Source organism: Panicum virgatum, chromosome 9N (assembly GCF_016808335.1).
Source record: "Panicum virgatum strain AP13 chromosome 9N, P.virgatum_v5, whole genome shotgun sequence".
In the NCBI taxonomy this organism is placed as follows: Eukaryota; Viridiplantae; Streptophyta; class Magnoliopsida; order Poales; family Poaceae; genus Panicum; species Panicum virgatum.
Genome location: NC_053153.1, coordinates 24,929,852 through 25,070,633, shown reverse-complemented (window position 1 = coordinate 25,070,633; position 140,782 = coordinate 24,929,852). Strand labels below are relative to the sequence as shown.

Genomic DNA, 140,782 nt, shown 5'->3' with positions numbered 1-140,782 from the left:
TTGAGCATGAGGATCCGCCGGGTCATCATCTTCTGCCGATCCGCAGCCTCATCGCGTCGTCCCCTGACGAATCCTACCCCGAGACGGCGAGCTCGATCGCCGACGACGTCGACTTCTTCATGAACAACTTCACGGCCGAGGAGGCCGAGGACTACTCCGGGGTCTACGACCCCGACGCTCTCCGCTCGTTCCAGCTGGCGACAGCGTACTGCCACACCTGCTCCGAAGACTCCAGCGAGGGGGATTTCGATCCTTCCCGGGAGTGCTTCATGGTGGACCTTGCGGACGAGCAAAATGACAACGCCCCAGGCAACGACGGGGAAGCCGGGGCGGACGCGCGGGCAAAGCAACCGGCGAACCCGCCTGCAGCACCTTCCTCGTCAAGCTCGGCGGCGCGACAAGCCCAGCTGGCGCAGCTCAAAGAGCTTCAAGCCAAGCTCGACGAGCAGCGTCGACAAACCCAGGAGCTACGCGCCGCACTCGAGCAGCAGCGTGCCGTGCCTGGTGCTCACGCCCAAGCGGCGGGACGTGTTGCGCGGGAGCGCATCCTGGCCGACGACAACCTCGACAAATCGCCGGAACTGAAGACGGCGGGCGAGAAGCTCGTCGCTGTGGCTTACCTACTCCAAGCTATGCCCGAGCCATCGACACCTTTGGGCCGCAACCCGCGCCGCGAGGCACAGGAGCTAATCGAGCAAGCTGCCGTGCAGCAGGCCGAGAGTTCTGCGTCTCGCATGTGCTAGAAGGCCCCGAAGCAGTGTGATGGGACTGCGCACCAGGACCGTGAGGTTTCCGTGCACACACCCCCAGCGGCGAAGGGCAAAGCAGCCGTAGCGCCCGGAGCGAGGGCACCCTCGGTGCACGAGCGCATCGGGAGAGTTCCCGTAAGGGAGCGAATCCGTGACACTCGCGGGCACGCTGGTGACGGCGACGCCCGCAACGTCATCGACGGCAGGAGATACACCCCTCGACGGGGTGGACGCTTCGACCCCGAGCACGACAGGGGTGAGTCACCAGAGCCTCCGGGCACCCGAGTGTTCAGCCGGGAGATTCGGACCGCGCCCTTTCCCCCGCGCTTTCGACAACCCAACACCCTCGTCAAATACTCGGGCGAGACTGATCCTGCAGTCTGGCTCAACGACTACCGCCTAGCGTGCTAGCTAGGCGGCGCGATGGAGGACGCGGTCATCATCCGCAACCTTCCTCTTCATCTTGCAGACGCCACACGAACGTGGCTCGAGCACTTGCCTGCGGATCAGATCCACAACTGGGCCGATTTGGTCCATATCTTCGTGGGCAATTTCCAGGGCACGTATGTGCGCCCTGGGAACTCTTGGGACCTCAAAGGGTGTCGTCAAAAGCCCCGCGAGTCCCTGCATGACTACGTGCGACGCTTCTCCAAGCAGTGCACCGAGCTCCCCAGCGTCACCCACGTCGAGGTCATTAACGCTTTCCTCGAGGGTACGACGTGCAGGAACTTGGTGCATGAGCTTGCAAGAAGCCGACCCGTTAACACCAATGAGTTGTTCGACGCTGCCACCAACTACGCCGCCGGCGAGGAAGCGGTTGGTGCTATCTTCGACGACAAATCGAGCAAGCGCAAAGACGATGCGCCCGCGGAGGGCGGCAACGTCAAGCCCAATGCCCCCGCCAAGAAACTGAAGCGGGGAAAGAAGGGAAAGAAGCCGGTCCCACCGAGCCAGCGCGGGTCGAGACAGGCAGAGGACTCCGAGGAGGCCTTTGCAGCTGCCCCAGACCGCAAGGGACCTCGAGGCCCCCCTCGAGGCCGTGGTGGCCAGTTCGACGACATGCTTAAGAAGCCGTGTCCTTACCACAAGGGCCCGGTCAACCATACCCTCGAGCAGTGCGAGATGCTCAAGAAATACTACAACCGCGTCGCGCATCGCGACGAGGACAAGAAGAAGGATGCTGGCGACAAAGGTGGAGATGACGAGTTCCCCCCAGTGGAGAACGCCTTCTTCATCTTTGGAGGAACAACGACGAATATGACTTCTCGGCAGCGCAAGCGTGAGCGCCGCGAAGTCTTTTCCGTTACCAAAGCCACGCCATCCTACCTCGACTGGTCGAAGGATACCATCGCCTTTGGCCGCGAGGACCACCCCGACTACGTCCTGCATCCGGGACGGTATCCGCTCGTTGTCGACCCCATCATCGGCAACACTCGCTTCTCCAAGGTGCTCATGGACGGAGGCAGCAGCCTCAACATCATGTACGCCCCTACCTTGGAGCTCATGGGGATCGGACTGGACAAGCTTCGCCCCAGCAAGTCGCCATTCCATGGCGTTGCGCTGGGGAAGCGAGTCCAACCCCTCGGCCAGATCGATCTGCCTGTATGCTTCGGCACAGCAGCCAACTTCCGCAAGGAGGTTCTCACTTTCGAGGTGGTGGGATTTCGAGGGTCCTATCATGCCATCCTTGGTCGTCCTTGCTACGCCAAGTTTATGTCTGTCCCCAACTACACCTACCTCAAGCTCAAAATGCCGGGTCCGAAGGGCGTCATCACCATCGGCTCTTCGTTCGAGCACGCCTACGAGTGCGACGCCGAGTGCATTGAGCGCGCGGAAGCTCAAGCGGAGGACGAGGCCCTCGCAGCCACCCTCGACAAAATGGCAAGCGAGGCCTTGGATTCCACGCACCGACATGCCGGGAGCTTCGAACCCGCCGAGTGTATCAAGAAGGTGCCTCTCGACCCGGGCCACCCCGACGGCAAGGCGTTGCAGATCAGCTCCACCCACGACGACAAATAGGAAGTGGTGCTCGTCGATTTCCTCCGCGCCAACGCAGATATCTTTGCGTGGAGCCCCTCGGACATGCCTGGCATACCGAGGGAGGTCGCCGAGCACTCTCTTGATGTCCGACCCAACTCCAAGCCGGTGAAGCAGCGCCTAAGACGCTTCGACGAGCTCAAGTACCGGGCGATCGGCGAGGAGTTGCAGAAACTTCTGGCGGCCGGATTCATCAAAGAGGTATTCCATCCCGAGTGGCTAGCTAATCTAGTATTAGTGAAGAAAAAGAGTGGAAACTGGAGGATGTGTGTGGACTACACTAGTCTAAATAAGACATGTCCGAAGGTTCCCTTTCCTTTGCCACGAATTGATCAGATTGTAGATACTACAGCGGGATGTGAGCTCTTATCCTTTCTTGATGCTTACTCCGGTTACCACCAAATCAAGATGAAAGAGTCCGACCAGCTCGCGACTTCTTTTATCACACCTTTCGGCATGTACTGCTACGTTACGATGCCCTATGGCCTCAGAAACGCCGGAGCTACCTATCAACGGTGTATGCTCCACGTTTTCGGAGACCATCTCGGGCGGAGCGTAGAGGCATATGTCGATGATATCGTTGTAAAATCCAGGAAGGCGGACGACCTGGTTGCCGATCTCAGGATCGCATTCGATTGCCTACGGGCCAAAGGGGTAAAACTTAACCCCGAGAAGTGCGTATTCGGGGTGCCTCGAGGCATGCTCTTGGGTTTCATTGTCTCCCAGCGGGGCATCGAACCCAACCCTGACAAAGTCTCGGCCATCACTCGGATAGGACCGATCCGAGATTTAAAGGGGGTACAGAGGGTCATGGGATGCCTAGCGTCCCTTAGCCGTTTCATCTCGCGTCTCGGCGAGAAAGGCTTACTCCTGTATCGACTCTTGAGGAAAACCGAGCACTTCACGTGGACCCCCGAAGCTCAAGAAGCCCTCGAAAGGCTGAAGGCATCGCTCACTCATGCTCCCATTCTTACGCCACCTACGGACGGCGGGCCCCTCTATCTGTACGTAGCTGCGACGACCCAAGTGGTCAGCGCGGTGATCGTGGTTGAAAGACAAGAGCAGGGTTAGGCTCTGCCCGTCCAGCGGCCGGTGTACTATATCAGCGAGGTGTTGTCCGAAACCAAGACACGCTATCCGCAAATTCAGAAGCTGCTCTACGCAGTAGTGCTAGCTCGACGCAAGCTGCGCCACTACTTCGAGGCTCACCCCGTCACCGTGGTCTCGTCTTTCCCCTTGGGAGAGATAGCCCGCAACCGGGAAGCCGAGGGTAGAATTGCCAAATGGTCTGTGGAGCTGATGGGAGAGACTCTCGCCTACGCCCCCCGCAGAGCGATCAAGTCCCAAATCATGGCTGACTTCGTGGCTGAGTGGACGGACACTCAGCTACCCCCATCACAAATCCAGGGCGAATGCTGGATTATGTACTTCGACGGGTCGGTGATGAAAACTGGCGCCGGTGCCGGCCTCCTCTTCATCTCACCCCTCGGAGAACACATACGGTACGTGATCCGCTTGCATTTCACTGCTTCGAACAATATGGCGGAGTATGAGGCCCTCCTCGGTGGCCTCCGCATCGCCATCGAGCTCGGCGTCAAACGCCTCGACGCGCGCGGTGACTCTCAGCTTGTCGTCGACCAAGTAATGAAAGAGTCCAGCTGTCACAACCCGAAGATGGAGGCATACTGCAACGCGGTGCGCCGCCTCGAAGACAAATTCGACGGTCTCGAGCTCAATCATGTCCCGCGCAAGTACAACGAGGACGCCGATGAACTGGCCAAGATAGCCTCGGGGCGGACCACTGTCCCCCCGAATATCTTCGCCCGCGACATCGCCAAGCCCTCCGCCGAATTCAAGGACCGGCCAGAGCTGGGCCCCTCGTCCACCGGGTCCCCCGGCGGGAACCCCCCGGCGGACGGGGTCGAGCCCATGGACATTGACTTCGAGACCACCTCCGCGGACGAGGCCGAAGCAATGGAAGTCAACGAGGCCCCCACCTCGCGAGACTGGAGCGTCCAGTACCTTGACTGGATGATTCGAGGGATCTTACCCTCGAACCGTGCTCAGGCACGGTGCCTCGCCAGGAGGGCCAAGTCCTTCGCTCTAATCGACAATGAGCTACACAAGCGCAGTCCCTCGGGTGTCTTGCAGCGATGCATCCCCCTCCCCGAGGGCAAGGAGCTGATCTGCGACATCCACGCTGGCATCTGCGGCCATCATGCCGCGCCACGTACCCTCGTGGGTAACGCGTTTCGGCAAGGATTTTACTGGCCCACCGCGGTCACCGACGCCACCGACGTCGTGCGGACCTGCGAGGGTTGCCAGTTCTATGCTCGAAAAACACATCTTCCGGCCCATGCTCTGCAGACCATCCCCATCACGTGGCCGTTCGCCGTGTGGGGGCTGGACCTCGTCGGTCCGCTGAAGAAGGCGCCCGGGGGCTTCACCCACTTGCTGGTGGCGGTCGACAAGTTCTCCAAATGGATCGAGGCTCGACCCATCGGCAAGATCAAATCCGAGCAAGCAGTCCAATTCTTCACCGACATCGTCTTCAGGTTCGGGGTCCCGAACTCGATCATCACCGACAACGGCACCCAGTTCACAGGCAAGAAGTTCTTGGCGTTCTGTGATAGTTTCCACATACGTGTGGACTGGTCGGCTATGGCACACCCACAGACGAACGGGCAAGTGGAGCGTGCCAACGGCATGATCCTCCAAGGACTAAAGCCAAGAATCTTCAACAAGCTGAACAAGTTCGGCCGGAGGTGGCTCACGGAGCTACCCTCGGTCATCTGGAGCCTGAGGACGACCCCAAGCAGAGCTACAGGTTTCTCTCCGTTCTTCCTCATCTATGGCGCCGAGGCCATCCTCCCCACCGACTTGGAATACGGATCGTCAAGGCTCAAGGCATATCAAGAGCAACGAAACCAGCGAGCTCGCGAAGACTCGCTGGACCAAGTGGACGAGGCTCGAGACATGGCGCTCCTCCACTCTGCGCGCTACCAGCAGTCCTTGCGAAGGTATCAAGCGCAGAGGGTCCGGCGCCGAGACCTCAACGAAGGGGACTTGGTGCTAAGGCTTCGACAGGACAACAGGGGCCGCCACAAGCTCTCACCTCCATGGGAAGGACCATACATAATCGCCGAGGTGCTCAAGCCCGGCACGTACAAGCTGGCCAACGAAAAAGGCGAAGTCCTCACCAACGCTTGGAATATACAACAGCTACGTCGTTTCTACCCTTAGCATTTCAAGCTATTTCTATATTGTTCATAATCGCATTTTCAATTTCCCGAAATAATAAGGAAGCACCCTTCACTTATCGCTTTTTGGGAACCTTCCCGACCCTCGAGGGCTTGGGCGCGCACGAACATTGAGGTAAGCTCGGCTTTACCCTCAGCAAAGCCGAGCCTCCCTCGGGGGCTACTACGGGGGGAACCCCCGAACGTCCCCAAAAAGTTGCCAATGTTTTTTCGAAATATTTCCGTCTCGACCCTAAGCTTCTCGTATCCTTGGAAAAAACGGACGCGAGGCGTAAGCAACTACGGTACGGGGCTGGCCGAGTCGTGGGGCCGCCTACGCCTCCGGGATACGGCACCCCCCTCACCACCCTACGCCTACGTTGCTTATGAACACGAACTTCCTCGCAGATGTTTATCTAAGTCGCATACGAAGAACACGGAAGTAAAGTAAAGAAACACAGGCTCGAACACACGAGGCCTCGACAGGCCACACATTCAAATTATGAAATAAAATTTCATATATTCATAGGATGCGATTACAAAGTGCGACTATGACATAAACACTAATCTATTTACATGGGCTTCGAGGCCCAACTGTCCTACAGGCTACCATCCCCCCTTGCGGGTCTTCAGGGGCGTCGAATTCAGCGATGGGAGGAATGTCTGCCTCGAGCTTCTCGGCGAGGACGGTGGCGAACTCCTCCGCGGCTGCGTCAGCTTCATCCATGATGACCGACGCGGCGTCCGCATCCGCATCATCGGGAACGACGTACCCCGACGACACCCTCTGGAGATCCGTGAGGTAATGCGTCGAGGCCACGACGAGAGCCCGCAGGACACCGACGCGGAAGGTACTCTTGGCGTGTTCGGCAATTCGGCCGCCTAGCGCGCGCAGGCGGCTGATCACCGAACTGCCCGAGACGGCGCCCTCCCCCTCGAGCTCTTGACACATGCTCACGGCGGTCTGCTCTAGCTAGCAAACTCCATCTGTGCCGCCGTGAGCGCGGTGTGGACCGCTTCCTTCGCCGCGGTCTCATCCGCCACCTTTTGCCTCAGCTCTGAGCAAAGGAAATCGACATTAGCCACGAAGGAAAGCAAATCGACGAAAAATCGAAGGTACTCACCCGCCATGTTTTTCTGCGCTTCCTCCCTCTGGGTACGGGCGGCCTCTTCGAGTGAGGACAAGGAGGCTTCCTTTTCTCTAAGGGCGGCCCCCATATTCTAGAGGGCCACCTCCTTCCCCTCGAGGGCCTCGCCCTTTTCCCGGAGGGTCCCGGTGAGCGCGACCACGGCCACCTCTTTATGGAGGAGCTCGGCCTTCTGCTGCTCGAGCGTCGCGCTAAGGCACTGCAGCTCAGCGCTCTGCACCTCCGCCTCGCGAGCCCTCTCCTCGAGCGCCGTCCGAAGGCGCTGCAGCTCGGCAGCTCATGCCTCGGCCTCCTGGGCCTTCTCCTCCGCTGCCGCCCTCTGGACGTCCCGCTCACCAGCAACCCACGCCAGCTCCTCCTCCAGCGCCTGCTGACGCGCTCCCAGATCGGCCATTTTTGTATTGGCGTCGATGTTTTTGAGCACCAGCTCGGCGTTGTGTTGCCTGAGCTGGCTCATCTGGGAGTACAGCCGGTTCACCTCGACGCTCTTTTGGCGCGAGATTTCTCTCAGCTGCTGCAGAAGGGGAGGGCATGGGTGAAGACGCGCAAAATCTAAAACTGAATCCGAGCAATTTCTGGGGGGAAATATTTACCTGGCTGACCTGGTAATCCGCGTTCTAATGGAGCTGATAAGCGCGGTCGAGGGCCTGCAAGATCTCGCGCCCGACGCCCATCTGCTTATTCCAGGCCTCCTCTTCCTCTTGCTCCTTGCGGAGGAACTCCGAGGGGACCCCGGACGGAACGATCGCCCCGAGATGGCCCCACATGGATGTCCCCGCCTCGAGCGTGCCCGCGCCGGCCGACGCGAACTCGGCAATGTGCGCGGCGGCACTTGCTGCAGCAGCGGGGTCGATGTCCATCGAGTCCCCGTACTCCTCGCTGCTGTCTGGCAGCTCCACCACCGCCGTCGCGCCCTCCTGCGCCGTCGGCACGGGTACTACCGCAACGATACCCTCGTCCCGGGCCTCAGCGGTCTCCAAGATGGGAGCTCCTCCCACCCCTGGCGCCTCTTGCGCCGTCTCTTCCTCCGTGACGCCCTCGCCCTCGGCCCTCGGGGGCTCGTGGACGAGGGTATCCTTCCCTGCTTGGCCGGCAGGACACTCCTGCTCGCCCCCGCCAGCTTCTCCATCCGTATTCGGTCGGGCGGCGCTGGCCGCGTCGCCCCGACCGGCCTCAGCTTCAATGGCCGTCTGGGCGGCGCCACCGGCACCGCCCCGTCCAGTCTCCTCGTCATCGTCAGCCTGAGCAGCCGCTTCGGCGCCACTCTGGCCGGCGTCGCCCTCCTCTTGTGCCCGAGCCTGCTGCGCCGCCCGGGCCCCTCGGGCCAGGGCCTCCCGTAGCCTCGCGACCGCCGCCTCGAGATCCACAGCAGGCTGGGGCTGCGGCACCGTGTGCGGAGTGCTATGAGCCCCGGTCTTGAGAGCCTTGGCCGGGGCAAGCCGCACTGCATCCTTGGAAACGGCCCCGGGGCTGAAAGTCAAGAGACGCGAGTTGAGCAGGATCGAGAAATCCACCAAACACATGACAAAAGCGAAATTCTGAATACTTACCTAGATCGAGCACTCATGCTCCGCTTCCTCGTGGCGCTCCTTCGAGCCCGAGCCATCGAGCCGTCCCTCGAAGACTGCCCCGACGGCGCCCCCCCCCCCCCCCCCCCGTGTCGGCCCGGCAGCTCGAGGCTGCCAGCACGGACGACTCCTCTCCCGCCGCAGCCTCGGCGCCACGGATCAGCACCAAGGGCGCAGGCGTCTCCTGCGCCGCAGCCTCGAGAGAGAGATTCGCCGATGGTCCCCCTGCGGCCCTCGGCTCCTCTGGCGCCACGGTCGCTCCCTCTTCTTCGTCCCACAGGTAGAACGGTGGGGGGCTCGCGCGCGCACCTTCCCCGTTGCTCCTCACAGCATGGTCCTCGGCATCCGAGGCCTCCTCCTCATCCTCCTCCAAGGACTCGGGTGTGGTGGGCCGCGGCTTCCCCTCCGAGCGAGCGAGCTTGCACGCCTTGTCGTGCCTCGCCTTCCTCTTCCTTTTCCTCTCGGCCTTTGTCTCCGCCGCGTCCTTTCATCTCTTCATCTTCTCCGCGTGGATGCGATTAATCAGGCGCTGTTCTAGGACCGGGGGCCTCGAGGTGCCGCACCTCAACCCCTGTAAAACACACCGGAGATCGGGTCAGAAAAGGGGAATTACACGACGCACGACGAGTTCAAAGCCAAAACTTACCAGGGAAATATACCCCGCCTCGGGGCGCATCTTGATCCTCCAAAGATCCGCGGGATCTTGGGGAAACTCTGCCACCGCGTGCCTCGCTCTCCGGGTGGCGTTGGTGTGGGAGAGAAGCTTGCTCGACGTCCTCGAGCCTTCGACCTTGCTCCCGGGGGGCGAGCTCGAATATCGGCAAGGCCCTTTCCACGAGAGGGATAACCCTCTGCTGATGGAAGTTCGCGATGACGGCCGCTGCCGTCAGCCCCTTCTTCGCCAGACGCACCAGCGCGTTGGTGAGGCCCTCGAGCTTGGCCTGTTGCGCTGGGGCCGACACCCCCCAGTCCCACTTCGACGGTCGCTACCGGAGAACTTTGTTGGTGAACTCCGGAAGCGCGCCCTTGTGGTTCCGGAGGTAGAACCACCCTCGGCTCCACCCAGCGTTGTTCGTCGTCATCTTGCTCGTGATGTAGAAGTTCCTCCGGGTCGGGCGGACGTGGAGCGTCAAGCCACCGGCGCGCGCGTACCGCCTCGGCTGGTTCCGCGCGTTCTCGACGAAGAGTTCGCCGCGGAACAGATGAACCCAGAGGTCCCAGTGGGCCTCGATGCCGAGGTAACCCTCGCAGACGGCAACGACGACCGCCGCCTGCAAGATGGAGTTGGGGCTGAAGTTGTGCAGCTCCACCTCGTAGTAGTCGCATAAGGCCCGCATGAACCTGCTGGCGGGAACGCCGAAGCCCCGTTCGTGGAGGCGCACGAAGCTCACGACATAGCCTTGCGGGGGCCTCGGCTCGGTCTCGTCCGGGTGTGGGGAAATCCACGCCGGTGCCCCCAAGTCTGGGTTCCGTGGCAGCAGCCGGTCGGCGACCAGCTGCTCCAGGACCGCCACGGTGGCGGAGGACTTCCCCCACGGCAAGGGCTCCTGAATGTCCGACATGTCTTCGACTCGAAGGGGAATGTGGGAACGAAAGCTCTGGATGGCTAAGGTGCTTCTTTCTCTCTCTCTCTCTCTTTCTCTTTCTCCCTACTCCCTTCCGCTCTTGGCTACGGGCTCAGGATGCAGGGGTGCGGAGAAGGCGAAGCAGAGTAAAAGCAAATGGCCAGGTGAACCCGGAACCTCCCCTTTCTTTTCGTTTTATTTCACCACGACGGGCGCATCCGTATCCATGGCCCAAATCTACCGCATTGAAGGCGGTAGATTTTGCTATCGCTGATGGGTGGGTCCCATGACCACGGAGTCTCCCACGCGCTCTTCGGCCACACGAGCTGAATTATCCCACGCATGATCTTGAGCTAGCCGCAGTTATTCATGCTCTCAAGCTTTGGAGACATTATCTTATGGGCACTCATTGCAATATTTATACCGACCATAAGAGTCTCAAATACATTTTCACTCAAAGTGAGCTGAATATGAGGCAACGAAGATGGTTGAAATTAATCAAAGATTATGACCTGGAAGTTCATTATCATCCAGGCAAGGCTAATGTTGTAGCCGATGCGCTCAGTCGCAAGGTTCACTGCAATTGCCTTTCAGTGGAGTTGTATAATGACACATTGTGTGCTGAAATGCAAAAGCTGAAATTAGAAATCATCCCTCAAGGTTCTTTGAATCATATTTCGGTGGAACCGACACTTCACGACAAGGTCATCATGGCACAATTACAGGACAAAAGTGTTGGTATCATCAAGCAGAAGGTAGTAGAAGGTGAAAATAAATATAAGTGTTTCCGAGTGGACCATAAAGGAATTTTGTGGTTCGAGGATCGCCTAGTCGTTCCCAAGAATCCTGAGCTGCGGAAACAAATCCTGGACGAAGCCCATCTCTCTAAATTCTCTATTCATCCGGGTAGCACCAAGATGTACCAAGATCTCAGGCAAAATTTTTGGTGGACTCGCATGAAGAGAGAGATTGCCAAATACGTAGCAGAATGTGACACCTGTCAGAGAGTGAAAGCTAGTCACTTGAAAGTCGCCGGAACTCTCCAACCTCTACCAATTCCGTCTTGGAAATGGGAAGATATCAGCATGGATTTCATCGTGGGCTTACCAAATACTTCTCAGCATCATGATTCCATTTGGGTCATTGTTGATAGGCTCACGAAGACCGCTCATTTTATTCCAGTACATACTGAATATCGAGCCAAGAGATATGCTGAAATCTATATGGATCGGATTGTCTGCCTACACGGTATACCCAAAACAATTATATCGGATCGTGGTCCTCAGTTTGTGGCAAGGTTTTGGGAGCAACTCCAAGAAGCTCTCGGAACCAAGTTAATTCGAAGCTCAGCTTACCATCTGCAGATTGACGGCCAGACTAAAAGGGTGAATCAAATTCTTGAGGATATGCTTCGAGCATGTGTCATCCATTATGACAAGAACTAGGGGAAATGTTTATCCTTGGCTGAGTTTTCTTATAACAACAGCTATCAGACCAGTCTGAAGATGGCACCATTCGAGGCCTTGTATGGTCGACGGTGTCGAACCCCTTTGAGTTGGTCCCAGACTGGAGAACGTCAAATCTTTGGACCTGAATTAGTGGTCGAGGCTGAAGAGAAAGTTAAAATAGTACAAGCAAATCTCCGAGCAGCCCAGTCTCGGCAAAAGAGTTATTTCGATAAAAGAAGGGATCCTTTGAAGTTCATGGTTGGTAACCACGTCTATTTACGAGTGTCCCCAACTCGAGGAGTTCAACGTTTCGGAGTCAGGGGTAAGCTCGCACCTCGCTATGTCGGGCCATATGAAATCATTGAGAATGTGGACCCGTGGCTTATCGTTTGCGACTTCCTTCACGACTTGCCGCCATCCATAATGTTTTCCACGTATCCCAACTCAAGAAATGTGTTCGAGTTCCTACGGAAATCATTGATCAACAGGAAATTTTAATGGAGCCCGATCTCTCATATACCGAATATCCACTCAGAATTCTGGATCAAAAAGAGAGAGGTACTCGTCGAAGGTGGTAAAAATGTATAAAATTCAGTGGTCTCATCACACTGAAGAAGAAGCCACCTAGGAGACGGAGGATTATCTTAATCGGCATTATCCGGGTTTCCTTAGCTCTACCTCAGGTATATCATTTTCCCCACCTCAATTCAATCATCCAATCTCGGGACGAGATTCTTTTTAAGGGGGGTAGGTTGTAACACCTCAGGTGTTAGCACATTTAAATACAATCAATGTACCTTAGTTAAAGTTAAAAGAAAAATTTGAGAAATTAATTCAAAGAGAAAGGATCAAGTAAAAGACAAATCATACAAAAGAAATTAAAGGAAAAAGAAAAAGGAGTGAAAAGCTACTCAAAATTTAATTCAAAAATGTGCACAAATTTTTTGTTGGCTCATGAGAGGTGTTTCAATTGACATGTGCTCAATTGAACTTCAGCCAAAATCAAGTCAAAAACTGAATAAAACTAAAGCTCTTTTGTGCAAATATGCAAATGTACCAATAGTTCAAAATGTGAGTTTCAAATGAAAATTTGCATAACACGAAAGTTGTAGATCTTGAAAAGTTATGCAAAAGTGGTATTCAACACTTTTCCATTTGAGCCCTCCAAATAGGAGATAATTTCAATTTACCGAGAGGTCCCTGGAATTTTCAGAAATCGCAAAAGAGCCCCCATCTCCATCTCTCTCTCCCGGCTGGCTCTGTTTCACCCGCCGCCCGCCGTACGCCGCCGGTGGACTTCGTCCACCGCGCGCCCGCGGCCAAATGGACCCAGGAAGTCCCCCAGCGCCACCTGGCCCGCCCCTTGGCACCTCCTCACGCGCACACGCGTCCCAGGCTGCTCCCCGAGCCGCCACGACACCCCCCACCCTCCGCCGCGCCGTTGCAGCTCCGCCCGCTCGCCGTCGTGCGCCCCCGACCCAAATCGACCTCCCCCAGTCGCTACATCCCTCGCCCAGGAGCTCCTTGGCCTATAAAGACCCCCAGAGCTCCACCGTCGCGCCCCTTCTCCTCCTTCTTCTTCCTCCCGCCGCTCCACCATGGCCGCCGAGATCCAGCTCGCGCGGACCGGCTAGCCCAGCCCCACATTGCCCCCTCCGACCACCGCAATAGCTTCGCCACCTCCTAGATACGCTCCACGCGCGCGGAATCGAACCCAAACCTCCTCCCGACGTCGTTCCCCTTTTGCGCCGCCGCCGGCGAGCTCAGGCTCACCGCGGACCGGCCAGCTCCAAAGGAGACCGAGCACGACAGCTACCCCAGAAGCATCCACGAGCTCACGCGGTGCTCGTGCGCGCCTTGTTCCCCTACCCCGAGCCCTCCTTCACCTCCAACGCCGGCGAACCGAACAACCGACCCGCCATCAACGCCGACGAGCTCAAAACCGTGCACCAAACACTCGAACGTCGACCAGGGTAGGTGTTCCTCGATCCCTTCTCTCCCACGCGCCTCCCCGTGGCAGCCCCGGTAAGCCCTACACCGCAGAACACCACCGGCAAGATGCCACGGCGGAGAAGGCCGGCGAAGGACCCGGTTGTAAATTGTTTTTTTCGTTTAAGGGTGTTTCTGCAAGTTTTTCAATGTATACCAGTGAACTCCTAAAATGCGAAACAAATCACAGAAAAATCAGAAAAATGCAAACTCAACTGATCTGGATTCCATGTAACAAGATCTACAAATTTTGTAACATTCACATTTGCAGTTCTAGGGAAAATGACTTTGCATGTTCATGAAGTTCTGCCCATCAAATGACTTTGATTTTTGGATATGTTGTCACTAAGGGAATTTTAAGATCACAGTAAAAAGATGGCACCCAACCAAAGCAGTATCAAATTGGAACAATCAATATTCTCTAATCTGTTGTTAGCTTTTTTGATTTAATTCAGGAAAATATGCACATGAACTTGCTCTGAAAATTTTACTGCATTCTTGTACCACTGAATCCCTTATAATATCTAAATTTCAGATTTATTAGAGTTCATGTGCTATATACCATGATTTCTGCTGGTTTAATCAACTTAATTCCTCATATATAGTTCTTATGCTCAGAAAAATCTATATTTATTTCTGTAGTCTCTTTTTAGCTCTGTGTTCCTGTCTAAAAATTTTGAGCTACAGTTACTATGTTTTGCTTTGTTGAATAATCATGCTTAGCATCTTAGGGCTAGATTTACTATTTTTGTTCTGAGTAATCTACAATATTTCTGACCTTTATTTTTGGTCACGATCTTTTCTAGAGTATGCTCTACCTGTAATAAAAAGTTCATAAGCAATACTGGTTAAATGCACCTTGAACAATTTATGCAAACTCATGCTAAGTTCACTGAATAACTAATTTATCATAGTGAGTTAAATCTTGAAATATTTTCTGGAGTATTTTTAACTCATGGCTAGTCTCTGGTAAAAATTTGAGAGCCATATCCCTAGTAAAACTCTCTGTAGAATTAATCTTAGTTAAAAGCTTGCTGTTTTTGTTCTTTTTATTACCTCAGTTACACAAGTGAATAAAATCTGGAAAAATTTCAGTGCTAAGTATATGCTATGAAGTTGCTCTCGTAAAATTTGTAGCACCAGAACCCATATTAAACGTTCTGTACAAAAAGATGAAGTAACTAGAGTGATCTACTTGCATGAATAGTTATAGTTTTTGCTTTATGGTTAAATGCTGAAATCTATACCATAAGTACTTAATTTGAATCTGGATTACTTTGGTGTTTCCTCACTAGCTCATTAGTGAATTTGGGTTGTTACGAAATAATGAAAGCATGCTATGTATTGAAATTAAGAATGGAAACCAAAACCCCACTCATTCATGGAGAAACGTAGTTATGTTTACTACTCTATAAATGACTGCCCATGAAATAAACTGTTGAGATCATCACTAAAGTAACTTTTGTTGGACTACAACTTTATCGTGAAGGAAAGAAATTGTTATCCATGAATAACTCATAATCTCGCATTGCATATAGAAACGGTTAATCTCGCGGACGGTGACTACGAATTGGTGCCCGCGGACTCTCGTGCGGAGCAGGAGGTTAATCTGAACTGTACTAACTTGTCTCAAGACCTGGGCCAAGCCCCAGAGGCTTTTCTGCCTGACAGTGCCCAAGAAGGCAAGCCCCGGAGCATAATCCCACTATTTTTCTGAATTATCATTCTGCTATCTATTTATTAATGTATGGTAATAGTTGGTTTTCTGCATTTAAGTTCTCTAGGCGTTGATCGAAAACCCTAGATGCATGATCCATAGGAACCTATGTTTGATACCGGATCTTTTTATCGACTAGTTGCCATGCTAAATAGGTACGGTAGAAGTCGAGTGGTTTCCTGCCTCTCGCGAGCAAATAGGAATTGTACTGACTTTAATTCCTGTTGAAATGTAAGGACAATGGGCGGGGTTGTGTAGTTGTGATACCCCGCTGGTGTAGTCAAAAATGGCTAAGGTCGCGGTGTGTGGCTCATTTCGTTAAGCGTTTGAAAGTACTAGCCACATACCGAGAAATATGGTAATCGGTAAGCTTAAGTACCTGATTGGACCGGCGAGTGGAACGATCTCGCACCCTCCTGGTAGAAGTAGGGTTTATTTTTATGTCGCGACGTACGGGTGCAGAGTGGTCGGACTCTGTAGTCGGGGAGGGTGTTCCGGATCCACGGACTGGAAAGAAAGGGGAAAAGTAGCGTGGGCGGGAGCGAAGACGATCCCCATGCGTGTGGTCTAGGTTCCCCTGGCCAGGTTGAAACTCGATTCGGAATCGTCCGCCTCTCACGGCATGAGATTGCTTAATGTTTTCGGTCACATAGAGTAACAAGTGGAACATGATGATGATAATACTGCTGGTTGATTAAATGTTTGCTCTACCATGTTTGTGTAGAGTTAGTTGCAAATTTAGAATGGTTAATCCCACTAGAATCCGGCTAAGTAAAACCCGAAAGTAAGGATCAATACTTAGCGGCATTTTTGGCAAGCAAACCCCACCAACCAAAAAGCCTTGCATGTCTAGTTATCGGACTATGTTATATCCGGAGACGGGTCAGTCTTGCTGAGTATTAGTATACTCAGCCTTGCTTGTGGCACTGTTTTTCAGGTACTAACTTTGAAGATCTGTTTGCAAGTCTTACTTGGCCTTGTACTCTGCCCCCGGGTTGGTCTGTTGAGTGGGATGGCCCTTCAGCTGGTGCTAATCACCCTCCCGCTGAGTGACGCATTCGTACGGGCTTTATCGATGCGTCACATTATCTCGCTAGTTATCTTTACTACTTTCGCTGAACATGAGACTTAAATAATTGAGTAGTTGGAACTCCGTAGTACTTGCTTCCCTGAATATGGTTTGTAATAAATTTTCTTTCCGCTGCAGTCACTCTGAGATGTATGAAATGGTTTGTGTTGTAATCTCTAGGCTCACCTTCGTGTGAGTGTTGTCTGCTGATCCTGGAATAGCGTGGCTTTTATCGAGGCTTCACTCAAGGAACTACCGGTGAGTGCCAAATTGGGTCAGAGTTGCTTAGCAACAAAGATCAGTGCACCCGGGCCCAGTAGTTTTGGGTGGTTCCGCCACAGCTGGCATCAGAGCTCGCAGACTGCCTACCAGAGATGGCAACCTCGGTTTTCAAAACAACAATTTAAAACTCGACTTCAGAACTACTAAAGTTTTTGAAAGAGTTTAGGACCTCCAAGGACAAGTCTAGGACGTAAAGCCCTAGGGAATCTTATGGGTATAATCAGGTGGCTTATTTTGTATGGCTAACTCCCAGCACATTACCTTTCAGTATTAAAATTCTGTAATTTAAATTCTGCAACTACATCATCGCCACGAAGGTATGCTTACTCAGTCAGCTGAGGGAGTCTGACCTTCCCGTCGGTGATGCGAGCCGAACGCTGGAGCTCAAGCAGTGGCCTACTTGAGCTGCTGCCCATATACCAACTTCGGTTGAATATATGGGGAGTAATGGTTCGAAATTGGAATTCAATTCCCCGTCAAAGACGGTACTCAGTCAATACGATGTTTCGATAACGTATGCCTAACGTTGTCCATACGGCGGTAATGGTATGGATGCCGATTCTATAGTGATCGGTAATGTATGGGAACGCTTTCGTGAGTGCTGGCACGAAAGGTTCATTTTATATACTGTCAATCTTCTGCAGGTACGCTAACTCGAAATCGAATTATAGGCTATCTAGCTATATCGAGTAGCTATATAGTGAGAGACGTAATAGGTATGCCACCAAAGTCATTGCGTAAGACCAAGGTTACTTGGCAATTCTTTTCCTTGGAGAGGACATATAGGTTCTGCATTCATTCTCAAAAAGGTTAGCAAATAAATCTCTGGAGAAATCGCAAGCAAATCAGCTAAAACACTATCCTAAGGAGTATCCAGAAAGTCTGCAACCTGGTTTCCACGAATTTTAACCTCCTGTTAAGTTAATTAAATCGACTTGAGATAGTAAGACTAAATGATGTTTCCTAAGTTATCAAGCTGCTGTAAAAATTTGAAAATTTTTGAAGCCTTCTAGCATGGTATTTGTATTTTTAGATCAACCCTGGGTAAAACTGTTAACTCTGAACAGTCTGTACAACTGAAATTTTTCGACCCTTATAAGTTGTTCAAACGAAAAATCGTTCAACATGAAAGTTGTAGAAAACTAAGTGATTATCTTACCCTAAAAATTTGAAAAAAATTTGACGTCTGGGTTGAGAGTTATAGTCAAAATGCACCCTCTCTGGACACTCAGTTTTCCTGGTTGACATCACTCTGAATACCTGAGCATATCACCCCCATGGAATCCTATTTGAGCTTAGTGATGACTAGATAAATCGTTCCTTATTATCAGACTGATCTTGTGTGAATTTTTTAGAATTTTTGAAGCAAGTTATCTACAGTTTTGGCCATTTCTTTCACTGTCCAGAATTAGCAGTTCTTGTTACCATCAGCTGATCCATCGGTCTTTTGTTGGGACAGATGGAAGAGCTGCTGGTCGTTGACGCGCAGGGGCACGTGCACTCCGCTTGCCTGCACTGGGACGGGTTTCCCCGTCGTCTTTGGGAGCTTTTGAGTGCAGCCGATTACCCCCAGCCACCGGTTTACGATGGCCACGAGTTTGTGGAGGACGGAGTTCGTCGCTGCAGTGTGACGATGGTGATTCCGCAGCACCCGCTCAATGGGTGGGAGCCGATCGTGACTCAGATGGTCGGTCACTACCTGCTGGACACTTGGGAGCTTACCGCCATGAGGGCGATGACCACTTTTTGCTCTTTTCACCCTCTGGAGGTGGTTCTGACTGCGTTCGGGTTGTTCCCTGCACCTGACCCGGCAGACCCGCTTTGGCTCGACCGGATGGTACACGTGGACGTGGTCGCTACCCTTGACCCGGTCGGGGCACTTCGGACGACAGCGATGTGCTTGGATGGCCTTTACAGGCTTCACACTTACCAGAGTTACGCCGTCGCTCAGTTGGTGGACCACGCTCAGGCCTTGCACCTGGCGGTCCAGCTGAGAGATGGGCAGCTTCAGGAGGCTAGTACCGAGCTCGAGAGCAGGGCTACTCTTATCGCCCAGCTCCACGGCCAGGTTCACGAGCTTCAGGACACTGTGTTGGATCGTGACACTACGATCAACTTCCTGGAGGACCAGTTTCACGACCTGCAGCTTGAGTTGGACGAGGCCCAGGGGCAGCTCCACGCGATACAGCACGCGCAGGATGCCCTTCGCGCACCTCCCGACGAGATGCAGGTGGACGAGGAGGAAGAGCCCCAGGAGATCGAGGGCGTTTCAGAGATGGACTCCGAGGACCAGGCGCCGCAGCCCGCACCGGTTGAGGTTCACACTCCCGCGGCGAGCGAGGCATCGGTCAACATGTAGACCGAGGCGCTGTTTCTTAGCTTTTGTAGACTCCTCTTAGTGTAGCCTACTTTTGGATCATGGCTACTAGGCTAACTTAGAGTTGAGTAACCCCCTTAGTACTGATGTTAGGAGTGACCAAGTAGAAATGAGAGAATGATGGATGTAATGAACCCCTAATGCTACTAGTGTGAATTATCAGTGATCTGTGAAAAGCTGAAAGCAGCAGCAAGTTCGAATTTTTACCCTCTTTTCCTTTCGGATTTAGCTCCTGAGTTGAATACCAAAGTTGTTCCAAATTTCATCGGGTACATGCTCGCAAAATTTCAGCCCAAACGGATTAGTATTGCAGGAGATAATCGCAAATTACAGAAGCTCTGTTTTCTGTGAAACAGAAAAACCAGAGGAGGAGTAAATGAATTTTTCGACTAACCTACTCTGGAAATCTGACTTTGTGATGACTACCAAAGTTGTAGCTCATGAAATTGTCTATCTCTTGTAAAAATTTCGAGTTTATATCCTGTACAGAACTCCAGTTATGATCGTTTTCGTATCACTGGTTCTGCTGCACCACATGATTTAAGCAATCCCCATTACTTCCATGTCATTTGGAGTTGTACCTTCCGTTTGAAATGATGATAATGTTGAAACTAATGTAAAAATACTCACATTTCAGATGGTTGGATCAACTTGAGGCACCCCTAGTGGTTTTGGAGCCGGGGGGAATGGCGATCCACCTCCACCTCCTCCACCAGTGGGTATCGCTGAGGTTCTTGCCGCCCAGACGGAAATTTTGCGGCAGCTGGTTCAAGCTCAGCAACAACCGCGGGGTGGGCATCATGCTCATCACGCACAAGAGGCGAGCTACCAAGATTTCCTCAGCACTCAGCCTCCGCTGTTCAATAAAGCGGATGAGCCTCTGGACGCGGACGCTTGGATTCGCACGATCGAGTCCAAGTTTTCTCTATTGACTACTCCTTGTTCCGAAGCGAACAAGACTCGCTATGCCGCGCAGCAGCTTCGCGGATCAGCTCGTATGTCGTGGGATCATTACCACGGGATGCTACCAGCTGATCATGTGGTGAACTGGAATGAGTTCAAATTGGCTTTTCGAGATCATCATATTCCAGCTGGACTTCTTGACCGTAAGCTCAACGAGTTCTTGGCCTTGACTCAGGGCACTCGTACTGTGGTGCAGTATGCCCAAGTATTCCATCAATTGTGTCAATATGCTGGACATCACGCGGACACCGACGCTAAGAAGCGTGAACGCTTCCGTCGAGGCCTTAGTACCAAGTTACAGGAGAGGCTAAATCTTGTCCGAGCAGACTCATTCAATGAATTGGTGAATATGGCTATATCTCAGGAGGATCTGATTTCTGCACACCGCGCTGAAAAGAAGCGCAAGGCACCTGCTGGACCCTCGAGTGCCTCTGCACCGAGGTATCGTATTGTGCAAAATAACCCACCCGCATCCTCTCAGAAGGCCCCTCAGCCAGGGCGTTGGATTATTCGGCCTCCTCAACAGCAGCAGCAGACTCGATTCGGGCTTCCTCAGCAAGCTCGATTTGCACCTCAGCAGCAGCAGAACGGCCCTAGGCCGAATGCTCAGCCAGCCGCTCGCCCGGATAACAATAACCGCTGTTTCAGATGCGGGAGTCCGGATCACTTTGCCAAGATGTGCCCCCAGGCAGGACAATCTCAAGGGCAGGCTTCTCGCAGAAATGATCAGAACAAGGGCAAGAGGCAAACCATTCAAGTCAGGCAGGGCCGACTTAACTTCACCAACCTTGCTGACCTTCCTGAGGGAGCACCAATCATGTCGGGTACATTCTCTATAAACCAACACCCCACTGTTATCTTATTCGATTCTGGTGCATCTCATAGCTTCATTAGTTCTAAATTTGGAGCAAGGGTTGGGTTAGATTTCTGTCACACAAAAGGGTCATTCATGATATCTACCCCGGGTGGTAAAGTCGCATCAAACCAAATCGTTCATAATGCGCCACTTAGTTTGGGTAGTAAAACTGTTCCTACCACTTTAATCTTGTTGCCACTAGAAGGTATGGACATTATTCTGGGAATGGATTGGATGAAAAGACATGGGGTAATGTTAGACATCCCTTCCCGAGCCGTTGAAATAAATTCTCCAACTCATGGTCATTCGGTTCTATATTTACCACATCATCAATGTCACAACTCTTGTGCCTATGCCATGAAAGATATTCGTCTCGAAGATATTCCGGTAGTCCATGAGTATGCAGATGTTTTTCCGGACGATTTACCTGGTATGCCGCCAGACCGGGATATCGAATTTGTCATTGAACTTCAGCCTGGTACAGCACCTATTTCAAAAAGGCCGTACCGAATGCCGCCTAAAGAATTAGCTGAACTAAAAATCCAGCTGCAAGAACTTCTGGACAAGGGTTTTATTCGCCCAAGTGCTTCACCTTGGGGTTGTCCAGCATTGTTCGTAAAGAAGAAGGATGACAGTCTGAGATTGTGAGTTGACTACCGGCCTCTCAATGTGGTGACCATCAAAAATAAATATCCACTTCCCCGCATTGATGTACTGTTTGATCAATTGGCTGGGGCAAAGATCTTCTCCAAGATTGATCTCCGTTCGGGGTATCATCAAATTAAAATCCGGCCTTGTGATATCCCCAAGACCGCCTTCTCAACCCGATATGGTCTCTATGAATATTTGGTTATGTCTTTCGGTCTCACCAATGCTCCGGCTTATTTTATGTATCTCATGAACTCGGTATTCATGCCGGAACTTGAAAAGTTTGTCGTGGTTTTTATTGACGACATTCTGATCTATTCCAAGAATGAGGCGGAACATGAGCAACATCTGCGCATTGTTCTTCAACGTCTCAGAGATCATAAGCTATACGCAAAATTCTCCAAGTGTGAATTCTGGCTGGACACAGTCAAAATTTTGGGTCACACTATATCTAGTGAAGGCATTTCAGTTGATCCCAGCAAAGTACAAGAAGTGATGGACTGGAAACCTCCTACTTCAGTTCATCAGATCCGCAGTTTTCTCGGCTTAGCGGGGTATTACCGCAGATTTATTCCAGACTTCTCCAGAATTGCTAAGCCCATGACAGAACTACTAAGGAAGGATGTCAAGTTTAAATGGAATGCAAAGTGTGATGAAGCATTCCATACATTGAGAGCACATCTAACCACTGCACCAGTCTTGGCTCAACCTGACAACAATAAACCCTACGACGTTTATTGTGATGCTTTAGGTACTGGTCTTGGTTGTGTTCTAATGCAAGACAATCCGGTTATAGCATATGCTTCCCGCGCTCTTCGGCCACATGAGCTGAATTATCCCACGCATGATCTTGAGCTAGCTGCAGTTATTCATGCTCTCAAGCTTTGGAGACATTATCTTATGGGCACTCATTGCAATATTTATACCGACAATAAGAGTCTCAAATACATTTTCACTCAAAGTGAGCTGAATATGAGGCAACGAAGATGGTTAGAATTAATCAAAGATTATGACCTGGAAGTTCATTATCATCCAGGCAAGGCTAATGTTATAGCCGATGCGCTCAGTCGCAAGGTTCACTGCAATTGCCTTTCAGTGGAGTCGTATAATGACACATTGTGTGCTGAAATGCAAAAGCTGAAATTAGAAATCATCCCTCAAGGTTCTTTGAATCATATTTCGGTGGAACCGACACTTCACGACAAGGTCATCATGGCACAATTACAGGACAAAAGTGTTGGTATCATCAAGCAGAAGGTAGTAGAAGGTGAAAATAAATATAAGTGTTTCCGAGTGGACCATAAAGGAATTTTGTGGTTCGAGGATCGCCTAGTCGTTCCCAAGAATCCTGAGCTGCGGAAACAAATCCTGGACGAAGCCCATCTCTCTAAATTCTCTATTCATCTGGGTAGCACCAAGATGTACCAAGAGCTCCACCGTCGCGCCCCTTCTCCTCCTTCTTCTTCCTCCCGCCGCTCCGCCATGGCCGCCGAGATCCAGCTCGCGCGGACCGGCTAGCCCAGCCCCACATTGCCCCCTCCGACCACCGCAATAGCTTCGCCACCTCCTAGATACGCTCCACGCGCGCGGAATCGAAACCAAACCTCCTCCCGACGCCGTTCCCCTTTTGCGCCGCCGCCGGCGAGCTCAGGCTCACCGCGGACCGGCCAGCTCCGAAGGAGACCGAGCACGACAGCTACCCCAGAAGCATCCACAAGCTCACGCGGTGCTCGTGCGCGCCTTGTTCCCCTACCCCGAGCCCTCCTTCACCTCCAGCGCCGGCGAACCGAACAACCAACCCGCCATCAACGCCGACGAGCTCAAAACCGTGCACCAAACACTCGAACGTCGACCAGGGTAGGTGTTCCTCGATCCCTTCTCTCCCACGCGCCTCCCCGTGGCAGCCCCGGTAAGCCCTGCACCGCAGAACACCACCGGCAAGATGCCACGGCGGAGAAGGCCGGCGAAGGACCCGGTTGTAAATTGTTTTTTTCGTTTAAGGGTGTTTCTACAAGTTTTTCAGTGTATACCAGTGAACTCCTAAAATGCGAAACAAATCACAGAAAAATTGGAAAAATGCAAACTCAACTGATCTGGATTCCATGTAACAAGATCTACAAATTTTGTAACATTCAAATTTGCAAAAACTCAACCGAATTTAATCTAGGGAAAAGAATAAGAAAACCACCTTATGCATGTTCATGAAGTTCTGCCCATCAAATGACTTTGATTTTTGGATATGTTGTCACTAAGGGAATTTTAAGATCACAGTAAAAAGATGGCACCCAACCAATGCAGTATCATATTGGAACAATCAAGATTCTCTAATCTGTTGTTAGCTTTTTCGATTTAATTCAGGAAAATATGCACATGAACTTGCTCTGAAAATTTTACTGCATTCTTGTGCCACTGAATACCTTCTAATCTCTAAATTTCAGATTTATTAGAGTTCATGTGCTATATACCATGATTTCTGCTGGTTTAATCAACTTAATTCCTCATATATAGTTCTTATGCTCAGAAAAATCTATATTTATTTCTGGAGTCTCTTTTTAGCTCTGTGTTCCAGTCTCAAAATTTTGAGCTGCAGTTACTGAGTTTTGCTTTGTTGAATAATCATGCTTAGCATCTTAGGGCTAGATTTACTATTTTTTCTGAGTAATCTACAATGTTTGTGATCTTTATTTTTGGGCACGATCTTGTCTAGAGTATGCTCTACTTGTAATAAAATGTTCATAAGCAATACTGGTTAAATACACCTTGAGAAATTTATGCAAACTCATGCTAAGTTCACTGAATAACTAATTTATCATAGTGAGTTAAATCTTGAACAATTTTCTGGAGTATGTTTAACTCATGGCTAGTCTTTGGTAAAAATTTGAGAGCCATATCCCTAGTAAAACTCTCTGTAGAATTAATCTTAGTTAAAAGCTTGCTGTTTTTGTTCTTTTTATTACCTCAGTTACACAAGTGAATAAAATCTGGAAAAATTTCAGTGCTGATTAGATGCTATGAAGTTGCTCTCGTAAAATTGGTAGCACCAGAACCCATATTAAACGTTCTGTACAAAAGATGAAGTAACTAGAGTGATCTACTTGCATGAATAGTTATAGTTTTTGCTTTATGGTTAAATGCTGAAATCTATACCATAAGTACTTAATTTGAATCTGGGTTACTTTGGTGTTTCCTCACTAGCTCATTAGTGAATTTGGGTTGTTACGAAATAATGAAAACATGCTATGTATTGAAATTAAGAATGGAAACCAAAACCCCACTCATTCATGGAGAAACGTAGTTATGTTTACTACTCTATAAATGACTGCCCATGAAATAAACTGTTGAGATCATCACTAAAGTAACTTTTGTTGGACTACAACTTTATCGTGAAGGAAAGAAATTGTTATAAATGAATAACTCATAATCTCGTATTGCATATAGAAACGGTTAATCTCGCGGACGGTGACTACGAATTGGTGCCCGCGGACTCTCGTGCGGAGCAGGAGGTTAATCTGAACTGTACTAACTTGTCTCAAGACCTGGTCCAAGCCCCAGAGGCTTTTCTGCCTGACAGTGCCCAAGAAGGCAAGCCCCGGAGCATAATCCCACTATTTTTCCGAATTATCATTCTGCTATCTATTTATTAATGTATGGTAATAGTTGGTTTTCTGCATTTAAGTTCTCTAGGCGTTGATCGAAAACCCTAGATGCATGATCCATAGGAACCTATGTTTGATACCGGATCTTTTTATCGACTAGTTGCCATGCTAAATAGGTACGGTAGAAGTCGAGTGGTTTCCTGCCTCTCGCGAGCAAATAGGAATTGTACTGACTTTAATTCCTGTTGAAATGTAAGGACAACGGGCGGGGTTGTGTAGTTGTGATACCCCGCTGGTGTAGTCAAAAATGGCTAAGGTCGCGGTGTGTGGCTCATTTCGTTAAGCGTTTGAAAGTACTAGCCACATACCGAGAAATATGGTAATCGGTAAGCTTAAGTACCTGATTGGACCGGCGAGTGGAACGATCTCGCACCCTCCTGGTAGAAGTAGGGTTTATTTTTATGTCGCGACGTACGGGTGCAGAGTGGTCGGACTCTGTAGTCGGGGAGGGTGTTCCGGATCCACGGACTGGAAAGAAAGGGGAAAAGTAGCGTGGGCGGGAGCGAAGTCGATCCCCATGCGTGTGGTCTAGGTTCCCCTGGCCAGGTTGAAACTCGATTCGGAATCGTCCGCCTCTCACGGCATGAGATTGCTTAATGTTTTCGGTCACATAGAGTAACAAGTGGAACATGGTGATGATAATACTGCTGGTTGATTAAATGTTTGCTCTACCATGTTTGTGTAGAGTTAGTTGCAAATTTAGAATGGTTAATCCCACTAGAATCCGGCTAAGTAAAACCCGAAAGTAAGGATCAACACTTAGCGGCATTTTTGGCAAGCAAACCCCACCAACCAAAAAGCCTTGCATGTCTAGTTATCGGACTATGTTATATCCGGAGACGGGTCAGTCTTGCTATGTATTAGTATACTCAGCCTTGCTTGTGGCACTGTTTTTCAGGTACTAACTTTGAAGATCTGTTTGCAAGTCTTACTTGGCCTTGTACTCTGCCCCCGGGTTGGTCTGTTGAGTGGGATGGCCCTTCAGCTGGTGCTAATCACCCTCCCGCTGAGTGACGCATTCATACGGGCTTTATCAATGCGTCACGTTATCTTGCTAGTTATCTTTACTACTTTCGCTGAACATGAGACTTAAATAATTGAGTAGTTGGAACTCCGTAGTACTTGCTTCCCTGAACATGGTTTGTAATAAATTTTCTTTCCGCTGCAGTCACTCTGAGATGTATGAAATGGTTTGTGTTGTAATCTCTGGGCTCACCTTCGTGTGAGTGTTGTCTGCTGATCCTGGAATAGCGTGGCTTTTATCGAGGCTTCACTCGAGGAACTACTGGTGAGTGCCAAATTGGGTCAGAGTTGCTTAGCAACAAAGATCAGTGCACCTGGGCCCAGTAGTTTTGGGTGGTTCTGCCACAAGTCTAAGTTGTTGTGAGTTCAGATATGGTAAATAAGGTTATGCTAGTTTGTTCTAGTGATGTTTGAAGTCTGGAGTTGATTTCTAAAAAAATTAATTTAAAAGGCAAGTTTTCCCAGTGAATGCAATGTCCTACCAAAGCCATATGTCATATTCCATGAAAAAAGCCTTCTACATATGCTGCTTGATGTTCTGTTGAGTTTTGTCAAATTGGGTGACCCTAAGGAGATACTCTTCATGCTTTCTCGATCATGAGCACGCACACGTCCCATCCATTTGCTATATTCTTACACTGGGAATTAGCACCACCATCCCTTCCACATCAATAAATGCTCCATGTCTCGGTGATTTCTCTCATAGAATATCCCTGGAATAAAATAAAGTTAGATTATGGTTGCCCCAAAAAAGAAGAGAAAAGATGGCATGCCAAGGAAGCATGACCCAAAAAAAAGAAAGAGAGAGAAAAAGGGGTAACCATGTCTCAAAAGAGAGAGAGAGAGGATGATTCGAGAGAGAAAAGCCATTACCTCAAGGAGTAAGCCATGTTCATCCATCCATCCATCCACTCATACACTTGCACCTTTTGATCGAGATTGCATGACTTGTTTCTCCATGGATCCTCTCTTTGACTTTACAATAAATAGAATACAAGTGTGCCCTGTTTTTATCCTACCTTGAGCTCCACAAAAGCTTGTAGTAGTAGGGAAGATCAAAGGCAAACACTGCCCTGGTAAGGAAATACAAGATGAGTGCCTCTCGAGAGTTATCCTGGGAGCTTTGCCATGTTTTCAAAAAAAATCTTTCAAAAAATGTCTCCAGATGGATTACGGATCCATGAACAAGTAAGTACTGCTTTATGCACCGTTCTAACTCTCAACAGCCCAAGACAAGGAGACAGCTAAAAAGCCCCATGAGGGAGTAAGATAATTGAGCAAAGGTATGCTAACCAACTTATTTAAGCTTATAGATGAATCTCTTTGCTTCAGACTATGACATGACAGGTAAGGTACGAGTCAAAGTGATTTTCTAATCAACAACCTGATTTGTCCTACTTCGCTCGGGACGAGCAAAGGATAGCTTGGGGGATCTTGTTGACGCTCACTAACGACCATTTCCAGGCGTCAACTTGATCAGAAAATCATGAGAGTTTGCATTTCTTACACGCATCCTTATCCAATAAATTTCCTAAACCACACTTCATCTTTTAGAATATGCAAGTTGTGTTTTCAAGCTAATATGCAGGTTACAAGCACACTTTGGCCCGACATAAAATCGCAGAAAATATCAGAGTACCAATTCAGGCTCAAATGGACCAAGTGTAGCCCAAGAACCGAAGCAAACCCAGCTAGGACAGGCCATGCCTCAACTTTAGGACAAGAGGAGACTAAGACAAGTCCACTCGAGGAAGTTGGGGGCGGTTGGCGGCAGTGGGCCATTGGCCGACCGGCCCGGTTGGCCGACCGGCTGTAGCGAAAATGGCCTCTCATGCCATATTTCAATATAATGTTTTGGCGATTGATGACACACACAACACTTGGACTAATGTGATTGTTAAGATGACTATTCTCAGGCTTTTAGGTTCAAGTGATGACAAAGAGAAGAGAGGCATAGCAAGGCCCGAAGGGCCACCCCTACGGGGGTTAAACACCGTATTAACCGACGTTGAAGAAAATGTATACGTCGGTGCATTGGCAGATGAAGACCGAGGAAATTACATACACCGGTTGAACCGACGATGCATCGGTCAATTGCATCGGTTCAGTTGTCCAGAGAGGTGGTTTTCGGAAGAACGTGAAGAAGTTACAATCACCGGTTAAACCGACGCTAATTTTACATACATCGGTTGATTGCATCGGTTAAACCGGCGATACACCGGTTAATTGCTAACGGCTAGTTTTTCAAGTAGCAGTTTACATACACCGGTTGAACCGATGATGGCTTTTGGGGTACGTCGGATTAACCGGCGTTAAGCACATTTCTGGCAGCTTTTCTCCAACGGCTATATTTGCTTGTGCTGCCTATATATACCCCCAAGGCCGGGTCATTTGGGAGTGCTGGAGTTCAAGGAAGTATACAAGAGCTAAAGATCATCTCCAACCACCATAGAGCTTCATTGTACATCATATAGGCTTAAGCACACTTGTGAGAGTGCTTAGTGCTTGTTTAGGCTTAGTTCTTGAGAGAACTAGCTTGAGAGAAAGCCTTGCTACGGCAAGCACCTTGTGTACTCGTCGTGTGACCCTCCGACTTGGTGTGGAGTGGCAACGACACTTTGTGCGGGGAAGGAGGCCCCTACTTGGTGTTAAAGCTCCAAGATAGTGAAGACGGTGCCGTGGTGACGCTTCGAGATAGACGGTGGCGGTGACCTCGTCTTTGTGACTTGGCGTTACTTAGCCTTTGCTTGTCGGGAGCCTTGGAGGCGTGGCAAGACGGTGATCAAGCGAAGAGACTCGGCATCATACTTGTTCTTTGTGAGCAAGTGGCCGTGGACGTAGGGAGGGACTTTGGTGTCCTAACCGAACCACGTTAAATCGTGTGTCTTGGTGTCTTCACGGGAGTTTGCATATCCTCTCCCTTACCGCTTTACTTACCGCATTACGTTTCCGCATTTACTCTCTCTTGCTTACCTTTACTTTCCTAGTTAGTTTGATTAGGATTGGCTATAGGTTGCAAGTCTTTTGGGGTAAGTAGAGGGTAGCATAGATAAACCTTAGTCATAACTAGCATGTGTAGGACGTGTTAGGTTTATCTTATGCAATTAGATTGAGCCCTAGGTTAAAAAGCGATTTGCGACCCTATTCACCCCCTCCCCCTCTAGGGTCGGACACCCCGGTGATCCTTATACCGGCCCCTGGGCCCCACCGCCTTCAGTCTTCGACGTGGCACCTCCTGATTGGTTCACAATGTCGGTTTGGGGTGCTGCGGCCCGTGGCTCCCTGCTATAAATACAAGGGGGTGGAGAATAGGACACACACCACACCTCTCAATTCCTCTCTTGCATTCCTTGCATAGTCTTTAGGCTTAGTGGAGTTTAGGAGAAGTCTAGGAGTCATCGAGTCACCGGAGTTACTCGAGAGTCTGGTATGGGTTCATCTCTAGATCTCTCTTGTAATATTCGGTCGTTTCTAATAGAATTAGACTATGGTTACCGATATCTGCTTGAAGTATATTTTGAGTTATCGAGTATATGCTTCTTGTCATGGTTGCGTTATTATTCAATGCTTGTATTGTATGATCGCCCTGTGCTGGAGATGGTTAGTCTTTTCTTCTTAGAACTGTATCAACTGCTCCAATATTCGTATGATTTCTCTAGTGTGATGTCTTTCCATCCGGAGGGTGGGGGCTCCGCGCGTGACACTAGAGTATCCTTTACTAGTATAGATATGGTGTCTAGATTAGCTAAGAGTTGCTGGATGTCAACTATACCCATGGTTTGTAGAGGTAGCCGGCAGGTCATGACAGGCCTGTCCGAGCCTTTTAGTAATCCTCCACGTTCGGTATGGGGGTAGGAGGTACATAAAGTCGCCGGGGTGTACAGGCTCCTCCCGTTACTTCGATAGCGATCTCCCTGTTGTGTAGTTTAATCTCTAATGAGCTAACTAATGAGAAAGTGTAGATATAGCTAGCCTAGCACAGCTGACTCGAGATCTGACTTTTACCTTGCTCCCGGCCTAAAGCAATCTTTATTCTTTTATTTATCCAAGAGAGTAGTTTGTGTGTGTGTCACACTACCTCCTACCATATTACTATCTTACCCCTGTTTATGCATGAGAATATCCAATCTAGATAGAGCTCATCAACTAATCTATATATTCTCTCACTCATCGCCTTCCCTGCGGAAATATAAATGACACCCCGGTATACTCCCGGGTAAAATGCTACAGCGGTATTCCGTGCGCTTGCGGATCTATTCGTGGTTCATGAAATACTGCCACCCCAAATTTGCGGCTGCGGGCATCATCGCTAGGTGACGTTGGTAGGCGCCAACACCTGATCAGATGGGACCAGGGAGGTCATGTCGTAGCCCATGCTCTCCAACGTACTGGTGAAAATGATGTCAAGGGTGCTGCCACCGTCGACGAGTACTTTGGCCAGGCAGACCTGGCTCACCACTGGGCTGACCACGAGGGGGTAGGCACCCGGCCTGGGCAGGTGGACCCAGTGGTCACGGCGGTCGAAGGTGATCGGCGTCTCCGACCACCGCAGGGGTTCAACCGGGTGTTTGAACACCAGGTTGACTTCGCGATCATCCAGCTTGAGCTTGCGCCGGCATGATGGCTTGCTGGGGCCACCGAATATGAAGTTGATGGCCCTGTCTTCTTCCTGGAAGTTCCCTGGGGAATCTTTCCTCTGCTCGTCGTCATCTCGCCTGGGCAAGTTGCGCCTCCGTGGGCGCGCCCGGGTGGTTCTGGAACCACTCGGCTAGGAGTCGTCGTCCTTGATGACGCCGTTGGAGAGTGCTCGGCACACCTGGGTAGTATGGTTTGTGTCCTTGTGCCAAGGACACTTGCCATCCAGGAGCCGGTCCAGGTCCGCTTGGTTGAGGGTGGAGCGGAACTGAGACCTTTCGGCGATGGCGATAGTGTTCTCGGGGCCACGCTTGCGGTCCCGGTTCTTGGATGACTCGGTGCGGTCGTGCTTCTTCCCATGATGAGGTAGGCGATCATCGCGTCGTCATTATGAGCGATTGTCCCGCTGTGGGGGACGCTTGGAGGAGTCGTTCTTGGTCTTGTGCCGGCGGTGAGCTTGTTCGGCATCTTCCATGTCGGCGAGCTTGTTGATGAACCAACATCATGTCACCCATGGTCTTGGGGTTGCTCTCGAACATCTTCCTCCATAGTTTGATGTTATGGAGGCCTTCGTGGAAGTAGTTGATAACATCCCTGTCATCAGCCTCCGTAATGGTATTACAATTAGCAAAGTACCTCTTGATATAGTCACGGAGGGACTCATCCGGTTGTTGTTTGACGCTGGCCAGATCCCATCTGGTTTTGGGACCCGAGCAGGATGTTTGGTAGTACTGGACGAAGGTGATGCAAAGATCCTGCCGGCTATTGATGGAGCCGATGGGGAGCGCTTCAAGCCAGTTGAGGGCGTGGCGACCCATCGTGACCGGGAAGTAGGCAGCCATGATGTCATTGTCACCGTTCGCAGCTCGGACGGCGATGGAGTAGGTGCGCAGCCACGGCTTGGGGTCCGACTCGCCGTCATACTTCTCAATCCCAGTAGGCTTGAAGATGGCGGGCCACTGGATGGCCCGAAGCTGACTGGAGAAGGCGGAGAAGCCATCGAGGTCATTGCCGAGTTCGTAGTCGCGGCGTGGTCGTCGCGGAGGGTTGTCGCCCCGGCGGCCACGGTTCTGGTGGTCGGCGTCAGGGACACCGTGTTCCTCGTCGTATTGGCGACATCGCTCGCGCTCGGCGGCGTCGCGTTGGCGGTGACGGTTGTTGATGCGCGGACGCATATCTTGTCGGTTGAGCTGGAGGTAGAGATCGTTCTGGTTGACCTCCTCTTCATCGTCGCCATGGGGACGTGTCGAGTGGTGACTCGACTACGTGGGGTAAGCCAAGTTGTCCTTGCACAGCTGCTGGGCTTGCGTGGCAGCTACATGCAGGTGAGCGTGAGCCTTGACGATCTCGGGGGTCTCCTAGAGGCCCTCGAGCACCTGGAACACCGCGGCGAGGTTGGCCGACAGCGTGGCGAAGATGTCTTGGCCGTTGTAGTCGAGGACGAAGTCGGCGTCGAGGTTGCGCGGTCAGATCGGTGAACGCCAGTTCCTGGGGTTGCGGCGATCAGCGTTCTCCAGGTCGCGGTTGGCCCGATCAATGGCCTCGTCATTGCGCCTCATGTCAGCACGGACCTCGTTGCGGCGGAGTCATTGCGCCTTCTCCTCGTCAGTCTCGTTTTCACGAGTGTCAGAGTCATCGGAGACGACAAAGATCCGGTGATGCTCTGTCGCCGAAGAGCGGTTGGGTGGGAGGGTGAACGAGGCGTCTTGGAAGCCAAGTTTCGCTCCTGAAGCCGGGTCAGATCGGATCTGACCTAAGGTAGCAGGGTTGGGTAGTCGCACTCGGATCTGATCCGAGTATGTTGTAGCGGCATTGCGAAGTCCGAAGGGGACCCGATCCGGGTCGTCACGGTGTCGGAGTGCGTCCTCGCCGAGTCTGATGCACTCGGCGATGGATCTGCTGACTCGATCTATCTGGGAGATAAGATTGTCAGCAGATCTGGCAGGGCGACGGGTCATCCTGGAAGGAGTAACCATCACGTAGTCCGCCTCGGGTTTGGTAACTCAAGGTGTGATGGGTCTCGGGTTGGCCAGATCGGATCTGGTCCTGGTAGAAGCGCCGCTGAGTCCGCGGAGGACTCGGTCAGGGTCGTCTTGATGATGAAGCGCAAGTTTGCCGAGTTGGATGCACTCAGCGATGGATCTACCGACTCGATCTATCTGGAAGATCAGATCGTCAGCAGATTCAGCAGGGTGATGGGTCGTCCTGGCTGACGTGCTCGCCACGTTGAAGTTTTTGGATTCGGAAATCTGGGAGGCGACGAAGACCTGGGGGATCAGATCGGATCTACCCCCAGCGGAGACGCCGCCTCCGGCGGTGGGAGAGCCGGAAGCGGGGTTCCTGGGAACCGTGACCTCCGGGAAGCTCCCGAAGGTGAAGGAGAAGCCGACTGTCACCTCCATCTGGGCGGTGACGCTGGTGGAGAACACGACGCTGGTGCTGGCTGCCATTGAACTCGACGTATGAGCCCTGAGTCCCCTACCTTGTGCGCCAACTGTAGGATTGCTATTACGGCCAGTCCACTAGGGGTGTATCCGGCGGTAGAGTTTCAGGATGGGGATCTCAGGACCAAGAGCTCGATGGTAACACGAAGACGCAGGGACTTAGACAGGTTATGGCCGCGATGTGCGTAATACCCTACGTCCTGTATTCGGGGTTGTATTAGGGTTTGTGGAAAGCTTCGAAAAGAAGAGTCTCCCTATGGGTCTTCCTACGCCTCCTTTATATAGACTAGTAGTCATAGGGGTACAAGGAATGATATGCTCGGGTTGTTTTACAAGGGAGGAGGTCGGTTAAGATCCCTAGATATTCAGGCTTCTAGCTAGAGCCTCTCATCCTGATCCTCTGGAGATCCTCTCCGCGCACAGCCGAGTTCTGCACGCCGAGTAGTCGTAGCCGAGTCACCGAACAGGGTAGTCTCCCGGGTTTGGGGACCCCACTCGGCAGGGAGATACATAGATATACCTCCATCAGAGATGATGAAGCCCAAGAGCATGCCTCGAGGCACCCCGAACACGCATTTTTTCGGGTTAAGTTTTACCCCTTTGGCCCTAAGGCAATCGAAAGCGATCCTGAGATCGGCTACCAGGTCATCCGCCTTCCTGGATTTCACAACAATGTCATCGACATATGCCTCTACGGTTCGCCCGATATGGTCTCTAAACACGTGGAGCATACATCGCTGGTATGTAGCTCTAGCGTTTCTGAGGCCAAATGGCATCATGACGTAGCAGTACATGCCGAAAGGAGTGACAAAAGAAGTCATGAGCTGGTCGAACTCTTTCATCTTTAATTGATGGTAACCCGAATAAGCATTAAGAAAGGATAAAACGTCGGCCTTAGCGTGTTCGACGCACTCGACGTCGCACTCGTAGGCGTGCTCAAACGAGGGACCAACGGTGATGACACTCTTCGGACCCGGCATCTTCATCTTGAGGTAGGTGTAGTTGGGGATCGCCATGAACTTGGCGTAGCATGGCCGCCCCAGAATGGCGTGGTACGCTCCCTTGAACCCCACCACCTCAAAGGTGAGTACCTCCTTGCGGAAGTTGGCCGACGTGCCGAAGCAGACTGGTAGATCGATCTGACCGAGGGGTTGGACTTGCTTCCCAGCGCGACGCCATGGAACAGCGACTTGCTGGGGCGCAGCTTGTCCAAGTCGATCCCCATGAGCTCCAAGGTGTGCGAGTACATGATGTTGAGGCTACTGCCTCCGTCCATGAACACCTTGGAGAACCGCGTGTTGCTGATGATGGGGTCGACAACGAGCGGGTACTATCCTGGATTCGGGATGTAGTCAGGGTGGTCCTCGCGGCTAAAGGAGATGGTATCCTCCGACCAATTGAGGTAGGATGGCGTGGCCTTGTGGACGGAGAAGACTTCTCGGCGCTTGCGCTTGCTCTGTCGAGAGGTCATGTTCGCTGTCAGCCCGCCGAAGATGAAGAAAGCATTCTCCACCGAGGGGAAGCCACCGTCACCCTTGTCCCGCGTGTCCTTCTTCTTGTCCTCATCCCTGTAAGCAACACGGTTGTAGTACTTGCAGAGCATGTCGCACTGCTCGAGGGTGTGGTTGACCGAGCTGTTATGATAAGAGCACGGCTTCTTGAGCATGTCGTCGAACAAGCCACTGCCGCACCGAGGGGGCCTCGGGGACCTTTGCGATCGGGGGTGACGGCGAGGGCCTCGTCAGAGTCCTCCTCCTGCCCCTGACCATGCTGGTTTTGCAGGTATTTCTTCTTTTCTTTCTTACCCCGCTTCTGCTTCTTTGCGGTGGTCTTGGTCTTGCTGCCCTCCGCGGGCGCATCCTCCTTGCGCTTGCCCTTCTTGTCGTCGAAGACGGCACCAACCGCTTCCTCACCGAACGCAAAGTTGGTGGCGATGTCAAATAGCTCGTGCACCAGGCTCCTGCACGTCGTGCCCAAAAGGAAGGCACTGATGATCAGCGTCGGTGACGCTGGGAAGCTCAGTGCACTGCTTGGAGAAGCATTGGATGTAGTCGTGCAAGGATTCGTTGGGTTGCTGTTGACACCCTCGGAGATCCCAGGAGTTCCCATGGCGCACGTATGTGCCCTGGAAGTTTCCCACGAAGGTTCTGACCAGGTCGTCCCAGTCGTGGATCTAGTTCGCGGGAAGGTGTTCGAGCCATGTCCGCGCAGAGTCTGCGAGGTGTAGAGGAAGGTTGCAGATAATCACAGTGTCATCGGTAGCGCCGCACAGCTGGCAAGCCAGGCGGTAGTCGTTGAGCCGGAGCCCGAGATCAGTTTCTCCCGAGTACTTGGTGAGGGTGGTGGGCTGACGAAAGCGTGGAGGGAATGGAGCCACGCGGATTTCCCGGCTGAACACACGGGTGCCCGGAGGCTCCGGTGATGGACTCCTATCCTCCTCGCTATCGTAGCGGCCGCCACGCCGAGGGTGGTAGCCACGAGCCGCACCGTCCTGCTTCTTCTTATTGAGGATGTTGCGGGCGTCGCCGTCGCCGGCGTGCCCACGCATGTCCCGGATGCGGTCCTTTACAGGAGGCATCTAGACGTGGTCGTGCACCGAGGATGCTTTCGCCCCAGCCGCCGGGCGTACCGAGGGTGCCTTGCCCCCGTCCCCCAGTGGGGTGTGCACCGAGGCCTCGCAGTCTTTTGGTGCAGTACCACTGGCTTTTACCGAGGGCGCTGGGCGCACGCGAGACGCAGAACTCTCAGCCTGCTGCATTGCAGCCTGCTCGATGAGTATCCACGCCTCCCTGTGCAGGTTGCGTCCCAAGGGCGTAGAGGGTTCAAGCATTGCTTGGAGAAAGATAGCCGCAGCGGTGAGCTTTTGGCTAGCCCTGTTCAGGGCCAGCGGATTGTCCACATCGTCGTCTGCCAGGATCCACTCCCGAGCGATGTGTCCTGTCTCTCGAGCACCCGCACCACGCCCGGTGCATTCTTGCTCGAGAGCGACGCGTAGCTTCTGCGTTTGCCGACGCTCCTCCTTGAGCTTAGCCTCAAGCTCTTGGAGTTGCGCCAGTTGCGCCTGCTGCATCCCCGAACTTGCCGAGGTGGCGGGTCTATGCGCCGCAGGTATCACCGGTGGGTTCTCCGGTGGGTTTGCTGAGTCGTTCTCCATGCCGTCGTTCTGCTCTGCCAGCTCGATGATGAAGCATTCTCGAGTGGGATCGTAATCCCCCTCGCTGGAGTCGTCGGAGCAGGTGAGGCAATAGTTCGCTGCAGCTTGAAACGACAAAAAAGCTTTGTGATCGCGAAGCCTAGAGTAGTCCCACTCTGGGGCCTCGTGACCGCGCACGAAGAAGTACCCCTCGTTCGCGGAGTCGGGGTAGGAGTTGTTGTGTGATGACGCGATAAGGTTTCGGATTGAGATCAGGTGATGTTCGGGCAGATCCTCATACGCAGTCATGTTGGTGCTGTCGGATGTAGCGTAGGTCGTAGCGAGATTGCGCATCCCGAAGGGGAAGGGCGACGGCCTAGCCGCGTTCCCCTCAGGAGGCACCGCTGCCGTCTTTGGTGGTGAAGAGGGTGACGTCTTCTGCCACGGCGACAGGTGGGGGCATGTCAGCTTCGACCCACGTGGGGGAGCTGAGGCGAGCCGTTCTGCGCCGCTCCATGCGTGCTTGCCGCGCGCGCTGGCCCAAATGCCTCCTGCGCCGGGGCGGTGGTGTCGGAATGTCGGGGTTGGCTCTGGGCGGGAGGAGGTCCATGTCGTAACCGTTGCCAATCACGACGACCAAGGCTCCCTAACTGGAGCACCGTGCCTGTCGGGAGCTGGCATGGCCCGTCTGCCATCTAGAGAGCAAGCGGGAATAAGGAACAAATTCACGCAGCGACCCCCTACCTGGTGCGCCAACTGTCGGTGTCCAGACCTCGCGGCCTAGCGCCAACTAGTAATGATGCTGCGTGTCCCAGTCCCTAGATGGTTGATGCAAGAGCTAACACAATGACACAAGGGTTTATCCTGGTTCTGGCCACAGGGCCGTACATCCAGCAGGGTGTGCGAGCACTGTATTATCTTTCATCGGAGTGCCTGTAGTAGGGGGATACAAGCAGGGCGAGAGAGGGAGAGAAGCTCTCAAGTCTCTGCGAATGCTAAGGATGATTGAGGCGAGTGCCAATATCGAACTCAGGAGAGCGAGTGTGTGTTCGGGTGCTGAGCGTGCGTCATGGATGAACGAACGTATCCCTTGGAGAGGAGCCCGCCTCCTCCTTTTATAGGCACAAGGAGGGGCGGTTACATGTACGGGGAGATCTCTGAAGTCGTCGTCTTCCCCCCGAATCATGGGACAACAGTAGAGGGTTGCTGTTGCTGTGTACCGGAGAGCATGGCATTGGGCGTGACAGTCATCTGGGGAAGCCCTTTTAGCCCTGCGGAGAATGCGCCGGCGTATAGTGGCGCCAATGGGCGGTGTGGCGGTTGCTGTTGGTCGTACTGTCCTCCGCGCCTGACTCGGCGGAGCGCCGAGCGTCCTGCTGATGGAAGTCTGGTTCTGGTCAAGGTCCATATGGCGTCCAAGGGTTGTCCCCATGCTTGTCGAGGGTCCTGCAGTAGAGGAAGTACGAGGAGTTGGTAGCACAGTGGCGGGAGCTATGTCACGCATGTCCGCACAGGCTCTGAATAGTGCCGGGAATAGCGGCACAATGGCCGGAGTTGGCGGACGGGACTACGGTCACACCCGCTGTGCGGCATGATTGCCTGACGCCGTCTGACTCCCGCGCTTCGCGGTGGAGTGGTTGACATTAAATGCGCTTGTCAGTTGGGTGGGTGAGCAGATGGGTTGATGTTCCGTCCGTCGAGGGGTAGCCTCGAGCGAGGCGGAGTTTCCCCTTGAGCTGAGGCCCGCGGAGGGTTCGGCCGAGGGGGTCTCGAACGAGGCGGAGTTGGCCTGCTTTCCGAGGGTAAGCATCCTACTCTCGAGCGGGGCGGAGATGTGGTGCACTGCTGGAGGCCTCGGCGGGGAGGCCTCGAGCGAGGCAGAGATTGCTCCGCGGGTCCGAGGGGGCCTCCGATGGGCCGTACCGCGGAGTCGGGCCGTGGGCTGAGTGCGTATTGGGCCTCTTGGGAGTCTGGAGAGGATTTAGGTGTTGTAGGAGATCTGGAGGAGCTCCATGGTGTCCGGGCACAGAGTGACGACGAAGTTGTCATCATTGGTGGCTTCGTCAACCTCCAGCCGGTTCTTCGACTTCTTCCTCTCCAGGATCGCCGTCGAGTAGTCTTTCTTCCCCTTCGGATCGGAGGAAGATGGTTCGCCTTGGCTCGCCATGACTGTAGAGTCTGACGAGGCGGTTAGCACTGTGAGCCCAATTGCCTAATCACGTTTTGCGCTCTTGAGGGCGTTTTAGTCCGTAGGTTATGGTTCCCCTGATTGTGGTACCCGACACGTCTGTGCACCAACTCCTAACTTAGTCGGTCAAAGGACACACCAAGATTAAGTGGCAAGGTTGGAGAGGATTCCTGCGGTAGCACTAAAGATGAGTTAAAGGTCGATCTCTCGGGTAAGAATACTCACTTCGGGCACCGATAAGAAATGGTCAGGGGACTCTGACCAACAGCTCTATGCTATATCCGAACGTGGAGGATTACAAAGGACCGACAGGATTGTCACCACCTGCGACCTACCTCTACAAACCGTGGGATATAAGGCAAATGAAGGTAACCCTTAGCCCAGACACCATGTCTATACTACAGGTTACTACTGCAGTCTAACTACGTCTGATATCCCATAGCAAACTACAGCACTCCGTATAAACGGAGCGACGAACACGCGAGTAAGAGAACTGATCTCACTCAAGCGAAAGTACTATGCAATACAGGAATCATAAATACTAACTTACTTATATCGGAGGAACCCATCATCGTAGACGTACAAGACTGGAGAATACCGCCAACAAGCCTGGCGCTTCCCCGAACTACTCCTCACCCTCCTCCTACTCTAAGCACTAACCTAGGCAGGGCCTTGCCTTAGCGTTGGAGCACTACATCTTCAAGTGAAGATGTTTGAGGTCTTGGTGGTGTGTGTTGAATGAGGAGGGTGAGGCCCTTTATATAGTGGTGGAGGAGAAGTAGGGGCTACTCCATGTATCCATATACATGGAAACCTTATCCACAGGAAGGAGGTTGAGTAGGCGCCACTCCACCCCAAAATACACCTGCACGGGAGGCCGTCCAGGTTCGGCCGACCCAAGGGTTAGGCCAACCCCACTTGGCAGTCTCCCTGGTAGAACCTTCGTCCGGAAGTCGGTGTGAGACTGCACGAGAAAGATGGGCCTGGTTGGGCTCAATAGGGGGTCGGCCACACCCTTGTTGACACCATTTGGGCCCATCTTTGGTCGGTATACTCCTTGTGGGGTCCTTATGGGGATCGTGGGGTGCACGGGCTGAAGTTGAGTTGTTTTGGCATGTCATGTGGTGGAGGATGGATGAACTCCTTTGCATGATCCATCTCTCTTCTTTATTCTCCTTGGATGTGGACTATATTTCACTTCTTTTTTTTTGACATGCCTTGTGAGCATGTGGCATTCCTTTTTTGGGTACGCATCTTTCCTTTATTTTCTTTTTTTCTGACATGCCTTTTAAGCATGTGGCATACCTTCTTTGGGTATGCATCTTTCCCCTTTTTCTTTTTTTTCCAACATGCAATCTGAGCATGTGGCATACCCTCTTTGGGTATGCATCTTTTATTTCTCTTTTTTTGTATAGCCCACATCCTTGAAGCAAAGTTTTGTATTAGTTCAGTTTAGTTCCATATGCATTTGTCTTCCCTTTGTACCAAGGAGCATTGTGCTGAAGCTGGAGTTATGTACGCCACTCCTTCGACTTTTTATTTATTTATTTATTTATTATCTTTCCTGTAAAAGGTTAGTGGACAACAAATACTCGAGGGATGCATAAGGATTCGGAAAGGATTTTTCTTTTTGAGATTTATTGTTCACATCCATGCTTCAAGGAAAATCAGGTTCAAAGATCTAACAAGCATGGATCCCAAAATGCTTGCCATCATTTTATTTCATTTTTATGAGAGAAGTTTTATTTTAAAAGTTTATTTTTTATTATTAATCAATTTTTAAAAAGTTTGTTTTTTATGGTTTGATGAAAGAATCCGTGCTTTATCTGCTTATATGTCTGGAAAATTTTTATAAAAAAAGGAAAAATCCATAGCTTTACAACTCCACGTGTTTTGTCCTACTAGAGCTATATGTCAACCTTCATGATACAACCTCTATACATATGTGCCCTATTGTTGCATTGAGATTCATCAAGTTTTGTGACCCTAGTGAGATACATTTCATACTTGCTTGATCAAGATCACGCACACACCACAAGCTAAACTTCTACACTGGAAGTTAGCTATTCCATTCCATCCATTCCGCAAAATAAAACTCCATGAAAATGATCTCCCCTCCATATTATCCTTCAAATGAGGCATGGACTATAAAAAAAGGAGAGGAAAGATGGCATGCCAAAGAAGCATAGCCCACAGTGAGCAAGAGAGGAAAGATGGCATGCCAAAGAAGCATAGCCCATAGTGAGCAAGAGAGAAAAGATGGTGTGCCAAAGAAGCACGACCTAAAAAAATGGACACGTGTCCAAGAGAAAAAAGAGAGAGAAAAATATATAGCCATGTCCTCATGTCATTCAAATAAAGGAGATAGGGATTCATGCAAGGAGTCTTTTATTTTGATCATCCATCATCCATATTCCACACACATGCACAATCGTGTTCAGCTTGTATGACTTGTCATCTCCATGGATCCATTATTTGATTTTGCAATATATGTGGCACATGTGCATGCTTCCTCATCTCCATGGATCCATTATTTGATTTTGCAATATATGTGGCACATGTGCATGCTTCCTTTTTACCTACCATGAGCTCCACATAAGCTATCATTAGAAATAGGATAAAAAGAAGCAATGCCTTGGTCAGGATATATACATAATGAGCGACATGACAGGTCCTATGGAGAAGTAAAGCTATGGTTGGGATTTGCAAAATATTTTCAAAACCTCCAGTCATATGGCAGGAAAGTGGAGGAGACTGAAGTCAGGACCATTCCGCTCTTCAACCTCCTAAACAATTTATGGTAGACGCATCAAAATTCACAGGTAAAGGTGAAGCTTAGAATAATATATATCAGGTGTCATATCATTTGGGAGCTGGGTCCGCCTTAGTCCTAGCCTTTACTCGGGACGAGCAAAGGACTAAGTGTGGGGGATCTTGTTGACGGTCTATTTCGACCCATTTTCACCATCAACATTCGTGCAAATTATGAGCATCCAAAGGAATAAATGTTCGCATAGGGTGATTTACTGACAAATTCCACAGATGCTAGTCTGAAAAAGTGTGCAGGTGAATTTGGGCCGAAAATGCAAGAAACAAGCAAGTGTGATCCGAGGCATGAATTCCCGGACAATCACAAGCAAAAAGGGGCCACTTGATATCCTCACATGAGAAGGATACACAGCCCATGAGCATTAACACGTCATCAATCCAAGGTGAAACCTTCTCGACGAATCAGGCGCGTTCACGAGGATCCACGGGCCCACCAGATCTAGCAAACCTCCTTAAGGAGGGCCCAGGCACCCATAACCGACCATGGGACCTTCCAAGCAGCTTCCTGGACCACTATGGTCGCCCGACCCTAGGTCGGTTCACCTCGGGCCCATCTTCCATGTGTCGGCTCCTTGTGGCTTCCCAAAGGCGGTTCCAGGTGATAGGCGGTGCATCTCACTGCGTGAAGGCCCTTTTCCCCCTCTATAAATATGAGGGGAGGGGGTAAGAATAGACACACATATCTCACACCCCTCCTCTCATCCTTCACTTGGAGCTTGGAGTTCTTCCTAGGGGCTTAGGCGGCCTAGGAGGTCAAGGAGAAATAGGGAGAGAGTGAGGAGAAGCCGGGGGAAGTGTCGGGCTTATCGGCACTCTTCTCCGCTTCGACGGATGCTCATAAATCTACAAGTTCACAGTCTGTAAGTGTTTGTGACTATCTCAGTTTCATAATTTACCTTACAAGTTCATGTTAGTAGTTTCATGCTGTTTACTGGATTTAGTGTCTACTAGTATATAGTAGTTACCTCTAGTCTAAGACTCCTGATGGAGACCAATGCTCTTGGCCGAGACTAGAGCTAGTAAATGATAGTGTTGGTGTGGTGCCTATGCTAGACTTTACCATTCGATTGTTGTGCCTCCCACAGTTTGTAGAGGTAGCCTGCAGGTGGTGACATCCCTTTTTAGTGCCATCATAATCCTCCATGTTCGGTTGCATGATAGAAGCCTTATGACGGAACTTATGGTCTGACCAGGCGAAGCCGTCACCCGATGTTTACAGCTGATTCTTAGTCTGATCTTACCTTGATTCTGAGTAGTCCTCTCTACCCCTTTGATCCTACTGATGTTGTGTCCTTGGTTGAGCTTAAACCTTAGATATCATACTCACGTTCCCTTGGATTCAATAACCCTTGGAATACTCTGAGGTGAAAGCTACAGTGGTATCCGTACGCTTGCGGATTCTTTCGTGAGGTTCTGTTACCCGTGGGCTGCTTTCTGGTGCCGTTGGTGGTTAATCTAGTAACTACACTAGGAAGTGCCAATAGAAAGCGGATATGCGCCTCCTTGGTATATTATGCAAATTTTGCTGAAGTGGATCCCGAGCCTTGACAAATCTCCAATATGAGTATAGCTTGAGGACTTACACATCTTATTTTGAAAAATTTCCTGTAGGGGTTAGTCCACAAAAGATATGCATCCAGGCTCTATAATTGTATTAACTCTGACGTTCATTAATCAAACTCGACACTTTATCTAATTTGATTAAAGAAGACTTTTTAACCTAAGCACCATGTTTAATTTAAAGAGCCTTTGAGTGTACGTCGACCATACACTCAAACCCGAGCAAAACAAGCATAGAAAAAGGAAGAATGCAAAAACATCAAGGTATGTTCAAGTGGAGATAAGTGTGGGTAAAGGATTGGCGAATCTTACCTTCGCTACTAGAGTATACTTACTGCCAGCATATGGGATGGAAGTTCTGAAGTTGCTATAGCGGTGGTCACATATAGTCGTTGATGACTCCTCCTTTTTGATGTGGGCTGAAGCAGAGGAAGGCTCTTGGACCATGTCGACTTAGGTGAACAACCAAGGCCAGGTCATACACACAGTTAGTGTGTAGGGACCATGAGCCTTGATGGCATGATCTGTCGGCACAATGCTTTAGGATTGGAGGCACATAGTACGCCCCCTTTCATGTACACCAGCAAGTGCCAAACAGAGTGGAGCAGCGAATGCCTGGAAAGGAAGAAGAGCAGCATCTTAATTGTATGCGTGCATGAGCTGCTTGAGTGTGTGGAGCCAGGACCAGATAAGTTTTATGTGAAGATTGCCACGCTCTCACCCTTTCCTACTTCCTTTCTTCTCTTTCTTTTTTATATCTCTTTGTTCTTTTTTATCCATCATATTTTTTCTTTTTATATTTGTATCCTTGTTTTTCCTCTTTTTTTATTTTTTTAGCAAGCCAGAGCTGACACCTTCTTGAAATCAAGGATACTCCTTGGCTGGAACTTGTAGTGAGACATTCAGCAATTTCGCCCACACTTGGACTTTTGTGTGAAAGTCAAGTGTGCAATGTCGGGTTCTCCTCTCAAGTGTGTTCCAATACCAAATATCATCAAGGTATACGATTGATGCAGCCCCTAAGTTTTGGGCATTGTATGTCTTCAGTGCTTCTTAATTTTAACTGGGAATGGTTAGAACCCAGAATACCCGAAGGTGCATACTATGTTGAAAAACGTGTTCTTGCTTTATTGTTTAGGAGAAAGATTTTTTTTAAGTTAATCCGGGCTATCTCCCTGTAGTGCGTAGTTTACAGTCGCAAGCTCGACCATGGGGATTCATCCTGTGCCACTAGCAATGGTAATGCAGTTGCCAGCTCCACCACCATTTGCTGATTTATCGTTGTTCAAGCTGCAAGGTTAGTGCACAAATGCAACAACGAGCTCTGCATGGATATTATGAAAAGCAGAACCCAAACCATCCTAAAGGGCATCTATGGTGGGCTCGTAGCGACTTGGCACAGAGGAAGATAGATCTCAGAGATAACAAGGATGAGCATGATCTTTGTGAAGAAACTTCATGCTCATGGAGTGAGAGGCTTGATCTCCGGATAGAGCAACTCAAGAATGTTCATAACCCCATAATGAAAGAGGATGTGTAACTCTATGGGCCATTTGAATGATTCTGAGTTCAGATCATGAGGGAAATGAGTATTTTTCAACTCAACCCCCCCTTAGGATGAAAGCCTTGCATGGAGACAAAGCAATCTATCCTAAGCTTCCAATAGAAGTTCATTTGAAAGGGTGAACATAACTTCTATTGGGCATCAATTAAAATCAAGGAATAAGATGTGAATTTTAAATCACTAGATTTGATTGGCATCGATCGGTAATCGAGGATATGAAGGTGAATTTATTTCACTCGATTCGATCGGCATGGCCCTATTATCCATTGACCAAAAACATGAGTCATAAGGTCTTATAACATGGTGGTCAAGGTCAAGGCATATTCCTCAGTGAAAACACCTCGGAGACTGCCTTGACATGGGAACATGATGGGTTTCATATGGTACCTCTTGTAGGGAGTTGTGGTTGAGATAGACGAGTCATAGAAAATGACCCATTTTCTTCCAACCACTCCTTCCTCAACCTCCCCTGAGACATGGTCTCGAGGAAAATTAAGAAGAATGTACCATAAACGAATCTGGGGGGGTAGGATTTTGCATGAAGCGCTCTTTCTCCAAGATTCCTGTTGTTTAGGAGAGGTTCCTTTCAGCAGAATTTTAGGCATACTCGAGATGAAAACTCAAATTTCGCTGATGGAAGACCTCAGTTTCTCACTCTCCTTCTCTCGTAGGTGATGGTAGGGATGCTCATAGCTTAACCTTGAAAAGGAGTTTTCCTGAACTAGCTCTGTGAGTGAGGGGTAAATCTCGTGGCCGAATAGGGAACTGGGTCCAGAAGAGATGGCTCTAGAGACTCACCCCGGAGGGTTGAAAGGTATGGACAAGAACAACCCTTCATTGGTAGCGGGGGTAATGGTAGAGATAAAGAAAGCAAAAAAGATGTGATGATAGAATGGCTAGCAGGGGCGAAGGCAGAGGCAAGAAGAAAACAAAGGCTAAGAATTTTTTTTTTTGAAAAGGATATGAGGATCAACTAGGTTCAAAGCTAGAACAGCAACCATTCCCCGGCAACGGCGCCAGAAAGATTGTTGAGTGTTTTAACGATGCGAATAAATCCGCACCATCGTAGCTTTCACTCGTGAGTATTCAAGGGTATCATTTCCACAGGGAACGTGTGTGCACTAACTCCTAACTTAGTCAGTCCAAGGACACACCAAGATTAAGTGGCAAGGTTGGAGAGGATTCCTGTGGTAGCACTAAAGATGAGTTAAAGGTCGATCTCTCGGGTAAGAATACTCGCTTCGGGCACCGGCTTACCCCTGAAATAGTCAGGAGACTCCGGCCAATAGCTCCACGCTATATCCGAATGTGGAGGATTACAAAGCACCGATAGGGTTGTCACCATCTGCGGCCTACCTCTACAATACGTGGGATATAAGGCAAACGAAGGTAACCCTTACCCTAGACACCACATCTATGCTACTGGTTACTACTGCAGTCTAACTACGTCTGATATCCCGTAGCAAACTACAACACTCCGTATAAATGGAGTGACAAACCCGCGAGTAAGAGAACTGATCACACTCAAGCGAAAGTACTATGCAATACAAGAATCATAAATACTAACTTACTCATATCGGGGGAAGCCAGCATCCGTAGAGGTACAATACTAGAGAAGACCGCCAACAAGCCTGCGGCTTCCCCAAACTACTCCTCACCTTCCTCCTACTCTAAGCACTAGCCTAGGCAGGGCCTTGCCTTAGCGTTGGAGCACTACATCTTCAAGTGAAGATGTTTGAGGTCTTGGTGGTGTGTGTTGAATGAGGAGGGGGAGGCCCTTTATATAGTGGTGGAGCAGAAGTAGGGGCTACTCCATGTATCCAATACATGGAAACCTTATCCACGGGAAGGAGGTTGAGAAGGCGCGGCCGACCCCACCCAACTTGGCAGCCTCCCTGGTAAAACCTTCGTCCAGAAGTCGGTGTGAGACTACATGAGAAAGATGGGCCTGGTTGGGCTCAGTAGGGGGTCGGCCACACCCTTGTTGACACCATTTGGGCCCATCTTTGGTCGGTATACTCCTTGTGGGCTCCTTATGGGGATCATGGGGTGCACGGGCTGAAGTTGAGTTGTTTTGGCATGTCATGTGGGCCCTCAATCCTTGTGTAACGCAGGATGCGATCTTTTGTGTGTTTCTGTTATTGTGTTCTCTGCGTATTTTCTTCATACTCCAAACTTGTGTACCTGCAATCAACAATTCACCAACACTTGTGGAATTTGTCAGTAATAACTCCTACCACTACTGCTGGTGTTCAATCTTTAAGTGATTATGCAGGAGTTGACAGCACTTATTTTGTACTTAATAGCTGTCAACAGGTACTAAAGTAAGAAATTCTCTAATTTTTTTGATGGATGCCGGAATTACATTCTGTGCTAGTAAAACAAGGCTTGCACTATATTTTTGATATGGTCCGGACCTTCTGAGTCACATATGGATAGATGACGAAAGATGGGAAGAAAATAAATAGAGATAAGGCACCTATCAATGGTGTACCAGTTAAGAAACAGTCCATCTTCTCCAAGAACTTGCTGTATTGGGTGGATCTTAAGGTTCGCCATGCAATCGATAGGATGCACCTGAAGAAGAATATGTTTGGTAACACAATTGGGCTCCTTCTTGAGACATCAGACAAGACAAAGGATACCTTGAAGTTGCGCCAAGACTTGGTAGCCATGAAGATAGGAGAAGATATTCATCATGTGGACAAAGAGAACGGAAGATATGAACTTCCCAAGGGTAGCTACAACTTGACATATGGTGAGAAGAAGGCAATACACGAGACCTTATGGGGGATTAGAGTCCCAAGTCGTTTCTCGTCCAACATAAGGAAACAAGTCTCGATGAAAGACCTCTCGCTATGCGTCTATAACTTTCACGATTATCATGTGTTGTTGACGGTGTTCCTCCCAATTGCAATCAAAGCCATCAAGCCAGTATACATAGTATTCACTCGATTGTGTTACTTCTTCAATAAGATTTCTCAACAGGTTATTGACGAAGATGAATTGCCGGATCTCCAAGAATTTATTGGGGAGATTATGGCACGGCTCGAGATGTGCTTCCCTCTGGGATTTTTTTATATAATGGAACACCTAATGATTCACATGGTCGATTTGATACAGACACTTGGTCCACTTTACCTACACGAAATATGGACGTATGAGCATTTCATGTCCATTCTAGTCCAATATGTATTGAATCGTGCATACCCTGGGGTCTATGATAGAGAGATATAGTACAAAGGAAATTATTGAATGTGCCTAGGTTACCTAAAGGATAAAGTAGGCATTGGTTTTCCTGCTCCACACTTTTGGGGAGATTGGAAGGGGTTGGCACGACCGGGAGGAAAACCTTCATCGACAAAGATTTCAAAGTGTACAACAAGCACATTATAGTATTTTGCAGTAGTTCATGATAATGGCACCTTTAGTCAGTGAACACTTGAGCATGACTCATGCAAAAAGTATTGGCCGCTCGGATGATTGGATCATGAGAGTGCACAAACATCGATTGTCTGATGGTTGACGGACCTGAATCAGAGACCGTGGAAGAACAAACGATCAAAAGACTAGTAGCTGGCCCATCTAGCAAGGTCACATCATAGCAAGGGTATGATATTAATATATATCTATTTTATACTACCGCAAAGGATAAGAAGACCGTGTCTCAGAACAGTGATGTTCGTATTGAGACCTTAGACGAGAGAACATGCCAAAACACCACATACTATAGCATCGTAGATGATATATGGGAAGTGCACTATAGTTCCAATATACAAATCCCGATCTTTCAGTGCAGTTGGATCAAACATCCAAAAGGTGTTGAGGTGGACGGCTATGGACTTATGATGGTTGACCTCAACAATGTTGGTTATAAAGACAACACATGGGTACTTGCTTCACAAGTCGCACAGGTACTGTACGTAGCTGATCCCACAAAGAAGACAAAGCACGTTGTCATCCCTGAAAAACAGGATATTATAGGAGTTGATGGTATCAGCGATATGGAAGAATATAATCAATACGAAGAAATGAACCTCTTCACAGACCTAACACAGAAGATGAGAACTATAGAAGCAAGCATAAGAAAAGATGACAAACTATGGGCAAGCAAGGACGGAGAAACGAGAATTGTTACCGCTTAAATGTGTAGCTAGTAAATTATTTTCAAATTTATGTAATCTCTCTATGTCTCGTGCATCCATGTATTCTGAATGAATTATATATATATATATATGAGACCCATTAGTGACACTTGGACTCAATTTTTATATTTTAGCCTCATTACTTAATGATGGATTTTCAAGATCTATAGAGGCGAGAGAATAAGATTTTATTTTTTCTATATTTACACATGCATGATAGTTGTTTTCCAAGATTTAGCGGGATAAGGATAAGTTAGATTTCAATTTAAATTAGTTTATTTGTATTTAACACACTCACACACATTAACACACACACACACACACTAACACACATGTATAGTCTAAAAAATTTATTATATATACTGAAATATAGTTGTCATTTTTTTTCTAGTTGGGTAAGTCACAATAGCCTTAGAGCACAAATTTCACTTTTTTATGTGCTTTGATATATTTTATGATTTAAACAAAATTTCATAACTAAAGAGAAAGAAAATCATTTTCAGAAGATGGATAATGCCCCCACCCGCCCCTTGAAGTTCATTTGTAGGGGCCGGTGGGCCGTCAACCACCATTGAATTCATTTCTAGGGGCGCCATCTACCCCTACAAACAGTTTTCAAATTTATTCTAAAACTTTGTTTAAATAATAAAATATAGCAAATTGTATAAAAAAATATGAAACTTGTACCCTAAGATGATTGTGACATATAGAACAAGAAAAAAAATATGCTTGGCATATTTCAGTATATAGAGATATTAAAAGTGTGGAAATCATAAAAGTGCCTTGAGTTATATGAGATATAGTAGTGTAGGGAGAGCCATCCATTGTGTTTTCCACGCTCTTAGTCATTATATATAGTTAAATATGCTTGTCGTATTTTTTTCTGGTTTATAAGTCACAATAGTCTTAGGGTACAATTTTCATTTTTTGATATGTTTTGATATACTTTATGAATTAAATGAATATTTTTTTCAAGGGTGGGTGAACCTCCCGCCCACCCCTGAAAACGATTTTGTTTTGCAAGCATTATCACTCTTTTAGATTCGCTTTCAAGCTTTGCAGAAAGCTAGCTTACCCCCAGATACTTTGATCCAGTTGTACACAAAAATTCTTCCTCTGCCCAATCTGTGCGAAAAGAGCGATGATCTGCATCTGATGCATTTTGCAGAGTTTTTCATGTTATATAGATGTGAGAATTAAGATTATTCTTTCTATTAAATAGCTGTGATTCACGCCATTTCCTCGCAGTTTAGTCCATATTTTTTAGAACAAAATATTTTTTTTAGTATATTTTTAGAAAATATAAAATACACCTTAGATATTAACTAAGGGGATAAATTTGTCCGGTTTTAACACTTTGATTACCCTGTTATCTGATTTTATAGTTGTACGTTGCAAATCGGTATATGATGCTAGTTAGACTTATCCCTAATAAAAAGGAAAAGAAAGAAAGTTTCAAACGAAGAAAGAAGTTTTCGGAGCAACCCACCTGTGTGACTTGTATGTACTTCGGCCCACACAAGTCACAACATGATAGGCCCTATTACATAGGCCCACCACAAAAATCCTAATCGAGCTAGGTTACTCTACAATAGGGTTAACAATTTCGTTTTTACTGTTCGGAATTTCGTTTGTTTGACCAAAATTTGACTTTTATATTTTTGAATTTGGAATTCAAATATATAATTTTCCAGACCGAAATTTCTATCCCGGTGAGTAGCGAAAACGGGAAAAATGACCGAAATTTCGGTCTTTCCGACCGAAATTGTTAACCCTGTCTACAACAATGAACCAGCCGCCTAGTAGAGCTTTCAGCCCGAACGGTGGAAATGTTCGGCACAAACATACGCCTAGGCATGAAACTTGATTAGGCACCCCTCAAAAAAAATGAAACTTGATTGAAATGAACCATCTCAAAATATAAAGAAATGAACCATCTCAAAACATAAAGAAATGAACCACATCACGAAATAAGGATGAACCAAATCATGTTGTGTGGCTAAATTTTCGTGACAAGAAATTCTCGTGGTTCGCTGGTCATATATATTTAACTCACGATTCCACTACATTTCAGTTTCACATCATTGCAAATGAAGCCTTTGACTTTCTTGGGCATTGTCACATCATTGCAACCGTACGCATAATGCATATCCTAATCCCTTCCACACACACACAAAAAAGTCTACATAGATGCCGAGTGTAAAAATGGGCGAGTTCGAATCGATTAAGCTCGAGGAACAACTGGCAAGGAAAAAGACACCGCACCAGCCATAGCATCGACGATAGAAAAACAAAGGCTGCGGCAGTGAAGAAAACGCGGCGGAGTTTCATGTGGCTATTATTTGCCTTGTAATTACACACGGAATCTCGAAGCAAACAGGATGGCAGACACGTTAACAACCGAATTACAAAATGCGAGAATTATTGACCAATCTCTGCGTTCTGTTTCCCTCTCTCACAACTCTTCAATCCTCTGTGTTTACATCCTTCAGACCAACACACGCGTTATTTCCACTCGCAAACAGCACAGCCAGGGCAGAACACAACTCCAGACACACGACAGATCACAGGACACCTCAAGCATCTATTTGAACAAATCGACGTGAGCCACCACAGGACACCTGGTCAGACAGTTCAAAGAAAACCACACCCCAAAAGCAGAAGAAGGAAAAAAAAAAGATACTTCCATCGTGTGAGGACATCAGCCAAGAATGAGACTTGCCTACCACTGTAGGAAATCCTTCAGGTGATCACCTCGCCGCTCCTCCTGATCCCGCCGTCGCCGCCCCCTGGCCCCTCCGCATCACCGGCCTCCTCCCGCAGTGCCCCCCAGCACCGCCGCTGTCGACACCGATCGCCGCCGCCTCGCCACGCCATTGACCGGGATCCCAGCTGTGGACGGACGGCCACAGATCAGAGGATTTAGAGAGGTGCCGGAGGACGAAAAAGGAGGGGAGGGAGTGGATAGTACCAAACGCCTTTCTACCTCACGAAGGCACGAGTGACGGGCTCATCCACTTCACTTCCCATTGGCAGGAAAGGAGGAGAATGAGGGCGGCCAACGAGGGGTGCACCTCAGCTATGGGATTAAACTAATGGCGATGATTAGGCCATGGAGAGAGGGGGCCTAACGCTCTTGGAATCTTACACGGACTAAACTAGGCGAGAGATGGGGTGGATCTTGAGAAAATCTCCACTTTTTATATCACCTCCCACTGTCTCTCGCAGAATCAAGTATTCACCAATGGCCGCCTCGTCAACAGAAGCTGGTGGATCAGATTGCCGCGGCGTGCCTCTAGATGACAGGCGGCAACATCTATCTTCGGCTTGACGACTGTTTGGAACGCATGAATTTCATTCATATGAAAACAGCACGATTTCCTCCTGAAATCGTCCATTTTGAACTGTCATCTGTAGCTTCTTCTTGCTGGAGAACTGGCGACTCCAAGCGCGTATGGACCTGAAATGCTGTCACTCACAAATGGGATTAGGAAATGGCACGTCTCATCACGCCCTTGTTAGCCATGTTAGGTGCTAGTTAATTAAAGGGCATGCCGGTCACCAGAAATGGTAGGTAGTGTACGGGAAATATTAATGCCAAAGCTGTTGCATCATTAAAATCTTGCAAGTAACAGCAGGTCACCTAGTCTCCCTCGGTGAGATCCCAGATCCAGTAACAGTATCCTGCAGAGACATGGTACCCCATGTACGCATGTGTCTTAGGCCTGTTTAGATTTTTACTGTAAATTCTGTAAAAGCAAAAAAAAATGTCACATCGAATGTTGGAACACATGCATGGAGTATTAAATGAAGTCTATTTACAAAACTTTTTGCATGGATGGGTTGTAAATTGCGAGACGAATCCAATGAGCCTACTTAATCTATGATTTGCAACAGTGATGCTACAGTAACCATCCGCTAATTATGGATTAATCATAAATTAATTAGCATCACTAGATTCGTCTCATGATTTGCAACCCATCTATACAAAAAAATTTGTAAATAGACTTCATTTAGTACTTCAAATTAGCAAGATTCCAACGCAAAATTACTGAAGATAAATGGTGGAATTCATCACGCTCTTAACAAGCAAAACAAGGAGAGAGACTTTAGCCCAGCGGCTTCAAAATTTAAATTTACGGGGGGAAAAGCAGCTGCAATATATACTAGAACTGTAGTGTCATGGACCATATCACCTTTAGAACAGTGAAACGATTCTACTTAAAAGCAAGGGCTAATGCATTCTTGTCCAACCCCGTTAATCTTTCTGGTTAAATTATGGATAGTAGCGGAAAACCTAGAGGTTAAAGCAGGAGCTGGGAATCTAGGCGTGCAAATACGTGCTGACCAGAGAATCAGCACACGTAAAAAACAAACCATTAAAGTGCTTCAGATTGATCAAGTGTCTGCCTCACTGCGGGCGGATGGAGAATGCATTGCTGAAGCCAGTGCGGCCAAAGCTGATTCTGCGTTTGTTATGCAAGGGACGCAGAATCTTCGCTTTAGCCTTTCCATCTCGTCACCATGTCTTTAGAATCTTAAGGATTAAGACTCCGGTAGCAGTGAGATGGATTAGTGTTTGCCTATTCGGCTAACTGTTTGTCTTTAAACTAAAGTTGCATACCAACTTCAACGTGGAAAATGACATCTAATTCTTGTGTCCAGACCATCGGATCTAAACAGCCCTGGTCGATCGACCATACAATTTTTTGTTATCAACTGTCTTTTTGGACTATATCTATACAACTATCTTCTAACATCTGGAGGATCGTATCATCAGCCTTGAATCTAATTCAGCATTAAGCCTGTAATTCCCACTGTTTGTTTTGAGCTCTGAAAGCAGGCTTTTTCATGTTCTGCACTGGCAAAACTTTAAATGTGCTGAATCATGTGGCCTTTTTCAGTTACTAGGAATAGAATAGTGACCCAAATGGAATTGATTCACTTACATGGCCTAAGTTGACACCTTTTTGAAAGTTCGCATTCACTACTGCACCAGCAAACGCCACGAAGCTTCGTGAGAACATTGCATTTCCTACTTTCCTCCTCTCTGAAAGGGAGGACACAGCATTGTTATAAGTGGATGAGACAAACCTCAGCTTGCAACCAGGTTGTGCGCACAAATGTCAGCAGATTGGTTTGCTTCACATCTGTACATGCATGACCAGAAAGCTTGCAAGTCAGATGTCACGTTTGGCTCAGATAAATCCATAACCTTATATGAGCTCAGCGTTGGATTTGGACCATAGAAAGCTTGCTACACTTAGGTTTCAGCCACTGGGAGTCTAGGTGTCTGAGTAGATATGAACATAGGCAAACTGAAGATGGACTGTGACAGGTTGCTAGTTGCTTAGATAACGCAAGAATTCCTTTTGAGTGCGCAAGGGCAAGTGGGATTACCACCTGGTAGATGGGGATGATTGTGGCTTGGAGGAAAAAAGTGCATACGTGAGAGGATTTCTTTAGTGTGTTGAACTTGCAAACTAGGACCAATTTTTCACCAGAACATGAAGCGTTAACATTTCTCCTTTGTGTGAATTGGGCAAGTTATTCACTCTGTTCGCTGGGCTGGAGCTGGAGCTGGTGGTTGGAGTGGTGTGAGAGAAAAATACTGTTGGCTGGCTGGTGGCTAGAAGCTAGTGCTGGAGCTGGGTGAGAGGAAAACATTGTTGGGCTGGAGGCTGCTGGAGCTACCGAACAGAGTCATTATTCTGAAATGTTTGCAAACAACAATTCCAACCACTTGCAATTGCTGAAGTCTGTGATGGAAAAACTATTTTAACAATTGGACAAAGATTCTGCAATATGAAAATACAATAATATTCCTAATCATACGTACGGAAGCACTGCTAAAAGGAGGCCCCTCAAAATGATGGATCAATTATAGCTTTCAAAAAATTTTATGGATCGCCATTCTGAAGGGGAAACAAGGCTAATTGATTACTATATATGTGGAAGGGCAAGTGAAGAGCTCAGGGTGGCCCAACATTTCCTACCCCAGTATGTACCATTCTTTCAGTTTGTTTTCGCCGAATGCTAAGTGCTGGAATCATGGTTCATGCCTGCAGCACGCTAGCACAGCTTTGTCAAAATGAGAAAATGCACCTAAAGCCCGGGGGGGGGGGGGGATTGAGATTCAGTGACTTGCTCAAGCCAAGTCACTGAGCACTGTTCCGGTAACTTGCCACCTCTTGAGAGCCGTCCATTTCGTGATCGACGGACAGATCTGCGTGATACTGTACGTGCTACAGTACTATCGGCACAGTGATTTTCCTTGTCGTTTAGCGCCAGTTACGTTGTGACAAGTCACTGAATCCGTCTCGGGGGGAGGGGGGTTGGGGGGGTGGTCCTTCGTTTTGAGGCTTTGGTTTCCTTTGACTCTTTGGTTTCACGAAGAGTCCAGAACCCTGCTACTTTATGGTTGCCCATTTTGGTGGTTCTATTTATTTATTTTCTTAGCCTACTCCAACTTGATTGGGACAAAAAAGATTTGTTGTGCTGTATTAATTTACTTCTCTGCTTTTTGTTTGGCGGCATTTACAGTGCATCGGAAGGGTTATCACAGATAGGAAATTCTCAGTGTTTATTGATCATAAACTACAGGTAAATTATTACAACTGGGTACTGCAACTTATCATGAAGTATATAGATACAGCAAGTGCTCTGCGTATTTCATTAGACCCAGAAAGTAGGTACCAGATATTGAAAATTCATACCTGATGTGACAATTGAAGAACTGGCACCAAGAGTCACGAAGTGAATGAATGACAGGAAGCCATGCTTTGGTCGAAGACAAACATCTGCGAAGAAAGATCTGTCAATTCAGTAGAAAGACAACATATACAAACATCTGTCAAGTGCCAAATACTTTTTTTTCTGGAACTTCACCAGGTATTCTTTCTGACAATTTGCACTAATCATCAACCACAGTTGTACCCTGAAAAGGACCAGCGCCAAGTTATACTGTAGCAGTATGCTACTACCTACAAAAGACCTTAGGCCCGTTTAGTTCCCAAAATTTTTCCTACAGTACCCGTCACATCGAATCTTTCGACACATGCATGAAGAAAATAACTAATTATACAGTCTGACTGATTTTCACGAGATGAATCTAACGACATTAATTAATCCATGATTGGACATTAATTGGCAAATAACAACGAAAGTGCTGAAGTGTCAAAACCCAAACTTTTTCGCGAACTAAACGGAGCCTTATTGGAAGATTTGTGTTCAATTCCATCACCCCAGCAGGCATTACCTCCTTTGACTTGCCTGTTGCCATAGTCCTAAGGAAGCCCAAAACAAAATAGCCATAAGTGGTAGGATGTCCTTAGAGTCTCCTTGGAAAGTGGAACTGGTCATCCTGCAATGTTTTTTTAGGGGAGAGTAGGGGAAGCCCCTATGGGTTCTGTCGGTACCCCAGGACTGGGGTACCCCCTCTTGCTGTGTCTAGGCAAGAAGAGCTTTGTAGTTATCCTTAACTACGTCCAGCAGCCGAACCCCTGCGGTCCGGAAGCCCTGTTCACCCGTCAACGGTCCCGGACTCGTCCTCTGGTTGGGAAAGGTCCGGGGAGCATCACGTGTTCCGGAAGAAGCAGACGCTCAGCCCGAACAGCCGGAGGCTCCGGACCTCCCGTGGAGGTCCAGGTCCCCGCGGAATCCCGGACCCCCTTTGGGGTCTCGGACCCCTCGCCAAGGGAAGGAATCGACACCCCGCCTCGGGGTGGTCCGGGGCCGCCACGTGTCTGCAAGCGTAGAACACGTATATAAAGCCGCTTGGTCTCCATATTAAGGTTCACCTACCGCTGTATTCATTGCGGTAGGAGGACGTCCGCATTGATGTAGCAGAAGCCGAGGCGATTCTTTGACCAGGGGGCACTATTGATCGCGTATTACCAAGATACATAGTGGGGCTGCTGGCGCCGCCCACGCCGCGCCTGTCAGTCTGCCGTAACAGGTGGATACAACGGCTCGGCTTCACCCATTATGACGCCTACATAATAGCCTCAACAGGTCACGCCGCAAGCTACGTTCCCCCAACGGGCACCTTGCTGACGGGACAAGAGAAGACCACCCTTCTTCAGAGGGCTAGCAGGGCATGGAAGCGTATCGGAGGAAAGATTCGTAACCACTGTAGCCATTTGACTACTCTGCGCAGTATGCTGCACAGTCACGTTGGGCCCACTTGTCGGGGCCCCAACGTCCTATGTATCCGCACCCCTTGGTCTATAAAAGGGGGGGCGCCCGCTAGAAGAAAAACTCAGGCTGGGTGAGAGCCAAGGCCCGGCAGAGGATAGATTCATACACAACAGAGATCAAAACTTCTCCCAGTGGATGTAGGGTATTACGCTCCGGCGGCCCGAACCACTCTAGATCGCGTGTTCTTGTGTGCCTATCTCAGAGCTAGATTAGCCTAACCGCCTAGTACCTTCCCGAATACTCCCTCTCTGGGAACAGGCGGGTGCGTTCCGCCACCCGGCTATGGGTACCCTAGAAATCCCACGACAGGTTCCATGTTTATTCTAGCACATGTACATCAAAAGCGGCATGCAGTCCCAGCACCCAGAAAAGGGTTTAGAGTGGATGAGCCATTGTAGGGCCAAAGCATGTGACAACAGTAGTTTCAGATTTAACAGGGATGTAGATTATAAAACATTATATTTTTATTGATTCTCATGTTTTTTAACTGGTGGATACAATCATTTATACAATGCATGCCTCCAACATACTTCCAAGAGGCATACTGGATCATTAGCAGAACAGTTCATCAAGAGTTCACTGTTTATGCAGATCTCCGGGTCAGCTGATCCTTCGACGTGCTCTCAAATATCTTGTCTGCGTTGCCTACCTCAAAACCGTCGCGCCTGTGGTGTTCTTTCACCTACAGAAATTACAAAAGGAGCATTCCGTTTAGCAGATTAACGCATTTGATACAGGCAAAGAGTAAAGCATAATAATTCTTCTGCGAATTGATACCGTAATACAGGACACCCAAAAGTTCTATAAAGAGAACAGTGGATAGAAGTGATTATTGCCGGTACTTAGGAGAATTATTCAAGCTAGAGAATTAAATATTTCATATAATAGTTGTTACCAATAATTTAATATTTCAGAAGAGTAACATTTATATAGCAACCCTGGAGGTTGAAGTGAAACATCCCCCCATGTCAAATTATCAGCAGGAAACAGAAATGTTTGACAAGAATAATTCTAAGCCATGTACAAAAGGTATGGATCAGTGAGAAAATTGTGCAAACCTCTTCATCTTGCAAATCTTTGAACTGCGGTAGCAGTAGGCGTTCAGCAAATTCAATATACGATCGAGGAACAGATTCAATGATTCCATCAGCAAATGTAAACAATGATGAATCAGCTACTGTTGAGCTTTGCTGAAGGAGACCATCAGGACTCACTATGATCATATACAAAAAAAAAAAGAGTAAGCATGCAAATTAGCTTATCCACAAAATGTGGAACAATAACGAGAAACATGTACACTTCATGCACCAAACTTCCATGATATGCTATAAACTAAGGTTCAAGCAACCAGATCCAGTAAAAACAGGAGGCAGCAGGTTAAACCTTCATGGGAAAAAAACAAAATTGCCCTCTGAGATTTTTCAAACTTTGTTTTTCTTTTGCATAATCGAACAAACTTGGGGTTATATTAAAAGCACATAAAAGCATTTACATCAAACAAGTTGGTGGGAGAAACACCAATCAGCATGTTAGTGTCTTAACTTTTGTTTTTGAACTCCTATGCATAATAAACATAGTAAAAGCTCTATATAAATGCCAAATGATTGGAAAGAATGTGGCAGTGTTGAGTATATACATCAGGCTAATCTATTCTATTGGCTAATACATTATACATCAAGACTAATGGAGACATTGGTCTTCCCATGATTCAGGTCAAAGTAACATGGTAAGTTGGTAACATATAAGTTAGCTGCAGATACTTCAAATATCTTGATGGAAATTTTGCAAAGATTAATCCATAGTCTTGATGTGTACATAGATATACAATGTATGGACCAATATGGGATGGGCCAGATATACACTTAACAAAAAGGATTTTATTTCAAGATGACAAGAGAGCTAATAACTTTCTCCTAAAACATGTCTACTTATTTCCCGGAAAAAAAAACATTTGTCTTCAACATGGTCAAACTGCACTACTTATTAAACTTCAAGTACCATAAAATGCAGTTATCTATAGTGCTCCCGAGCAAAATATATATTCAATGTTCAGTGGAATATAGGGCATAAAACAATCAAGGCAAATATATAAGAAGCCACTAACTACTAAATATAATCTGGATGGAGCAGATATCAACAACAGACCTTTCAGAATCCCTCCTTCTGAATTTAACTTGAAACCATTGTCCTCCACAAATTTGTTGAACTTATTAATACTTCTGATATCTGACTCTAGGCAATGTGTGGCAATTGTGGCATGATTTAGTGCATAGCCATTAACAAGAGTCCATGCTGCATATTCACTTTCCCTGATGTCCAAAAACAAGAGTGAATAAAGCACAGGTGTCAACAGAATATAAACGAAGCTGAAAAAGTGGAACCAAAAACACCAGTAAAGAAATGAACAAAAGGGTAACTTCAGATCTTCCAGCATTTGCATTGAATAACTAATATGTTCAAACATGTGTTTTAACTCTTCAAACAGTAGTTAATCTCGTACCTAGACAAAACCTCGAAATCTGAATAAATGGGCTTCTCCCATGTCAGCTCCCCAGATATACTTGCAACAGCGGCATGTTTATTTCCTTTGCCAGAAGTTTTAATATACTTATGTATAATTTCCTGTACAGAAAAGTAAACCCATGAATTTGTTTGGTACACAAAAGATATCAACAAGAGTAATGGACTAGTAAAAATAATGCGAGACTTATTATCAGAAAAAATAACATCCTATCCCCTGTCTGAGAGCATAAGTGATTTTAAAACCAGTTGATTACAGTCTGATCTCGTAATGAAGATAAAAACTATGTAATATCTCTGTTTCGAAAATATATCACCTAATACAATTAGGCACTAAACACCACCCTTCCTTCTGTGTAGTGCAATAGCTGCCTGGGCAGAGCGGCCTCCTAGCCTGCCTAATCAGATTAGAAACTGATTGCAGCACTGCCGTCTGCCTGAAACACAGAAAAACCAAAAGGGCATGCAACACAGAAAGTACTTTGTATCCTTTAGAAACATAGTTTTTTTTATTGGAAAACTCCAAGGGAAATACCTGAAGCATAAAGGTGCGGCACCAAGGGTTTGAACCCTGGGCGGGAGCACTCCGGCCACTGGCCTTTGCCATTGCACCATCAGCCCCTTCGCCTTTAGAAACATAGTTAATTCTTAGAGTTGTTTTAATCAAAGGAAATTGTAACCGATATGGGAGCTATGATCATCTAGATCACTCTTATTTGACTAATTTGACATCACTATCTTTCTCCTTAGACATGCAATGTCTTCGCGATGCATTTCAAAATCCTTCCTTCAGCTAAGTGTGATCAATGAAATGTGCAGTTCTTCATTGTGATACCTTTTACAAAATACATAAGTGAAATAAGTGAAGCAGAAAGTCAGGAATTTACCTGGCTTTGGGCAGTCAACTCATCCACAAGAAGTTCAGAAATGAATATCCTTGGCAAAGGTCCATATACACCAGTTCCAGTGTAGCCATCATTGGTTGGAGGCGAAAACCATATTGCTCTAAGCTTTTTGGCTGGAAATCTTAGTTCTTCACGAGGTAGATAACCAAAATCAATGAAAAAATCAGCAAGTGAATTTATACCATAACCATTAACCTGCAATTGTAGCAGATAAACACATTACTTATATTTACCATAATTAATACTGCATGATTCCACACTATGTAGCATACAGGGAAACTATGTAACTTTATTTATGCTTGTACTTATACTCACCCCAAATGTCCGGAAAGCAAGGTGATCATAACAAATGTGGTCACCATCATAAGAACGGATAAGCTCCAAAATGGTTTTGGCTGTTGGATTCCTATTCAAATAAACCTTTTCCATATTTGATATAACCGTTCGGAAAAAGGAATCAGCACCCTGAAATACAAGAAAATTAAGAGCATCACTCCATTTTCACTCAGAAATTTGGAAAAATATATAAATAACACAGCAGTACAGCACAAAAACAAAAGGTGTACATCGAGGTGAACAAAATGTGACTGAGAAAATTTATCATTCAGATAACTATAGCCACACAAGCATCTTATATGCCATGTATAATATCCATCTTGAACAGCATTGACACATTGGAAGGAACAAACCATGCCAATAAGTATATAAATATATTAGCTTGCAGTGCCAACAAGCATATTAGTCACACAAATATTTTATCTGGCAGTGACTAATTAGACTCAGATGTAACAGGCACACTCTATGCCCTGCTTTTTCTACAGGAGAACTTATAAGATGTGTGTTCCATCATTACAGTATTTAGATCTTCTGCTAGTAGTATTCATGTGCAACCAACAGAAATCTGCATAGCCTCATGCCTCACCATGGGTAAAGTCACTTAGCCCGTGTTTAGATGCAAAAACCAAAATTCCAAAAAAAATTTCCGGCACCTGCATGGAGACTTAAATCTAGACGAAATAAAAAACGCATTGCGACTGCTGTCTGTAAATAGCGAGACGAATCTAATGAACCTAATTATGCTGTAATTAGATGCTAAATTGCTACAGTAATGCTACAGTAAATAACCTCTAATGACGGATTAATTAGGCTCATTAGATTCGTCTCGCGATTTACAGACGAATTCTGTAATTATTTTTGTAATTAGTCTATATTTAGTACTTCAAATGTAGAAAGATGCCTTTTCAAAATTTTTACATCGCGCAACTAAACGGGGCCTTAATTTTATACCCCCATCAGAGTCGGACTCAGGAACCAGGACACTGCCCAATGCTTATATAAAGGTACCAAAAGTAAAAGAGTCAGCTGAGGCGTACTTTGCTAACCGCGATTATTAAGTCCAAAAGGTGTTTCATTGATAACTCAGTGGATCATGGGTTTTTTTCGTAAAGATGTGAAATCAATCAATCAATTTTTTTCTTAATGGTGCTAATCAATAAAATAATCAAACAAAACATCTGTCTGCTCGCGTGTCCCCCCTCAATGTGTTTCCATGTTAAGTTCAAAAAAATGTGTTTCCATGTGCTGACTTGTGGTACGACGAATTGTACACCCGCACATTTGAGACTTATCACTGTCCCTCTGGCAATAACAAGCTAACAACATCGCATAGCTGCATCAGCAACAGAGAGCGGGCAGAGCCCTCAGCCCTTCTATGGTACGAGACTGAGACAGGAATAAGTTCTTGTTAACATGTAACTAAAAAAAGGACTCGAGACTGGCATCCCATATCCCATCCCTTTGCGACACGAGCAGGTGGAAAGCACGCCCGTTCGCGGCGGCGAGTTGGTACCTTGGGAAGCGGGTCGGCGGGGGCGGGAGCCCCGCTATCTGCCGCGGCGGCCATGGCAATGCGACGGCACCCGGGGCCGACGCCGAGACCGGGGATGCGGAAGGGAGCGGCCGCGGGGGCACCGCGGCGCAGGCGGAGAAGCGCGGCCCCCGGGGAACGAGCGGCGGCGAGGATCGCGCTCCCGGCGGACATGGGGGTTCGTGGAGCCGACGAGATGAGGCAAGCAGCGGGCGTTGGAAAGCGGAGTGGAGCGGATCAGCACGACAAGTAAGCGAGCAGAGCGGAGTGGTGCGGGTGATGAAGAGCGGAGCGGGGTGGACGAGTCGTGCCCGGGCCCCGGGATGGAAAGCCAGCGGCAGCGGAAGGACGGGGATGGAATGGAAGGATGCGGACGACGGCGGGGCCTGACGTGGAAAGGAGTTGGAGTTGCGAGCGGATTTGTCCTACTCCGGCGGGGATCCGTCTAGAAGTGGGCCTGCTCGCCTCCTCCGAGGTGGTTAGAAATGGGCTTTCACAAGCGTCGTCAAGCAAGGCCTTGGGCCGTGGAATTGGAGCGGTAAAAGTCCATCTAGAAAAAGGCCAGGTATTATTTAATTATTACGCAGGGAAGTTGGCAAATTATGAATCCACGCACCCGGTTTATTTTTAATTAAAAAGGAGAAACCGCGCAAATGCGAGCAGCGGCGGCCTTCCGTCCGCGCGAAGCCATGGCGGACGCACCGCCGCTGACCTCACCCCCCAGGGGCGGACGTAGTATTGATTCCTCCGTATTCCCAGGAATACTTTGCTGCCGGAAAAACAAATTAAGTATATGTATATATGTATAGGAATACTCTGCTGCCGTAGGCCCATCTAAACTGGCCCACACTCACGGTTCACCAGGCAGCAGCCCACCAGGAACATCACGGAGGCACCCAGAGTGGACGGACAGATCAGACGCGTATAGACTCCAGAGTTGCAAGCGCTGAGCGCTGCGCGCGGCCGCCGCAGGGCGCTGCACATCGCTGCCGGCGCCGCGGCCGCCACTCCGGTCCGGAATCCGCGTCTACGCGCTAGACTGCGGCAGTGCCCAGTCTTACTCCTCCGGTCCTCCCTTCCTTGCGACACACCTGCCGTAGTTGCGCTCGACTGCCGGCACTCCGGCAGTGCCTCCCGGTCTTCCCCTGCGGCGGTGCGGCCACGGAGCACGAACGCTCTTCCTCCCGGTCTGGTAAAGCTCAACCCATTCACTAACTCGCAATCCTATGTTCGGTTCATCTTCTTCCCCAAATCAAAGCCTAACCCTAGATTTTTCGTTCTACATGAGTGTGGAGTAGACGAGCAGTGGAGCTGCAGATCAAACGGTGAGCGTTGGAGGTAGCAAAAAGATTAGAGATAAGAGGTGAGAATCCTCAATTCGATTACTAATTATTCTTACCCAATAATATTGTGTTCTGAGGAACTGAAATAGTTTTGGAGGCTAATCTAGGTTGTGTAATAAGCTGTGAGAATGAATGATAAAAAAAAAAGCTGTGAGAATGAAGAAGAAATCTATTGATCTAAAATCAATGTGGGAAAGAGCTGCGAAGACAAGGAAGTTAACTTCCCCTTCCACATTGACACCACAGCCTATTACTATTGGGAGTCAAGTTGAGGCAGATGCTAATCAAAGCTCACCTTCTGTCCATCCTGAGATGCAAACTAGTGACTCGCAGAATCAGATAGCAAGAGAAATTGAAATGCCTGAGCATATTGAAACAGTGGTTGCTAGCAATGAACCTATGCCAGCAATCATAGAGGAGTCACAATCTTCAGAAGATCAGCCTACCCATTTGTCCCCTATCAGAGATGGTGATGAACCAGAGTATGAATCAAATGATGAAGCTATTTATGATATTGAATATCTTATTCGTGATCCGGGAAAGAGGGTTCCCATCAAATCCTATGATGTCAATGAGCGTAACTCAGTGATAAGAGGATATATTGCATTGGGGCCTTGTCAACCATGGAGCCATAATTTTCCTATAAGGAATATTGGAGGTAAACCTCGACGTTTCGTTGCTCATTGGTTTGATGAATTTAGTTGGCTTGAATATTCCGTGGAACTAGATGCTGCCTTTTGTTTTGTGTGCTATTTATTCAAGCATAAAACCCATTGTTTTGGTGGAGATGCTTTTGTGAGTGGAGGATTTAGGAATTAGCATATGAAAAAGAGGATTGAATTACATTGTGGTGATGTGTCTAGTTATCACAACGCAGCTCTTGAGAAATATCATGCTTTCAGGACACCTAAAGCAACAATTGTTGAAAACTTTGCTTCCACCACTAAAGTAGATAAGGTTCAGTATATGTCACGATTGACCTATTCACTTAAGTGCTTGAAGTTTCTTTTGCGTCAAGGTCTGGCTTGTCGTGGGCATGATGAAAGTGAAGATTCTCTGAATAAGGGAAATTTCCTTGAACTCTTAAATTGGCTAGCTGAAAACTTTGAAGAAGTAGGCAAGGTTGTTCTGAATAATGCTCCAAAAAATTGTAAATTGACTGCCCCTAAAATACAAAGAGACATCATCAATTGTTGTGCCAAAGAAACAACCAACCTTATCATGGAAGACCTTGGTGGTGAGTGTTTTGCAATACTTGCCGATGAATCTAGTGATGTGTACCAAAAAGAACAGTTGGCTCTTTGTTTGCGCTATGTTGACAAAAGAGGCAAGGTAGTTGAGAGGTTTCTTGGTGTTGTCCATGTTGAAAATACTACTTCTTCGACACTTAAAGCTGCAATTCAGTCATTGCTTATGGATCATTCATTAAGTTTGTCTATGGTACGTGGACAAGGCTATGATGGGGCTAGCAACATGAAGGGTCATGCTAATGGTTTAAAGAAGCTAATTATGGATGAGTGTCCTTCTGCTTATTATGTTCATTGCTTTGCACATCAACTTCAGTTGACCCTTGTGTCTGTTGCTAAGGAAAACTTAGATTGTGCTTGGTTTTTTGATCAAATAAGATTCTTGCTGACACTTATTGGGAATTCTTGTAAGAAGACACAAATGCTTCGAGTAGCACAAGCCCAAAGAATAGTAGAAGAACTTGAGTTGGGTGACATTGAATCAGGAAAGGGTCAAAATCAAGAGATGGGAGTAAGTAGGTCTGGAGATACACGTTGGGGATCTCATTATAAAACAGTTATGCGTGTCCTCTCTTTGTATCCTTCAATCCGTAAAGTTATCACAAGGGTTGGCAAAGATTCCACTCAAGGGGCAGAATGTGCACAAGCACAAACAATGTCGACAATATTTAAATCATTTGAATTTGTTTTCATGGCACACTTGATGCGTACTGTACTTGGGTACATGGCTGATTTGAGTCATGCTTTGCAAAAGAGGGACCAAGATATTGTTAATGCCGTAGACCTCATTTTTCTCACAAAGATTCAGTTGCAACAAATGCGCGAGAATGGTGGATGGGATGAATTTCTTAAAGATGTCCACTCTTTTTTATGAAGTATGGTATCAAAATTCCTAAGATGGAGGATTTTTACAGGCCAGTTGGAAGGGACAGAAGGTTCTATGTAAAAATCACAAATTTGCACCGTTACCATGTTGACATGTTCTTAAGTGTCATTGATAGGCAGCTACGGGAACTCAATGATAGGTTTGATGAGGTAAACACTGAATTGCTTCTTTGCATGGCATCATTCAATCCGATTGATTCATTTGGTGCTTATGACAAAGCCAATTTAGTTAAACTTGCTCAATTTTATCCTGATGATTTTTCAAGAAGTGAAATAGACCATCTTCCTTGTCAACTTCAACTCTTTATTACTGATGTGCACGGAGATGAAAGGTTTAGGAAAGTGAAAAGTTTAGCTGAGCTTTCCATTATGATTGTTGAAACAACGAAGAACACCAAGTATGATATTGTGTATAAGCTTCTTAAATTGGTGCTGATACTTCCTGTAGCTACAGCTAGCGTTGAGAGGGTATTTTCATCAATGAATTATGTGAAAAATAAGCTGAGAAATAGGATGGGAGACCAATATTTGAATGATTGCTTGGTCACATTTATTGAGCGAGAGTTCTTCTTACAAGTTAAGGACAGTGACATCATCAAGCGCTTTCAAGCCATGAAAGATCGTAGAGTTCAGATGAAATTGTAGTTTTTTCAATATTTGTAATTTGTCTTTGTTTATTGAAATTATTGAATATCTTTCATTTGAACAACATGTACCGTTCATATATGATGTTGTGAACTTGAACTTGAATATTTAAATGGACTATTTTTTTTAAGGAATACCCTACTTAGAAATCGGTCCGCCACTGTCACCCCCGCCGGCGAAGGCGGTCCATCGACTTCCTCGGCCCCCGCATCCGTCCCTCGCGCGCTGCCCCCCACGCTGCTCCGCGTCCCCCCGCCTCCTTCCTCCAGCGGGAGGTCCCGGGTCGCGCGCGGCGGCGGGAGGAGGAAAGCCGACGCGCAGCCTCCGCATTCGGGTGGGGCGCGAGGGAGGAGGATAGACCGGCTCGCCGAGGCGGTGAGGGTTGTCGGGAGGGACGTGGAGGCGGGGGGTGGCGGGTGCCGACATCCTGGAGCTGGCCATGGCGAGGGGGGCCATGTTTGCGTGGCTGAGCTACTGGCCGGAGGAAGGGTTCTCCAAACAAGACCACCCCTACTGACGCATGGCGCTTCACCTCTGCTTAGGTGACATGTTGATGGGTTCGTGTGGGATTGCGAAGGCAAGGTAGATTTTACTCCTTGTTGGTTGTTGCTAATTGAGTTGTAGCTAATTGTAGCTCTGACTGGTAGTGTTTGTACTTTTGTAACTGGGAGAAAAATGTTGCCTGCTTCAAGCTCTGCACAGAGAATTGACTTTTTCATGTAAAATCTATACTTTTTAGATTTTGAAATGAAATGGGCAGAACTTGAGCTCCCAATCCTGCAATCTCCATGTTTTAATAACTTGAGAGTACCAGACTGGCTAACTGGAAATGTTCTCGTGTACAATGCAGTGCCATTTAATTTATGTGGTTGGTCTAATTTTAATAGTTTAACGAATTCATATTTTGAATGGCCATTTAAGTTCTTAGGTGTTACCCTTGATTTTGATTTCGTATTTGGCTTAATACTGCAGATTTTGCTTGCGAGTGCGGCTCTCTAGTAAAATATGATATGACTATATGTGTAACCTTACAATGGACTTCTGGAGTCTGTGAAAACAAAGCTGTGTATCGAAGTTGCGAAAGATATGAAAGCTCTCGCATGCTTGGTCACACATTCACACCACTATAATTAACTAGATTCTTGTAAGGTGATCACACTACATTTTGTATATGAGACATCTTTACACAGACCTCCTAATCTATAAGCATATACAGGCTTGATACTTTAACGATCTCACACAATATTCTCAAGGCATGTAAAGGACCAATCACAGTTATGACAAACTAATAGCCTTGCTAATCGAGATTCATGTTTATGGAATTCTCGCTATCAATGCAATTATCACTTTGCCTCCTGAGTAGATGCCTGAAGAAATCCATCACGAATCTGACCGGCAATATCTTTAACAGCACCAGGACCATGTGGGAGGAAAACAGCAGAAGATTTGGATGCTGCTCCGATCTCTTTCATGGTGTCAAAGTATTGAGTGAGCAGAACCAAATCCATCACATCCTTAGCTGAAGTCCCAGGCACATTGCCGCTAAAGCCAAGCACACTATCTCTTAGCCCATCAACTATGGCTTGACGCTGCCTTGCTATACCAAGGCCAGAGAGATACTTGGCTTCAGCCTCACCCTCAGCCCTCTTGATCTGAATTATCTTTTCTGCCTCTGCCTTCTCATTTGCTGCAACACGGAGTCTTGCAGCTGAACACAATGATGAAAGAAAAGGAGGTTAGTACTAAACATCGAACCGTAGTATATTACTGTGATATCAGCAGTGAGTGAATGATTGATCTGATACTCTCTGCAGAACCAACCTTGGAACTTTAGATGGATTACTGGTTTATGCAATAAAATTACCATAATAATCTCTTCTAATTCTGATTAAATCTCTTAAAGAGTGAATAGAAAAATTCTTTTAAGTTCATTTGCCAATTTTATGAGTACATACATCATAGCCCAAAAGCAAAATTCACCAGTGTAGATGAGCACGTACCAGCATTAATTTCATTCATAGCCCTTTTAACTTTCTCATCTGGTTCTATATCAACAATGAGTGTTTGCACAATCTCATAACCATAAGCAAACATTGCCTTTTCAAGCTCCTCCTCCACAGCTTTTGCTATTTCATTCTTTTGCTCAAAAGCATCATCCAGTTCTAGTTTAGGAATACTTGCCCTTATAACTGTGAAAAAAAAAAGAGATCATGTGAGATTCAATAGGATATGATTTGTAATTATATTATAAACAATCTACATATTTAATTAAATGTTTTGTTTATGTCCTTATCAAAAACTTCATCTTTCGCATTATCAAATCCCAATTATTACTTGTATCCTTGACCACCAGTTTACAGATTCTTGTTCGAAGTAGGTTTTTTTCATTGAGGGAGTAAAGAGTGTACTTATAACTATTACAGCTTTTCCATCTTATAAATGCTGTCAAAGATGTTATATTTCGTATGGGTAAAATGGCCGAATATGACAACTACTTCGATGGTACCTCCATGCATGGGGCAGTTTTGACAGATATTCGAAATGGAGAGAGTTTCCACACATATTTTGACAACTACCAGAGGTTAGCCTTACCATCGAAGACATATGCTTGAATTTGAGCTTTTGGGTTGCTCAGCTTGTAGTATGCATCACTTGCTTTGTCTTCCATTGCTCGATATTGGATGGATGCAACAACAGTAACAAAAACATTATCCTGCGAGAGGACACATAAACAAAAAATAAGTTAATAAATTATATTCAGAACTAAATAAGTGGAGAAAAGGATAAGAATCCTGCTGAAAGTAGATGGTAAATCTTATTGGTGTCTTAACAAATTTCTATGATGATCATGGAAGCTGAATACGACATGAGATGTCAGAAGTTAGATACCTTTGTTTTTGTCTCACAGCGGACATCAAGCTGCCTAAGCCTTAGAGTGAGCTGACCGGTGACACGGTTTCCAATGATCCATGGCATAAAATGGCATCCAGGATTGAGAACTTCCTCAAATTTCCCAAATCTCTCTTTGATGCCTACTGTTGACTGGTTCACCTGTACAAAGCAGAAGAACTTGCCGACTGCTGCCAGTAGTTTCCCCATTCTAATGTCTGTCTTGAAACAGTTAGGAAACGAATCAATCTTGTCAAAAACTTTATTATAGAACATAGTATTGCCAGTCAGTATTATAGAACATAGTATTGCCAGTCATAAACGAAAGTTTTGGACTGTAAAAGAAAACTGAGTACACATAGGTAACCTGAGGACTGAACATGCTGGCAACTAAACTTTTAGAAATACGAATATTTTGAACTGTCGAAATCTGTATAGTTACGCATAAATTTTCACGTTATGAATCGTCCGTTGCATATAAATTTAGATCTCCTTACTACTGATGTAACAATTCCCCCCTTGCGGTGTGGTTGGCCTAAAAGAGAGTGCTACTCTTTGTTTCTCCACTCACCCTACCTTGTTAGTGTTAGGTTGGATTTCTACGAGTTGAAACTTCCAACTCTGTACACTTGGAGAAAAAAAAAGGTTTATCCCAGAAAATAATGTGCACTCAAGGAAGAGAAAAAGGTTGCCAAGGACAGGGTTTTGCTTCATCAAACATCAGACTTAATTGAGGGGAAGTAGAACAGTTAACTTACATTACTCTCTCTTTCTATCTTTGAGCACCAGATCGTTGCTGAAGACTTTGAGATAATAACTTTCGAAGATGGCTGAGATGTGATATGGCTAGATTAGCTAACGCTGGCAGGTTAGTATTAGCGAGCTCGCCCTCACGCTGGAGGCTTTGAGCAACACGATTACTCTTTCCTGCTTGCCAACAAAGTTCTGCCCGATCTCTTAGCTTTAAATAGAGCCGGCCCTAACAAAATCTCTAAACATGTTTAACTAACAGACCAAATCCTAACTCAATACAACAACCAAGTCCTAACTGACCTTTTAATGAAAAACATGCTCAGGGTCGCGGAAAAGAAAAGTCCTAACTGAATACAAATAAAACAATCAGCCTGCAACCTGTTGCTTCTTGTTCCTGCGTGCGTACGCCTTGCCGGTGAAAGCGTCCACAACAGATGGTTGACAACTATATGGATTAATTGAATTCTGCGCTTGAGCTATGTAGGATGGTTGCCCTTTTATAGTCGACTTCTCCCCGTTTCAAAGGGAGAGGTTTTATATCCAGGTCAACGTCTGCATTTCTGTATCATTCCCTTGTTCTGACCCTTCCGTTAGGGGTGGTTTTGATGGCTGGATATACTCAAGAAACCGTGAATCCGTGATCCAATACAACGGCTGGCACAGTCAGCTCGCTGATCAAATATCCGTTTTCATTGTTCATGTATTCTTTTCACATACATTTTCTGTGGAGAATGCAGTTCTTAAAAACAAGTGGTTAAACAACTCTTGTGCGTGACTGACTTCGCAAGGCGATTTCATTGTCACCATGTCTTATTCAGTAAGTGGTTAAACAACTCTTGTGCGTGACTGGCTTGGCAAGGCGATTTCATTGTCACCATGTCTTATTCAGTTTCGAAAATATGCAGACCCAGGGGGGGAGGCAGAATCATCTGATTGCAAAGGAATCTTGCTGCTGGTGGATCTATGATGGACAAGCACAGTCGTCCTCCAACCAGATTGTACACAAAGACTACAAGAGTGAGGTACTTGATGGATACAAGGCAGGACACTTGCATTCAGAAATCAGTTGACATCAATATGTTGTACTAGCACTAAAGCTTGCTCACCATGCCAGGTGATAGCCTGTGGTGGTTTTTATCTGAAGCATGCTTCCAAACTCCAATTCGTGCTAACTGCTAAAACTTCATGCTTTTCTTCGCCTAAAAAGGAACCGAGAGAGTAAATCCTTGACAAGAAATATCCACTCTGAAAACTGTGTTCTGTATGAAAGGGTATGGCAGCTGACGAAAAGCATAAAAGCACATCAATTTCCCGGAGCCGCTGGTTTCCGCGTTGGCGTTTGCTGCCAAATTTCTTGTGAAAGGGGCGGGAAATTCCTCCGTTGGAGTCTGTGTAGATGTCAAAGCCTCATCAAAGCTGACAAGATGGTGGGCGATGAATCAAAGTGCAAAGAAATTGTGTGCGCGAGTACAACATAAGGCATGAATAACTCAGCTTTCCATCCATAAGATTTGGTCAAACAAACAATTGTAGCTGTAGCGAACAGATAAGATCTGACGTAACTATGGTTCACAAAAGGTCATTGGGTTATGATTAGGAAGATGGTTTAGCTGTATGAACCAAAACTGCTCCGGAGGCACACAACTTAACTGGATCAACCGATCAAAAAAAAACATAGCTGGACCGAGATGCCACCCTCTGAACTGATGATCCGCTGGTGAAGTGGTCAGTGGTGATACTCGAGTCACAAGCTCGCACCCTGCAACGTCCCGGCGATAGCCTGCCCGCATGCATGCCCACCGTGTGCGGCATCACAATCAACCACAGCGTCAACTCAAAGATCATAACAGATGACAGCAAAATTAAGGGGAAAAACTCAAATTATATCAGATGATGCTGACAAGATTGCCACCAACTTGCCAAAGTGAGTTTGCTCAATTGTGAACAGAAACAGGGTGCGGGCGAGTACCATCGTTTCTCAGGTTGCAGCACTGGCAACAGATAAACGATACAAAGAAAAAGAAATACACATTTCCATAAAAAAAGGTAACTGATACAACATCTGGAAAATGGATAATGGCCGAACATCAGCTGCATACTGATACAACATCTGGAAAATGGAAGCTGGCCGAACATTTGCTGCATCCCACACAATAGTTACATTTGTGTAATGCTAACCAAATACAGAGAGTACCTGTGATCAAGAGTGCATGGGTAGAGAAAATGCATTGCAGGGACCACATAATGCCACATGAAAGTGCTGAGATATGCTTCAGTTGCCAGGGAACTCAACGGATGCCTATGCCACCTCGTACTCCTTGTTCTCTTGCAACAACTCTTCCATCAGATATTGCAAAGAGAAACAGAGAATCTCCCTCTCCCAACAGTTAATTCTGCAAACTGACAATGTAAGTCATTGAAGATGATCTACAAATCATGAAGATATATATAAACAGGGTTTCTGCTCTGACATGATCTTGTGACTAGTAACAGAATATTGCTATACCCTATTGACTTACGGACCATAAAGATGCATTGATGCAGATGAGCTTAGTAAATAAAACAAATGCGAGTTAACAATAATATCCTGATGGAGAAAGATCTTCAACTGGTTGATATATCCAGGTATACTAGCTTATTGGACCGTAGTAACAAGATGATAATCCACTGTTTTAAGGATGGTTTGAACTGTGAAGTTTAAGTATCAAAAAAGAAATAATAGCTTTCACAGTTCTTGGAATATCTTCCAGAAAAAACCCAAATTGAATATCAAGCAGATGTATGATAACAGAACCAACAAAGCCTTATTCTCCCAAGCAAACAAGGTAGGATATAATAAGTGCATTAGATGTTACATGCAAGTCCAATATAATAAATTTGCCCCTCTTTCTTACTTAAGTGCATACATTGGGTACAATATCCAACATCCAACAAACCAAAGAAGGTATAATGCTGAAGTGCTGAAAAAATAAACATGGTACTGAAAAGTCTTGTTGTACCTTTGTCTTCAAGATCCATATACATACTCTTTTGTTTCTCCACTGTTAGGAAACAGGTTACAGGACTTGCGCAATAAGTTGACAGCTGTCAGAAAATCGAATACAGGTTGTATGCTAGCTTAGGTAACCAGACACATGGTTATTTCTCTTCATTGTCTGAATCAGACTCTGCAAAGACAGGTTTTGGCTGGGTTTGAGAATAAGCTGGCGCAATAAACTTTGGATCTTTCTCTGCAGCATCAGCATACTTCAAAATTGCTTCTCTTGGATCTTCATCCATCCAGGTCTCCTTAATTAAACCACCTTCCTGTAACACATAAATAGGGCAAATACATGGTGTCAATTGAACCCAAATGGTAGTGGTTAGACATGCAAAAAACCTGAGACAACCTGAAATCCATCATAAATACGTACAAAACACAAGGAGAAATTACATATGCGTACCTTCAAGAGGTACAGTGTCAGTAAGCTGCCTTTTGAAGTACCAACTCTTCCACCATAACCCGGACCATTAACAGGTGCTTCTGGTTTGTGTGATTTGAGCGGGTCCTTTAGTATCTTCTCTCTTTGACGTTTACGACTTGGTTGATCTCTGAAAAGTGGCAATGCATGTGGATTGTGTATGACAGGTTGCACCTCAAAGTCATCGACAGACTTTTTCCTTGGTGCTCGTCCAACACATACAAGAGCTCCTCTCTGACTAATAGAAGGATCATAAAGGATATGACTCCCGCCTTCTTTCTTGTCCCCAACTGTAGCAAACACCTAAAGGAAAAACAAAGAAGTTTAATAATATCCTTTGAAATGGAGGTATTCACAAGTTGAAATTCATTGAGTACTACAGGAAGAAAAAACCTGGTTGATCCTTGGATGCCATAGGCACCGTATCACACTGTAATGTGGTGAAATCCCCACCTTTGATACAAGCTCAAGTTTCTTTCTATCAAAGAAACAGAGTAGTCCCCCATTGTCACCATCCTTTTCAATAGAGGTTCCTGTAACAATAAGTTGCTCATCTGGGCTAAAAGCTGCATTTGTCTCAGCATAGTGATTTGGCAAATCTTCAAACACTTTCAAAGGAGTTTTCATTTTTCTCAGATCCCATATCTGCATATGCCAATGTAACATACCAATTAGATATTATGCAATAATAAAAAGGAAGAACAAGGCAATTCTACATCACGTTAATCAAATATCCACATGGCTGTAGTACAACCAAACAGCACAAAAAATATATAGCCTCAACCAGACAAACCACCAAGTTGCAAGTTCAATAATAATCATGAATGGTTAACATCCCTTCAAAATCAAGCTAAACGTCAATATAAAGGATTAAAGTTTTTAATCTTCAAGCTGGCAAATTACCTTCAGAGTACTATCCATACTTCTTGACAGAAGAATCTGTCCATCTGTTGAAAACTTAACTCCAGTAATATCCTCTGTATGTGTTTTCTCAACATGGATATCTGGTCTGCTACCCCATCCAGTTTTTATAGTCCAGAGCTACAGAGGATACAGTATGTAGGTCAGAGAGCCATTTCAACAAACAATTTTAGTGAACTTCAAAGTGACAAGGGAAAATAGGATTCTACAGAAAATATATACCTGTATCGAACCATCTCCTATGCCACCCACGATTCGTTTTCCTTCATGGTCCCATGCACATGATGTAACAGGGATCCGCATTGGTCTTACTAGCTTTGGTTTGATGACCTATTTATAAAGTACACCAAGCTTCAGCTATCCGCATTTCAAATGATAAAATTTTGAATATTTGCAGTAAAAAATGATGGATTCTGACTTCTGAGTGACCAATTAGTAAAATAAACCTTTAAGTGCTTCCGAGGGTTTCTTGCTATAATTTTAGGTATGACTAGTTAATGTCTGGCAAATAGAAATAATAGATTGAAATACCTGCTTTTGACTTTTAAAGTCTGACACATCCCAGAGACGTATTGAACCATCTTCAGATGAGGTCAGAATAGTCTCTTTTGACTTTGGATTCCACTCCCCACCTGTCAGCCCAGAAATGTGTCCCTTTGTATTCTTTAGATCACGAATATACATATCACCCTTAACGAACTCGCCAAGCGTGAGGCCATCACGGTCATAAATCTGATTTGAAGCATAAGCATCAATAACAATCTTTCAACTCTAGTGGTTAAAGCATTTGGAAATTCTGAAAGTTTACAAAAGCAAGAATACTTTGGCCTGAGCAGAACCGGTAACACATAAGAATCGGTCGGACGTTGGGCTCCAACTTAGGCTACGAACTTGATGGCCCTCAAAGGGTTCCAATTGTCTGAATGATTGCAGTTTTGAATTCATACCCTGGAAATCGTACATGCGCACTGTATAATCATAGCTACCAGAGAGCACTCTGGATCCTGTATGGTCAACGGCAAGGGCTGAGACAACCTGAAAGAATAGTGTGATTATTAACCAATAAAATGCATGTATTGGAAACTATAGCAACACAATCGAATGCCTAGGAAATTAACAATTTCATAATTAAAAAAAAGATGCAAATCTATTTGCAGAACAGTACGTCAGTCCATCAGCTACCAATTAGAGCGCCAATATTGATATTCTAACAAAATGTTAGGCATTCAAAGTTCAAGCCCAACTTTACCATCATTGAACTACTTCAAACTCAAGATAACCAGCACTTGATACTCATTTGCCATTTGACTAGATTCAAACTAACTTTAACACCTTCCTTAATCTATCACCCTCCTTTGGGATGTATCCTGTAAAACCGTAATGAGCTAACAGCATGGAAACTTTGATACTTTGCCTCTTCAAATTGACCTAATTCAGCAACATTATCTCATGAAGGAACAATTAGTCTAGATACAATGCCAGATCAGTATAGCAAAAATTAAGAAAAGTAATTATAAATGAGGGCAGAAGCACGTCGCTCGTAGTTACCTTGGTGTGCCCCCGCAGAACAATTTCGTTGCTGAGAGGGATCCTATTGAACCCGCCATCACCGTCGTCCTCCATATCGTCGTCGTCGTCGTTCTCCTCCTCCTCTTCGTCCTCCTCCGCTGTCGGCGGCCTAGGCGGTCCAATCATGCAGCCGCCCTCGTCATCCTCCCCCTCGCCGTGAGCGGAGAGCGGTGGGGGCCGAGGCGGCCCGATCATGCCGCCGCCCTCCTCTTCATCGTCGTCGTCCCCCGCGGGCGTCGGCGGCGGCCGAGGGGGACCAATCATGGCGCCTCCGTCGTCGTCAGCTGCGGTGGAGGAGGAGGGCTTGGGGTTACTAGGGTTTTGGGGCTTGCGGAGGGTGGAGGAATGGGCGGAGGAGGAGGCCGCGGAGGTGGGGCGCGCGGCGGTCTTGCCAAAGGAGAGCGGGAAGAAGGCCCGCATCGCCTCCTCGTCCATATCGCCGCCGTCCGCCATGGGCACACGCTCGCCGCCGGCGAGGTCGGGTTGGGGTGTTATGCGGGAGGAGAGGTTTTCCGTGCGGGGCGGTAGGGTGATTCTGCCGGGCTTGCCGGCCCAAGGGACATTCGAGTCCGCGTGACGCGGTTTTTTTATTTTTTTATTTTTCAATTTCGTTTTTTACAAAAAAAAAAATATATATTTGTTTTCGAAATTTACAGGAACATATCCCGGCCGTCTCGCTGCCGGACAGGGGCTTTTCTGCAAAAAGTTTCGCGAAAAATTTGCGTCCGGATCCCTGGAGGACCGGTCGGCCGGTAGCGGGTCGGCCGGCCCCCCGCCGCACCGGCCGCCCGGCAGCGGGGCGGCCGCCTCCCCCTCCGCTATATAAGGGTTTGGCTGCCACCCCACCCCTCATTTGCCTCACTAAAAATCCAGAAAAAAGAAAGAGAGGAGGGAGGGAGAGAGGCGAAGCCCTGCCAGATTTTGAGCCGGCGACTACAGCTAACCAAAATTCTTCTACGCTTTACAAATGAGGGCTCGTTGTACAACATAATCTGTTTGTAAAGTGTAGAAGAATTTTGGTTACCTGCAGTCGCCAGCTCGAAAATTCGGCAGGGCTTCGCCTCTCTCCCTCCCTCCTCTTTTCTTGGTTTCTGGAATTTTAGTGATGTAAATGAGGGGTGGGGGACCAGCCAACTCTTATATAAGGATGGGGGAGCCGGTCACCCTGCTGGCGGGCGCCCAGGACCCGCCGCCACACTGCCGGGCGGCCTGGGCCGCCGCCCCTCTGTCGAGCGACCGGTCCTCCACGGGCCGGCGCACAAATTTTCCGCGAAAATTTTTGCAGAAAAGCCCCTGCCGCCCCGCAACAAGGCGACCGGATGCCGGCAGCCGGGCGGCCGGGTATATTCTTGTAAATTTCGAAAACAAAAATATATTTTTGTAAAAAACAAAATTGAAAAATAAAAAAACCGCCCGCGTGACCGCGTCCTTCCGAAACCGGTCCGCTTGCTCGTTAAACTTTGATAGAGCTCATTTTTGAAATTCAAAACCAACTATCAAAGTTACCAATGGCATATATAATAAATCAACAACTACAAGTGTTACAAAGATAATCCAAATAGAGAATTATATGTGCAAATATTGTTATATGAGTGCGAATAAAAGAAGATATAGTAAGGCCCTGTTTGGCAGGGCTCCAAACGCGGCTTAGCCCTGCCAAATGGTGTGCTGTGCACCAGCTTCGCGCGAGGAGCCGCCCATGGAGCCCCTCGCGGCTTCCACATGCGAGGAGGAGCCAGGAATTGGTGGCTCCGTGCGGCTATGGCAACCCTTTGCCATCCCTGCCCCCAGGTGGGGTCTGCTGGAGCGTGGCCCGTGGGGACGAGATGACCGGCGGCGAGGGCCGGCGGAGTCGGGGACGAGGTGGCGGCGGCGAGCCAACGAGCGAGGCCGGGACGAGGTGGCCGGCGGCGAGGCAACGGGCGAGGCCGGGACGAGGTGGCCGGCGACGAGCCTAGGCGCGCGGCCTGCGGGGTCGGGGAGGATGTGCCTGACGGCGGCCGCGCGGAGGTGGCTGGCGGCGGACGCATGGAGGAGGAGGCGCTGGCTGCCGTTGCTTTGGGAGGAGGAAGAGGCGCGGGGCACCGCGATTGGTGGAGGAGGAGGCGGTGCGGGCCGCCGCGATGGGTGGAGGAGGAGGAGGAGGCGTGGGCTGCTTTGTTGAGAGGAGGAGGGGGCGCAGGCCACCGCCGGCGAGTGGAGGAGGCGCGGGGGTCCACCGCCGGCGAGTGGAGGAGGCCAAGCGGAGGAGGCGGCGGCAAGGCTGGGCGACGAGAGCCGCGAGGAAGGAGATGGCGACTGGATAGGAGGATAGGAGGAAAAAAGAAAAGGGAAAGAAAAATATAATAAGGAGAGAGAAAAAAAGAAAAGGAAAGAAGAAGAAAAAAAGAAAAAAGGGGCAATTTAGACTTTTTATAACCTCAATCCAACAGGTGAAGTTGTGTTGCCAAATGTTTTCTAAAACGGCTCCAGCTCCACCAGAGAAGTCGCTCCACCGGAGAAGCCGGAGCTGTTTTTGGAGGAGCCGGAGCCCTGCTAAATAGGCTCTAAGCATATTCCTAATAATCAGATCAAGGGAAATAGTGGTCAAATAAACCCAAAAACTAAATATAGAGTATCTAACTAGAGGTGCAGTAATAGTGATGTAAAGCACATCATCATCACCATTTCAAATATTTTATCCATGTATCTAACTAGACGCTTCTAATTTTAAGCTAATTAGAGTATAGTAAGTATAATGATTGCCCTAAACAAAAGCTAAGAGCAATATCTATTCTGAATTAATTGCATGGTAGAGAAGCTCATGGAAAGATGCTATGCTTAAGTAGATAGAAGATGGCTAAGAAAATAGAGAAAAACACATAAATAGTTAGTAATTATTCATGGATCATCGTTTAACAAAGAGTGCGGCAACACTAACATTGATGCTTAAATACATTGATGTTTTTTTTTTTGCATTGTTGGTGGATTCTACGCATATTTTGGATGAGAAGCTCCAGCCTCCCAATCATAGGCCATGCCTAACATTTGGTTAAGTGTCACTGCCTAGGTATTGGATTTATCTTAATGTTTTGGCAAATTAATTTTGCGACAATTTATGATTGTATTTGGAAGTCAATTGGATCCATATGCGCCCAAATAAATAGATAAGGACATGTATTATATATTTGTAATATGGGTTACATTTAGACAAACTTTCATATACCCTTAACATTTTTTAGGTTCGATATACATTGTTAAATCAGAGAACAACTTGATTAATGAAGAGAACATATAATAGCTAGGATAATATAGTATACAAGCAAGTCCTCATATGTATATGAATTTTGTTGGGGTGTCAGAATTCCATCAAATGCTAGAGAACTCACAATGAATTCAATACAATATACCCAAAGCAATGCAAGTGGTACATGTTCGCTTTTTTATTTGCCTCTTTCGAATTAACAGTTGTGAGTTACCAGATTCCACCTATCCAAACCATTTGAGTTCTAGGATAACTGGATTGGGCAATTTCCCACTTCTTGGGCTTACCTTATTATCTTACCGTTCTATTCAACGATTTTGGTCGATTTGTGACATTAATTGAGAAAGCTTGTTTTCAAGGGCATGGATAATAATGTTAACAATCTACTACCGCCATTTCCAAAATGCTGGTAATTTTATTTTATTTATCAAAGTTAAACTTCTATAATTTTAGCTAATTTTATAGAAAAATATATTAACATCTACAACACCAGGTCAAATAAGACATACTTTGTGTATGATTCAATAAAAGTGGTTTGATACTCAAGATGTTGATACATTTTCTAAATATTCGTCTAAGTTATAAATGTTATACTATATGTAAACAGGTAGGTCGACCTGAACGAAAGAAAAATACAGCCAAACTGTAAATCCATATTATTTCACATCAACAGCAATACGTGCTGCCATGCACCGGAGGAACATGGCAGCGAATGGACATCACAATACACAGTAGAAAGTACAATACCACAACACACATACACACGCACATATTCAACGCCATACACATACACAACGAAACGAAACGAGCACATGAGACGATACAAAACTGGAAACTAGCTTCATCAATTGCTTAATTTCCACACGAGGACACGACAGGAGGCGAACGGAAATCACAGCACGCAGACAACACCAAGCATGTGCATGCATTGCAGGTTGGAGGAGAGGGGTGGGCGATCACATGACACTGCAGGTGGGGCCGCCCCTGCGGTGCTCCTGGTCGTCCTCGGCGAGGCACCCGGGCTGGCAGCGGTCGCCGGCCACGGCGGCGTGCAGCATCGCGACGTACAGCAGCTGCGTGAGCGCCAGCACCGTGGTGAGCCCCTCCAGCGCGCGCATCCGCCACCCGCGCGCCGCGCCGGCGCCGGCGCGCATCTCCTTGCACGCGAGGCCGAACGCGAGCGCGGTGGCGGCCCACGCGACGGTGCCCAGCGCCGCGGCGGCCGCGAGGCCCTGCGGGCGCCACGCGCGCGCGTGGAACGCCGTCGCGGCCTTCGCCGCCGCGCCGACGACGGCCGCCAGCAGCGCGGACTGGATGAACTGGAGCGTCGCCTCCTCGCCGGCGCTGCGCGGCCCTGCAGGCGTGCCCATGCACATGCACGCGTTGTCTACACGCATTCAGTATAGCAATCCGCAGGGATCCCATACGAAGAAAGAAGTCGATGTCGCAAGCAGAAACAGGATGGATCATCAAGGATCGGTTCACGGACCTGGTGGGTAGTAGTACTGCTGGCGGTGGTGGCCGTCGACGAAGCTGTTGAGCGCCCAGCTGGCGAACCCCATCATGAAGACGTACAGAACGAGGTTGAGCAGCAGCAGCGGGCCGGCCACGTTCCTCCTCCCCAACGCCTCCAGCCACATGATCGCCATTATTGCCTCTCTTCCTCTCTCAGGTGCTCTCCCGATCTCTCTCTCTATCTATCTTTCTGCAACCGGAGGATCTCTCTTCGATCCTGTTTAATTTCTGCAGGTGTGTTCGTCGACCTGAGTTCAGCAGGTGAGCTAGCTCCGGTACTTAAAGGCGGCCGCGAGCCGGGCAGCCCGCACGGCAAGGTTTCGTGTGCGTGCAGCGCCGGCCGCCGGGCGTGCGTTCGGGCTGGCAAGCGTCCACACGCGCGTGCGCCGCGCCACCGGCCGGGCTTCCGTGCCGCCCTCCCGGCCGGATCGAGCGCCGACAGCCCGTTCCGTGCGCTGTACCGTGTCCGCGGCGGGGAGAGGGGAAGCCGCCGCCGGCGTGTCACGCTCGGCGGGAGCTGGCGGGCAGCCGTCCGTCGTCGCTGCGCGCGGGCAACGCGGGCGTAGCTGTGGGCGATCTGGGGTAGCAGCAGCTTGTTGTTGGGCGTGAGCCGACGGTGAGACGGCGACGGGATAAGGTCGACCGGCGTCGGCGTGGCGGCGTACGCGTCCTCGTTCGTCTGATCGTGGTCACTGCGTCCATCCGTGCACCCAATGAGCTCGTACGCCCTCGTCATGCCGTGTGCGTGCCTTGGTTGCCAGCGAGAAAAGGAGATGGGTCATGGGTCACGCGGGTGGAGGCATAGAGCGGGCTAGCTAGTCTTCTGGTGCCTGGTGGCTCTGTTCCGAGCGAACGAGCATGTTCCGTCGGCTTCTTGTGCTTTTGACATGGCAAGCTCGACTCTATCTCCACCAGGGAAAAAAAGAGAGAGGCTCGACTCGGAGCCTCCACTCCGCGCGCTGTCCGGAAAGGCGATCTACAGACTGAGTGCATGTACCTCTGCACGCTCTAATAGACATCGAACAGGTTTTGTTAAGGTTGATTTTGGTTTGAAACTAATCCGTCCAATGAGAGATACTCTCTCCGTTCCAAATTATAAGTCATTCCAAAAATCTTGGAGAGTCAAACTAATTATAGAAAAAAATATAAAAATTTATGAAACCAAATAGATATACTATGAAAATATAGCTAACAAATAGTGTAATGGTACTTAATTAGTATCATAAATGTTTTTATCTTGTTATATATATTTAGTCAAATTTGAAAAACTTTGACTCTCCAAGATTTTTGGAATGACTTATATTTTAAAACGGAGGGAATACTTGACTTTTGAACATTAAACGGTGGTTTTATAGTAATGTGCGTGTTCCTTTAACCACTATATCTATGATTGAAGTAAATGGCATTTGTTGTTTTCAATGTAACACTCCACCAAATGCTAATGCTGACTGCTTATAATTATAAGTTATAGGTAACACATTTTTTTTAAAAAAAAACATAAGAACTAGTTTTAGAGGACGTAAACACGTCTACATATATGGGCTGACGGGCAAATACATGAGAAAGCAAGGTACAAACTTCATCATTTGTTTGGAACTAAAATGACAAATGATGACTCAATGTCACTACTTCCACAGTTCTCATCATATGAAATAGTAAAGTCATCTTTCGGTACTAGAATGCATCAATTCTTAATCAACACAAGTGCAGACTAGCTCTCAGTATTAAACTTTTCAACATCAAACCTTTTTCTTTAGAAGGGTATCAGCAGTTCAGCACACGTCTTTGAGGAACAGTCATATAGTCAACTACCACTGCTTCCAAAAAGTGGAAGTGGAAAGAACCAACAAGAGGCCAATCTTTTCTGCATCAACACCAATGTATTTCCTTCTATCACAAACAGAACAATAAGCGACAACTTATTTGCCCTCCTGCTCTCACTTGGAATTCAGTTCAGCCTGGCTCCCATCAGTAGTACTTCATTGCTGCAAAGGGTTTCTCAAATATGGCGAGTCTTTATACTTAGCATACATTGGTAAGTCTAGTGCCCTCTCTGCTATTCTTCCATCCTCATGAATCCTCTCTATCAAGCTCTCGAGAGAAGAAAAGTTGGCCTAAGAATTCCAAAGCGATGTCACAAGTCGGGTACATGCATTTGAACTCGTGGAACAGTTTTAGCTGCTATTGATATCATTTGGCCCTCAATTACCTCGGGTCTTATGTAGCCAACAATGGCAAGGCGCAGCTCCTCACCATAGAAGTCCTCACCAAAATCATGAAGCAACCAAGGCTCCTGAGATGAAAAATGTTAACAACAGAAGTAATAGAACTGAACATAGAAACGACTGCATGAAGAACACTCACTACTGTCTTCTCGGTGTTGTCAAAATATGGATTCCAGCCAATGCTCATAACCATCTTATATACACCACGTGTTGAAAGTCCAGCCCAGCCAAAGTATACCCCTGACGTATGCTCTGACACTACATCAGAAAAGTTCTCTGCGGGCAAATTGGCTACAGTATAAAAACAAAACCATCAGTGCTCCAGATGAAAAATCTAGTGTAGTAGTATCAAAGAAACAAATATGAACTCAAATGAGAGCTGAAAAATATATCTTTTTGGTTTATATAACATAAAGGGAGAGCTATGTATATATTCAAGAGGTATGATCAAATAATCTCCATTTCATATAGGGTTTGTAAGCCAGCATGAAACCATTGATGAATCATATAGTGTCAGCAAAATTTCCTACAAGTTTCTTGTTGTCTAGAAACTTTCTTAGTGAGGCAACATGATGAGATTCTAAATAGGCCTCGTAATAATTAACCTTATCTCTATGTTTGTAGCCCGCTATACCTGTTGGTATTCCTAGTACTTTAGAACCACGGCCAAATCCTTTGATCATAGGTCCACTGATAAACCATGGTTCTATTGGTAAGGTGCCTTCAATCCCTGTGCAGAAAATTATTGACGGAAATATTAAAAAACTGCACTGTTCTCTTCTGAATGAACAAAAAGATAGACGGGTTAGTTTGTGCTTACAATCTTTAAATGGTGGCAAACCCCAGTTTTCAGGCTTTACATCAAGGAGGGAATTGATCACCTCATCAGCAGTGCTGAACTCAGCAGTCTTTTTGGGCACTGATGGTACAGCTATGACATGCATTCCCGCAGCTTTTCCAGCTGTAACACCTGGCCTAGCACAACCGTTATTTACAATGTTAATGGGATTTTTTCACTAGAGTACATCATGCTGCATCAAATTTTGAACCAGTAAAAGGAACGGTTATCCAAAAGAAATAACAAATGGTGTATCTGATGTCAGCCTAGAAGAACTTTACATGTACTGGGAAGAGAAAATAAATGTTTCTTCAGTAGAAATTCTGGGTGTCATGTGTGACTGTGTATTACTAAATAAAGTCATCAGGATCGTACCATTGTACCTCAATGCGATGCTAAAATTATCCGTCAAATATGGAGCATAACACTGTTATCTAAAGGTACAGCAACAAAACATTTTTTGCACTAGTTAAAATCTCGTATGTTTCGACAAGCACATCCATATTGTGGTTTTTTTTACTAGCCTTCCTGTGTTTTCAGGAGGAGGGACATGATTTTTTTTTATGAAGACTATACCATATGCACGAAATTAAAGAAAGAAAAACCTTACAAGGAATCCTCGATTACTAGACAATTTGAAGGAGTGGTGTTCATTCTTTTTGCAGCTTCCCAAAATCTTGAATATCATCACATCAGCAGATCGGAAACAAGAAAATATGATGAATTCAGCAAATCTGGAGTATGAGAGATGATAGCACCAAGCAACATGATGTCTTTGTCTTACATATCTGGGGATGGCTTCCCCTTCTCCACTTCATCTCCACCAACAATTGCAGAGAAAGACTCTTTCCAACCTATACAAGGTAAGAACAAACTCACTAATAAATAACACCGCCACAAAAACAGAAAAGAAACTGCCTAATCAGATTTTGCAGAGATACCCTGATGGCAGGAAATTTTGGCTTCTATATTAGATCTTGGCAAGTTTGAAGCCAATGCAGTAGGCACCCCGTTACTCCTTAAATGTTTTATCAGCCGATTAGCTCCTGGAAGAGGTTTTATGTTGCACCACCTACAATATGAGGTGTATTAAATCAAGATATTCAGTAACTCAAAGAAAAGTAAAAAGAGTTCAGAACTGGCAACAAGAATCTAGAAATAATGAAAGAAACAATGGATGTTATCAAGAAAATGCAGTCCCATACAGCAAAAGACATCTAGAATCCCGCACCCCTGCTCCACCCACCCAAAAACACACCATAAAGTAGCATTTGAGTACGAAAGCTCCAATGGCATTACTGCTCACTGAACATTGGAGTAATCATCGAGAGGAACTCTTCTGTAGAGTAAGGGAGTCCATAGTCTTCCAAAACAACAGCTGCAGCTTCATAAGGTGTCTTCCCAACTAGCTTGTGCGCTTTCTTGCTATCCCACGTTTTCCCATTTTTGACAAGAAATGGCTTTACCACCTTACTTACAACAGAATCTGCAAATGGTACAACCAAGAGGATCAGAGTTGGCTCTAACAAGTGAATTTAGTACATTCTATAAACCTCAAAAGATATCAACAATAAGTGCTTCCAAGTTTTCAGTCACCTGTGTTCAAGAGGGTGCCATCCAAATCTAGAATTACATGGGAAATAAGCCGAGAAAAGGGCTTGGGTGCTGCCATTCCAAGCACAGACGAGTTCAATGCAGTAAGACACAAGTTATTTGGACGGCACAACCTGACAAATAACTGAACAATTCAGGCATAAACCAAACTGATGGTCGAACACTGGAACTAGAAAATAACTCATATGTTGGTCCATATCAGTAATAGTTCTGCTTCAAGCTAAAAGCCTTAAAAGTTGAATCTGGTAATGTGTATAAAAATTGATTATATAATTTGCAGGCAATGACATGCAGACACATGAATTCAGTGTTCAGTCACAAAGCTTTTTTTTTTACATACTCCTAGAAAGCTTACTTCATGCAATCATGCTGATACTGATCCTATATGAGAAATGATGGCTTGACAAGTAGTTTGAACATGAACCAGATGGTGTGACAACAATTCTCCCTGTCCAAGTATGGGCGGACCCAGCATAGGACATGGGTGTACATAACACATGTAACCCGATAATTTTTTTCAAACGAAATTGAAGTTAGTAGGTGGTATATTGTAACTGGATCAGACAACAATACAAATATAGTTTTGTTAGGGTTTGGGGTGCTCCGCCTCGCATAGCAGAAGGAAAGATAAGGTGCAGGCATACCTGTGGATGCTTATCGAGGGCAAAGGGCTGGGCGAAGACGTGAGGAATGGCGCCGCCGCCCGCCCAGTCGTCGCCGCCAGGAAAGGAAGACCAAGGGAGGACCGAGCCAGAGAGAAGAGAAAGGGGGGACAGAGATGAGGATGAGGGCCTGAGGGGAGGGCTGTCAATGAGCCGACCTCGAGCGAGGGAGGAGGGGGGCGACGCTCGGCGGTGGCAGGCGGCGGCGATGGCCAGGGTGGCGGCGGCGGCCAGGGAGGGGAAAGGCGCGAAGGGGGCGGCGGGGCCGAGAGGATAGTGTTCGGCGGGCCGAGAGGAGGAAAAAGGGAAAAAAGAACAACCGTTTCGCGTAGAGTGGGTGGCCTGCACCTGGTGGCCGGCCGCCGACCAGGCCGTCTTGGTGGGGGCTGCGCGTGGGGGGCCGCGCGCGGGTGGCGCTAGCCTGCCCAGGCGCCCAGCGGCGCGCGCCTGCTGCTTCCTCCCGCCTCTAGCCTGTTGCCGCGCGCGCCTCGCGCGTGCTGGCCTTGTGCAGCGCTCTGGCCCGCGAGGCAGTGGCGCGCGCGCGGAGGGTGTCTATTCATTGCAGCTGCGATTGCGGCCTTCTTCTTCTTCCGCGGCGTTTCCCCGCCTTCCCCCACCTCCCTGGCTCCGGCGCCGTCCCAGGCGCCTCCGCCACCACCTTCCACCACCGCCAACGCCAACCGAGCTTACCGTCGCGCCAGCCTTCTTCTCGCCCCCGCCGCCGGCACTGCCCACCGGGGGTCCGGACCCGGCCGGCCGGCGGCGCTCCCGCGCCGCCTCACCCTCCGCCGGCCAACCCGCCACCACCGCCGGACTGCCGCTGCCCCCGAACCCCTCCTATAGGTCCGGTGGCCATTGGAGCCCCGGCAATCCGGAACCTAAAGGACACCGCCGCCCTCCACCACCCCGCGCCGCTGGTGACCTCGCCGGCGGCTGCTCCGCCCACCTACCACCCTTCCCCGACCAACCCTCCCCCTTCTCTAGCTCGCAACCCCCACCGGCGGCGGTCCACCCACCCCTGCTCGAGGAAGAAGATGAACAAGGGCGCCGGGCGCCTTCTTCTGCGATGCGTCGCGCAAAAATCGCGCGTGCGATGAATATACTTCGGCCGCGCGCCCGCCCGCCTGGCACCGCCCCTCTCGCGCGTCGGCCTGACCCCGTCCCTCCCGCGCGCCGGACTGGCCCCGCGGCTCTGCCCCTCTCGCGCTCGCCCAGATCTGTCGCCTCCGCCTGCTAGGATTAGGGAGAGGATCGGAATTGTAAAATTAGATATGTGAAATGAGAAGGGAGAGGGATAAGGATAGGGTCAATGGCATGATGTCTTTTCTCAGTATCTTTAGTTTTTTCGATTTATTTTAATTGTCTTAAGAGACATGTACCTAACAGTGTGAAAAGGAGGGGCAAACGGAGCCTTCGTTTCAATAAAGCGGGGTAAAATCGCACAACTCAAAAAATAAGGACAAAATCACCATTAGAGCTTGAAACAAGGGCAAGAACGCTAAATTCTCTTTTAGAATAGGATATTCCGACACACTAAATATTAAACGTAAGCCAACTACAAAATAATTTATATAGTCCATTTGTAAACTACGAGACGAGTTTATTAAGTCTAATTAATTTGTCATTAAAGCATGTATTATTATAGCAATTTAGTATCTAATTATGACCTAATTAGGCCCATTATATTCATCTCGCAATTTATAAATGAACTGTGCAATTAGTTTTTTATTTTATCTATATTTAATTCTCCATACAAGTACCAAAATATTCATATTTAATTCTCCATGCAAATACCGCAAAATTCGATGTGACACTTTTGAAAGTTTAAATTTTAGATCTAAACGAGACCTTGATTTTGATAATTATATGCTCAGTTTGTCTATCGTTTGACTAGTAGTAGTAGAACACCAGAAAAGAGTATTCACGTAGTTTTATGTATAGAAATGTGAGAGCATCTCCAAGAGTTCTTTTATTTTTTCTTCTCAAATCTCATTGTTTGCCAAGTCCCCAAATAAATATGAGAAGGAAAGAAGAGGCTGTCTCCAAGAGTGCCCCATTTTAACTTCCCCAATATGAAAAAATTGTGGCCCCACAATACACAAGATGAATTCCGTGTCTCTTATGCTTTCACCTCCTTCATGGATCATTCTTCCTTCCTGCTCCCCCGCGGCGGCGCTGCTCGTGCTCCCCAGCGGCGATGGAGCTCGGGCTCCCGCTCGCACCCGTGGAGTGCTGCCACAGCTGCCAGCCACCTGTTACCGACCCTGCCAGCAAGAATCTGCGGCAACACACAAGCCACCGGTTAACAACAAGATCAAGCGCTGCCCCCTGCCCAGAATCCACCGCTGCAGTGCGGCTCCTACTCCAAGGTATTGCACGACGGAAATATAAAAAGTCATGGAGATGCCGGCTGTAGTACGGCTCCGCTCCGAGGTCCAAAAAAAAACTCTACCCAGGAGGAAACGGGCCCACCGTTTTTTCATTAAGAGAAAGCCACACTGGCTTACCCGGGTAGAGAAAACCCCCGAACTCTGGCTCATGCCCGAGAGGGCCAAGCCTCGCGGCGAGCACAGCGAGGGGGTTTTTTTTTACCCTAACAGCCAGAAATTCGCTTTAGATGAGAATCGAACTCAGGACCTGTTGGGGCGCAACGCTACCGGACGGGCTAGCCAACCGGCCGCCCGGCCTTTCGCTCCGCTCCGAGGTCCTGCGCGAAGGAAATAAAAAGGCAGGGAGGAGAGATGAAAACAGTCGGGAAAATCTCCTAACCGTTCCTGTTTTTGATTTTTTTTTGCCGGAAATGGAAACGGGAACGGAAAAGACGGACGGGAAAACGAATCCGATATTAAGGAATATCAGTAACGGAACATATCGGTCGGGAACGTATCGATTACGATTGGGAATCGGTAACTCAAATTGAAAACACCGACACATGTGACGAATTAAACATTTAGGACACATAAATAGCCACAATACATCATTCATATGCACAAATACACAGAATGACAGTAATATGATAATTTTATAAATAATCATGCATGCAACACTGGTCAGAAGTAGCACGCCTGCTCATTGGTCAGAAGTAGCCCGTCCAAATTAAAAACAAATGCATCACATTGGTCAGAAGTAGCACGCCTGCACCCGCAGCTCCCCTGGTCGCTGGCCGGCCCACACCCCTGCTGCCAAGGATTGATTCAGATGGCTGAACATCCGAATTATCCGTATTCGTATCCGCTTAAAATATAAATATAGATATTCATATTCGATTTTAATATGGATGTCATATGGATGCATCGAATCCGACTTTGAGAACTTTTCTCTATTCAATTCTATATTCGTATTCGAGGAATATCTGATCACATCCGTATCCGTCCGTATCCGCAAAGAAAAAGTGACTAGTGAGACAATCTTAAACTTATCTTTATACCTAATTACTTAATGATGTACACTATTTAAATTATTTAGAAAGTAGGTAACTAATAATATATTTATTAAAATTAGTAATGATATAAAAATAACTCTAACTATTTAATATATTTATTTCATGATTAAAATTATTTATATGATTCAAATTAATTATTTATTTAATGATAAAATCTTTTTTATATATCTTAATTATTAAGTATTTAAATATTTATTTATTTTACCTTTAAAATTAGTATTATATATTTAATATAAAATCTATACATGGATAATTATTTTTTTTATTAGCTATCTTCTAATCCTTTACTCCCTACTTGTATAATGATTTTGATCTACTATAAAATTGTTGACACAATAAACTAATACTCGTGATAGCTCTATGTTTCAAATCGAGAAGGTATCCGGATTCGAACTATTCGTTTTGTATTCGTATCCGACGAGATCCGCATTTGCATTCGTATCCGGATTAAAATGTGGTAAAAGGAGACATTCGGATCCGATTTCATCCGTATCCGATCCGAATCCATCCTTACTGCCTACCTGGGCGCTGCTGCGCGGCGCAGGGCTCCCTGCTCCCTGCCTGCTCAGTGCTGGGGGGCCAGGCGCGTGAGGGACCAGAGAGGATCCAGGTTCAAGGTCGCAACGGCCGGCGGGGAGGCAACACTGCGACGGGCCGACGGTGCGAGCAGTAGAGGTCAGAGGCGGCTGGGGCTGGCGCGAGGCGAAAGGGAGCGGGAGGGGGGGTTGGCGAGTGGCGGCTGGGGCTGGAGAACTCGGGTGGCCGGGGTGGGGAATTGAACTGGGGAGGGGATCGGGGATTAGGGTTCGGGTGTGGTGCTCGTGGTGGATTGGGTGAGTGGGCTGAGATGAGGAAAAAAAGTATGGGCTGAAACGAAGGTTGAGGCCCATGAAAACGGGAACAACCGCGGGATTTTTCCCGGCTGAAAACAGGAACCGTGAAAACGGTCGGGAAAACACCCCAACCGTTTCTGTTCCCGTTCCCGTTCCCGCCCGTTTTCCCGTTTTTTTTCCTGTTTTCCTGTTTTTTTCCGAGAAAACGGTTTACGGTCGGTCTAGACGGTAAACGGTTTTCGAGAAAAAAATTTCAACCCTAGCCGGGAGACAGATCGGGAGCCTGGGAGTTGTGCGCATATATAGGCACAAGAATGATTAATTTGCCAATTGTTAGTAGATACGGAAGTAGGATGGGGAACTATTGAAGACTAGTTTTTCATCTTTTTCTAAAAAATCAATGGTGGGGAAGAAAGATAGGGAATTGTTGGAGATGCTCTGATTCTTGTATAACGAGCAATGGTGGTACTACAGCGGCAATATGTATTAGTAATATCAATGTTATTTTATTATTGTAATTTAAGAACATCTCAATTAATTTCTATTTTTTTCTCTTCAAATTATTTTTTGTCAACTCCAAAGGTATGGAGAGGCAAAAAGGATTCATCTCCAAAAGTTTTTCATTTTTACTCCAAAAATGAAAAATCACGAAGGGGATGACCGCTCGGCGGGAGCTTGTGCACCGCACCAAGCGCCCTGCTCGCCGCGGCCCCGTCGCCGCGGGACGGGCTCACCCCTTGCCGCCGACTCGAGAGCTGTGGTTCGGTCAGGCAGTCACGCTCCCAAGCGTAGCTATTCACGTCGCCCCTGTGGCCGGGGATCAATTGCCGGAGTGGGATACGGCCAGCCGCCAGGGATTGCTGGTCGGGGATCAATTTGCTGGAGTGGGATACGGCGCCGCTAGAGATCGCCGGAGTAGGGGCGGATGGCACAGCACTACGCCGGGGTGCAGCAGGGAGCCAGCGGGCCTGCAGCTCGCGAGTCTGGTATATACGATTTGAGCCATGGAGGAAACGATGGCGCAAGGCGCGGCGCGAGCGACACCTCTGCGGGGGAAGAAGAAGCGCAACGAGAAAAAGCCGAAGGAGTCCGATCGGAAGCGACGGAGGCATATGCATATTTAGGCACCAGGATGTTCAATTTGCCAATGGTTAGCCGACGGGAAACTTTTAGGAACTGTTTTTTCTGTTTTTTTTTAAAAAAAGATAAGAATGGGGGAGAGAGATGGAGAACTATTGAAGATGTTCTAAGAGCATCTCTAAGAGTTCCTAATTTTTTCTCCCCAAATTTTATTGTTTGCGAACTCTCTAAACGGGTATAGAGAGGCAAAAAAAAAATCAATCTTTAAAAATTCCTCGTATTTACTTCCCAATAATGAAAAATTGTGGCCCCACAAGGCTAAATCGGCGGAAACGATCTGCTGCACGCCATCCTCGCCTTCGTCGACTACGCGCACGCAGTCACAACTCACAAGCACCGCTGCACTGCCGGAGAAGGCTATCGAGTGGACCCAGCACCGCTGCACCCTGCCGGAGGAGGCCATCGAGTGGACCTGCTACGCTGTGTGGCACGCCGCCGACTCCTTCCTCCTCAGCGTCCCGCGGAAAGGAACCACGACGATCGAATTGCCCAGCCATGGGAGGACGGCGTCCATATGGCTCAACCTATCCGGCAACGACCTCCGCCTCTCGGTGGCGGCGGCGGCGTCGATGTACGAGGCTCTGGCCGAGCTAGTGCTCGACGCTCGGCGGCGGTGGCCGCGCGCTTCGCCTGCACAGGCTTGACATCAGGAGCCCCGCGGGTCTCCTGCACCTGGTGCTCGCCGGCGTTGACGCGCTCCAAGATCCGGGTCTCTCGAGAACGAGCTTCACCTCCTCGCCGCAGCAAGTCACCAAGCTTGCTCGAGGATGATGGCGCGAAGGAGATGGGCGGCGCGGGGAAGGAACTCGCAGCGAAAAAAAGCCGCGGGAAGGGCCGATCGGGAGGGGCGATAGGGTGTGCATTTTTACGCACAAAAGAGGTAAATTTACCGATTGTTAGGAGATTGGGAATTAGGATGGGATATTATTGAAGAGTGTTTTTTTCTTTTTCTTTTTTCCAAAAATACAAAGATGGGGAAGAGAGATTGGGAGTTTTTGGAGATGCTCTAAGCAACTAAAATTATATGATAATAAATTATGCTTGTTACATATGCGGAGAAAATTTTGCATTCTTGCAACAGACACATAAACCTGCATGAAACACAAGTATAACGGATACATTACACCCATTTCCTTACAATCCATTGAAAAGTTTATGGTATGACTGATTTTAGGGCATGATGTCATAATACCCAAGAGGCTACAAACTTCAACTATAGCTTTTTGACAGGATAAGAAAATAATGATAAGGAATCCAATCAACCTGCGAATTTCGCTACTTGAACAAATAAATCTCATCTTTTGGCATGCCAGCGATGCCCTGGAAAATCAAGTTGTGCATTGGGAAGAACAATTACTTCCCCGATTGGTACCTTGCCATGGGCGAGCTTGCTGCCCGAGAATTCGACAGTCAGGCAGGCAGTCACAGCGGCAACTCAATGGTGGAGGCAGTGGCCGTAGAGCTCGACCCTCTCTAAAAAATGGCTCGAGTAGGAAGTCAACGCAGGAGAAGTCAAGTGGGCAAGGAAAAATAGCAGGGATCGGTGGATTTAGGAGTGCGAGGCGGATATTTGGCTCAGAATAGCTCTGGTTTTGGATGCGTGAAAAGATTGGCCATTTGTCGGATTGGACCGTTGTTGGAGCATTATTTCTTAATTTCCATCCCAAATTAATTTATTGAAAAATTTTATTGAGCATTCTTGGAGATGGTCTAACCACTAAAGGGAGAAACTCTGATTTTTGCTTTAGATCAAAGCAACACGATAGCATAGATCTTGAAGCGCTTTATTTCTTTTTACTAAGCACCTATAGAGAAAAATAATGCTCCGAAGAAAGATAAAATGATCCATTAAAGATATGTTTGGAAGTACTACACTCCACATTTTTTTCTCCACTCAATGAAAAATGTTCAAACATCTCTACCTGCTCCACTCCACCAATTTACGAAATGGAGTGGAGCTGATGGAGTTAAGGTAAAATTACCCACCATGCTATCTGTTACGTGAAAAAATAGTTCGAACAGACGCTTAGTTATGTTCATCGGTCAACCCCAATCTCCCCGTCCTCATCTCACGCGAATCCTTCTTCTCTCCCTCCCACCATGCCCTGCCGCCGCCCCAATCCCAGCCTACCCCCGCCGCCCATGGCCTCGCGGCCTGACATCCTCTGCGACGCTGCCGCCCCTATTCACCATCGAGCCACCAGTGATCCTTCGCAACACCGCCGGACGCCACTGCCTTCTCCTCCCTTGCCGGCAGCCTCCTTCCCCTCCCTCGCCGGCAGCCTCCACCCCTTTTCCCTGCCATGCCGATGGCCGTTGCGCCTCCTTCTCCTCCCTAACTGACCGCCTCCACCCCCTTCCCTCCCATGCTGACGGCCGTCGCACCTCCCTCCCCTCCCACGTCGTAGGCCGTCGCACCACCTTCCGCTCCCTTCACTAGCCGTCGAGCATATGCAGTTGCTAGGTCCGCCTCCTTCCTCTGCACCGCTCAACGCCGGTGTGAGCAACTCCGCGCGGGCGAGACGCACGCCCGCGGTGGCTCCCTCCGCCATCGCACCTGTAGGCTACCGACAACGACAAGATGCGGATGCTGTGTGCTCGGATGGGAGGCAGCGCTACAATTGGAGTAGAGTGTCTATGACAATTTGGGCCCACGAGGGTTGGTGGAGTGGAGTGGAGTCAAATAGAATGAGAAAAAAATGATGGAGTGGAGCTAGAAGGAGTGGATTTTTTTTGAAGTGGAGTATCCAAATAAACCCTAAATCTCAAGACGGGAGATGACTTCGACCGTGCTCGCAAGACGAAAAATGGACGGAGAAACATAAAAAGAAAAAGATAAATGGACGGATCGACGGCGCGCGCAAGCTAAAAGAAACACGGGACAGACGGCAGGATGACACACATGTAGGGGTGGTAATGGATCATGGCCATAATGCTCTCTTCACAATCCTAGTTGGCCCTTAAATTTTTTAGCTCAAAATTAAATAAGATTAGAGCCCGATCCTTTTAGGGTGCCCTTAGATTATCTAGGTAAAAAATTAAGGCTCTTTACCACCCCTACACACATGCAAGCACCTGCTACATTCATGGCCAAACTCCAATCTTTATTGGAATTTTCCCCCTAGTCTATGGTACATGAACCAAAGCATGTCTACCAAGATTAATCCACGGACTCACAATAATAGAAAGCAACAAAGCAGTGTACCAAATCCTCCCTTCGACAACAAACAGTACCAAAGAAAATAACAGGGATCGGTGGATTGGGAGTGCGGAGTGGTTCCAGAATAGCTCCGGTTTTGGATGCGTGAAAATATTAGGCATGTGCCAGATTGGACAACCGTTGGAGCACTGTTTCTTAATTTTCATCCTAAAATAACTATCGGAAAAGTTTACTGGACAATCTTAGAGATGGACTAAACCGTCGGGCATAACAAGAGGAGCCCTGATCTTTGCTTTAGGTCGCCCAAAAGAGTAGCATAGATCTTGAAGTCTATTCATTTCTAGAATATCTTTTTACTAAGACTAATCTTAAGAGTAAGTATTATATGGTGGTCTATAAGCATGCTAAATGTTGAGGTGAAGGAGCGAGGAGAAGTGGGCTGTTAGCTTATAGCCAACTTCGACACAAGAACAAAAAATTTTTGTGAGATAGACAAGTGGGCTGTGTATTAATAGTGGAGAGCTAAACCACTGTACAAATGGGATGAGAGATGAGCTACAGAAATTATTGCGGCCAGCAGCAGGCTAAATCATTAGTGTTGCTCTAACAAAATAACACCATCTAACATAGTGATATGATATCTTATTTAATGTGTATTAAATTTTTATGAAACCTCCACTAGTAATAACCTAAGCACCTATAGGCCTTCCCTTCGACCAAGCCGAGACATCGACGACGGGTCAGCAATGCTCGCAAGCCGAAAAAACCCGGTGACAGATGACAGGACGACGCACATACAAGCATCTCCTACATTCATGGCCAAACTCCAGTTGTTTATTGGATTCTTTTTTTCTATCAGCCTATGGTACATGAACCAAAGCATGCCTACCAAGATCGGTACACGGCCACCCAACTACAACAGAAAAGCAACGAAACAGTATGAGTATACCAAATCCTCCCAGTCCCTTCGACAACAAACGGTATCAAAGAAACGAAATAAATGGTGATGGTTCTCATCTTCCTCCTTCCTAGCTACTGCTAGCTGCTAATTCTAAGACGGCATTTTGTCACCGCCTGCATGCACTGCCAATGGGAGCAGCAAACCTGAATCACGAAGATCGCCCGGCGAAGGACTTGGTCAGCCTGAACGCCCGGACTCCGCGCTGGACGACGGGGGGCGGCGGGTTGCGCGACGGCGCGATCGTCGGGGACCTGTTGAGCGCCACGACGACCTCCGGCAGGAGCGCCTGCGAGCGGTGCAGCATGTCGACCATGGACGGCGTCTGGTAGGTGTGGACAAGGCCCGCGAGCTCCGTCGAGTCGCCGCGCGCTGTGGCGCGCTGGAACGAGTGGGAGCTCAGGCCGGACAGCATGTAGGCGCGGCCGGACTCCTGGTAGCGCTGGTAGTTGAGCACGCGCTCCTGCATCTCCCGCAGCTCGGCCGCCAGCGCCTGCGTCTGCCGGTCCGAGGACAGCGACGCGCGCGCCTCCAGGGCCAGGCGGCGGGCCTCGAGGATCCACGCCGCGCGCGCGTAGTCGTGCTCCTCCGCGGCGGCCTGCGCCGCGGCCATGTCCTCCGTGGCGTGGACGCGGTGCCGCTCGCGCTCCACCTGCAGGCACATCGCCGCGGTCACGGGGCCCGCCTGGCGAGGGACGGTCACCAGCTCGCTCCCGACCCGAACGGTGTCCCCGGTTACCGCGTCGCGGTACGCGCAGCTCGCCCGGATCAGCTCGGTGTCCCCGCGCGCGGCCGGGACGCGCACGGTGAGCAGGAAGTCCTTCTCCTCGTCGGCGTAGAGGCGGCCGATGTCGACGAACCCGCCGCGCCCACCGCCGTCCACTCCGCTAGCGTAGCCGCCGGACTTGATGGACGTCACCAACACGCCCTCGTCGGCGCACTCGACGCTAAGCCGCGCCTCCTGCGCCACCACGCTGAGGAGGCCGCCGATGCACTGCGCGAACGCGTCCTGGATGGAGCCCACCGCGTCGATGAATGAGAAGGTGCCGCTGGACATCTCGGCGACGGCATGCATCGCCCTGGAGTCATGGTCCAAGCCGAAGCCGAAGGCGTGGATCGGCACGTGGTGGCCGCTCCCGGGGAGGATCGAGCGCGGGACGAGCCGCCCGTAGTCCGGCGGCGCGCCGTGCCGCGGCGGGTTGGGGAGGGTGTGCGTGTCCACGCCGTCCGAGAGGATGATGATGCTGCTCACGGGGTTCCTCGCCTGCCTGTCCTCCATCACCCTGGCAGCCTTCCACAGGCCCTCGGCAATGTTGGTGCCGCCATTGGCGACGAGGGAGTCGACGGCCTGCAGAGACTGCTCCTGTCCGAACGCGGTCATCTTCCGGAGCGGGAACAGCCTCCAAGCCGACGAGGAAAAGGCGACGACGGAGAGCCGGTCGCTAGGGCGAAGGTTTTGGATCACGAACGCCATGGCCCGCTTCAGGAGCCCAAGCTTGGAGCCCGCCATGCTCCCGCTCACGTCGAGCACGGTCACCAGGTCCAGCGGCGCGCGGGTGCCCATCGACGACGCCGGCGCAGGCGGAGCCTTCAGATGGATCAAGATGGCAAAGTTCTCCCGTGCCACGGACTCCTGAACGACTGGGAATTCAGTGTAAGCCATGATCTCAAGTGTAGCAGGAGTCTCATTCTCATCCCCACCCAGCGCTGTTTCGGACTGAAGATTTATCTGCTCGTCGTCATCGAAAACTGCAGACTCCGGAGTGCGGAAGACTGGACGTGGATCCAGCGGATTCACTGATGATAACATGCCCGTCTGGGGCCAAGCGGATGGGTTTATTCTGGCTGCCCCTTCCGCAATCACAGGTCCCTGTAAAGGCAGCTCCTTCCATAAAGCACGGCAGATTGGGCAGATTTTGTTGCCATGCTGCACATTTGAAGAGATGCAGTGGAAATGGAACTTGTGGGAGCATTCAGCAGTGAACAAAGCTTGGCCGTGACCGGACCTCATGGTGCCAAGGCAAATGGCACATACCTTCTGAAATCAAGAAAACAGACTAAGTTAGAAAATTGAATACTCCTAGCTTGTACAGAGTACACTAAAAGGACCAAGACTGGTGGTCGTTGGTGGGCAACATTTGAACACTTGAAAAACAAATAAGTTTCACAGTGAAGCACAAGGTATCCTGAGAATAAGAACCACAATAGTTGCTTAAGCATAACACACACAGATATCGTCCTAACAACTCAGTAATAGAGTTATGCAAGCACGAACACAGATGCAGCACGTCCCCATCAAACAATGGCAAAAGAAAGGTGATTTGTACTAATTGCAATGACGTCTGAATCAGCAACAAGCACACAATGAAGATTGATGACATAAAAGAAACATCAATGCATACCAGCAGGTAATATTATCAACTCATTACCATATATCAACTCAAGTTGGCACATAAGAACCAAAACATATTGAGTTGTTGACAAAGCTTTGGAATAGGGATGGCGACCTTACAACTAGCCACAATAAGTACTAGTAATAACACTGTCAAATGTTATTTTGCTGATGAACAACATCAGCTAAAGAGGAGAATATCATGTGCAAGTCATGCAACCAATCAAGTCAACTAAACCATGCATGCCTCAAAGATTCTTTTCTTCTGTTTTTTCCCGTACTCATTTACTCAAGCATTCTTTTCTTCACTTTTTTTCTGTATATAAATTTTCTGTAGAGAATTCCCATGCTGTTCCTAGCAAAAAATAAAACAAAAACAAAAGAACTCCCGCACTTTTCTGTCAAGAACAAATGATGCATCAAGCATGGGTCAGGTATAATATTAGGCTGGGATTATCCAAACTCAACACAAATTAGAACTAGATGTGTCCACAACCCAAAAAAAAAAAATCTAGTGAAGTGTACACACATTATCTAGAGCTATCTATCAGCCCGTCCTTCCATTGTTCAGATCTTTGTTTTTATGAAAGATACCTAGACATGGATTTCTCAGAGGGCCAAGCCTGCAAGTTGCAACCATGCATGTTTGAAAAGATATTTGACACCATTCTTCTAAGCTTCCAAGAAGCATATGTATTATTATAAGATAGACATGACAGGTAAATGTCATTCGTTGGGAGTGACAAAATCACGAGCGGTCAATGTTTGCAGTCTTAATATTGCAATTATTTCGACAGGAAGGTAGGATCTCTCTAATCATAGAGTAAGTTAATGTAATTGCATAGGTGGAATTTTAGATGGATTTGATTTGAATGAGATCCCTTTCCATTATGCATCTCTCCACCGCAAAATATCACTGCCTCGAAAAGACTAAGTTAATTTTCAAAACTCCGCCAGAGAATAGCAAAACATGATATAACTAATACCATACCATACCACCCATTTTGAAAACACGTTCGGAGTGCTTTGCTCAGCACAAAGATGTCAACGGCAAAGCATCCAAGCATCTAAAAGTCATACATGGGCTTATCTCCTACTTGGCAATACCCAACTTTTTTTATCACTAGGCAAGGCCACAGAGGGGCCAGCCGGTGCCACCAAAGGCGACCTGGGAACACGCCACAAAGGGGCCGCGCCCCAGCGTGCAGGCGCCCGGGCTCGAACCCGGGCGGGTGTGCTCCCCAGCTGGGAGTCACACCAACCGAGCGTAGCTCGGTATGCTTGGCAATACCCAACTGGTCAAAGAAAAACTTGACTGGAAATAATAAAACCGTAGACTTCTTCACGATAAGATAGGCAAAAGTTGGTGACTAGTACTAATTAGTCTTTTCGGGAAATTGCATACATATGAATGCAAGAGAACAAGCAGCAAAATTTTCATTTTCAGGTCATAGCTGTCTCCTAGAAATAGAATAACACTAGAACTATTGCTTAAATGGCCAGTTGCTTACTTGGCTTGTCTACTAGTCCACAAGACGGCAAGTATAATGCGCAAAATATCCACAGATAAAAATCTGGAATCAAACATGAACATGGTAGTCCCTTCGGGGAGGAGGGGAGCATGAACAAGATATACGAATGTAAGGTCAATTCAATGGCCAAGGAACAGAAAAGGTCTAACATACGACTTCAAAAGATGAGGAGGCTTGAACTGGTGGAATGCAAGCAACCAGTTCCCCAAGCAATAAGAAATGCAAAGTCACCATTTTCACTCAATGATGAAGCAACAAAACAGACAATTCCTATATAGCTACCGTGTATCTTTCCCAGTTTTTTTTACTCAATTTCAAACCATTAGCATGACCTGAAAAAGGTGATCTATTTCAGATGAAAAAGAAGTTTGGCCCTACAGTTAAATAAGAGCAGAGAAGAACAAGCATGCAAACTGTAAAAAGGAAAGAAGAAAAAAAACAAGCATGCAGCAAAAAATTCAAGATATATGGGAAGTGTAAACTTCGGACGGCCAAAATGAAAACTGGAAAGAAAACCCCCGGGTATTTCTATCGTTCAAGCTTGGAAACATAATCACGTTTCAGGGAATTTCTGTCGAGTTTCCACACAACTGCGATCCCCGTGCCAAGTAACCCATATCGACGCCAAGAACAAGGTGAGACCCTCCGCAAAATCATGAAACTATTGGCGCATCCCATGCACCATGGTCCATGGGCAGCTGACAGAAACGCAAGGCGGCAACAAGGGGAGAAAGAGATCTCACCGCGGGACTCCGGCTCCCGGACCTCGACGCCCGCCGCGGGGACGGGGACGCCGGCGCGGGGGACGCAGCGCCCAGCGACTTCTCCCTCTCGCCCTGCTGCTGCTGCTGATCCTCTTCCGCCTCCGCCGCCGCAAAAGGCTCCTCAACGGCGTCCAGCCCACGCGGCACATCCTCGACGGCCGCGTGCCTCGCCGGGAAGCGCATGCAGAGCCTGGTGGCGAGAGCGCGCCTGGCGCGCTCCCACGCCGTCACCATTCCCCGGAGAACTTGTCACACGCCCGAAGGCGCCCCCTTTTCCGGCGGCGCGCAGGGTTTGGGGGGATCGATCCGTCCCGCCCGTCGCCGAGTGGAATCCTTCCGGGTGGAACGGGTTTGGGTTTTGCGGCGAAGTGGTGTGAGGAGAGCGAAAGCAGGGGAGAGATATATGGGAGGGAGGGAAACGAGGGGGGCGAGGAATCTGGGGGGGGGGGGGGGGGGGGGGTGTTTTGACTTGTTCTTCCCACTTTGCCCCTCTGGAAAGAAGGAATGTTTTTTTTGTGTGTTGAGTTTCTTTTTCTTGACACTGGAAACTTTTGGGGAGTTGACACATTTTGTGCTCTTTTTTTCTGGGGTAATGAAAAGGTGAAGAAGGCACTTGTTAGTATCTTTGGTTGATTGGAGTTTGGACTTAAGAATTTCACTAGAAACTTACGTGCAATTTCAAGTATTTTCTACATTTTTATTTTTTGCGATACTATTGTTGTTTTATTTTTTCAACTTAAAATAATACAGAGCTCCATAGATGATAAGTGTATCTACCAATATATATGACTGTAAGCTGAATGTGTCAATATGCTATCCATATGTATTTTTAGAAAATGTATATGTTTGGAAGGCAGACTAGAGGTAGTACGTGCATAGGGGTAGAATCGGAAGACAAAAATCAAGTTCCAAAAGATTTTGGGATTTTTTTCTTGTAGAAGAAACCGATTGATTTATAGCCGTTGGATCTTTCTCACCCCAACCCCCCCCCCCCCCCCCCCACCCTAACCCTAAGTTATCACCTCGCTCACCAAACCTGCCGCCGCTATTTTGGAGAGTCAAGATACTTATCTTGTTCCGTTATTACATCCACATAAATACACTCTTGTATCATATATCTTCTATTTGGCACTTCTATCTCTTAAATGTCATCAGTTGTATCACCAAAATTACGCATTATCACCAGCTGTATCACCAAAATTACGCATTGTCACCAGCTGTATCACCAAAATTACGCATTGATACATTTAGTAACGTGACACTGACCTAGTGCGTGGCTCTTGTTTTATTTGAGTGCTTCTGCTCCTTCTAAAATGGCTTCTACTGTAAAGCAATTTTTTTGGTAAAACCAAAATTGTTTCAAGAAACCTTTAGCAAAACAGTTTCTCAATAACAATTTGGTAATTTTAAGAACACTTTAGTGCTTGGAGAGGGAGGAGAAGCCAATGAAGTCATTTTCTTTTCTCCTTCCTCCTAGTGCAAGTCATTTGGGGGGGGTTTTATGTGAGCTTGCTTTATTTTTAGCCATTTGATAGGGTTTCGTCATCGTGGGAAGCCAGTGAAGAAGACCTGCCACCAAATAGAACCTTAAACACGGTCGTTGTACCACTTGAATGGCATATATACCTCATACATGGCCACCACCCACCAAATTCCATAGAAAAAAGTCTATATCACCCCTCAATTTTTTGGGGTGGACTGCATAACCCTCAACTTATGAAACGGTTTATATCACCCCCTGAACTTTCCAAAACCGGTCAAATTATCCTCTAAAACAGTTTTGAAAAATCATAGTAAATAACAAAAAAATCATAAAATGAAAAATCCAATTGTGTTGGACTCCAAATGAGTAGAGCTACACAGTGAATATATAATATGATATACTTCAATATATTTTTTTACAGGTATGAAGAAAAGCATAGATCTAAAACTACAGCAAAAAAAATACTAAAGCATATCATATTATATGTTCATTGTGTAGATCTACTCATTTGGAGTCTAACACAATTAGATTTTCTATTTTATGATTTTTCTGTGATTTAATATGATTTTTCAAAATTGCTTTAGGGGGGTAATTTGACCAATTTTGAATAGTTCAGGGGTGACATAGACCGTTTCATAGGTTGGGGGTTTATGTAGTCCACCCCAAAAGTTGAGGGGGGTGATATAGACTTTTTCCAATTCCATACACATCTTCAACTTAGTCATGGTTAACCATTGTGCCATCATAACACACGCATATACCATGCATTGTCACCGTTGTGTCGTTGAGTCATTACAAGTAGTCTTCGCATCGCATGCCACTACCAAGTGTGCCACTTCCTGATCTCTTTGTTGTAAGTTACAACACGGCTCTCCACTTCCACTTGTAAGCCTACAACCAACAATCGGTTCTCTACCGACCATCAATTATTTGCGAAGTATTTTTGTTCTAGGATCCTAGAGTTTACAGTTGTTGTGTTATATATAAAAAAGGGTGTTGCACTTAAATGCTATAAGTGTCTACTACGTACCTGAAAGTCACATGATCATATATGCCACATATATAAATAAACTTGTAAAAGTACACGGAAAAAGATAAAAAAAGAGGTAAGATATAAAGCTATAAATCATCCCCTAATAAAAGGTATACTTCATCATAGTACGGCCCTAATCCAACCGGACTGAGTTGTTTGGCTTGCGTCGATATCCCAATCTGATTTAGCCAGAATTGCGTTCAGTTGAGTTGAGCTCGGCGCGTATTGATACCCCAATCTAACCCGCCGGTGTTGTTTCCGCATTTTCTTATCTCCTTTTCTTTTCCTATAATCTTGTATTTTTTCTACTATTCTACTATATCAATTGAAACACACTCGTTGAGTGTCCTTCGTTCAAAAAAAAAAAGCACGACCCTAAGGAATTATGGGATGACCTTTTATTTCTTTTGAAAACACTCAATTGATTTTAGACGTCACATCAAAAAAAAACTAAAATGCCGTATGATACCCTAATCACAAAGTAAAGAACTATTTTTGACTCAGTTGGTGCTGCATTTTGTGTATCTATCGAATTTCTGCCCACCGTAGCTGATTTGAAATCCATTGATTTTAACTCCGTAGCTAGAGCACAATATATTTCTTAAAGGTACACATTAGGTACAAAAATCAGATAATATTATTCGATTGTGTTTTTTGCTCCAAAGATGCATGCATAGTCCTATTTAATTTGTTGCAGACTTTTTTTTGAAATGTTCCGAACCGAGTAATAAAAGAAATTATATTGCAAAAAAACATGTAACTAGCTGGAAAAAATAAAGTAATAAACGAAGTTATATATAGCAAAAAACTTGTAATTCACGAACTCACAATAATCTAGCGACGAGAAGACGAGAGCTTCCTTGAGCCTAACATAGTAAAAGTTTACATTCAAGCTTGCAATCTGGCAAGTCTGTTTAGCAGTCGATCATTCTGCAAACCGTAAATGCGCCCTTTTCGCCGGCGGCGCCGGCGACGACGTACGTTGCTGCTGCTCGCGCGCGCTCCGCGAGATCTTCACCATGCTCCGCATCGCCGGAGTCTCGTACGGCCGCGGTGCCCCTCGGCCTGCGCCGCGGCCCCCACGAAGCCCAAAGTGTGCCGATCGCAGTGCCACCGACAAGTCGCGTTGCTGCCTGTGCGAGCTCATGCCGGCCAGCATGGCTGCGCGCCCCTTCTGCGCGTACTCCCTCCTGTTCGACGCGCGGGCGCCGAGGTCCCCCAGCTCGTCCTCCAGCGCGGCGCACGTCGGGTCCCCCGCCACCCCCGGCGCCGACCGCCGCACGGCCTCCTGCCCGGCCTCGAGTATGCGCGCCGCCTCTGCATGCTCGCCGCGCTCCGCGGCCGCCCGTGCGGCGGCGATGTCCTCCGTCGCGGCCACGCGGACGCGCTCCCGCTCCACTTCCATGGACAGCTCGGCGTCGCCGTCGCCGACTTCGGGTGGCCTCAGCACCGCGGCGTCGTCTCCGGCAACGCATCCCGAGCACCCACTCACGGCGTCCCGGTACGAGCACCTCACCTTGATCAGTTGGGAGACCTCCTCCGCAGCCTCAGCTGCCGGCACGCGCACGAACACCAGGAACCGCCTCTCCTCGTCCGCGTAGAGCTCGCCGACGTCCACCCAGGCAGCTCGGCGGTCGGCGTCGACGCGGTTCTTGTAGCGGCCGGACTTGACACCCAGGACGCGCACGCCCGGGTGCACGCACGCCACGGCGATGCGCACGCTCTGCATGGCGACCGAGAGGAGCCCGCCGATGCACTGCGCGAACGAGTCCTGGATGGCCGCCCGGTTCTCGACGAAGGAGAACGTGCCGCCCGTCTCCTCTGCGACGGTGTGCATCGCCGCCGCGTCGTGGTCGGTGCCGAAGCCGAACGTGTGGATGGGCGCGGTCCGGTTCCCGGAGCCCCTGAACGAAGGCGGCACAAGATCGGCGTGCCGGTGTCGTCTGTGCCCGTCTCGCCCGTCGGAGAGAAGGATGAGGCTGGTGACGCTGGTGACGGTGTTCCTGTACCGGCGGTCGTCGAGCACCCTGGCGGCCATGCGGAGGCCCTCACCGATGTTTGTGCCGCCGCTCGCGACGAGGGCCTCCACGGCGCGCTTCGCCGAGGCCTTCCCGTCGGCCGTCATGCGCGCGAGCCGGACCACGCGGTTCGCGTCGTTCGAGAAGGAGACGACGCTGAGGTGGTGTGACAGACCCGCCGAGTTAAAACACTTAATTAAGTGTAATTATTTGGCGCATTAGTTTAATTAAGTGTAATTTGACATGCTGTTTTCAACCCACAGGCCGATCGAAACACACCAGAAGTCTCGCACGAAGGCGAGCGCAGAAGGTATCAGCACGATAAAAACTTACAAAAATAGTAAATAATATCAAGGCTTTTACAAAACGGCTTTAAATCTAAAATTTACAATAGAAAAGATAGCAGCGGAATAAAATCTAACTTACAGAGCATTTTTACTAGAGAATAAATAAAACAAACTAAATAAATCGAGGACTACCGAGACGTGAAGACAAGGCGCCACATCGAGCCCACCGATATGACACCTAGTTAGCTCCTAAACCTGAAATAGGATAAACAACAAACCCTGAACAACTAATACTCAGCAAGACTTACCCGACCAGTGGGTATAACTTAGCCCACATACCTAGACATGAAAGACATTTGGTTGATGATTATTTTGCAGAAAAGCAACTAAAGTAATTTCTTACTTTCATTATTTTAGTCTCAGATTATATAGGAATTAACTCTAATCTAATATTTGCAAGAATCAACTATAGCAAACATGGTGGTGCAATCCAAATATCTCAATATGTTCAAGATTATATATATACATAAATAACTTACATTCTAACATTTTGCTACGATGCAGCAAAGAGATCAAGGCTCTCATAATCGTGAGACACGGCGAATCGATCCGATTTAACCTTGCAAGGTGGACCTAACCAACACGACACGTATAGGCCCCGTCGGACCTCACGCACCAACCATTCCCCTCCCCACCTCGAACTACAGGACCACCCCACCATCATAGGGTCAGCCGAGCTCAACGTGATACCACCAAAAGTAAACATGCATCCCCATTTCTCCGTGACTACTCGACTACCCCAGGAGGTGAGTTGAAGTCCTGTACTTTCGAAGCAAAGCAGTACTAGGCTTACCGGTTTCGACTACCTCCTACTCCCGGTATGCGGTTAGTACAATTCAATCCCCGATCAGCACTGCCACAACGACCGGTCCTTAATCGACACGGGCGGGGCTAAGACACACAGGAACCCTGTCCTGCTGCCAAACCTAATATCATCATCCCCGCCCGGTCTCAATTCTCCATTTATTTCATATCAAATTCAACATCTCATGTACTGGAATATAATTATATCTCATATCTCGCGAGTAACCGGAAATTACTCGACTTCTAAACATCCTATATCTCGCGAGTGCAAGAGATCACTCGTCTTCTACCGGAAAACCATTAAGCATAGCACTTCTATCGTCCTATACATACTAGTATAACTCAGGGGATCCTAAGGATCATGCAACTAGGGTTCCAAACAATTCCTAAACCTAATGCACAAGTAATAGTTACGTATATAGGTGTCATAATTTAAAATAATAGGATGTGCACCGGGGCTTGCCTTGCGTCTGCTGCTCAACACTGGGGTGAGTTGGGCCTTGGGCCGACTCCCCGCGAACCTCCTCCTGCGGGGCTTGCCCCTGCGGCTCCTGTGGCTCCGCAACCACCTCGTATACGACTCCTTCAGCGGCGGCGTCTATACGTATGCATATGATATGAGAATGTATGCAATATAATTTGAAACTATGAAATAAACCTTAACCGATTACAAATACTACTAACCACACAACCTGACGTTCATAACTCTGCAAAACCGGAATATCCGGATCTAAATCCGGAATATCCAGATTCCCAAATCCGGAGTTTCCGGGGCTATACCCGGAATTTCGCCCGGAGTGTCAAAAACCCGGAGTATCCGGGCTTATACCCGGAGTCTCCGGACCCGACAATATTTTTCGCCCCAAAAACTGAAATCGTGATTTCTAGCAAAACCAATCCACAAAAATCGAATCCCACATAGACCCTAGTAGATTGATCCTTAAGAAGATGATTGATCGGAGGAAGTCAATTCAAACCCCCCTAGAACACGGGATTTGCCGAACCCTAGCTTATTTACCTTGGGGTGAGCTCTTCCTTGCACCAAGGGCTCGAATCCAAGCCGTCCAGGGATGGAGCACGTGGGATAGATGATCCACCACCCAAGTGAAGCTCCCGTGGGCCTTGGATCAAGGGTAGAGGGAGGGTTTTGAACCCCTAGGGTTTGGGTGAGAGAGAGCACGAGAGAGAGTGAGAGAACACGGGAGAGAGTGAGAGAGAGCACGGGAGAGAGTGAATAAGGTTTTATAACATTTGGGAACAGCAAAAGGACCAAAACATGAGATATAAAGTTACAGGTCCGGAGTATCCGGAAGAATATCCGGGTAAATCCGGAATTTCCGGTTTCAGACCCGGAGTCTCCGGGTTCCTCTGGCTCTAGAATTTGAAATCGAGTTTTGAGTCGATTTGTGACTCGACTTGTACCCGAAGGATTAGGTCTCTAATTAACTAGTTAAGCCCTTGATTAATCTTGATTACAGGTGATTAATACCTGGGGTGTTACAGGCGGTCGGTCGGACCGAGGTTGTCGATGACGAACCCGACGGCCTGTTTCACCAGGCACAGCTTCTGGCCGCGCATGCTGCCGTTGAGGTCGATCACCGTCACGAGGTCGAGCGGTGTTCGCGGCGCTCCCGCGGCCGCCGCCCCCGGTGCCACAGCGTGCACGAGCACCTCGAAGCTGCCCCTGGACGCGCCCCTGGCCAGGGCCGGGCGCTCGCAGTGCGTCCTGAGCGCCACCACCGCGTGGTCCGCCGCCGGGTCCACATCCTGCGCCGCCTCGACGCTCGGCTCCACCACCACCGGTTCGTCGTCATCGTACGGGCCATGAGAAGAAGACGGCATCGCGGGAGGAGGAGGCGGACGGCGGACGACCGGGCCATGAGAAGGAGATGGCCTCGCGGAAGGAGGAGGACGGCGGATGGCCGTTTGCAGAGCGGGCAGTTACGGTGGCCGAACGCGACGCTGGCGGAGATGCAAAGGTGGTGGAAGACGTGGGAGCACTCGGCCCTGAAGATGGCCTGGCCGCGGCCGACGTCGCTGAGGCAGATGGCGCACGGGTCGGCGGCCGCCTCGCCCTCCATCTTTGGTTGTGCTCCTACAACCTTGAGATCGTTTTGTTTTGTTACGCGTCGACACATCCCGGGCGCGAAATACATATGGAGGAGACTGGTGTCGACGTGGCCGTAGCGGACACAGCTTCTGTTGCCGGCAGCGTGGGCCTTGAGTGGTCGACCCTCGGGTCGTCAAACCGGCCCACATAAATGACACTATTGGGCCCCTTAGAGCAAGGTTAGTGGTTTCGCTGGCAGGCTGGCCGAGAGGAGCGCCAGGTCACGCGCAGCAGCGACGGCCCCCACCAAGATTTAATGCTACATTATGATGTGGACGGATCAGATTGGGGGAGCAGCTCTCTTCGCCCGCTTCTGCTGGCATGTGGCGAGCCGCCCACTCCTGTTTTCTCTCACCCCCGATTAGATTTCGCCAGCTTCTCACCCACTATAATATTTGCTCTCAGCCGAGGCACCGGAGATTGTCTTTCGGAAAAATTTCGAAAGTTATTTTCCTAACTTCCAAAATTTGAGATTGGTGCAATAAAATCTAACGTCTGTGATGGAAAATAAAACTGACTGGCAGGATTGAGGGGAGCCCGGTGGTGTGCAGGGCAGCTGCTAGGAGAGAACACGTGTCGTCACCTGAGAGGGTGTAACGAACATGGCACCATTTATGCCATTTCGAGTGATTTTGGTGATCGTATGACAACGCAATCAATGAAACTAATGGTTTTGTTAAGTGAATATTTCTAGATCCCAGGGATGAAATAAAAAGACATGCAAAGCAAAACACAAAGAAAGAACTCAAAGAAACACTGAATTGGACGAGTTCTAATGAAATCAGTAGCACCGGAAGAACCGATGCCTATAGCATCGGCACATCCGATGGTTGTCGGAAGATCCAACGCCTTGGCATTGGTGCAAGACTGAGCGCCTCTGGAGATCAAGTGAAGAAAGAAGTGAAGCACCGGTTGAACCGACGGTGTCAAGTCAAGCATCGGTGCATTGAACGTACTATGTTCCAGAGACGATGTCAAGTGCCCAGGAGCCAAGTCTTCAGCACCGGTTTAACCAGTGGTGCATCGGGGCATAGCACCGGTGTAATTACGTCAGCAGGAGAGAAAGAGGTCCAACGGCTAGTTGAGTGCTGTGAGTGACCGGTTTAACCGACACCCAGTCATCGGTTAAACCTATGGTGTTGCAAACAGTGCGTCAGAAGCTCAACGGCTACTTCAGGTCTGAGAGTGACCGGATGAACCGACGCCACCCCATGCAGAGGTATCGGTTCATCCGATGGTATGCTGATTTCTGCTGACCGTTGGAGCAACAGCTACAAGATTTGGTGGCCTATATATACGCCTCACCCCGGCCATTTTGAGTTTGCTGGAGTTGCTGGACATCCCACACACACCCAAGAACATCTCCAAGCCATCCAAGAGCATAAAGATCAAATCCTTAGTCTTAGCACAAACTTTGTGGGTGTTAGTGCTAGGTTAGCTATTGAGTGAGTGATCAAGCAAGGTTTAGATTCTTGTGTAGTGGTTCTAGAGTGAATCAACATTGTATCTTGGTGTGCCGGCCATCTTTGGAGTTTTGGTGGCTCGCCGGCAAGTCAACGACCCTCCGGCTTGGTGTGGAGCGGCGTCAACAATATTGTGCGGGGGACGGAGACCCCTCCTCCGTGGGCAATCTCTCTTAGTGAAGATCGGGATCAAGGTGACCGTGATTGTGTTCACGGAAGAGACTTGATTATCGGGAAGCGATACTCTTCGTGAGTGCTTCAACAATGTGGATATAGGGGCGCCTTTGTGGCAATCCAAACCACGGGATAAATCCTCGTGTCGAGAGTTCGCTTTATTTCATCCCTCTCTTTAAGTTTCCGTATTTCATATTGCAATCTTTGTGCCTTTACATTCATAGAGTAGTATCTTGATAGGATTGGCTATAGGTTGCTAAACTCTTTTGTGGTGAGGATTTTACACTAAGGTGAACCGTAGTTGCACATCTAGATAGCTTGATTTAGTTTAAGTTTTGTGCAAACTAGTTGGAGCCATAGGTTAAGTTTTTAATAGTACCTAATTCACCCCCTCCCCCTCTTAGGTTAGAGCACCCGATCACTTTCAATTGGTATCAAAGCCGGGACTCACTTCTCTCACAAAGAAAGCCAATTCCAATGGCAAATTTGTGTTTACCGGATTATTAGATCGGTAGGCTTAACCGTCTAGTGAGTTAGCTCTTAGGGGGGAAAGGATGGATCCTTTTAGACCCGCTCCACGGTTCGACGGCACGGGCTTCCAATGATGGAAGATTTTAATGCAAGCCCATCTCCATGCAACGGGGTTAAATATTTGGAGAGTTGTGAGTGAAGGTGTAAAAAATAATAGTCAACAAGAGAAGCAACATGATGTCACCGCAAAATACATAATCTTGTCTTCTCTTAGTGACAATGTGTTCATTCGTGTTTATTCATGTGAAAATACTAAAGAGCTATGAAAGACTATCATTGAAAACCATGAGGGCATGGAGGATGTTGCAAATAAAAGATATCATGTTCTCATTGATAAGTTTAATAGTTTTAAGCAACTTGATGATGAGAATGCCGAATCTATGTACTCATGTTTGAACACTCTTGTGAATGAGATCAATTCGTTAGGTGTGAAGCAAATTGAAGATTTAGAACTCATTCGCAAGATCCTTCACTCACTCCGAAGGCCGGACTATGATTTGGTGACCACAATTCTATATGAGAAAGATCTCAACACAATGACACCAAATCAAGTCCTCAACAAGGTGATGGCCCATGAGCTACGCAATGACATCAAGACAAAGGCGCCATCTTCTTCACCAACACATAGTGCACTTGCATGTAAACAACTCAAAAAAGTTGAAAAAGATGGCCATCAAAGATAGCTCAAGTGATGAGGAAGAAGAGGATGTAAGAAGCTCCTCATGTGATGATAAAGAGCCAATGCACCCCAACCTCTACAAGCAAGTAAAGAAGATGAACAAATGCTTGAAGGAAATCAACTCGATAGGGTATATGGTCTTCCTCAAAGATGGGCCTCACCATCAACTTATGAAGGTTGAAAAGAAGTTCAAGAAGAACAAGCAAAAGAAGGAGAAGAAATCAAAGCATGAATCATATGCTATATTTGGTGAATGGGTTAGCGGTGGTGAAGAATCAAGTGCAAGTTCAAGTGATGAATCAAATAAGAAATTCACCACTCGCATGGGATCATCATCCAACACTTGCTTTATGGCCAAAGATATGAATAGCGATGTAAGTGATGATGACTCCGATTCTCCCTCAATTGATGAACTTCTTGACTTAGTTCATGAGGACTAAAAAGTCATTAAGAAGCAATCAAAGAAAATCAAAAACTTTAATGCTCTCAATGATCTAAATGCTTCTCTTGCTACAAATTATGAAAATTTGTTGTGCAAATTCAAATTGTTTAGCAAGGAGCATGAAGAGCTCAAATTAAAATTTGAGAGCATTAATGATACTAACGACTCTTTGAAAATGGAGTAAACTATTCATTGTGCAATTTCAATCTTTATGGTAGATGCTTCAACTTTTTGCGTTGATTTAATTGATGAATTATGCTCTAACCCTTGCAATAAGAAATTCTATGAGAATGTTATTGCAGAATCATGTGATGATCTCATTGCCAAGGAGAATGATGAGCTCAAGTAAGAAGTGGAAAGGCTCATAAATGACTTGTATAGATTGAAGGGCAAAAGCATAGAGAGCAATATCCAACCTTCTCAAGATAACCGTGAAGACATGGTGAAGAAGTTTGAGAAGGGGTCTACCGTGACTTGCTCGAAGTGCCACAAAGAGGACCACAAGTCTAACAAGTGTCCTCAACCAAGGAAGAATCTTCCGGATGAGAAGAACAAGAAGAAACTCATAATCAAGAGTTCTCTCATCTACACCAAGCCCAACCGGAGGAACAAAAACAATAGCACTCATATGTGATAAAAAAGAAGACCAATGACAAGGTGGTTGCTCACAAGATTGGTAAGAAGGAAAGGAGTTGGAACCACTCTATTTGGGTGCCCAAGGACATCATCACCAATATGAAGAGACCTCAAATAGTGTGGGTTCCAAAGGAGACATGAAGCCCAAAAATGACTTCGGGGGATTTGGAGGCATAGCTTACGAGTGGAAGTGAAGGTTCAAGCCAAAACAAGCTAAGCTCAAAACTTGGACATTTGTTATCTAAGTCCCCCATAAGGTAATGGTAGCTAGATTTAAATTCAAGCATCATGTAGCTCCATTGCTTTTGCTAGGATGTTTGCATGCATTGCTTCTCCTAGTGTTATATATGGTAGGTTGCTTGTGTCATGATTCTAACCCATGAGCAACCTACATGGTTTGATAAGTGTGTAGAAAGTTACACAAGGTTACTCTTCATGGTACATGGACTTCATGAGGTATGTATTTCATATGTGTACCATGAACACAAACTATAGGGCAAACTTCCCAATTGTGTCAAAATCAATGTGCATATATTTGCTTGGTGATTCAAACACTAAATGCATACATTTAGGGGGAGTTCATCCTATAGTTTGTGATTTTGAGACTAACATGTTTGCTAGTTTATCTTTTGTAGTGTCACAATGGAGTTAATACTCTAAGAGAATGTTATTCACAATCAATGTGAACAAACAACTCTATAAGAGTGATTAGATAAATTGTGCTTCCATGCATATTGAGCCATGCTCTATTGAACTTAAATGCTCATATCAAAGTTCATAGGCTATGTGCTCATATATTTGCTTATCTTTGGTGTACCAAGTGCTCATCTTTTAAAGACTTCAATTGTTGCAAGTCACTTTCAAATTGCTACATACAAGGTAAACAAAGTCCCCCAAAGGTATGCAAGGTTATAAACTCATTCAATTGGTATCATTGTCAATTTTTTATCTTTTTTAGAGCTATCTCCGTGCATGATATAATCTAAGCTTTCCCCTTGCTTTTATAGCCCCTGGGCGCTCCCTTAGGTGGGCTCCTCTTGGGACCCACCTTGGGTGCCCCCTTTGGGCCTGAGAGGCCCATTAGTGCACCTAAGCCTAGTCTAATTTGGATCTCATCCTTATCAGGTTTCTTCCTCTTAAGTGTGTGACCCTATGAGCTCACATGCGAATAGACATGGCCCGAGTACTCTTACTCGGCCCAATAGTAGACAACGGCCTCTAGCAAGACATGTCAACTCCTATACGCACGCAAAGATCATATCAGACGAGCCGTCATAATGTCATATACATGTTGTTCCTTTTGCCTCACGATATTTGGTCTAGCTCCAAGCCAACCGCTCTTTCTCGATCCTGTGATTCGAAATCTTTGGTTAACTCTTAAACCCAGCATGGCCATGCATTTCCTGATCCGAATCACTCGAGGGGCCCAGAGATATCTCTCTTGTAGAGAGGGGCAAATCCCATCTTGACAAACTATGTCTCACAGCATGCTTCTTGACAGATCCGAAAACCACCTTTATGACTACCCTGTTACGGTGCAGCGTTTGATAGCTCCTAAGTAAGTCACTTCACATCTTGAGTACATACGACGATCTCAGGTCTTAGGACACAGCGTACATATTGTGTAATGAGAAGTCATCATCTCGTGTTGGGTCAGTTCAGTCTCATGTCTCACATGAGCCCACATTATTAGTTTGACATCCCCATGTCTATGACTTGTGAAACATAGTCAATCAACTAATACATGTGCTAGTCTAATATTCATATGTGTCCTCACATGAACTCCAACTAGGAACATTTTAGAATATTCATACAAGTATAGAGTTTCACAAATACTTCACATAAGCATTAATCAATACAAGTTGTCATCCATGAATATTCAAGGTACACTTTATTAACCATGAATACAAGGAAATATGATTGCCTCTAGGGCATATTTCCAACACCAACGCCTTGGCATTGGTGCAAGATTGAGCACCTCTGGAGATCAAGTGAAGCACCGGTTGAACCGACGGTGTCAAGTCAAGCATCGGTGCATTGAACGTACTATGTTCCAGAGACGATGTCAAGTGTCCAGGAGCCAAGTCTTCAGTACCGATTTAACCGGTGGTGCATCGGAGCATAGCACCAGTGTAATGACGTCAGCAGGAGAGAAAGAGGTCCAACGGCTAGTTGAGTGCTGTGAGTGACCGGTTTAACCGACACCCAATCATCGGTTAAACCGATGGTGCTGCAGACAGGGCGTCAGAAGCTCGACGGCTACTTCAGTTCTGAGAGTGACCGGATGAACCGACGCCACCCCATGCAGAGGCATCGATTCATCCGATGGTATGCTGATTTCTGCTGACCGTTGGAGCAACAGCTACAAGACTTGGTGGCCTATATATACGCCTCACCGCGACCATTTTGAGTTTGCTGGAGTTGCTGGACATCCCACACACACACACCCAAGAACATCTCCAAGCCATCCAAGAGCATAAAGATCAAATTCTTAGTCTTTAGCACAAACTTTGTAAGTGTTAGTGCTAGATTAGCTCTTGAGTGAGTGATCAAGCAAGTTTTAGATCCTTGTGCAGTGATTCTAGAGTGAACCAACATTGTATCTTGGTGCGCCGACCATCTTTGGAGCTTTGGTGGCTCGCCGGTAAGTCAACGGCCCTCCGGCTTGGTGTGGAGCGGCGTCGACAATATTGTGCAGGGGACGTAGACCTCTCCTTCGTGGGCAATCTCCCTTAGTGAAGATCGGGATCAAGGTGACCGTGATTATGTTCACGGAAGAGACTTGATTACCGAGAAGCGATACTCTTCGTGAGTGCTTCAACAACGTGGATGTAGGGGTGCCTTTGTGGCAATCCGAACCACGGGATAAATCCTCGTGTCGAGAGTTCGCTTCCTCTCATCCCTCTCTTTAAGCTTTCGTATTTCATATTGCAATCTTTGTGCCTTTACTTTCATAGAGTAGTATCTTGATAGGATTGACTATAGGTTGCTAAACTCTTTTGTGATGAGGGTTTTATACTAAGGTGAACTGTAGTTACACATCTAGATAGTTTGATTTAGTTTAAATTTTGTGCAAACTAGTTGGAGCCATAAATTAAGTTTTTAATAGTGCCTAATTCACCCCTCCCCCTCTTAGGCTAGAGCACCCGATCGCTTTCAGAGGGAGAGGCGGTGGCCGAGTGGGATAACTTGAATCTCAAATTTCAAGTGCAATTTTCTCTTAAACCATCAATCAATTTTTGAACCCGTTTCAAGAATATTATTATTTAGAATTAATGAAACAAATCAAGATTAAGTACGGATATGTTTTCTTTCTTTAAAATATCAACAAATGTGATATGCTATTCTCAACAATTTCAATATAGCAGTACATCAACATTTCGAATGAAATGTTAAATTAGTTTTCATGGAATATTTTTAACTGTTGAATTCAAACAATTAGGCAATGCATTTACTACGAAGATTATGAAAGAAACAACTAAAATATGATGCATCTGTGCTTGCTGGCTTGGCCGGGTGGGTCTCTTACGGCAGCTGCTGGGGTGTGTTGTTGGGCTGGGCGATATGGTGACTTTTTATCTTTCGTTAGACAGATGGGAGTCTAAGAAATCTAGGCAACGACCAAACAATTTTAATTTGTCGAGTTCTGCCATGAAAGGCATAATTCAAATGCTGACGCGCATAACCTCGTCAGGAGCTCTTTGCACCGGGACGGTCGTCATGTGTGGATTTTCGATCCGCGTTTGTAACTTATACTTTGTGTCCTACTTAATATGAGGTAGTGATGCTAAAAAAATAGAACCACCAGCCTATAATGTGCTAAACTTAAGCACTTCTTTTATAAGGAAAGAGCAATTGCCAATTAAGTTTACAAGATGTAATGTTATTATGATGTTGACAAATTAAAGTGAAGTTTAGAATTTAGATGCACCAGGTTCTTCAGGGCCATCTCAATTTATCCACAGGGTTCCATCAGTTGGTATGGCCCATTTAATTTCCGTTTGTTCTATGAAGGGGCTTTCCTCTTTTTCGACTTCGCGAGTACAAGTGTAAAACTATAGGGCATCTCCAAAAGACTCCTTATGTCTTTCTTAGTTTATAGAAATAGAAATTTTGATAGAAAAATACCCTTCCAACAGCCATTCCAATTAGATATCTAAATATAGACATTTTCTATTTCGGATTTCTCCGGGGGCGGAGCCAGGATGGGAATTTTTTCATTGTTAGGGGGGGCCAACCATACAAATTTATATAAAAATTTAATCAAAATTTGAATTTGTAGTGCAAATTTGGGGATCATAGGGGGGCCAGGCCCCTGCCCGCCCCCCTGTCTCCGCCCCTGGATTTCTCGCTAGCCAAAGATGGAAAGCGAGAATGACTCTCTAGACTACCCACAAGATATAAAAAAAGCTATTGGAAAGTACAAAGATATAGAAAACGATTTTTACTCAAATAACTCTCTAAATGATGATTTAGAGAGTAAATTTTAGAAAGACTCTTGGGGATGCTCTAATGTTAAACTCAAATAGGGGAGTGAAGTTTAGATGCACCGGATAGTTTCTGAAATAGCCGATGTCTTGTGTGATATAAACCACGGAGCTGTTAAACGCTCAGCAATGCATTTTACTTTTACTGAACCAAAAACTTCTTACTTGACCAACCAGTACTGTGACAAAAAAATGGATAGCAAATTTCTTTAAAAAAATGCTTCCCACAAAATAATTTCACAAGTACTGAAATTGAAGCAAGTAATAATCGTATTGATTTGTCTCTCTCTAGTAAACTCATTAATACCACCAACCAAAAGACCCTAGCACCTAAATCATCCAGACTTGAAAATTATGCAAACCACAAACCAAGTAACCAGCCTAATTAAACTAAACTGCCATCTTCTAAAACTAAACCAAACTGCTCATTCTAAACTCATTGTGTTCCAAAAACTAAACTACCCTCTTCTTCTTCATCATCACTGGACGATGAACTGCGATCAGTACTACCACGCTCCCTCTTATCCGGCGGCGATGTCGGGTGCTTCTCACTTCCCACGCGACTTCTTCACCATGCTTTTCATCGCCGCAGTCATGTACGGCTACGGCGCGCGTTCACGTCCACGCTTCCCTGCAAACCGCTTCTTCCCAACAGCCACAAAGGAGGCGCGTTGCTGCGCGTGGGAGCTCATACCTTTGAGCACGCGCGCGCGCCCCCACCCTCTCGTACTCCTCGTCGTCGCAGCATTCCTCGAGGTCCTCCAGCTCCTCCTCCAGCGCGCAGAGCATCGTGTCCCCGTCCGGCGCCGCATCCAACGACGCCTGCACGCTATAGAGCTGGCGGCGGAGTATCGTTCCGGCCTCCGCGAAGGCGCCTCGCTCGGCCGCCGCCCGTGCCGCGGCGATTTCCTCGGCCGCGGCCAGGCGGACGCGCTCCCGCTCCACCTCCACGGACACTTGGGGGTCGGTCACCTCGGCGACGTCGGCCGCCCGCCCGGTCGCCACGTCCCGGTACGTGCACCTCACCTTGACCAGCGGGGTGGCGTCTTCTGCGGCTCCGGCCATGGGCACGTCCACGAGCAGCAGGAAGCACCTCACCTCCTCGGCGTAGAGCTCGCCGACGTCCACCGAGGCGGCGCGGCCGTCGGCGTCGACGCGGCTCTCGTAGCGGCCGGACTTGACCTCCCGGACGCGCACGCCCGGGTGCGCGCACTCGACGACGATGCGCGCGTCCTGCACGACGACCGAGAGGAGCCCGCCGATGCACTGCGCGAACGAGTCCTGGATGACCGCCAGGTTCTCGATGAAGGAGAACGTGCCACCCGTCACCTCCGCGACGCTGTGCCAGGTTTACAAAACCAACTTCAGAACCCCGCGCTAGTGACCTTGAAGAATCTAATGAGGCATTTGACTGCGCGATTAGAGGATTGTTACTGTGGCATCACTGTAGCAAATCATCGATTAATTACCGTCATTAGATTCGTCGCGAAAAGTTACACTCATCCCTAAAAAATTTTTGCAAATAGACTTCATTTAATGCTTCATGCATGCGAGATTCTCTTCTAACGCTAGGATCGTAGCGCGAAACCAAGGGCAAGAACACCACGCTGAGGCGGTCGGCGGGGCCGAGGTTGTCGATGACGAAACGCATGGCCCGCTTCAGCAGCGCCAGCTTGTTGCCGGTCATGCTGCCGCTGACGTCGAGCACCGTCACGAGGTCGAGCGGCGTGCGGGGCGCCTCCGCGTCCGCGGCGGCGGCCCCCGGCGCCGTGGCGTGCACGAGCACCGCGAAGTCGTCGCGGGACGCGTCCCTGGCGACGGCCGGGAACTCGCAGTGCGTCTTCAGCGCCATCTCGCCGACCTCGGGCGCCTGGCCCTCCGGTTGTGCCTGGACGGCGGCCGGCGCCACCGGATCGAACGTGTGTGCATGCGTAGTCGGCACGGAAATAACAGACGCCAAAAGGAAATCTTAATTCGTATAAGATTTTTTATAGGGTCAGTTGGATCCATGCCACTACAATTTCACAAAGTTGGATTTCATGTTGAAATCCATGCTATTGAGTGGCATGATTTTCAACGTGAAACCCAATTTCACGGAGTTGTGGTGGCATGAATCGAATTTTCCCTTTTTTATATGTTCCAAATAAATTAACAAACAAAACCGCCTTTGCCCACATGATATATATCCTTTGATTTTGTATGTATAAGTATACTATCTGAAAAACCGGATCCGGACAAATTTTTCGCTTTCTATTTCCCGGGTATAGTACGCAAGAGATACGGTTGTTGGTTCAGCAAGATGTACTACATGCCCTATAACAAATTTGTATTATTAATTTCACCGGGAAAATAACGTAAATTTTAGCCACAATTAATTATTTCTTCACGACGAAGTTATCCAATTATTCTAGCATTATGCTAGCGGGAATATATAGAGTTGAAGTTAGCAAGCTAGCGAAGAAAACTAGTGCTCCAAGCTTACTTGATCAGCCAACAACAGCACATATCTCACTGATGCTGATGAAATACTACAGCTCTTCAAGTTTAATTTAGCAACCACCACCAAAGCTTGTATATTATATAGACCATGCAAATTAACAACAGATTTTTTCCAAGTATTTCATGACACTATCAACCATGAGCTGTAGAACTGAGAAGATAAAATCCAAGTTTACATTGGAGATGAAGGAGCACCACCTAGCTAATTTGGGGTCGTAACCTCGTAGGGGTAGCTAATTATAGAGAGATGACTTGTACAAAATCCCCGAACTAGGGAAGAACACGCTGTATATATACATGTTAAATAAGCATGAAAAAAATCATTATTCATCCTCCATATTGATCGTGTTGCCTACAATTATTAGGATAGTTCATATATGATCTATGTGTCCTACACATTCTGAACCTTTCGGCTGGTTGGTGACTGATGTTGATTTGTTGTAAGAGAAAAATACCGCTGGCTGATTTATGAATAGTACTGATTTAGTGTAAGAAAAAATTACTGCTGACTGGTTGGCTGACCAGCCAGCCGAACAAGCTTTCTGTGTTCCAGCAAAGAAGATGCATACTGAAGCAGAATTCTTCTAAATTTTCCACACCATAAAGCAACTATATTGTTTATTTTGTCGTGATTCCCACGAGGCAAGAATGTCTTGTGTGTTTATCCCAATATTTTGGCACACTCTTCATAGGCATGGAGATTTCTTTCCAAATGTTCTTTTTCAACTATTACTTGATGGCGTGGCTACCGATGTGTGTATATATATATATATATATATATATATATATATATATATATATATATATATATATATATATATATATATATATATATAGTCTATTCAACACTAGGGTGTTGAATATTATTCAACACACTGGTGGTGCTGCCTCAACTTCGGCCAGGAAAAGGCAATCCGATATTTACTACCCCACCAGAGCGTACCGCATTCAACACAATTAAAAACAACACTTTGACCACCGCGCATGCAAACTAAGGCCGTAAAAATCTAGACTACGCCGAGCTGAATTATAACCCAACGCATCCTTTAATTACTACCCCAGCCATAGCACTACAATTAATGTAATTGACGTAAACAACCAGGAATGCAAACCAAATAAGTAAAGAGGCAGAGACCACCCTTCACGTTACAGGGTCATTGTTTGATTCAGCAGGCCGGGGTGGTTTTTGGATAAAATACCAGGGCAGTTCAAACCTCTCAGAAATGACGCCATTAATTGCTATCAGTTTTTCTGCCCCCACCCCTCCCAATCTCATCATCCGTTCTTGCCCTCTCGAAGACTCGAACGCCGCCATCCCAATGAGCTTAATTATAGCACTCGCCCCCACCTCTGGCGCCATCACCCTGTCACAAGAGTCGAGCGCACCTCTGATCGCCGGCGGATTTCGGCATTGCAATCTATGGAGGCGTGCCCTCGCTGCTATACCAGGTGAGTTGGATTGCCTAGATTCCCTTTCTTCTGTCCGTATTACGCCTATTCACACTTTTTTTTTGAGATGCAATCCATCGATCTTGAGACCATGGTATGGTATGTTTTCTCTCGAGGAACGAGAGTACTCTATTCTGCTTGTGATGAGTGAATTGTCAACCGTGCGGTGTGATCGTGCGCTTGGTCTTTGGATTGCAGGTACACGGGCGTCGAGTGTCGACGGGGAGCTGCTGTGGAGGTGCTGTGGCCGATGGACCGTGCGGTAGACGGCGGTGAAGGGCAGCCGGGACCGGAGCTCGGACCGGGCGGCAGCTGTGGCGTCCACTCCTGGATCGAGGGCGCAAGCGGCGACGGAAGGCGGGTTTCTTGATTTGCGCCACAAAACCAAGGAGGCGGACGGCGGTTGAAGACGCCGAGTCGTGGAGGCACGGGCGTCGGTCTCGGGACTGACGGAGGCGACGGGCGTCGACGGCGTCTAGGGCCTCGCTGCGGGCGAGGAGGTGACGGGCGTCGGGCGGTGTCTAGGGCCGTCAGAAGGCCGAGGCGGGAACGGCGTCTAGGGCCACGGCGTGGAGGCGGGAATCTTCCCGCGCGTGAGGTTTTGGCGGTTTTCTCAAAACCGGCCACCTACCCAGGTTTCGCGGACCCTCCAAAACCGCGGACTGGATCTTCATCAAGACGGCGGCATCGCGGAGAAGACTTCGTTTCGAAGAAAGAACCTCGGCCGTCGGATGAGATCGTTGTACAGGGGTGCTGCAGGCCAACCGGTCTGACCGGTCCTTGGCACCGGTCTGACCGGTCTAACCAACCGGTCTGACCGGTCCAGCGTACCGGTCTGACCGGTCCCGTGGGTATAAATACCCCTTCACTTGTGTTAGGTTAAGTGCGGCTTTTGTAATCTGTTCGTGGACTCTCTGTTTCTCCAGGCCGCCGCCCCTGCGTCTCCCTCCCCCTGTTCCTCTCGTTTGAGTTGATTTTGTCCATGGATTGTTGAAACCTTGTAAGGGATTTGATTGGGAAAGGAGGCCCTATCCTCCTCGTGCCCTCTGGGCTTTTGATTTGATTCAATCCCCTGGTTTTGTGCCTTATGCAATGGATTTTCGATTTCGTTTTTGGCACACTTGATTGAGAGGAGACCTCGAGTTCTTTGCTGTGATTCCCGTGCTCCCAATTCTGACCTAAACCCTCTGGAATCACTGGCGTGTTCGATTTCGAGTTCTTGAGTATTTGAGAAAACCCCAATCCCTTTTGATCTCTCCCATAATTCTCACGATTCGGTGATCTTTAGGACGAGATCTTTTGGGGATATGTTCACGGGGTAGGGGCGAAGCAATCCCCAAGTTTCATCGGATTTCGTGGTCGTTTGCTCGGGATTCATCGTTTGAATCCAATTTCTCGGGGGCTTTCTGGGTGCTACCGGTCAGACCGGTAGGCACGACCGGTCAGACCGGTCCAGCGCACCGGTCAGACCGGTCCAGCGCACCGGTCAGACCGGTCCAGCGCACCGGTCAGACCGGTCCTGGCAGATCAGTGCTGTAGATTTCCCAATTCGCTTCCGATTTGCTTTGTGGTTTCGCTCGCTCGTTCGAGGTCTTTTGTGTTGGTTTAGCTTTTCCATAGCTATTCCAAACTTTGGCCAGAACACTTGAGGGTTCGGGTGATTTTCGGGATATAGGCCGACGGTTTGAATTTCGGAAGAAATTTTGATCGGCTCCCATTCACCCCCCCTCTGGTCGCCGGCTTCGGTCCCACAATTGGTATCAGAGCTTGGTTGAGGTTTTCAGTTCCTTAACCGGTTCGAAAACCACTCGGCGACCATGGCGAGTCTTGGTAAGATCCCGGTGTTTTCCGGCGAGGACTATGCCTACTGGAAGGTTCGCATGAGAGCCTTCCTGTAGAGCATGGGAGCCGATGTCTGGGAGATTACCACGAACCAGCTCTACGAGGTGCTGGCTGTTCGGACCACGCCTCTTCAGGTGACCTAGCACGAGGCTAACGCCAAGGCCGTCAATGCCTTGTTCGCTGGCTTTTCTCATGCGGAGTTCTCACGCGTCCAGGGTTTTCAGGAAGCCCACAAAATTTGGACGTGCCTTGAGAACTACCACGAGGGTACACCTCAGGTGAAGGCCAGACTGTTCGAGACTCACCGGCGTGAATACGAGAACTTCACACAGGAGCCGGGTGAGAGCATTGACCTGATGTTCAGTCGTTTTCAGTCGATTGTGAACAAGGTTAATGCGAACAGATCTGCTGGTGCCCTTGAGTACACAGAGCACAAGAAGGCCCTTAAGTTGCTTTACGCACTTGATCACTCTGTGTGGGATCTCAAGGTAAACACCATCATTGAGTCTGCTGGCTATGAGACTCTGACGGTGAACGAGCTTTTCAGCAAGCTCAAGGCCACGGAGGTGGATAACCAGACACGAGCCAAGCTCAATGGTGCCCCTCCTTCCAAAAGCGTCGCTCTTGTGACTGGCCCAGGTGGATCGAGCTCTAACGCTAACTCTGCTCTTGGCTTTTCTCTTACCTCTTTGCCTTCTGTTTCAGATGAGCAGCTGGAGACGCTGGGCGACGACGACTTGTGCCTCCTCATCAGCAAGTTCCAGCGCGTCTACCACAACAGGCAGAGGAAGAAGAACCCCGGGTGCTACAACTGCGGCGATCTGAACCACTTCGTCGCCGATTGCCCCAAGAAGTCCGGCGGTGGCCAGAACAACTCCTTCGACTACTACCGCCACCGTGACCGCGACGAGGGAGGCTCCAACAAGGAGCGTCGGCGCCACAAGCACCGCAGTCGTGACCGGGGAGGACGCTTCGACAAGGAGTCGCTCAAGAAGCGCTTCCAGTACAATGCCAAGAAGCGGGAGAAGGCCTTCCTGGCGCAGCTCAGCGACCTCGACAAGAGCTCCGACACCGACCGCTCTTCTTCACCGACCTCCGACGACGACGACAAGAAGAAGAAGAAGCGGGACAAGGAAGCCACCGGCTTCATCGGCCTTTGCTTGGCAGCCGGTCGGCGCAAGAGCTTCTGCACCATGGCGGGCGAAGCCAATGGTGCTCGTGCGTCTTTGGGTGGACACGCTACACCGACGCACTCCGGCTCTTCTCCTAGATCCGAGAGCGATTCAGAGGTAAACTCCACGATCGACCTGCTTGATACAGAGGTTAGGGAGTTGTACGCCGCTCTCGACAACTAGAAGAGGCTGCTTAAGGAAGCAGCTAGAGAGCGTAGAAAGCTTAGGGCTGAGCTGGCTTGTTCTAGGGAGAAGTCTAGTGAGGATGAGTGCGCTGGCTGCATATCTCACATGAATGATCTTGTTGCTCTCCGTGCCAAGCATGATGAGAACATCGCGAACTTAGATGTTGCTAAGACTTCGCTTTCTGACGTGTCTCACGAGCTAGCCAAGGCCAAGCATGAGCTTGAACTTGTCAAGGACGCTCCCATTGTTAGTGATGTGCTTGAATGCGATGAGTGTCCTATCTTCAAGTCAGATCTAGCTTCTTTGCAATCCAAGTTTGCTACTGTTGTTTGTGAACTAGAGGAGCTTAGATCTAGGCCTGCTTTGCTTGGCGCTTGTAAGCTTTGTCCCATGCTTAGGTTGGAGCTAGAGGAGAAGAACGCTTTGATCAAGTCTTTTGGAAAGACTAAGGTCGTAGAGTCTAGCCTACCTATTGACTGCTCTGTTTGCCCTGGTTTGATTGCTGATTTCGATAGTCTTGCAGTAGAGAAAGCCAACCTGGAGAATGAGAATACCTATCTTAGGGCGATTCTGAGTTGGGTTTCTAGCAGTGAGCCGCAGTTGGGCATGATGATTAAGCAGTTCAAGCGTGGTGATGGGTTTGGAGTCGGTTACACATACACAAAGTCAGACTTTGACAGGTTGTATGGTAAGATTGGCAAGGCTGCTAGAAACACTGCTAGCACGAGCACGCAGCCTTCGCTTGTTGACCCCGCGGATGGTGTGCTTAAAGAACCACCGAAAGCACCTCCGCAGAAGCAGGTTTGGGTTCCAAAGCCCAATGAGCTGAGGAATTCCCTCGACACGCTCCCTGCTGCCACAGCCCAGGTTGCCCAGAAGAAGAGGGCTGCTCCTCCCCGTCCGCAGGCTAGGCCTCCACCTCCCAAGCGTGAGGTGAGGTACCACTGCGAGTTCTGTGACAGGGAAGGTCACCTGGAGGAGTTTTGCTTCAGGAGGAAGCGGGCTGTGAGGAGAGAGCAGGAGAGACGGAACGCGGACATGTACTCTGCTCGGGTGCATGGTCCTTCTCGGCGTGGTGATAGGCGAGATACTAGGGCGCGCCGTGTAGGTGGAGGTCAGGGAGACGGTGGTGGTCACCGTGCTCCAGCAGGTGGTCGCTTTGCCGGCCGTGCTCCTGGTCGTTTTCGGTACGGCTATGGACCACGAGACCGAGGCTTTGGAGGAGATTTTGAGGCTCCACGTTTTCCTCGCGGTGGTGTTCGTCAGTCACGTGGTAGACGGGACGGGGGATACGCTTTGTCTGGTTTTGCTAACCCTTCTGTAGAGCAAATGGCTCGACACTGGTTTGCTTCTCACTTTGCTAACCCCAGTGTTGAGACATTTGCTCACCCTTTGTCTCACTACTGATGTGCAGGTCGGAGGCTTGGAGAACAGGTGGATCATGGACTCCGGTTGTTCGCGCCACATGACCGGTAATGACAAATGTGATGAGGACACCACGAGTACGTCTACACCAGCAGCACCCTCTCTAGCGTCTCCAGATGCACCTCCACCCCAGGCGCCACCTTCTGGGCCAATCACTCGGGCCCGTGCAAGAGAATTGAACTTCGTCATGCTACTGAAGAATGAAGGCCCAGAAGAATAGAAGCTGGCCCAACAGAGGCCCTTATGTGGGCGCCTAGGGCTGCGCCCTCCCCCTTTGCCCTGGACACCAGGGGCGGCGCCCCATCTCCTGGCCGCCCTTCCCTAGGGGCTGCGCCCCCTCTCCCTCTATTTATAGAGAAGTTTCTTTTCAATTCAGACTTGAGTTTTGTTTACATCTAGCTTTAGCTACTCAGGAACACGCGCAAAACAGCGATGTCCTCGTGTATTCAGGACTCCACCTTCGAGAGATAATCAGATTGCTCGCATCCTTTTCTTGTTCGTTCTTCGATTGCGGACAGGAAACGATCTTCGTGATCAGGCTGATCTTGCATCAACAAGGTCGGTAACCACAGGGAGTTGGTTCAGCGATTGCATTGGCGCTTCGGGTTCGCTCGTCGTAGTCGGATCGTGAGAGTCATCTTCCGCCAAGTCGAATTTATCCCTACTCACCGAAAGATCGGGCACTCCGGCTCTATCAAGTGGTATCAGGTTTCCAGGTTGATCGGTGAGTTTATCTAGTGTTCTTCCCTTTCCTACAGTCCACAAAACCAAAAAAAACAAAAATTATTATCAGGTTAGATCCTTGTCCCAGCACCCTTTGAGCCTTGCACTTTCTTTCAATAATTTGCATTGTTGAATTTGTGTGCTTACGCGTTCAATTGTTGCTGGTTACTTTGTGTTCTATCCTTGTTTTCTTTTCGTCTAACCCTAGCGCCGCCACCATCTCTCTGCCCCTGATCGCCCTCCCCTGCCTTGTGTGTTTGGCAAGTCAAAAAAAAAAAGGAAAGAGAGAAACACAACCGCGTGCGTGATTTCTGGTCGCGCCTCTCACGCGCCGACGCCTCCACCCCTTTCCTTTTTCTGTTTCGGATCACACCTCCCTGTCCACCGGTTGTGTATTCCTTTTAGCAAGTTTAAAAGGTTTGCCTAATCCTGATCGACTTCAATTGAGAAAGTGTTGGTTGCCTCGGCAGTCCTACCATACAAAGGGACACCCGGATCTTGAGAGAGAGAGAGAGAGTATCTTCTTGTTACCGGAATACCCCTACTTTTCCTGAAAAGTGTGTGTGGTAACTTGCTCATTTGTATTCCTTTGCTCATATAATCAGTTTGTGAGTTTCTCCGGAAAAAAAAAACAGAAACAAAAAACAGAAACAAAAAAAAAACAGGGAAACAGAACGGAGGTTACCTCATTTGGGCGCATCACGCAGGACGCCTAGGTGTGCGCCCCTCCTTGTTCTTCACTTTTGTGTTTTTCCTTTTCCCCATACCCTTGCTCAATTTTTGCACCTTGTTTCCAGCAGCTTTGATTACGTGTTTGGCACTATAATTCAACCTTGCATTATTGTTTGATTGTGCTAACCCTTGCATTGAGTGCAGCCTACCCAGAACCCCACATAGTTCTACGACGAGCAGACTTTGTTTCTCCAGGCAATCGCTCCTCCAATCTTTCGCCGGTTCTACCTATTGGTTGCAGATCACCCCTGTGTGCTTGGTAAGAACGGATAAGAATTTGATAACAGCACTACTGTGAGCGCCTTGTGAACCGTTACACCCTTGTTGTCGTAGGATTTGTTTTTGTGTTTGCGCTAACTATGGCAGGAGACGAAGGCATGACGGATGAAAAGCTGCAGGACATGCGGACACGAGTTGATGGACTGGCCGCGGACATGAAGACGATGCATGAACGGCTTGACTCGACGATCACGTCATCGACCGAGAGGTTCGATCAGCTCGACCTCGCTCAGATGGCCGCTAAGACCACGCTCGACACCATCGTGGCACGGCTCGACACATTGTCCACATCGATCACAGAGTTACAGAAAGATTATGGCGGTGACACGGAACAGGAAGAGGGTACTCGCACCGGTCGTGCCCGCCGTGTGGTACGTCATCAACCTAATGACTCATTTGCTAAGATTAAATTTAAAATTCCGTCTTTTAATGGCAAATATGATCCTGCTGCATATCTTGATTGGGAACTAGAGGTCGACCAGAAATTTTCATGCCATGATATTCCTGTTAATTCTCAAGTTAAAGCTGCTATTAGTGAATTTACTGATTTTGCTTTAATTTGGTGGCGTGAATATAAACAAAAACATCCCACTCCCACCACTTGGACTCAATTAAAAGTTGCCATGCGACACAGATTTGTCCCTTCATATTATGCACGAGATTTGCTTGAAAAAATGCAGTGCTTTCGACAAGGTCAACAGTCTGTTGAGGACTATTATCAGGAGTTACAAAAAGGTATGATTCGTTGTGGTTTGTTTGAGACAGATGACGCTGCTATGGCTCGTTTTCGCGGTGGTTTGAACCGCGAAATTCAGGACATCCTTGATTATAAAGAATATTCTGATATGACCACATTGTTTGCATATGCTTGCAAAGCTGAACGTGAAGTGCAGGGACGCCGTTCGAAGACATATCCTAACTCTTTTGCAGGAAGAAGGCCGGCAACCAGCTCAGCGCCTGCTCTACCTGCGTCATCCACGACCAGCAGTACACCACGCGAGGGGTCGGCCAAACCTGCAGCACCCTCTCCCACAGGCGCTGTTCCTTCCACAGGACGTACACGGGATATTCAGTGCCATCGTTGCAAAGGATTTGGGCACATGATTCGGGACTGCCCAAACAAGCGTACCTTGCTTATCTGTGACAATGGTGAGTACTCTTCTGAAAGTGATTCCGAAGAACCTCGACATGCTATGCTTGCCACTGACCATGCAGCTAATGAGGAGGTACATGTCACCCCGGGTGATGCGGATAGGTATGAAAATCTTGTTGTGCAGCGTGTTCTTAGTACACAGGTCGCCCAGCCTGAGAAAAATCAGCGACACACTCTGTTCCATACAAAGGGCGTTGTGCAGGAGCGGTCGATTCGCATCATCATCGACAGCGGCAGCTGCAACAACTTGGCGAGTACCGTGCTGGTCGAGAAGTTGTCATTACCCACTCGTAAGCATCCGAATCCATATCACATTCAGTGGCTTAATGATGGTGGAAAACTTAGAGTAACACGGTCGGTGCGTGTCCCTTTCTCCATGGGTGCTTATTCTGATTTTGTCGATTGTGATGTTATTCCCATGGAAGCATGCTCTTTGTTACTTGGTAGACCTTGGCAATACGATACTGATAGCTTGCATCATGGTCGTTCAAATCATTATTCTTTCATGTTTAAGGGTCAGAAAATAATTATACATCCAATGACACCTGAACAAATTGTTCAAGATGATCTTGCTCGAGCTGCTAGGAATACTAAACAACTTGAACCATCACCATCGCCCTCTAATTCTGAAATCAAGTTGAATGCTCCTGTTTTACTTGCTACACGTGCTGATTTTGATGATCTCTGCGATGCTCATTTGCCCTGCTATGCACTTGTATGCTATAGTGTGCTCGTTTCACTCAATGATGCACCGTCTTTGGATATTCCCCCTGTGGTTGCTAACCTTTTGCAGGAGTACGCTGATGTCTTTCCCAAGGACTTGCCATCGGGTCTTCCACCACTCCGTGGTATTGAGCACCAGATTGATCTCATTCCAGGCGCACAGCTTCCGAACCGCGCACCGTACCGTACAAATCCAGATGAGACGAAGGAGATCCAGCGCCAGGTACAGGCGTTGCTCGACAAGGGTTACATCCGTGAGTCTCTTAGCCCTTGCTCAGTTCCTGTGTTACTTGTTCCAAAGAAAGATGGATCATGGCGTATGTGTGTAGACTGTCGTGCTATTAATAACATCACCATTCGTTATCGATATCCTATACCACGCCTTGATGATATGCTAGATGAGCTTAGTGGTGCCATTATTTTCACTAAGATTGATTTGCGTAGTGGTTACCACCAGATTAGAATGAAACTGGGTGATGAATGGAAAACGGCTTTTAAAACGAAATTTGGGTTATATGAATGGTTGGTTATGCCGTTTGGATTGACTAATGCTCCCAGTACCTTTATGCGCTTAATGAATGAAGTTCTAAGGCCTTTCATAGGATTGTTCGTTGTTGTCTATTTTGATGATATCCTGATTTATAGCAAGTCTATGCAAGAACATTTAGAACATTTGCGTGCTGTTTTTGATGCGTTGCGTACTGCTCACTTGTTTGGAAATATAGAAAAATGCATCTTTTGCACACAACGTGTCTCGTTTCTTGGCTATGTTGTTACTCCACAGGGCATTGAGGTGGACAGCAGCAAGATCGATGCCATTCGGGAATGGCCTACACCGACGACGGTCACACAAATTCGGAGCTTTCTTGGACTTGCCGGTTTCTACCGTAGGTTCGTCCGTGACTTTAGTTCCATTGCAGCCCCTTTGCACGAGCTTACAAAGAAAGGTGCGCCATTTTCTTGGGGCGACTCGCAGGAGGTAGCGTTCAACACTTTGAAAGATAAGTTAACACATGCTCCTCTCTTGCAATTGCCTGATTTTAATAAAGTGTTTGAGCTTGAATGTGATGCTAGCGGTATTGGGCTAGGTGCTGTTTTGTTACAAGAAGGAAAACCGGTTGCTTATTTTAGTGAGAAATTAAGCGGTGCTAACCTGAGATATTCTACTTATGATAAGGAGCTTTATGCTTTAGTTCGCACTTTGCAAACATGGCAGCACTATCTTTGGCATCGCGAGTTTATAATCCATTCTGATCATGAGGCTTTGAAACATATTCGTACCCAAACAAATCTGAATCGTCGTCATGCTAATTGGGTAGAATTCATTGAGTCTTTCCCTTACATTATTAAACACAAGAATGGGAAGGAAAATGTCATTGCTGATGCTTTGTCTCGTCGATATACCATGCTATCCCAGTTAGATTTTAAAATCTTTGGCTTGCAAACTGTGAAAGATCAATATGTCGATGATTCTGATTTTAAAGATATCTTAGCTCATTGTATGAATGGCAAACCATGGGGCAAATTTCACATGCAGGATGGGTTCCTGTTTCGCGCTAACAAGCTGTGTGTTCCAGCAAGCTCGGTTCGTCTTTTGTTGTTACAGGAAGCACACGGAGGCGGTCTCATGGGACACTTTGGCGTCTACAAGACGCATGAGGTGCTGGCCGCCCACTTCTTTTGGCCCCGGATGCGCCGTGATGTCGAGCGCCTTGTTGCCCGCTGCACTACTTGTCAGAAAGCTAAGTCACGACTGAACAACCATGGTTTGTATATGCCTTTGCCTGTCCCTACTTCCCCTTGGCTTGATATTTCTATGGACTTTGTTTTGGGATTGCCTAGAACTAAGAAGGGGAGGGATAGCATTTTTGTGGTTGTTGATAGATTCTCCAAAATGGCTCATTTTATACCATGTCATAAAACTGATGATGCTAACAGTGTTGCTGAATTGTTCTTTCGAGAGATTATTCGTTTGCATGGTATTCCGAATACAATAGTCTCTGATCGTGATGCTAAGTTTCTCAGTCATTTTTGGAGATCACTTTGGAATAAATTGGGAACTAAATTGCTGTTTAGCACAACTTGTCACCCTCAGACTGATGGACAAACTGAGGTGGTTAATAGAACTTTGTCAACCATGCTTAGGGCTGTTTTAGACAAAAATTTGAAACGTTGGGAAGATTGTTTGCCTCATATTGAATTTGCATACAATCGTGCCACACATTCTTCTACAAAGATGTGCCCTTTCCAGATTGTTTATGGTTACATTCCTCGGGCGCCTATTGATTTGTTTTCGCTTGATGCTGAGGGCGCCCCACATATAGATGCTGTTGCACATGTTGAACACATGCTTAACCTCCATGAACAAACACAACAAAACATTGCTGCTACTAATGCTAAGTATCAGGTTGCTGGTAGTAAAGGAAGAAAACATGTTACTTTTGAACCAGGTGATATGGTTTGGTTGCATTTGCGAAAGGATCGTTTTCCTACTTTGCGTCGTTCTAAATTGATGCCTCGTGCTGCTGGTCCTTTTAAGGTGCTAACCAAGATTAATGATAATGCTTATGTTCTTGACCTGCCTGCGGAGTTTGGTGTTTCCACTAGTTTTAATGTTGCAGATTTGAAACCATATGCGGGCGAGGATGAGGAGTTGCCGTCGAGGACGACTTCAGTTCAAGAAGGGGAGGATGATGAGGACACCACGAGTACGTCTACACCAGCAGCACCTTCTCTAGCGTCTCCAGATGCACCTCCACCCCAGGCGCCACCTTCTGGGCCAATCACTCGGGCCCGTGCAAGAGAATTGAACTTCGTCATGCTACTGAAGAATGAAGGCCCAGAAGAATAGAAGCTGGCCCAACAGAATTGTCAACCGTGTGTGATCGTGCGCTTGGTCTTTGGATTGCAGGTACACGGGCGTCGAGTGTCGACGGGGAGCTGCCGTGGAGGTGCTGTGGCCGATGGACCGTGCGGTGGACGGCGGTGAAGGGCAGCCGGGACCGGAGCTCGGACCGGGCGGCAGCTGTGGCATCCACTCCTGGATCGAGGGCGCAAGCGGCGACGGAAGGCGGGTTTCTTGGTTTGCGCCACAAAACCAAGGAGGCGGACGGCGGTTGAAGACGCCGAGTCGTGGAGGCACGGGCGTCGGTCTCGGGACTGACGGAGGCGACGGGCGTCGACGGCGTCTAGGGCCTCGCTGCGGGCGAGGAGGTGACGGGCGTCGGGCGGCGTCTAGGGCCGTCAGAAGGCCGAGGCGGGAACGGCGTCTAGGGCCACGGCGTGGAGGCGGGAATCTTCCCGCGCGTGAGGTTTTGGCGGTTTTCTCAAAACCGGCCACATACCCGGGTTTCGCGGACCCTCCAAAACCGCGGACTGGATCTTCATCAAGACGGCGGCATCGCGGAGAAGACTTCGTTTCGAAGAAAGAACCTCGGCCGTCGGATGAGATCGTTGTACAGGGGGTGCTGCAGGCCAACCGGTCTGACCGGTCCCTGGCACCGGTCTGACCGGTCTAACCAACCAGTCTGACCGGTCCAACGTACCGGTCTGACCGGTCCCGTGGGTATAAATACCCCTTCACTTGTGTTAGGTTAAGTGCGGCTTTTGTAATCTGTTCGTGGACTCTCTGTTTCTCCAGGCCGCCGCCCCTGCGTCTCCCTCCCTCTGTTCCTCTCGTTTGAGTTGATTTTGTCCATGGATTGTTGAAACCTTGTAAGGGATTTGATTGGGAAAGGAGGCCTTATCCTCCTCGTGCCCTCTGGGCTTTTGATTTGATTCAACCCCCTGGTTTTGTGCCTTATGCAATAGATTTTCGATTTTGTTTTTGGCACACTTGATTGAGAGGAGACCTCGAGTTCTTTGCTGTGATTCTCGTGCTCCCAATTCTGACCTAAACCCTCTGGAATCACTGGCGTGTTCGATTTCGAGTTCTTGAGTATTTGAGAAAACCTCAATCCCTTTTGATCTCTCCCATAATTCTCACGATTCGGTGATCTTTAGGACGAGATCTTTTGGGAATATGTTCACGGGGTAGGGGCGAAGCAATCCCCCAAGTTTCATCGGATTTCGTGGTCGTTTGCTCGGGATTCATCGTTTGAATCCAATTTCTCGGGGGCTTTCTGGGTGCTACCGGTCAGACCGGTAGGCACGACCGGTCAGACCGGTCCAGCGCACCGGTCAGACCGGTCCAGCGCACCGGTCAGACCGGTCCTGGCAGATCAGTGCTGCAGATTTCCCAATTCGCTTCCGATTTGCTTTGTGGTTTCGCTCGCTCGTTCGAGGTCTTTTGTGTTGGTTTAGCTTTTACATAGCTGTTCCAAACTTTGGCTAGAACGCTTGAGGGTTCGGGTGATTTTCGGGATATAGGCCGACTGTTTGAATTTCGGAAGAAATTTTGATCGGCTCTCATTCACCCCCCCTCTGGTCGCCGGCTTCGGTCCCACATCTCTCATTCAGCAGCCTCACGAATCACAATCACTATCCTCAACGGGCGAATCTGCACAGGAGCAGGAGCGGTATCCCCCTCCATGTGTTGTTTCTTCTTTATGCTTCTCTGCACCCCTTGTTCTTGTATTGGTTGGGATCAAAGATATGTTGCACTAAAATAAAAATGCCTCCACATTTCTCCTTGCAGCATGCAGAGGGGAACGCCGGAACAATAATATGCAGCTCATGCTAATCTCCTAGGCGATGTTGTACGGGTCTGGCCGATGACGCCTTCTACGAATGCAAGTCTATCGGAGAGATTGTTGTGGTGGTTCTTGACGGATCTGCTTCGATGAGCTGACGATATGACTGACTGCAAGTAATTGAGGTAGAGAGGGTGCGCGGGTGCCGTGGCTTCGTCTACCGGCCGGTCTGCACCCTCGTGCCCTAAATTTCAAATCTCACACTAACGATGCCATGTTTTCCACTAGTAGAGTTGTTCATAAATTAGATTCGTATTTCTTTTCTTACTCAAGTACGATTTTCCACAATTTTAGAGAAGTATTTTAACAATTTTGAGGAATATTTTTCATAACATAGAGTGGTATTTTATTCCTACTCGAAGTAGTATTTTCCATAATTTAGAGAAGTATTTTTATAATTTTGAGTAGTATTTTTAATAATATGGAGTAGTATTTTTTATGCTTTATAGTAGTTCAAAACTTTTGACCCATGAGACCATGAGGTCATATTGCCCATTTGTGCAGGTAGCGTACATGTCAGTACCCTCTGCAGGGGATTGATGCATGATTCTTAAGGCGGAAATTAAATAGCATACAGTTGTTTTTTGCAAGATCTGAAACCAAATCCCCGATTGCTTTTGGCAGCTGATTCATGACAGTTCTTTTATGTTTAGAATTGATCTCAAATTTTGATATACTACAATTCTGAACCTTTTTATTTCACGCATGGATCGGAAGTTGTTATTCTATACATGAGTATCAAGCCTAGAAGTAATTTTAAATGTTCAGAGAAGTAATGCACATATTAGAGTAGTCCTATTGGATCCATGCCATTGTTGTACTCTGACCAAGACTAATTATAAATGTTTAAGGTAATTCACATCTTGGCATGTTCACAAGTAATTTTGAATGTTTGGGTAGTAAAAAGAATATTAGATAAGTTCTAAATGTTCAAGGTAATTAATATCTCACCATGTCCATGATTAATTTCAAATGTTCGGAGAATTAAAAAGGAAATTACTCCTTGTGGTTAGTTCTCAATATTATTGTATGATGTTTTGATTTCATTTGTTTCATGTGTATGATAGATTAAGTGAAGAGAATCCTCTTCCTAGGTGATGAGCGCATCATGAAAAATAATTCAGCCCCAATGCATATGCATAACCAGGAACTGCTTGAAGAGAGATTTTTTTTTTTTACTTCGTGATCTGGGTAGGTAGCAGGCAGCACATGTCCACGGAGGTACTCATATGGTACAATTTTGGACCTACGCAACGACAACTCCATGGTACATTGCACCACGAGCTGCTACATCCATAGTTAAAGGTTCAAGGATTCAAGATTCTAGTAGCATTTTCAAACTTTTTAGTAGTATTGTTTCCTAAATGAGAGTAGTATTTTTTCTTACTCAAGTACCATTTTCCACAATTTAGACTTTCATAATTTAGAGTAATACTTTTCATAATATAGAGCAGTATTTTTTTGTGATTCATAGTAGTATATAACTTGTGAATCATATGACTCTGAGGTTATTACTTCCTTCATGTTTGAAATGATTTTACGGCCGTCACACCAATCCGACACATATTTACGGCCACAAGCACTCGCTGGAGCTCCCATGGAACAACGATTCAATTCGTTTTTACACACCAGTCGATGACACATGCTCGCTTTTTACTTAATCCCACGCCAAGAGCGTAATTTTAGCTTGTCGGTGGTCCGGTGATTGTGCCGCCGTGCGTGACTACCGTTCAACTAAGGCTGTGTTCAAATTTTTTTCAAAGGAATCTTACTAATTTGAAATACTAAATAAAATCTGTTTACAAAACTTTTTGCACAGATGGGTTGTAAATCGCGAGACGAATCTAATGATGTTAATTAATTCATAATTAATCAATAATTAACAGATGGTTACTGTAGCATCACTGTTGCAAAATCATGAATTAAGTAGGCTCATTAGATTCGTCTCGCGATTTACAGCCCATCCATGCAAATTTTTTTGTAAATAGACTTCATTTAATACTCCATGCATATGTCGAAACATTCGATATGATTTTTTTTTTTGTGTTTACGGGGTTTACGGAATCGGATCTAAACAGGGCCTAAAATCGTGCCAAAACCTTTTCTGAGGTTGTCTGATCAGACCAGCATTAAATCAGAACAAACTTGTAGATATTTGGTCAAGCGAGCATTAATTCAGGACAGATGGTTGGGAAGGGACACACTTTTTACTACCGCGCGATTTTTGGGTGTAATTTAAGACCGTCAGAGGTTCGGCGTGGGCACCGCTGTGCGAACTAAATTTTTATTCATCAAAATATATTCAAACCGTATAACGTAGATGACAGGGATAGATATGAACTCATGAAATTCATCGTAAACATAAACATCAACTCCTAACGGAACCATAAAATGCAATTGGTCTCAACAGGATTCAATTCTAGCAACCATTGTAAGCACCGTTAATTTGGCACATATTAAAATGGGAGCCATTCAAGCTGCTCTAGATCACACCGTGCAACTAAAACACTAAATAGTGGCTGATTGGTCAACAGGACACTTAGTCTAGTCATATACGACATGCAACAAACATATTACTTCTTCGTGTGAAATTAACTTTCCATGTGTTGGAAAATTACTGCTCAAGTACTATCAAGGGCCCAAATCCATGCCTAAATTGCTCTCTGCAAAAATCTCGCAAAACCCTAGTTTTATATGTTTCATTAGATCTTGGTTTATGCTTATGTTAAATAGAATTAAATCCACAGGGTTCTATTTTAGTTTTCCTGATCTGAAATTTTTAAAGAATCCTTAATTTAGTTTCTAGATGCTATAGAAAAAGTTTGGGAACTTTTAGTAATGTATAACTAGTCCTTTTGATTTATTCATGAATCAACTTTGTAAATCAAAAACCCTAGTTTTCTTCATTAGAAAAATCTCATATTTTGACTAGAGCTTGTTTTTCAGAACATGATCATGCCTGTAAAATTTTAGCCACTGAAACTAAGTATTTTACTCTGTAGATTTGTAGTTAGATAAATGCCTAGGAAAGGAATCTAAATTCCTATGCTTGCTATATAGCTCAATAAATTATGAAAACTTTACCACAAGCTCATCTTAAGGAATCTAACCTACTGGTCAAATTTCATTACCAGAACTTGCATGATTTACCCTAGAGTTTTGTTTTTGTACACTAGTAGTAATAGATTCATGAGTTTTTATGATTTATTTGTTACATCAAATGACCTGAAAATGTTACTGCGCACTAGGGAACCAGTAAAGCATCTCTCATAACAATATCAGCACTATTCTATGCTTTTAGCTTTAGTTATAGTTTTCCCTTGTTTTCCATGTGTTAATATGATGAAAGACATTTTTTCTGCATTTTTCTGTACTAATATAAAAGAAAAGCAACACACACAGCTCTTTTATGAGTTAGTGTAGATAAAATTTCTACTCTATAAATGACTGCCCAGGAGATGATAATTAAGAAGTTCACATCCAAACTCACATCCTGTTGGACTACAACTTTATTGTGAAGGAAAAATAATAACATCTACATTGTTGAGCAAATCGAAACTTTGCATTCATACATATGCATTGTTGCATTTCATTTAGGTACGATAGATGTACCACATGAAGGATGTGATGTTGGAACCGAGCCAGAAGACGGTGAATGGTGGACACGTCTAGAAGATGGACGGATGGATCCCGATGTACAAGACCGAAGGAAGCTGCTCGTTGAGCAATTCTCCTCTAACTAACACTGACCTAATGTTAATCCCAGGCAAGCCCCGGAGCATGTCCTATCTATTTTAAATTTATGCAACTTATTATTTCTATCTACTTGCGCATTTAAGTTTAAAGGAGTTGCTTGGAACCTTAGCTGCATGATTCCTAGGTACCTATGCCTGAACACTAGTATGTGTAGGTCGCTAGATGGCTAGGCTAATGGTTCGGTAGAAGTCGAGTGATTTCCTCTCACTCGCGAGAATTATAGGCGTTGAATGTCTACTACATACTACAACTATAAGGCTCACGGGCGGGGTTGTGGTACTTATGATACCCCGTCTGTTTAGTGAAAATGGATAAGGCCACAGTGTGTGGTAGTGGTGGTTAAGCTTTTGAACGTACTAACCACATGCCGAGAAATATGGTAATCGGTAAGCTTAAGTACTTGATCGGCCCGGCGAGTGGACTTTACTTTCACCCTCTTTGAACGTTGTTCTCATGCGGCCACATGCGGGTGCAAGGAGGCTCACGACTTGGCGCCGTACCGTTGCGTGGATCCTTGTACTCGAAGTGGGTGACCCTGATCCACAACCCGGAAAGAAAGGGGAAAAATCGTGTGGGTGACTTGGTTCCCATACGTGTGTGTTAGGTCTGCCTGGCCAGGCTAACAAATTCGATTCGAATCGTCCGCTTCTCACGGTTTAGGACTACTTAACCCTTTTGCCACATAGAGTAAGAAGTGAAAGATGATGATGATGATGATGAATATGGTTGGTTGGATAATGAAAGATAATTGTTTCCCACCATGTATGCTATTGGATAGATGCTCACCTAGAATAGTTAATTTAACTAGAATTTGGAAGCTAAAACCTGAAATTAAGGATCTACTCTTTACTGCTTTTCAGCAAAACAAACCTCTCAAGACAAAAGTCTTGCATGTCTAGATAAAGGGCTAAGTATACCCTTAGTCGGGTAAGCCTTGCTGAGTATTAGTATACTCAGCCTTGCTTGTGGCTTTGTTTTTCAGGTGGTACATCTGAGGATCCGGTTGACGTCATGTACGGGCTTCATCATGACGTCTGGTGTCGACGCTAGACTATCGTTCGTTTTTCGTCAAACTTGAACTCTGTTGTTCTTTTATAAATTCAAACTTAGTTTGTAATAATAATTCAATCTTGGTTTGTAATAATAATTCAATCTCATACTCTGTGCTGTAAAATTTGTGAAATGTTGCACGCTCTGAACTGCTTTGTCGATCCTGTTTCAAGTGGTTTAATCGGGATTTTACCCGACAGCACTGCCGGATTACTCCGTTTTAAGTGCGTGTTAACTCTGATTGTCGTTTTGATGATGGTTAGCGCTCTTAAGCCGGATTAATTTAGGCGGGACTGCCACATGGCGCCGCTGGCGTGCTGAATATTATTTAGCTCCTTGGTGCCAAATAGACAATAGGTATATATATACTCTAACCACGAAACGCGGCATGGAGAAACTCTAACCCTAATCTAAACTCGACCTAAAAAACTATTGGAAGAGATGGATCCCCCACTCCCTCCCGTCTCCGGCGTGATGCCAGAGGTGGGAAGGAAGGGGGACCAAATGGTGGAGGAGGCCAGATCCGGTGGTGGGCAGGAGAGGGGCGCCGCCCGGGTCGTCCTCGGGGCGACGCGGGGGCAGAGCGAGACGGAGGGGAGGGGATTTCGTAGGACGGAGGTAGTGGTATGCCTCGGCCGTTCGTTGAGCCCCACTAGGATGCCTATGAATCGCGGGGATTGAAGACGACTGATTTGAAAAACATCAGACTCTAGTCTACTCCCTTCGCAGGTTGACTTGTCCCTATCATCTTTTATGTAGGCCAATTAGCACTGTACAGGCAAAGGGTATCAATATTGACCCAACGGCTGCAACATTTTTTGTAGAGGAAAAAAAGGAGGTTCCAAATTGATGGGTAAAATAACTAAATAAATATTTGTGAAAATATTAACTATATATCCAGCAATCTCGATCAAGGCAACATGCTGGGATTAGGATAGATGACTGCTGTTGACCTCCAGGACAATGGGCGTGGGTGCCGACGACCACACGATGTGCGACATTAGAGGGGCGGATAGAATGAGGAATGCTGGCGGCGATGACTAGGGAAACACGGACGACGTGGGATGCCAATGACCTAAGACATGATTTCACGCGATGAATAACCCGTCCTTCCTAACTAATAAAATAAATTTGCTATTACAACAAACATTGTAACATGGGTAGGAGGGAGACATTGGTGTTGGATGTGATGTCCCGTTGCTTTTGTGACATCAAATGCTTGCCGCAGCTTTAGCCCCCTTCGATTGGGGGAGGGTCCTATCTTGGAAGAAAAAATCAGATGGTAGCAGCTTCTTGATGCAGCGGCAGCAACAATGGGATGAATGATTAATCCTAGAGATGTATAGCTTTATAGATGTGGTGATGGAAGGCAACGAGACATCATGCTTTTAGAAAGGTTTACTGCGACAATCAGGGCACCTCCAATTAGCCACTTGATTGATTGATAGGATATCTTGATTATTTAGTATGCAAATAATTTATACTATTTAATTTATGCCCATCCATTTATACTACTCTATTTTCTATTTGTGCATAAGAAAAGAAATATGTGGGGATCAATTTTCTCTCCCTTAATTGCGCATGTGAGTGTGCTCCATGCGACGGATACTCCGGGTGGGTACGTAGAAGGCTTTGGTGAAAAAAAGTTTTAGCTTTTTGGGTGGAAACATTTTTTTTCTATAAAAAAATTGGACTCCACCCTCTTTCGTTAAACCTTTAGATCTTAGCAAGTGGAGCTTCTGTGAGAAATACAGTGGGACTAATCTTAATGAGAAAGAGTTTCAATTCTTCCAACTTTGATAATATAGATTACCATAAATCTCTATCCGTTCTATCTTTATGTCTATCTCTGTCTCTACTATTTCTAAAGTAAGCAATGATTTCTTAGTTCTTCAACCGGAATTCTAATAGGAATCCGTACAAATCAATTGGAATTCTAATTGGTACCCGGACAAATCAATCAGAATCCTAATTAGAATCGGACAAATCAATCAGCATTACAATCGGAATCCGGACAACCAATACCTCACACAGTTATAGCATGGCCTATACACGGAGTTGAAGAGCACAAAATTGGTGGTCTTATGTAGATCTGGGCAAAATTTATATTACTCATAGCAACGCATGGGCACAAGTGCTAGTATATGGGGCTGTTTGGATGGGAGCCACAGCTCGCCACAGAGCGTGGCGGAGTGTGGTGGGCGTTTCCGGCGCCACAGCCAACCTTGCTCCCGCAGTTTACTCTAGCATGATGGCACTGTAGCATGGCGTGGGACGCGTGCGTGGGGTGGCGAAGTGTGGTTTCGTTCCAAACAGCCCCTATATCTATATACTATTTCTAAAGGAAACAATAATTTCTTGGTCCGTCAATCAGAATTTTAATCGGAGCCCAAAATCAATCAGAATACTGATCGAAATCTGGACATATCGATCAGAATTCCAATCGGAACCTGGACAATCAATACCTCGCACAATCATGCCACAACTTCCACGGAGTGAACGGATACAAAGCCACAACTTGTCCACGAAGTGAACGGATA

The 140,782-nt window shown here is 47.3% G+C and overlaps 9 protein-coding genes, 1 long non-coding RNA gene and 1 pseudogene across 29 annotated transcripts; 2 read left to right on the top strand and 9 right to left on the bottom strand.

The window, feature by feature from the left end:
- Nucleotides 1-51,185: 51,185 nt before the first annotated feature.
- LOC120689723 lies at nt 51,186-56,240 on the bottom strand. Of its 12 annotated transcripts, none has more exons than XR_005681403.1 (5): nt 56,091-56,240; nt 55,721-55,769; nt 55,549-55,632; nt 53,782-53,882; nt 51,186-52,516 (listed from the first exon to the last, which is right to left on the bottom strand). XR_005681403.1 is itself a non-coding variant. In XM_039972111.1 (5 exons), the coding sequence occupies exons 1-5, from the start codon at nt 56,192-56,194 to the stop codon at nt 52,240-52,242; spliced, it is 351 nt and encodes a 116-aa protein (XP_039828045.1). In that variant the 5' UTR covers nt 56,195-56,240; the 3' UTR covers nt 51,186-52,239. The 12 variants fall into 12 exon arrangements, 1 of the variants encoding a protein (XP_039828045.1); XM_039972111.1 differs by lacking the exon at nt 53,782-53,882 and having other exon boundaries at nt 51,186-52,292; nt 52,476-52,516; nt 55,701-55,769; XR_005681408.1 differs by having other exon boundaries at nt 51,186-52,292; nt 52,476-52,581; nt 55,549-56,240.
- A 1,233-nt stretch (nt 56,241-57,473) lies between these two features.
- On the bottom strand, nt 57,474-62,627 carry LOC120689722. The gene is made up of 7 exons (XM_039972110.1): nt 62,306-62,627; nt 60,772-60,921; nt 60,439-60,651; nt 59,532-59,653; nt 59,177-59,340; nt 58,090-58,244; nt 57,474-57,713 (listed from the first exon to the last, which is right to left on the bottom strand). The coding sequence occupies exons 1-7, from the start codon at nt 62,495-62,497 to the stop codon at nt 57,615-57,617; spliced, it is 1,095 nt and encodes a 364-aa protein (XP_039828044.1). The 5' UTR covers nt 62,498-62,627; the 3' UTR covers nt 57,474-57,614.
- Nucleotides 62,628-63,097: 470 nt separating this feature from the next.
- Nucleotides 63,098-66,298, top strand: LOC120688354 (zinc finger MYM-type protein 1-like). The gene is made up of 4 exons (XM_039970647.1): nt 63,098-63,515; nt 63,622-63,686; nt 63,774-65,148; nt 66,166-66,298. The coding sequence occupies exons 3-4, from the start codon at nt 64,489-64,491 to the stop codon at nt 66,169-66,171; spliced, it is 666 nt and encodes a 221-aa protein (XP_039826581.1). The 5' UTR covers nt 63,098-63,515; nt 63,622-63,686; nt 63,774-64,488; the 3' UTR covers nt 66,172-66,298.
- A 415-nt stretch (nt 66,299-66,713) lies between these two features.
- LOC120688356 lies at nt 66,714-68,259 on the top strand. The gene is made up of 2 exons (XR_005681068.1): nt 66,714-67,025; nt 67,855-68,259. It is a non-coding gene; the product is annotated as an uncharacterized LOC120688356 (long non-coding RNA).
- LOC120688353 (hypersensitive-induced response protein 1-like) lies at nt 67,491-70,619 on the bottom strand. 4 transcript variants are annotated; one of them, XM_039970645.1, is made up of 5 exons: nt 70,091-70,619; nt 69,333-69,550; nt 69,036-69,156; nt 68,444-68,632; nt 67,491-68,151 (listed from the first exon to the last, which is right to left on the bottom strand). In XM_039970645.1, the coding sequence occupies exons 2-5, from the start codon at nt 69,540-69,542 to the stop codon at nt 67,787-67,789; spliced, it is 885 nt and encodes a 294-aa protein (XP_039826579.1). In that variant the 5' UTR covers nt 69,543-69,550; nt 70,091-70,619; the 3' UTR covers nt 67,491-67,786. The 4 variants fall into 4 exon arrangements, with proteins under 4 accessions (XP_039826579.1, XP_039826578.1, XP_039826580.1 ...); XM_039970644.1 differs by having other exon boundaries at nt 70,464-70,596; XM_039970646.1 differs by having other exon boundaries at nt 69,333-69,554; nt 70,464-70,568.
- A 1,328-nt stretch (nt 70,620-71,947) lies between these two features.
- LOC120688352 (WD repeat-containing protein 70-like) lies at nt 71,948-76,587 on the bottom strand. Of its 3 annotated transcripts, none has more exons than XR_005681067.1 (9): nt 76,016-76,587; nt 75,290-75,502; nt 74,999-75,199; nt 74,690-74,797; nt 74,450-74,587; nt 73,940-74,191; nt 73,529-73,849; nt 73,085-73,391; nt 71,948-72,485 (listed from the first exon to the last, which is right to left on the bottom strand). XR_005681067.1 is itself a non-coding variant. In XM_039970641.1 (8 exons), the coding sequence occupies exons 1-8, from the start codon at nt 76,487-76,489 to the stop codon at nt 73,224-73,226; spliced, it is 1,875 nt and encodes a 624-aa protein (XP_039826575.1). In that variant the 5' UTR covers nt 76,490-76,587; the 3' UTR covers nt 73,082-73,223. The 3 variants fall into 3 exon arrangements, 1 of the variants encoding a protein (XP_039826575.1); XR_005681066.1 differs by having other exon boundaries at nt 71,948-72,478; XM_039970641.1 differs by lacking the exon at nt 71,948-72,485 and having other exon boundaries at nt 73,082-73,391.
- Nucleotides 76,588-79,916: 3,329 nt separating this feature from the next.
- On the bottom strand, nt 79,917-81,028 carry LOC120693358 (membrane protein PM19L-like). The gene is made up of 2 exons (XM_039976774.1): nt 80,770-81,028; nt 79,917-80,643 (listed from the first exon to the last, which is right to left on the bottom strand). Exons 1-2 carry the CDS (start codon nt 80,927-80,929, stop codon nt 80,237-80,239), a joined length of 567 nt encoding a protein of 188 aa, XP_039832708.1. The 5' UTR covers nt 80,930-81,028; the 3' UTR covers nt 79,917-80,236.
- Nucleotides 81,029-82,486: 1,458 nt separating this feature from the next.
- On the bottom strand, nt 82,487-86,423 carry LOC120691722 (bifunctional riboflavin kinase/FMN phosphatase-like). Of its 4 annotated transcripts, none has more exons than XM_039974889.1 (11): nt 86,117-86,423; nt 85,455-85,585; nt 85,105-85,344; nt 84,800-84,930; nt 84,643-84,712; nt 84,469-84,534; nt 83,841-83,995; nt 83,655-83,750; nt 83,160-83,311; nt 83,005-83,088; nt 82,487-82,909 (listed from the first exon to the last, which is right to left on the bottom strand). In XM_039974889.1, exons 3-11 carry the CDS (start codon nt 85,152-85,154, stop codon nt 82,775-82,777), a joined length of 939 nt encoding a protein of 312 aa, XP_039830823.1. In that variant the 5' UTR covers nt 85,155-85,344; nt 85,455-85,585; nt 86,117-86,423; the 3' UTR covers nt 82,487-82,774. The 4 variants fall into 4 exon arrangements, with proteins under 4 accessions (XP_039830823.1, XP_039830822.1, XP_039830821.1 ...); XM_039974888.1 differs by having other exon boundaries at nt 85,158-85,344; nt 85,455-85,596; nt 86,117-86,366; XM_039974887.1 differs by having other exon boundaries at nt 85,158-85,344; nt 86,117-86,366.
- Nucleotides 86,424-95,536: 9,113 nt separating this feature from the next.
- LOC120691853 (E3 ubiquitin-protein ligase WAV3-like) lies at nt 95,537-100,710 on the bottom strand. The gene is made up of 2 exons (XM_039975052.1): nt 100,335-100,710; nt 95,537-97,705 (listed from the first exon to the last, which is right to left on the bottom strand). The coding sequence occupies exons 1-2, from the start codon at nt 100,587-100,589 to the stop codon at nt 95,819-95,821; spliced, it is 2,142 nt and encodes a 713-aa protein (XP_039830986.1). The 5' UTR covers nt 100,590-100,710; the 3' UTR covers nt 95,537-95,818.
- Nucleotides 100,711-103,796: 3,086 nt separating this feature from the next.
- Nucleotides 103,797-108,121, bottom strand: LOC120688886 (E3 ubiquitin-protein ligase WAV3-like). Its single transcript, XM_039971239.1, has 4 exons — nt 107,967-108,121; nt 107,542-107,907; nt 106,607-106,609; nt 103,797-105,045 (listed from the first exon to the last, which is right to left on the bottom strand). Exons 1-4 carry the CDS (start codon nt 108,119-108,121, stop codon nt 103,797-103,799), a joined length of 1,773 nt encoding a protein of 590 aa, XP_039827173.1.
- Nucleotides 108,122-117,152: 9,031 nt separating this feature from the next.
- On the bottom strand, nt 117,153-118,414 carry LOC120688885 (annotated as a pseudogene).
- Between the last annotated feature and the right edge of the window lie 22,368 nt (nt 118,415-140,782).

Bases quoted from the DNA above. Each gene is read 5' to 3' on its own strand.
- LOC120689723 (XM_039972111.1), bottom strand. From the start codon at position 56,194: ATGACCAGTTCCACTTTCCAAGGAGACTCTAAGGACATCCTACCACTT. The intron at 55,770-56,090 runs GTAATGCCTGCT...GGTCCTTTTCAG, and splicing joins CAACAGGCAAGTCAAAGGAG to GGTACAACTGTGGTTGATGA. The intron at 52,293-52,475 runs GTGACCTGCTGT...ACAGCATTTCAG, and splicing joins ATCTCACCGAGGGAGACTAG to GTCCATACGCGCTTGGAGTC.
- LOC120689722 (XM_039972110.1), bottom strand. From the start codon at position 62,497: ATGTCCGCCGGGAGCGCGATCCTCGCCGCCGCTCGTTCCCCGGGGGCC. The intron at 58,245-59,176 runs GTCTGTTGTTGA...ATATGATCATAG, and splicing joins AGAAGGAGGGATTCTGAAAG to TGAGTCCTGATGGTCTCCTT. The intron at 57,714-58,089 runs GTTTGCACAATT...TAATTTCTGTAG, and splicing joins AAGATTTGCAAGATGAAGAG to GTGAAAGAACACCACAGGCG.
- LOC120688354 (XM_039970647.1), top strand. From the start codon at position 64,489: ATGAAAAAGAGGATTGAATTACATTGTGGTGATGTGTCTAGTTATCAC.
- LOC120688353 (XM_039970642.1), bottom strand. From the start codon at position 69,608: ATGTTCTATAATAAAGTTTTTGACAAGATTGATTCGTTTCCTAACTGT. The intron at 69,157-69,332 runs GTATCTAACTTC...GTCCTCTCGCAG, and splicing joins GCTGTGAGACAAAAACAAAG to GATAATGTTTTTGTTACTGT. The intron at 68,633-69,035 runs GTAAGGCTAACC...TTTTTTTCACAG, and splicing joins TCAAGCATATGTCTTCGATG to TTATAAGGGCAAGTATTCCT.
- LOC120688352 (XM_039970641.1), bottom strand. From the start codon at position 76,489: ATGGCGGACGGCGGCGATATGGACGAGGAGGCGATGCGGGCCTTCTTC. The intron at 74,192-74,449 runs GTAATTTGCCAG...TGGCATATGCAG, and splicing joins GTATGGATAGTACTCTGAAG to ATATGGGATCTGAGAAAAAT. The intron at 73,850-73,939 runs GTTTTTTCTTCC...TTTTTCCTTTAG, and splicing joins GGCATCCAAGGATCAACCAG to GTGTTTGCTACAGTTGGGGA.
- LOC120693358 (XM_039976774.1), bottom strand. From the start codon at position 80,929: ATGGCGATCATGTGGCTGGAGGCGTTGGGGAGGAGGAACGTGGCCGGC. The intron at 80,644-80,769 runs GTCCGTGAACCG...TGTGCATGGGCA, and splicing joins GCAGTACTACTACCCACCAG to CGCCTGCAGGGCCGCGCAGC.
- LOC120691722 (XM_039974885.1), bottom strand. The intron at 85,345-85,454 runs GTGACTGAAAAC...TACCATTTGCAG, and splicing joins TGGCACCCTCTTGAACACAG to ATTCTGTTGTAAGTAAGGTG. The intron at 83,996-84,468 runs GTAAGGTTTTTC...CGGTTGTGCTAG, and splicing joins CTAGTAATCGAGGATTCCTT to GCCAGGTGTTACAGCTGGAA.
- LOC120691853 (XM_039975052.1), bottom strand. From the start codon at position 100,589: ATGGTGACGGCGTGGGAGCGCGCCAGGCGCGCTCTCGCCACCAGGCTC. The intron at 97,706-100,334 runs GTGAGATCTCTT...TCTTGATTTCAG, and splicing joins CCGGGAGCCGGAGTCCCGCG to AAGGTATGTGCCATTTGCCT.
- LOC120688886 (XM_039971239.1), bottom strand. From the start codon at position 108,121: ATGGAGGGCGAGGCGGCCGCCGACCCGTGCGCCATCTGCCTCAGCGAC. The intron at 107,908-107,966 runs ACGGCCATCCGC...TGGCCCGGTCGT, and splicing joins CGTAACTGCCCGCTCTGCAA to CCGCCGTCCGCCTCCTCCTC.